This window comes from Oncorhynchus nerka, linkage group LG27 (assembly GCF_034236695.1).
Source record: "Oncorhynchus nerka isolate Pitt River linkage group LG27, Oner_Uvic_2.0, whole genome shotgun sequence".
NCBI classification, from domain to species: Eukaryota; Metazoa; Chordata; class Actinopteri; order Salmoniformes; family Salmonidae; genus Oncorhynchus; species Oncorhynchus nerka.
Window position 1 is genome coordinate 24,025,158 of NC_088422.1, and position 115,565 is coordinate 24,140,722.

General features: G+C 42.1%; 8 protein-coding genes and 1 pseudogene across 14 annotated transcripts; 4 read left to right on the forward strand and 5 right to left on the reverse strand.

Moving 5' to 3' along the window:
• Positions 1–9,440: 9,440 nt before the first annotated feature.
• On the reverse strand, positions 9,441–44,592 carry ppef2a (protein phosphatase with EF-hand domain 2a). 2 transcript variants are annotated; one of them, XM_029637413.2, is made up of 17 exons: positions 44,519–44,592; positions 39,250–39,312; positions 23,682–23,809; positions 23,022–23,076; positions 22,740–22,915; positions 22,517–22,631; positions 22,302–22,348; positions 21,990–22,156; positions 21,854–21,890; positions 17,028–17,177; positions 16,439–16,795; positions 15,213–15,398; positions 14,482–14,624; positions 14,273–14,379; positions 12,893–13,059; positions 12,561–12,648; positions 9,441–12,119 (listed from the first exon to the last, which is right to left on the reverse strand). In XM_029637413.2, the coding sequence occupies exons 3-17, from the start codon at positions 23,805–23,807 to the stop codon at positions 11,866–11,868; spliced, it is 2,175 nt and encodes a 724-aa protein (XP_029493273.1). In that variant the 5' UTR covers positions 23,808–23,809; positions 39,250–39,312; positions 44,519–44,592; the 3' UTR covers positions 9,441–11,865. The 2 variants fall into 2 exon arrangements, with proteins under 2 accessions (XP_029493273.1, XP_029493271.1); XM_029637411.2 differs by lacking the exons at positions 39,250–39,312; positions 44,519–44,592 and adding exons at positions 26,444–26,525; positions 27,510–28,136.
• LOC115111178 (bone morphogenetic protein 6-like) lies at positions 31,961–43,613 on the forward strand (annotated as a pseudogene).
• Positions 44,593–44,966: 374 nt separating the features above from the next.
• Positions 44,967–60,403, reverse strand: LOC115111400 (N-acylethanolamine-hydrolyzing acid amidase). The gene is made up of 11 exons (XM_029637414.2): positions 59,504–60,403; positions 58,927–59,091; positions 58,625–58,748; positions 58,349–58,439; positions 58,181–58,266; positions 57,887–58,059; positions 52,907–52,969; positions 52,753–52,819; positions 47,518–47,546; positions 47,077–47,146; positions 44,967–45,335 (listed from the first exon to the last, which is right to left on the reverse strand). Exons 1-11 carry the CDS (start codon positions 59,668–59,670, stop codon positions 45,315–45,317), a joined length of 1,056 nt encoding a protein of 351 aa, XP_029493274.1. The 5' UTR covers positions 59,671–60,403; the 3' UTR covers positions 44,967–45,314.
• Positions 60,404–60,914: 511 nt separating this feature from the next.
• On the forward strand, positions 60,915–69,923 carry LOC115111401 (flavin reductase (NADPH)-like). Of its 3 annotated transcripts, none has more exons than XM_029637415.2 (5): positions 60,915–60,995; positions 62,851–63,006; positions 63,176–63,377; positions 63,649–63,813; positions 69,644–69,923. In XM_029637415.2, the coding sequence occupies exons 2-5, from the start codon at positions 62,872–62,874 to the stop codon at positions 69,805–69,807; spliced, it is 666 nt and encodes a 221-aa protein (XP_029493275.1). In that variant the 5' UTR covers positions 60,915–60,995; positions 62,851–62,871; the 3' UTR covers positions 69,808–69,923. The 3 variants fall into 3 exon arrangements, with proteins under 3 accessions (XP_029493275.1, XP_029493276.1, XP_064867548.1); XM_029637416.2 differs by lacking the exon at positions 60,915–60,995 and adding an exon at positions 62,682–62,748; XM_065011476.1 differs by lacking the exon at positions 60,915–60,995 and having other exon boundaries at positions 62,755–63,006.
• A 2,608-nt stretch (positions 69,924–72,531) lies between these two features.
• Positions 72,532–86,618, reverse strand: LOC115111402 (long-chain-fatty-acid--CoA ligase ACSBG2-like). Of its 2 annotated transcripts, XM_065011477.1 has the most exons (15): positions 86,498–86,618; positions 84,454–84,528; positions 84,008–84,285; positions 83,124–83,428; positions 82,516–82,604; positions 82,199–82,319; positions 81,864–81,944; positions 81,343–81,492; positions 79,194–79,361; positions 78,830–79,011; positions 78,350–78,583; positions 77,927–78,144; positions 74,830–74,969; positions 74,367–74,610; positions 72,532–73,882 (listed from the first exon to the last, which is right to left on the reverse strand). In XM_065011477.1, exons 2-15 carry the CDS (start codon positions 84,516–84,518, stop codon positions 73,797–73,799), a joined length of 2,361 nt encoding a protein of 786 aa, XP_064867549.1. In that variant the 5' UTR covers positions 84,519–84,528; positions 86,498–86,618; the 3' UTR covers positions 72,532–73,796. The 2 variants fall into 2 exon arrangements, with proteins under 2 accessions (XP_064867549.1, XP_029493277.1); XM_029637417.2 differs by lacking the exon at positions 86,498–86,618 and having other exon boundaries at positions 83,124–83,395; positions 84,454–84,657.
• A 1,084-nt stretch (positions 86,619–87,702) lies between these two features.
• hint2 (histidine triad nucleotide binding protein 2) lies at positions 87,703–90,421 on the reverse strand. Its single transcript, XM_029637419.2, has 5 exons — positions 89,857–90,421; positions 89,400–89,546; positions 89,133–89,237; positions 88,890–88,962; positions 87,703–88,775 (listed from the first exon to the last, which is right to left on the reverse strand). Exons 1-5 carry the CDS (start codon positions 89,941–89,943, stop codon positions 88,684–88,686), a joined length of 504 nt encoding a protein of 167 aa, XP_029493279.1. The 5' UTR covers positions 89,944–90,421; the 3' UTR covers positions 87,703–88,683.
• An 81-nt stretch (positions 90,422–90,502) lies between these two features.
• On the forward strand, positions 90,503–93,600 carry mrps30 (mitochondrial ribosomal protein S30). The gene is made up of 5 exons (XM_029637418.2): positions 90,503–91,133; positions 91,311–91,456; positions 92,060–92,165; positions 92,805–92,981; positions 93,174–93,600. Exons 1-5 carry the CDS (start codon positions 90,536–90,538, stop codon positions 93,434–93,436), a joined length of 1,290 nt encoding a protein of 429 aa, XP_029493278.1. The 5' UTR covers positions 90,503–90,535; the 3' UTR covers positions 93,437–93,600.
• Positions 93,601–95,397: 1,797 nt separating this feature from the next.
• On the forward strand, positions 95,398–102,989 carry LOC115111407 (complexin-4-like). The gene is made up of 3 exons (XM_029637424.2): positions 95,398–98,464; positions 100,378–100,465; positions 102,207–102,989. Exons 1-3 carry the CDS (start codon positions 98,400–98,402, stop codon positions 102,432–102,434), a joined length of 381 nt encoding a protein of 126 aa, XP_029493284.1. The 5' UTR covers positions 95,398–98,399; the 3' UTR covers positions 102,435–102,989.
• Positions 102,990–103,039: 50 nt separating this feature from the next.
• On the reverse strand, positions 103,040–113,581 carry malt1 (MALT paracaspase 1). Of its 3 annotated transcripts, none has more exons than XM_029637420.2 (17): positions 113,191–113,581; positions 112,626–112,792; positions 112,301–112,422; positions 111,660–111,807; positions 111,190–111,374; positions 109,253–109,349; positions 109,047–109,094; positions 108,465–108,488; positions 106,666–106,710; positions 106,307–106,510; positions 105,896–106,073; positions 105,665–105,736; positions 105,419–105,546; positions 104,979–105,128; positions 104,710–104,867; positions 104,185–104,310; positions 103,040–103,919 (listed from the first exon to the last, which is right to left on the reverse strand). In XM_029637420.2, the coding sequence occupies exons 1-17, from the start codon at positions 113,337–113,339 to the stop codon at positions 103,473–103,475; spliced, it is 2,448 nt and encodes an 815-aa protein (XP_029493280.1). In that variant the 5' UTR covers positions 113,340–113,581; the 3' UTR covers positions 103,040–103,472. The 3 variants fall into 3 exon arrangements, with proteins under 3 accessions (XP_029493280.1, XP_029493283.1, XP_029493282.1); XM_029637423.2 differs by having other exon boundaries at positions 113,196–113,314; XM_029637422.2 differs by lacking the exon at positions 109,047–109,094.
• Positions 113,582–115,565: the final 1,984 nt, after the last annotated feature.

Here is a 115,565-nt window from a genome sequence, read left to right on the forward strand (position 1 = left end):
CCTTTGCTGCTATAACAGCCTCCACTCTTCTGGGAAGGAGTTCCACTAGATGTTGGCTCAGTGCTGCAGTGACTTGCTTCCTTCCATTCAGCCACGACCTCCCCCTAATTGGAGTAAACTAATGAACAACACTTAGGCTTCTACTTCCAGTGAGGTCGAGCACTGATGTTGGACAATTAGGCCTGGTTCGCATTCTGTGTTCCAATTCATCCAAAAGGTGTTCAATGGGGTTGAGGTCAGGGCTCTGTGCAGGCAGGTCAAGTTTTTCCACGCCGATCTCGACAAGCCATTTCTGTATGGACCTTGTTTTGTGCACGGGGTATTTGTCATGCTGAAACAGGAAAGGACCTTCCCCAAACTGTTGCCACAAAGTAGGAAACACAGAATAGTCTAGAATGTCATTGTATGCTGTCCCTTAACTGGAACTAAGGTGCCTAAGCCAAACCATGAAAAACAGCCCTAGACCATTATTCCTCCTCCACCAAACTTTACAGATTAATATTGTAAAATAGATTGTGTCTGTAAAATGTACAAGTATGTAAAAGCTGGAAGTAGAAGCCTAAGTGTTGTTCATTAGTTTACTCCAATTAGGAGAGGGGTGGTAGGGTTAGTGAAAAATGTGTGTGTGTGTATGTATATATATATATATATATATATATATACACATTTGCAAAAAAAATCTATGAGGGATTGGAAATGATGCAGACAATTACATTGATGGAAGCTATAATCTATTTGCAATATTAAAGCTGATCTACCCCATAAGAAAGATAAAGAAAACCTTTACTGTTGACACTATGCATTGGGGAAGGTAGCGTTCTCCTGGCATCCGCCAAACCTAGATTTGTCTGTCTCTGCCAGATGGTGAAGTGTGATTCATCACTCCAGTTTCCACTGCTCCAGAGTCCAATGGCTTTACACCATTCCAGCTGACGCTTGGCATTGCACATGGTGACCTTAGGCTTGTGTGTGGCTGCTCGGCCATGGAAACTCATTTCATGAAGCTCCAAACAAACTTATTGTGCTGACGCTGCTTCCAGAGGCAGCTTGGAACTCGGTAGTAAGTGATGCAACTAAGGACAGATGATTTTTATGGTCTTCAGCACTCTGTGGTCCTGTTCTGTGAGCTTGTGTGGTCTACCACTTTGCGACTGAGCCGTTGTTGCTCCTAGACGTTTCCACTTCACAATAATAGCACTTACAGATGACAGGAGCAGCTCTATCAGGGCAGACATTTGACAAACTGATTTGTTGGAAAGGTGGCTGTCACGATCGTCGTATTGAGGAGACCAAAGCGCAGCGTGATGTAAATACATCCTTTTAATGATAGATGAAAACAAACACGAAGTACACTAAACAAACAAAATATCAAAACGAACGTGACCGCTATAAATACTGAGTGCAAACATGCAACATCACATAGACAATAACCCACGAAATACCCAAAGCCGATGGCTGCCTAAATATGGTTCCCAATCAGAGACGACGATAAACAGCTGCCTCTAATTGAAAAACAATCTAGGCAACCATAGACATACATAAACACCTAGATGATAAACAACCCCATAAACCTACAAAACCCCTAGACAGTACAAAAACACATACATCACCCATGTCACACCCTGACCTAACCAAAATATATAAAGAAAACAAAGAATACTCAGGTCAGGGCGTGACAGTACCCCCCCCCCCCCACAAAGGTGAGGACTCCGGCCACAAAAACCTAATCTAAAGGGGAGGGTCCGGGTGGGCCTCTTTCACGGCGGCGGCTCGGGTGCGGGACATGGACCCTCGCAGCGGGCCCCGGACTGAAGATCATCATAGAGAGCGCCACTGGACGGAAAGGCGCCTCTGGACTGAGGAGCGACTCTGGCAGCTCCGGACAGGAGGGAGACTCTGGCGGCTCCGGACAAGAGGGCGACTCCAGCATCGCCGGAGTAACAGGCTCCTGGCTGGCTGACGGCTCTGGCAGCTCCTGGCTGACTGACGGCTCTGGCAGCTCCTGGCTGGCTGACAGCTCTGGCAAGTCCTGGCTGGCTGACGGTTCTGGCAGCTCCTGGCTGGCTGACGGCTCTGGCAGGTCCTGGCTGGCAGACGGCTCTGGCAGCTCCTGGCTGGCTGACGGCTCTGGCAGGTCCGTGCTGGCAGACGGTCCTGGCGGCTCCTGGCTGGCTGACGGCTCTGGCAGGTCCTGGCTGACTGACGGCTCTGGCGGCTCCTGGCTGACTGACGGCTCTGGCGGCTCCTGGCTGGCTGACGGCTCTGGCGGCTCCTGGCTGGCTGACGGCTCTGGCGGCTCCTGGCTGGCGGCTCTGGCGGCTCCTGGCTGACTGGCGGCTCTGGCGGCTCCTGGCTGACTGACGACTCAGGACAGACGGGAGACTCTGGCGGCTCAGGACAGACGGGAGACTCTGGCGGCTCAGGACTGACGGGAGACTCTGGCGGCTCAGGACTGACGGGAGACTCTGGCGGCTCAGGACAGACGGGAGACTCTGGCGGCTCAGGACAGACGGGAGACTGGCGGCTCAGGACAGATGGGAGACTCTGGCAGCGCTGGGCAGGAAAAATGAGAAGAAAAAAATCCAGAAAATCACATTGTAGGATTTTTATGAATTTATTAGCAAATTATGGTAGAAAATAAGTATTTGGTCAATAACAAAAGTTTATCTCAATACCTTGTTATATACCCTTTGTTGGCAATGATAGAGGTCAAATGTTTTCTGTAACTCTTCACAAGGTTTTCACACACTGTTGCTGGTATTTTGGCCCATTCCTCCATGCAGATCTCCTCTAGAGCAGTGATGTTTTGGGGCTGTTGCTGGGCAACACGGACTTTCAACTCCCTCCAAAGATTTTCTATGGGGTTGAGATCTGGAGACTGGCTAGGCCACTCCAGGACCTTAAAATGCTTCTTACGAAGCCACTCCTTCGTTGCCCTGGCGGTGTGTTTGGGGTCATTGTCATGCTGAAAGACCCAGCCACGTTTCATCTTCAATGCCCTTGCTGATGGAAGGAGGTTTTCACTCAAAATCTCACGATACATGGCCCCATTCATTCTTTCCTTTACACGGATCAGTCGTCCTGGTCCCTTTGCAGAAAAACAGCCCCAAAGCATGATGTTTCCTCCCCCATGCTTCACAGTAGGTATGGTGTTCTTTGGATGCAACTCAGCATTTTTTGTCCTCCAAACACGACGAGTTGAGTTTTTACCAAAAAGTTATATTTTGGTTTCATCTGACCATATGACATTCTCCCAATCTTCTTCTGGATCATCCAAATGCTCTCTAGCAAACTTCAGACGGGCCTGGACATGTACTGGCTTAAGCAGGGGGACACGTCTGGCATGGCAGGATTTGAGTCCCTGGCGGCGTAGTGTGTTACTGATGGTAGGCTTTGTTACTTTGGTCCCAGCTCTCTGCAGGTCATTCACTAGGTCCCCCTGTGTGGTTCTGGGATTTTTGCTCACCGTTCTTGTGATCATTTTGACCCCACGGGATGAGATCTTGCGTGGAGCCCCAGATCGAGGGAGATTCTCAGTGGTCTTGTATGTCTTCCATTTCCTAACAATTTCTCCCACAGTTGATTTCTTCAAACGAAGCTGCTTATCCATTGCATATTCAGTCTTCCCAGCCTGGTGCAGGTCTACAATTTTGTTTCTGGTGTCCTTTGACAGCTCTTTGGTCTTGGCCATAGTGGAGTTTGGAGTGTGACTGTTTGAGGTTGTGGACAGGTGTCTTTTATACTGATAACAAGTTCAAACAGGTGCCATTAATACAGGTAATGAGTGGAGGACAGAGGAGCCTCTTAAAGAAGAAGTTACAGGTCTGTGAGAGCCAGAAGTCTTGCTTGTTTGTAGGTGACCAAATACTTATTTTCCACCATAATTTGCAAATAAATTCATTAAAAATCCTACAATGTGATTTTCTGGATTATTTTTCTCATTTTGTCTGTCATAGTTGAAGTGTACCTAATGATGAAAATTACAGGCCTCTCACATCTTTTTAAGTGGGAGAACTTGCGCAATTGGTGGCTGACTAAATACTTTTTTGCCCCACTGTACATCACCCATGTCACACCCTGACCTAAACCAAAATATATGAAGAAAACAAAGAATACTCAGGTCAGGGCGTGACAGTGGCATCCTACAGTATGACGGTGTCAGGTTGACAGTCACAGCTCTTCAGTAAGGCCATTCTACTGACACTTTGTTTCTGGAGATTGCACGGCTGTGTGCTTGATTTTATATACCTTTCAGCAACGGGTGTGACTGAAATAACCGAACCCACTGTTGTAGGGGTGTCCACATATTTTTGTATATATACAGTGCCTCCGGAAAGTATTCAGACCCCTTGACTTTTCCCAATTTTTTTACAGCCTTATTCTAAAATGTATTGTCCCCCCCCCCCCCAATCTACACACAATACCCCATAATGACAAAGCAAAAACAGTTTAAAAAAAACAACATTTAGCTAATTTATTAAACATGAAAAACAGATATGAAATGTACATACATATCCAGACCCTTTACTCAATACTATGTTGAAGCACCTTTTGCAGCTATTACAGCCTTAAGTCTTCTTGGGTATGACGCTACAAGCTTGGCACACCTGTATTTGGGGGGTTTCTCCCATTCTTCTCTGCAGATCCTCCCAAGCTCTGTCAGGTTGGATGGGGAGCGTTGCTGTACAGCTATTTTCGGGTCTCTCAAGGGTTCAAGTTTGGGCTCTGGCTGGGCCACTCAAAGACATTCAGAGACTTGTCCCGAAGCCACTTCTGCGTTGTCTTGGCTGTGTGCTTAGGGTCATTGTCCTGTTGGAAGGTGAACCATTGCCACAGACTGAAGTCCTGAGCGCTTTGCTCTGTTTATCTTTGCCTCAATCCTAACTAGTCTCCCAGTCCCCGCTGAAAAACATCCCCACAGCATGATGCTGCCACCACCATGCTTCACCGTAGGGATGGTGCCAGGTTTCCACTAGAGGTGACGCTTGGCATTCAGGTGCGAAGAGTTCAATCTTGGTTTCATCAGACCAGAGAATCTTGTTTCTCACGGTCTGAGAGTCTTTAGGTGCCTTTTGGCCAACTCCAAGCGGGCTGTCATGTGCCTTTTTACTGAGAAGTGGTTTCTTTCTGGCCACTCTACCATAAAGACCAGATTGGTAGAGTGCTGCAGATATGGTTGTCCTTCTGGAAGGTTCTCCCATCTCCACAGAGGAACTCTGGAACTCTGTCAGAGTGACCATCGGGTTCTTGGTCACCTCCCTGACCAAGACCCTTCTCCACCGATTGCTCAGTTTGGCCAGGTGGCCAGCTCTAGGAAGAGTCTTCGTGGTTCCAAACTTCTTCTTCCAATGATGGAAGCCACTCTGTTCTTGGGGACCTTCAATGCCGCAGAAATGTTTTGGTACCCTTCCCCAGATTTGTGCCTCAACACAATCTTCTCTCTGAGCTCTATAGACAATTCCTTCGAATTGTCCTTTATATAGACAGGTGTATGCCTTTCCAAATCATGTCCAATCAATTGAATTCACCACAGGTGGACTCTAATCAAGTAGTAGAAATATCTCAAGGATGATCAATGGAAACAGGATGCACCTGAGCTCAATTTCGAGTCTCATAGCAAAGGGTCTGAATACTTAGGTAAATAGGGTATCTGTTGTTGTTTTTTTACACATTTGAAAACATTTCTTAAAAACCTGTTTTCGCTTTGAAAGGGATCTGAATACTTTCCAATTGCACTGTAAAGTGTAGTATGTTAGAATATATGCATTTAGTTTTGAGAACTGAGGGAAATCACTTTGGGAGTTTGGTTTTGAGTTTTATGAGTTTTGTGAAAAAAACATGACTCGCATTTTAACAAGCTTGGTCAGAAAAGGCAACAGAACCATGACACAGCAGATCTGAATAGTCATGACTGCCCTAAGATCATTTAGACTACTATACAGATCATTTAGACTACTATACAAAGGAGGTTTGTGTTGGCCAGATTCACTGATCAGGTTTCATAGTCTGTGGTTCCTCTTGTCATCGAATAGATGGCATGTTCCTCCAGATCGCATGTGAAATGCTTTAACGTACCATTCAGGATGAGAGCTTTGTGCAGCTTAACTATACAATAAATGGTCAGAAACTACAACTTTAACTGAACAAAATACTCATATTTTCCTTCTTAGCAATACCCCTAGTGATGATCTCATCTTGACCATCAAGCTTAGGCCTACTTATAACTTTTGGGCTAGCCTCGGAGTTCCAGCCCTAGGTTCTGTTCCAACAGCAGGTTTTTAACTTGGTTTAGAAGAGGCCAAAGTAAATAGTATCCCAGATCTCCTAGGGTGACCAGTAACAATGCATGTCCCCTGATGCGCTCTCAGCCTGTCTTTGCAGTCATTAGTCACCAATGTGTGATGTGGGGGTTGTGACTGAGAGGAGGGCCGGGGGTCATTCACCTTATTGGCCAGCTAGCAACCACCCCACAGGCTCTATATGGCTCCTGGGAAACTAAGGAACACAGTAGTTTCAAAACATTGAAAACCTTACCTTGCAGATAATAGCGGTGTTTGTCCTTCTTCTAACATGACCTCAGGCTCAGAATTCCTATAAGCCATTCTATTTGTCCTATATACATTTGAAATGGACACTTGTGGCATGGTTCTCTATATCTTCTACCATAGTTATTTTGAAATAAAAACCAAATCAAATGTATTGGTCACATACACATCTTTAGCAGATGTTATTGCGAGTGTAGCGAAATGCTTGTGTTCCTAGCTCCAACAGTGCATGTTTGAGGCATGTTTGGGCACTGTCTGCAGTGTGGGTGTAACCAGATCGTGTTCTCTCTCTGGTCCTTTTATTCTTTCTGTTGAGACATGACTTAATGGTCATTCATTTAAAAAAAAAAATCTTTAGAAAATGGGTTCGCTGATGCTTATGATAATTCTTTGTGGAGTCTAGGTCACAGAAGGGTAAGCCAAGAAAGTACTGCTTCAAGCCACTGCTTTGTTCAACTAATATTTCCATGTCATAAAAGGTGTGGTTCTTCCTTGTGGTTCACACTTTTATATTTATTGGGCTTCGTTTTTTTCGTGGATCGGCAACAGAGCAATTACGTTCTCAATCAATTCTGAAAATCCCAAAAATGTTTTTTAACCTTCAGAAATAACATCACTAATGGATGGTCTTCCTCTCCATAAAACAATTGTTGATTCATCAACAAAAGCTCATGCAAGGAAGAGTTTAGGGTAAATGGAACACTTCTACCCATGGCTGTATCATAGTCTTGACATGTGAAAGAGATGTGGCTGAAATTAATAATTTTTCAACTATCGGTAAAAACCATCAAGGAAAGAGACAACAATAGAATACTTAGACAGCCTTATATGAGATTGGATATATGCAAGTGAACAACAAGTGGTGTTTGTGCGCCATCTGGTGGTTCGTAGTAAAGAGATCAGTGTTCACGTCCTAAACATTTTTTTAAACGGTATTGAGCTGCTTGCACAATGTATTTTATGACAAATCCAAGGCTAATACCAATGTTTTCCTTCGGATGTTTCATACATGTTTTATTTTCCTGTATTGGTATATGATGTTATCTGATATCTGCCACTAATGCACTCCAGTAACTGTATTCTGTTGTAGCTCAAAAAAGAAACTTGGTTGCTTCAAACTAACTTTTGTAATGACTTCCATTATTACATTACCAAGTTCGCTATCATGTGATCAAGATTGTATTTGTGAATTTTTTCTAAAACCATATGGTCTATCTACTAGCAATTTAAGTACAATATGGACACAGAATATATATCAATAAAAAAATGAAGTTCTTCAAATATAAATGACCACATTTACGATAGATTGACATTGATTTTCTGTTAATTACCTAAATTACTGAAGATTCCAGTGACGTTCATAAATTACCGGTAGTTTTGCAGACCGAATGGTGACCCATAACCTCAGACAGGGGTCACCCAGAGGGTAATAGCTGATATAACAGCAGCTAGAATTCCAATGTATTCCAGATGTTACCTTTGTTGGGTACTAAATTCTAGCTGCTGTTATATCAGCTATGAGAAAGGACCAGTGGCGATTTTAACATGTAAATCTTGGTGAGCAAAAATTGGGATGCATGCCAGCAAAGCCACAACACAACACTAAACAATACATTGATTGCACTATAACAGTGACAAATGGTGCCCACAAACTGTTAGGGCCTACATAAAGCTGTCCCAACAACAGAGCCTTCTTTTCAGCACCATGGAGTGAATCCTTACCACTGCTACACCTAGCCGTGTCTGGCAGCGAAACAGTTCATTCAGACTCATTTACTGCCTTTAAAAAAACAGATGACAAGGCTGACTTGCTTAAACAAATGTGGTTTCAACTGACAATTGAGATGTATAAATTATTGCATAAGGGGACGACGAGTGGATAAGAGGCAATTCGTAATTTAGATTAAGACGTTAATGAGCGAGCTAGGATGGACGTAGTCAATATATATATGTGTTCAGCACTTTTTAAATGTACAGCGACATAATTCAGAACATGGGCCGTTCTTACAGTATTCTTCCTGTACACCAAGTCAGAACCAAAGGATAAATAAAGGGTGCATTTAAGCAGACAATGAAAGCTCTTACAATATTCGATGATTACATTTCTCTAAAACAGGCTATAGGGTACATGTGCACCACCAAGTCAGAACAGTGGGCTAAGTTATGAGGGGAAAAGGGACCAAATTATTAGGGTGAGGCACATGGGCTACTAACAGTTTACTACACGACATTCACTTAGTATTACTTTCTTAGCTAAAGTATACATATATCCCTGGCATATTACATCATTTATGCAGCAGCATACAATACATTTTTGAACTCACCTTGTTGTGCTGTGCTCACTTGAACAGGAAGGTGGCGCGGCTGTCCATTTTTTGTCAACAAAGTCTAGCATTCTCTGGATGTATGGTGCTTTAAAGACAACTGGGAACAAGGTTGAATTATGATGTCAGCAATCTTCAGGTCAGAGTTCTAGAAAGAGGCCCGAGTTCCCGACTTGGAATTCCGAGTTGGATGACCGTTCAAAACTTATTTTCCCAGAGCTCCCAGTTGTCTTGAACTCACGGACATCTGACGTTCTGAGTTTCCAGTTGTTTTGAATGCGGCAGAAGTCATGCTGGATGGACAGAATGGCCAATGTATTCAAACTTTTCTGGACCATGGAATATGAATGTCTTTCCTTTTAAACTTGGAAAAGAGACCCTTAAACCCAGACTTGAACCACACACCCACTCCACTGAATAGCAGGCTAGGGATTGCTCTGCGACTCTTGCAGTTAGCCACTGATTCCTTCCACACCACTCATTGTTGGATTAGCGATTTCCAACTTGTTGTGTAATGTTTATGTCCAATGTTTATGTCCAATACTCAATAAAGCAAAAAAGAGACCATGTTTGTATGCAGCTTTATTAACTCAAGTATATATTTTTGTTACATTGTTTGCGAACTGTGACACATATTAATTCCAAAATAACATGCAAAACAGGCAACAGCAAAATATAGACAGTACAGGTCAATGGTTTGGACACACCTACTCATTCAAGGGTTTTTCTTTATTTTTACTATTTTCTACATTGTATAATAATAGTGAAGACATCAAAACTATGAAATAACACATATGGAATCATGTAGTAACCAAAATAAATGTTATATTTGAGATTCTTCAAAGTAGCCACCCTTTGCCTTGACGACAGCTTTACAAACTCTTGGCATTCTCTCAACCAGCTTCATGAGATAGTCACCTGGAATGCATTTCAATTAACAGGTGTGCCTCGTTAAAAGTGCATTTGTGGGGAATTTCTTTCCTTCTTAATGCGTTTCAGCCAATCAGTTGTGTTGTGACAAGGTAGGGGTGGTATACAGAAGATAGCCCTATCTGGTAAAAGGCCAAGTCCATATTATGGCAGGAACAGCTCAAATAAGAAAAGAAAATGACAGTCCATCATTACTTGAAGACATGAAAGTCAGTCAATGAGGAAAATTTCAAGAACTTTGAATGTTTCTTCAATTGCAGTAGCAAAAACCATCAAGTGCTATGTTGAGCTGGCTCTCATGAGGACCGGCACTGGAAAGGAAGACCCAAAGTTACCTCTGCTGCAGAGGATAAGTTCATTAGTGTTAACTGCACCTCAAATTGCAGTTGAAATAAATGCTTCACAGAGTTCAAGTAACAGGCACATTTCAACATCAACTGTTCACTGCATGAATCAGGCCTTCATGGTCAAATTGCTGCAAAGCAACCACTACTAAAGGACACCAAGAAGAAGAAGAGACTTGCTTGGGCCAAGAAACACGAGCAATGGACATTAGACCGGTGAAAATGTGTCCTTTGGTCTGATGAGTAGGTAAATGGACGATCTCCGCATGTGTGGTTCCCACCGTGAAGCATGGAGGAGGAGGTGTGATGGTGTAGAGGTGCTTTGCTGATGACACTGTCAGTGATTTATTTAGAATTTAAGGCACACTTAACCAGCATGGCTACGACAGAATTCGGCAGCAATACGCCATCCCATCTGGTTTGCGCTTAGTGGGACTATCATTTGTTTTCAACAGGACAATGACCCAACACACCTCCAGGCTGTGTAAGGGATATCTGACCAAGAAGAAGAGTGATGGGAGTACTGCATCAGATGACCTGGCCTCCACAATCACCCGACCTCAACCCAACTGAGATGGTTTGGGGTGAGTTGGACCACAGAGTGAAGGAAAATCAGCCAACAAGTGCTCAGCATATGTGGGAACTCCTTCAAGACTGCATTCCAGGTGAATCTGGATGAGAGAATACCAAGCGTGTGCAAAGCTGTCATCAAGGCAAAGGGTGGCTACTTTTTGAAGAATCTAAAATATATTATGTATTTTGATTTGTTTAACTCTTTATTGGTTACTACATGATTCCGTATGTGTTATTTCATAGTTTTGATGTCTTCTCTATTATTCTACAATGTAGAAAATAGTCAAAAAATAAAGAAAAACCTTGGAATGAGTAGGTGTGTCCAAACCTTTGACTGGTACTGTATATATATATTTAACAGTTGGGGCTCAAAACAGGTGGGTCTCTGCCCCACCTGCCCTGAATGACGGGTCGCCACTGGAAAGAACCAATGTCACCTTGGAGATATATTACCTTACTACCACATCCAGTGGACAGGTTGGCAATGACACGATTCAATCAGTACATTAATAAGAGTTTCACTAAAATGATGGAATGCTTTCCCTATTCTATCACTAAGGCACCAATAACAGTCCGGATCTATTTACATTAATCTGGCAAAATTATCATGTTTTTCATATTTGAACATTTCAAATTATGTGCAAGTCACTCCGCTTGGAAGGACATCAACTATGACAACGTTGTGTATATTTATTGTTGGCCTCTGCATCTGCATACATACTGAATTAATCCAAAACTACATCACTCTGTGGTGTTTTCTTGAACTTCAACCTATGACGAAAATAAAATCCAGCCATACGCTCTAATCACCACAAGGATATTGTCTGCTATCCACCTTATAGCCTAATCGACACTGCTGTAACACTCCATAGTCTCAGTGTCTCAATGTGCGTCAATGATCAAAGCAGCTTGTTGGCTTGTTTGTTTGTGCGCTACCTCCATAGCCCCTGAGGTAATAAACAAGCAGTCTCTTACATTCTCTCTCTCCATACGGAACTTCTCCCACTAGTAGTAGTTTGTTGGTCTTGAGTGGATGGTGTCTGTTTTTTAAAATTTATTTTACTCAAACTACTACATACTTGTTGGGCTTCCCCTCCAGTCCCACTAATCCCTCATATATTGGGCTCCCCCTCCAGTCCAACTAATCCCTCATATATTGGGGTCCCCCTCTAGTTTGGTCAGGTCAGTGGTGGTCCCCATAAACATGCTCTTTCCCCTCTCCAGCCGGCTTTTCTTGTCTGTCAGCCGGAAGGCCTCCATGAACTCATCGATGTCAATGTTGCCGTCCTGGTTGGTGTCTATGGTGACGGACAGGTCCGAGATAGCCTCGTCAGTGATCTCCATCTTTAAGAAGGCACTCAGCAGCTTCCACGTCTGACGGAAGTCCTCCATTGTGATGAACCCTGGAGGGAGGCGGGAGGAGGGTGAGAGAGAGTGAAGGGAGAGACAGGATAGAATGGTTGAGAGGAGAGGGAGGAGAGAGGGGAAGGAAAGATGGAGGAGAGGGGAAGGGAGGAGAGATGGAGAGCCAGTGGGATGAGGGGAGAGATAAGTAGCAGGGCTGGCGTCAGTTGGCTGGGTGTGATACTAGAAGACCAGTGGGTTAATCCTAAATCAACCTACTGCTGACGTTAGCTTTAACACCCCACAGACAGACTACAGGGAGGTTGGCCTCAATAAGTACGACATGTGTCTGAGTGTACTTACATATGTACGTTTGTAAACTATGCGCCCCAAACAAATAACACAGGTAACCGGTAGTTGACGTCACGTCTTGTGCGATCAAAACATTCACCTGAAGAAACAACACATGGAATGAAGGCGGAGTAAAGGAGTATTGTTACCTGAGTTGTCTAAATCCACTATTCTGAAGATGGTCTCCAAGGTGGCGCGATGGCGGTACAGGGTCTCCAGCAAACCCTGATCGATGTGCTGCATAGGCAATCAAGGGGAGAGTTGTCTGTGAACACCAATTGTTTTCTATGGCATCAGATTTTGAAATAAGAGGTGTGTCATGACATACAGCTGTGTTCCCACATAATTCTATATAACCATGTATGCTTGGACAAGACAAACAAACACAATTAGCCTGTTGGGACAGAAGTATGTACATCCACAAGGATTTGATCAGTATCGTCAATATGGATGTTAAATGACAGACGTAACATGCCATTACCTCCATTTGTGGCTCTTTGATGGAAAGTTCCTGGAACCACTCCTGGTAGTCCAACATGCCCCCCGGGGTCTTGCAGGTGGCCAGCTGAAAGCGCAGCATCCTCCAGGGTAGGCCTAGACGCAGCACACTCTCTACCGCCGTAGCCCAGTCATTCAGAGACACCTGCCCTGTGTTGGAGATAGGGAGGAGGGGACTGCTTAACATATACATATACACATATACACACATACACACACACACACACACACACGCACACACACACGCACACGCACACGCACACGCACACACATCGGAAGTTTACTTACACCTTAGCCAAATAGATGTAAACTCAGTTTTTCACAATTCCTGACATTTAATCCTAATAAAAATTGTCTTAGGTCAGTTAGGATCACCACTTTATTTTAAGAATGTGAAATGTCAGAATAATAGTAGAGAGAATGATTTATTTCAGCTTTTATTTCTTTCATCACATTCCCAGTGAGTCAGAAGTTTACATACACTCAATTAGTATGGGTCAAACACTTTGGGTAGCCTTCCACAAGCTTCCCACAATAAGTTCAGTGAATTATGGCCCATTCCTCCTGACAGAGCTGGTGTAACAGAATCAGGTTTGTAGGCCTCCTTGCTCGCAGACGCTTTTTCAGTTCTGCCCTCAAAATTTCTATGGGATTGAGGTCAGGGCTTTGTGATGGCCACTCCAATACCTTGACTTTGTTGTCCTTAAGCCATTTTGACACAACTTTGGAAGTATGCTTGGGGTCATTGTCCATTTGGAAGACCCATTTGCGACCAAGCTTTAACTTCCTGACTGATGTCTTGAGATGTTGCTTCAATATATCCACTTAACTGTCCTTCTCATGATGCCATCAATTTTGTGAAGTGCACCAGTCCCTCCTGCAGCATAGCAACCCCACAACATGATGCTGCCACCCCTGTGCTTCACGGTTGGGATGTTGTTCTTCGGCTTGCAAGCCCTTTTTCCTCCAAACAGAACGGTCATTATGGCCAAACAGTTATATTTTTGTTTCATCAGACCCCAGGACATTTCTCTAAAAAGTACAATCTTTGTCCTCATGTGCAGTTGCAAACCGTAGTCTGTTTTTTTATGTGGTTTTGAGAGAATGAGAACGAGTTCTCCAACCAGGGCAGGGGGTGGTAGAAAAAAAACAATCCAAAAGGATTCAAGTAATGTAATTTGATAGACTGCTAATCTCATAGCTGATCTAATCCCCCCCCCCCCCAAATAACCCCAAAATAAGATATATTATATCTCATGAAATATGAGTATAAACAATTAAAGGGTGTAAATTGTATTAAATCACATAAATCTTAATTCTTTGGGGGAATATTTGATCATGGCTATGTCAATTGATACGACACCTGTTTTGTCTTTGTCAAACTCTTGGAAGGCACTGACGAGGTCAGACTTGTGTGCAAACAGCTGTTCCCGCAGGACCTTGAGGGCTGAATGTTCCACCTTCCCCACACTGTAGTCCAGACAGGGAGAACAGATCAAACTCTGTCCACATCAATTTAATAATCTTAATTTTATTAATCTAAATAATTTTCCATTGTCTGTTGTAGCTTACTTTTTCCTGAGGGTGAGTTCTCGAGTCATACTGCTAGCCTGGTACTGAATCAAATAAGGCACTAGGTCTGGTCCCAATTTCACGTAGGCCCCTCTGTTGCTGCCCACTTCATAGTAGTTGGAGGCAGAGAACAGGGTGAGGACCTGTTGTACAAATTGTAAACAATACAGAATTACCAAACAGTGAAAAGCAGTGTTGTAGTTTCCAGAAACCTCTGGTACTGCACTTTCAAAGCACACAAATGTAGGCTGACTAAAGCAAGTGAGCAGCAAATATAGGCTCACCGGAACTGATTGCTGGCACCTGCTACTCTTATAGAATATTAGCTCAAAAGTATGGTGGAGCAACTGCTCCCCTCTGCCAAGTGAGATAAGACTTTAGTGTAGGCCTATGTCACGATAGGGCAGTGGGCATAAATGGGACTTAGCATTCAAAATATGCCATTACCAAGGCCAGGAGTTGTTCCTGGCCACATGACCTGACTAGGACAAACTTGTGGCCCTAGTTATAGCGTATAAGGAGGGTCTAGAGTGTTTTATGATCAGGTCACGTCTCAGAGTATTGCTGATCTGACATCAGATTTGCCGTTTAGATCATGATGAATATGGTTATATGGACAGGTGGAAGTGTAATATATCCACACTCCTACTCTGAGACACTGTTTGGATAGAGTCCCTAGTCTTACCCATCTTATGTAATCCCTTAGACACCTTTAGCCTGACTGTTCTCACCCTGCGGTTGTGGCAAAACTCGTAGCCATCCTGCTTGCACTCGTGGGAGCGGATGATGAGCTGCATGTTGTGTCTGTCCAGGAAGTCCTGGGTGACGTCTGGCCCCCAGTAGCAGCCTCCTCCCCGCACCTCGTTGGGTATGCAGCCGTTCTGAGACATGGGGTCACTCCACAGTAGGTCCAGAATCTAGTCATATAAATAATACATTGTAAAATTATTAGCATTTTTGTCAGACCCAAGGACTTTACAATAGGCTATCATAAGGAAAACAAAAATGACAGTAAACAGATGACTGGTATAGGGCTATAAGTAGATATAGAGGTGAGAAGACCATGGTTGTATCTCAAATGACACTCTATTCCCTTAACAGTACACTACTTTTAGCTAGTGCTTATATTATATCAGAGTATATACTACATACTGCTGACAATCATTCACCATTTAGGAGACAGATTTTCCTTAAAATACTGTGATGGATTCAGTTGAATAACTATTGTACTGTAAGACACATTAACCTTCACCATTGAGTTAAAGTGAAGAAAACAAAATGTAGTTGGCTCCTCTTGTAAAATGAGGGTTTGTCCTGAAAAGTGTCTGCTTGTAAAACAGATGGCAAATTGGAAAACAAGATTGTTATTCAGGTTGACGGATTAACGGTCCTCCGTTTTAGTCTGTCTGTGACTAAGTAAGTGACTGTAGGCAGGTTGGCATTTACTGTCATGAGTCTTGCCCTGGAGGCAGCTCTGCAGAGTGGTGACTAACTGGCACAGCCAAAAAGTCATAAAATCTGATTTTAAACCTAACCCTAACCTTAACTCTAACCTTAACCACAGTGTAAACCCTAATGCCTTAAACTAAGATTTTTGTTTTCATTAATTTGTATGATATAGACAATTTTGCAGCTGGTCCATCTAGCGCCTGCGGCACTCCAAGGACCAGGGTTGCCTACCTTTGATCTAGTGGAAACCTCTCAGTTCCGGCTCAAGGGAAAGAATCATGAAAATAAATGTCAATCTGCGACATACACAAACAGAGCATAGAGCACTCCTAGTGCTGAGGTGGTGTTTAACAACCAATCATGAGTAACTGACTGAGTATCGAACCTGTATAGAGCTAAAGGCTAAAGTCGTCAGGTCTCAGACAAGGTTTACTGTTACTCATCACACAGCACAGCTCACCAAACCACCTCTCTAGTCTACAACACATCCCCAGCCGGAATTCCTCACCTGTTTCCACTCCTCTACGGTAGTGTCTGCTGTGTCGGTGGATTCCTGCGACGCTGAGGAGACGGCCAGGTTATTGAGTTCCCCCTGACTGTGGCTGAAGCCGCCCTTGATGAAGCCGGACTGCCTCCGCCGCACCTCTATCTCCTCGTCAACGGTCCGGGGGACCCTGCCGGAAAAGTCCTGGAGTGAGCGGCGCTGGAAGCCATCTCGGGGTCCAAAAGAGTTGGCCTTGATCAGGGAGACCCGGCGCTGGTTGTTCTTGGTGCCTGACAGGTCGTCTTCCATGTCCAAGTCCACAGAGGACTGACTCACTGGGTATTGTGTCCTCTTCTTAGGAGGCCTCAGGGCTGACACGTACTGGGAGACGACAGAGAAATAGAGATAGAGAAACGGGGAGGGAGAGAGAACACAACGGCATTATTGCAATTATATGAAATCATTTATTAACATTTACATCTGTCCTCTTTGTCAGTCCGTGGAAATTGACCGTTTTCCCTTTTCTTCATGTGTTTGTACAGTGTATGTTCCACCATAGTTTTGATTGATTGATTGATAGAAACTACATTTGTCTAGAGAAAGTCTCACTTACTTTGTGTCTGTCCACTCTGGCTATGAGGCAGAGGTCCGTGGTGTTGGAGATGCCCCCATGCAGGATCAACACTTTCTGATCGATGACTGTTGCCAGGGGCAACCAGCTGAAGATCTTCTGAAGCAGCTTTAGGATCCTCTTGCCGTGCATCTGAGGACAAGGGAAATGAACTACAATTATAATTCATCACTGCATTGTTGAATAGATGAGACGAGTGTGACATTTTGTCCCTATATGTGCCAGCAAATTTGGGAATTGTGTTTAAAAAATGTATGTCAAGCTGATCTGGCTTATAAACCAGTGTAAACAAATAATCACTTTAGCTGTACTGTTTTGATGCATGTTTAGAATCTGGGAAAAGATCCAAGAGTGCATTGCTGCGTGGGCGTAAGTACAGTAAAGCCACTGATCATCCTGACTCGCTGTAACCTGTAACCGGCACATTGAGAGAACACTGATGACCTTAAGTCATCTTGTTTAGTAACCTCTTAATCCTTTAACTGGACGTTACGAGTCAGTGAGTGACCCACATTGAATGTGGAAATACACCCCTTTTAAACTCTGAGCAATGAGCGAGCCAATTGCAGTTTATAGTTGTGATTCCAAGTTATCAAAGTATTAAATAAAGATACTATTTAGATAGCAAAGATATTTTCCTGATGTTTTATAAGTAGGATAAAGAGGATTTAATGCCATATGGTCAACAAACTATTCTGAACATCCTGCACGTATTTACAGTCCTACATGAGACTGACATCAGACTTCAGTGAGCTTGTGGGCAAGGCCCTAATTTGTGAGTTCTCTGTCACCTGGAGCTGCATGGCAAATGGTTCAGGAACACAAGGATAGGACAATGCCCAAAGACTGGTCAGCCCTTCCTCCTCTGGGGGGCCAAAATGAACAGTTGAAGTTGGAAGTTTACATGCACTTAGGTTGGAGTCATTTTGTTGTTTGTGGTTTTTCAACCACTCCACAAATGTCTTGTTAACAAACTATACTTTTGGCAAGTCGGTTAAGACATCTACTTTGTGCATGACACAAGTACTTTTTTCCAACAATTGTTTACAGACATATAATTTCACTTATAATTCAATATATCACAATTCCAGTTGGTCAGAAGTTTACATACACTAAGTTGACTGTGCCTTTAAACAGCTTGGAAAATTCCAGAAAATGATGTCATGGATATTGAAGCTTCTGATAGGCTAATTAACATAATTTGAGTGAATTGTAGATGTACCTCTTTAGTGCCTCTTTACTTGACATTGTGGGAAAATCAAAAGAAATCAGCCAAGACCTCAGAAAGAAAATTGTAGACCTCCACAAGTCTGGTTCATCCTTGGGAGAAATTTCCAAATGCCTGAAGGTACCACGTTCATCTGTACAAACAATAGTACGCAAGTATAAACACCATGGGACCACGCAGCCGTCATACCGCTCAGGAAGGAGACACGTTCTGTCTCCTAGAGATTAACGTACTTTGGTGCGAAAAGTGCAAGTCAATCCCAGAAACAACAGCAAAGGGCCTTGTGAAGATGCTGGAGGAAACATTTTTACTAGGATTAAATGTCAGGAATTGTGAAAAACTGAGTTTAAATGTATTTGGCTAAGGTGTAAGTAAACTTCTGACTTCAACTGTGTCTATCTGGTACAGTATCCAGAACATTGAATATTGAATGTGATAGAATATTACTATAGTATCCATGTATAGTTTCTATCTGAAACTTGTTCACTGAGGATACCTATGATGCTATCTATATACAGTACCAGTCAAAAGTTGGACACAACTACTCATTCAAGGGTTTTTGTTTTTGTTTAACTATTTTTTACATTGTAGAATAATAGTGAAGACATCAAAACTATGAAATTACACATATGCAATCATGTAGTAACCAAAAAAGTGTTAAACAAATCTAAATATATTTTAGATTTTAGATTCTTCAATGTAGCCACCTTTTGCCTTGATGACAGCTTTGCAAACTCTTGGCATTCTCTCAACCAGCTTCATGAGGAATGCTTTTCCAACAGTCTTGAAGGAGTTCCCACATATGCTGAGCACTTGGCTGATTTTCCTTCACTCTTTGATCCAACTTATCCCAAACCATCTCAATTTGGTTGAGGTCCTGGTGATTGTAGAGACCAGGTCATCTGATGCAGCACTCCATCACTCTCCTTCTTGGTCAAATAGACCTTACACAACCTGGAAGTGTGTTTTGGGTCATTGTCTTGTTGAAAACAAATGATTGTCCCACTAAGCGCAAACCAGATAGGATTGCATATCGCTGCAGAATGCTGTGGTAACCATGCTGGTTAAGTGTGCCTTGAATTCTAAATAAATCACTGACAGTGTCACCAGTAAAGCACCCCCACACCATCACAACTCCTCCTCCACTATTCTCGGTGGGAACCACACATGCGGAGATCATCTGTTCACTTACTCTGAGTCTATAAAGACATGGAGGTTGGAACCAAAAATCTCACATTTGGACTCATCAGACCAAAGGACAGATGTCCACTGGTCTAAAGTCCATTGCTAGTGTTTCTTGGCTCAAGTCTCTTCTTCTTATTGGTGTCCTCTAGTTGTGTTTTTTTGTTGTTGCAGAAATTCGACCATGAATGCCTGATTCACGCAGTCTCCTCTGAACAGTTGAGGTTGAGATGTGTCTGTTACTTGAACTCTGTGAAGCATTTATTTGGCCTGCAATCTGAGGTGCAGTTAACTCTAATGAACTTATCCTCTGCAGCAGAGGTAACTCTGGGTCTTCCTCTCCTGTGGCGGACCTCATGAGAGCCAGTTTCATCATAGCTCTTGATGGTTTTGCGACTGCACTTGAAGAAAGGTTCAAAGTTCTTGAAATGTTCCATATTGACTGAAATTCCTGTCTTCAAGTAATGATGGACTGTCGTTTCTCTTTGCTTATTTGAGCTGTTCTGGACTATGTCTTTTACCAAATAGGGCTGTCTTCTGTATACCACCCCTACCGTGTCACAACACAATTGATTGGCTGAAACTCATATTTTTATATATTTAACCTTTATTTTACTAGACAAATCAGTTAAGAACAAATTCTTATTTACAATGTCGGCCTAACCCAGCCAAACCCTTCCCAGGATCGAACCCTCTAGCATGGCCGGTTGTGATACAGCCCGGGATCGAACCCTCTAGCACTGCCTCTAACACTGCGATGCAGTGCCTTAGACTACTACCCCACTCAGGATCCCTAATTCCACAAATTAACATTTAACAAGGCACACCTATTAATTGAAATCAAATCTAATTTATTTGTCACATACACATGGTTAGCAGATGTTAATGTGAGTGTAGCGAAATGCTTGTGCTTCTAGTTCCGACAATGCAGTAATAACCAACGAGTAATCTAACTAACAAATCCAAAACTACTACCTTATACACACAAGTGTAAAGGGATAAAGAATATGTACAGAATATGTACATATATGAATGAGTGATGGTACAGAGCGGCATAGCCAAAATGCAGTAGATGGTATCGAGTACAGTATATACATATGAGATGAGTAATGTAGGGTATGTAAACAAAGTGGCATAGTTTAAAGAGGCTAGTGATACATGTATTACATAAAGATAAAGTAGATGATATCTAGTACAGTATATACGTATACATATGAGATGAATAATGTAGGGTATGTAAACATTATATTAAGTAGCATTGTTTAAAGTGGCTAGTGATATATTTTCCATCAATTCCCATCAATTCCCATTATTAAAGTGGCTGGAGTTGAGTCAGTGTGTTGGCAGCAGCCACTCAATGTTAGTGGTGGCTGTTTAACAGTCTGATGGCCTTGAGATAGAATAATTTTGCACGCCCAATTTTTCAGTTTTTGATTTGTTAAAAAAGTTTGAAATATCCAATAAATGTCGTTCCACTTCATGATTGTGTCCCACTTGTTGTTGATTCTTCACAAAAAAATACAGTTTTATATCTTTATGTTTGAAGCCTGAAATGTGGCAAAAGGTCGCAAAGTTCAAGGGGGCCGAATACTTTCGCAAGGCACTGTACATATCTCTTTTAAATATTTGTTCCTTTATTATTTTCTCCTAACCCTACCACCCCTCCCCTAATTACTTCCAGTTTATACATACTATATACATTTTATAGACATAGTGTATTTTACAATAGTTATCTTTTGTTTGTTTTTAATCCCATCCTTCAAATATCATCAACCCCTCCCATCTATTTCTGAAGCCCATTCAGTTCAATTTTGCCATATATTTTTAACTGTGCTGAGTCACAAAATTCTGAACCTATATACAATTTACAGACACAGTATATTTCACATTAGTTATCTTGTTTTTAATCCCACCCTTTCAGCTCCACTCAACCTCTCCCATCTATCTCTTAACACCATTCATTTATTTGACTTTTTTATTAGGCATATATTTTTCAACTGTGTTATGTTTCACAAAAGTTCTGAACCTTTCTATTCTCATAGTTGCTACTGATTGCAAATTAAAGATAACATTTTTTTCTAAAAGTATTATTATATTATTGAATCCATAATACTTTATTGTGCATGGTTCAACTGTAGTCTCTTGCATATTGCTAATTGAATTTATGGAGTCAGATAAACATTTTAATAGGCTAATTGCTTGGTCTTATTACGAGTCGCATGTGAGGCATTTATAATATCATATGCACTGTATTATATTATATATTATTATAAAATATATTCTATATATTATATGCACATGTCAAATATTTCTGCCCACGACAAGTTCATCTTGTGTTAGTCAACACTTCACCAGGATGTGTTCTTTATTTATTTAACTTTCCTCAAATGAAACCTACCTTGTATTTCCCCAACACCTCCTTGGTGAAGCCATACCTAAACAAACAACAAAGAGATACCAGAGTTGAAAATATATGATTGTTTAAATGATTAAATAGATTGAATTGGTACATGATCAGTGTTTTGACTGTATACCTCAAGTTGACAATATGGTCTTCATGGTTTCCCCTGTTGAGGTGAACATCGTTTGGATACACGAGCAGGAAGGCAAAAAGGATGAGGAGAATCTCAATGGAATCTTTGCCTCGATCAACAAAGTCTCCATTGAAAACATATGGCCGATCCAATGATGGCATGCCATTCTACAGGGGAAACAATAAACACAACAGACTATGAATATCTTAAATGTATATCTTCCTATCTGTTATGGGGGAAAGGTTCAACAAAAATAATGATTTCATTTCATATGTATTTAGCTGATAAATTGTAGCAGGTGACGCACAGTACCTTGTAAAATATCAACAGCAGGTCTTCAAGCTGCCCATGTAAATCACCTTGGATGAAACAATGCTGTATCAATACACTGATATAACTATTACAGTTGATCATTTACCAATATTTGTATAATTTAAGGTATATAAAAAAAAACATTTGAAAAGGTTTGCTCTCCTCAATGAGGTGAATCGAGACAACAAGAAAAACTGTGGTGATTTATTACTCACCACAAACGGTGATTTCTTTGCTGTGACAGGTGGAGATTCGACTGATGTTTGGTAGCTTTCGGAGTAACTTCCATGTTTCCAGGAGAAGTTGGAGAACGTACCGAGAGTGGAGCTGCTACTGGGAGAAACAGTTGTGTAGTGAAGGGGATTTGTGATCAAGCTAAAGCGCTATAGTTAGGAACAGAGAATCAATTTCATTCTGACTGTACAAAAATGCACCTACTCTTTTATTCCTGAAGGCCTCTACCATGGCAGCCACTTGTTCCACAGTCAGAGGGAAGATGAGACGGGGACCTGAGTAGATCTCTGGCACCTCAATATTCTTATAGCAGAAGTGCCTCTCCCACTCTGTATCGCGGCACACTTCATTCTCTCTGAATATGTGGGAGATTAAGTTGCCTGTAGTGGAGAAACCACAGGTATAATATGACAACTTTCATGAAAACAGAAATAAGGGTCCCAATTGTATACAAAAGCCACAACAGAAGGGCAGGGAAAGTCTTACGTTCAGTGCTAGTTGGGTTGAAGTTGTCCATGAGGTAGCCAAGGAAATTGTAAAGCTGCATAGAGAAGAGAGAGATAGACATTTTCTTTAGCAAAATTTCACAAAGTATTCTATAAGTAGCTATTCACCAGGGGAACTGTATGATTGTGTTGAATTACTATGTATTAAACCTTTCCTCACACAAAGTAAATACTAATATTGCACTTTTTGGATGATTTATTTGCTATGTAAATGAAAGTGTATTAGCCTGCAATATTGCATTTTCTCTTAAAACACATCTAATGTTAATCAATCTTTAACTTTCTTATTTTTTCTACATTCATATGCCATGTCCTTCGAAGCACAGGAGGATACTAATTGGAGGTTACACCATTATAGTGGAGAACGGGCTCGTGGTAATGGCTGGAGCAGAATGGTATCATATATATCAAACACATGGTTTGATGCCATTCCATTTGTTCAGTTCCAGCCATTAATATGAGCCATCCTCCCCTCAGCAGCCTCCACTGCTTCGAAGGTAGTGTACCAATTCATGGGGAACATCTGGGGGGAGGGGCATGAACCAGCTACTATGTAGTTGCAGGGCAAGTGCACTACCAACTGTGCCATAAAGTCTCTGGCAGTTGTACACTAATATACAGGGTGACTACAGTGTCTCACTTTGATCTGGGCCTGCTCCCCAGAGTATTCTATAGACTGGAAGATGTTCCAGGTGTATCTGCGTCTCATCTCCATACGAGCCACATACTGACGGTACCAGCGCTGGATCAACACAGCTGCCTTCATCGCTGTTGGACAGAATAGAGAGAGACCATTCAGTGCTAGACCTAGACCCACGAACATGCCTGTGTATGTTCATGCATTATGTGGTTGTATGTCTCTAGGTGGGTCACAACAGTAGAGTATTAGATATATAATCACAACAGTATTATAACAAGGACAGATCATTGATTGCCCTGATTTATCAATGCCAGGTCTGGACATTGTGTAACAAATACCTGGACAGATTCTGGTCCCAGTCCACCCTTGCTAATGGGACAGAACAACATACTGTCCAACAAAAGCCAGACCACTACAGCCTTGACCTTTGACCCAGACTGACCCTGCAGTAAACATTCCATCTGTTTCCTGTTACCTGCTACCTTACAAGTAAACAACATCAACATAGAAGGGAAGCATTTGGGCTTACATGTGATGGCTTCATGTAGCATTGCAGATACAGAAAAATAAGAGAAAATGCATTACATTATTTCACACACATACAAATAGGTTAGGATTTGAGGTAAAGGCGATAAAGTCACCATTATTCTGTGTATACTGCAAATTGGTCTACATTTTCTAGAGGGCAATACTTTATCTTTGTAGAAATGGCTTGAACATCGCTAAAATAAAAAAAGAGCACACACATCCTCTAAAGGCTCCTACACATCTATCCAACTACAGCCAACCCAACCGGCTATAGATCATCATCAATATTTAGTTGGCTGTAATTGGATAATTGTGTTGGAGTCTTTATAAAGCATGGAGAAATGGATACATTATCAATGTTTCTCAATCTCCAGTAGGTGGATCGGCATTGTTCCCTGAAATGGTTACCAGACAGAAATTTAGACAGCTCTCATTAAAGTGATGCTCCAAAGCATTTGTATAATATCAGCCAGTAGCTTTGAAAGTAATGCTCACGGGTCTGCAAGTTAAAAGACTGTACAATTTTAATTCTGCATAATGGTACAGCATATTAACTTTAATGTGGTAAAGTTGATATGTTGCTTCAGTTTGCTGCCACAGTATACGAGTGGTTTCATATTTGTCTCCAGCGTCTATAAGATAAAAATATGTCTAAAACAAATGTCATTTTTATTTACAATCCCCTTATCCAAACAGATTACTCATTTACCTAGCTCACATCAATAGCTCTTATCAAGATGTAACCGGTTTGTTAGACCTTATTCATGGAATCCTCACATGTAAAGGTGGTGGAATTATTAGGGAATGAAGTCAAGGTCAGAATACAGGGTATCTGTAAACACACATCTGCCTCACCTTCATTTATTCAATCTCCACCCAAAACGAATAGCAGGTGAATAGCAAAATATTCTCATGCTTAAATTCAATGTCAGAATACGCATAGAGAGAAAAGTGTATAAAAGGGAATTGCGTTCCATTTACGCTGCTTAATGCGGCAATCATCAGTTGAAACAATAACAAAGTGAAGTCCCTATTTTGGTATAAGATGAGGGATGGAGAAATGTAACCACTCTCAAATACATAGACAGGGCTATGGATGCAAGGACTAACAATCCATGATATCAAAATGATAGTTTTAACCATGTTTTGCGGTTACATAGTGTTTGTTTACATTTACTTTATTACAAACATTGGAGTAAAACAAGCTTATATTTTCTGATGGGGTACTACAGTTGAACTAAGCTCACGAGGCATTAATATGTTATACTCTTCAAGAATCAATGGATACATACTGTATAACTAATTTATAAGTAAAAAAATAACTAATTATGTAGCAACTGCCCCTTTAACTCGGGCGATCACAGACGGTATCTTAATAGATTTGATGTAAACCGTCCTCAGATTAGGAGGAACCATATGGTTCCTGAGACAAAAATAGTTTGAGAAAGACTGATAGATATGGCACTGGACTCTGAGTTTACCTGCGACGATTGCAACTTCCATTATTTTATGGAAGAGAAATAGAGGGGTGTATGGTTAGAATATCTATCTTACTGAAGTTGATAAACAGAATACAACATTTTAAAATAATTTACAGGAAATCATTATCAGTGGATGCTTTTTTCTATCCTTCCTGATGTATTGTGGTTATGATACATTTCATATGTCAACACCAATGACATTTTAGTAGCTGATCTTATTCAGTCTGACTTACAGGAACAGTTAGGGTTAAGTCTTGCCCAAGGGCATATCAACACATTTTTCACCTAGTCAGCTTAGGGATTTGAACTAGCAACCTTTCAGTTAGTGGCCAAACACTCTTAACCGCTAAGCTACCTGCTAGCCTATGACACAAGTAAGATGTAAACATGATTCATGCTTGTAGAACAGTGGTATTCAAACCTTTTCAGTGGAGACTCCACTGAAAATAATTTCTAGGGACCCCATTTTTTTCCCAAGAATTTCTCATGACCCCATCCAACTCAATTCTAATTAAACAAAACGAAACAAATAATTACATTAACTCAATCTCATTTATTTTTTCAAATGACCGTTCTCAAAAACGTTTATATATGGTCCCATACAATAATCTGTACTCCTTATTTCTTGTATTTTATTTTTAAAAATCTTTTTGCGACCCCACTGCAGTATCCCCGCGACCCCGACTTTGAATACCACTGTTGTAGAACATAAAGACCAGTGAACAAGACTCCCAACTGTCAGGTTAGGCCTACCTTTCCCCCCCTTTTTTGTATGGAACTTGTTCGACTTTGCGACGCCACATCCCATGGTTATTCCTGTCAGGAATGGTTATTCCTGTCAGGCAAACATATAAAGAATCACAATTTATAGAAACTGGGCCATGACACACTGCCAAACACTGAAAGACCAAAATAGATCCGACCCAGACAAACATGTCCACTACACAGAAACCAATGAGAGCATGGTATTAATGTTCCCTGAGACAACATTTTAATCTTGTTATCTTCTGGCTCACCTCGGGCCTCATTGATTGACCTCAATCCTACAGTAGAGACTATGTATGTAATTCTATAAAGGCATACTTATTCCATGACTTCTATGAAATTAGATGTTGAAACAGTTTTACATTACCCTTTGGCAAGTTTGGTAAGGCCTATAATATGTATTGTGACTTTTAGTTTCTGAAATGTAATTATATACCTGTGGCTATCATGTAACAAACCATTATGGGAAATACTGTTGTTTCTATGACATTGTGAGTATTGATTTCTGTGTTTCATAAGCTGATTGTGTCTCTGAAATGGAAAGTCAGTGTTGTTTTTAAAGGACTAGGGGGTTTAATATACATAAGATCAAGGAAAAACAGACAAATGAAAAGTATATCACATAACATCTGACAATCACAGTCTCTCTGATTGAGCTGACAAGAGGAACATTATGGAATGAATGTTGAATTAATCACATCTGTTATCAAACATCTTACTTCCCATAATAATTTGAGCTATTCATTTTATTCTGCTTCTGCTTCTTCTATTTCTTCTCTTCCACGTTTTTCATTCAGGAAACACTAAAATGGTAAGAGACCATCTTAAAGGGCCAATCTGCGGTTTGAACAATAACGAAGCGGTCACGCCGCCACTGTTTCGATAAAACAAGCATATATCTTAGGTTCTGATGGGGTATGACAGTTGAACTAAGCTCATTAAGCATTTATAAGTTATATTCTTGAAGAATCAATGAGTATGTAGTATCGCAGATTGCCCCTTTAACATAGCCATATGAAAATGTAAATGCTTTTTTCAAAGAAAAACAACTTACCTGGTCACCGGCGCTACTCTGTCAACAAGTTCCCAAGTATTTTGGCCATGAATAGTTGGTCTCAGTATGTATTCTTGGAGCATTTGCACCTTTGCATTTCTCTTCAATCCACACACATCAAGTCAAGGTTTGAGATCATACATACTAGTGAGGTGGACAATAATATTTTCCACTTAATTCTTATACTTCACTACTGACATCATGTGCTGCTATTCCATATGGCAGCTCTCTTGTTGCTCTCTTGTTCTCTGGTGTGGCATGTTTGGCATTATGGCTTATTCAAGGCAACAAGCCTAGAGTGGATTAGGCTGGCTAATGACTTGATGCGGCTAGAGTAGACTGTTCTTTATATAGAAGGATGGCATACTGTACCTGTTAAAGGGCAACGTGTGTTGTTTGGGGTCGTACCATGACTTCCTCGTTGATTACAGCTGTCTGTATCGAAGTGATTGCTAGGTATGAGGTTTGTGTGTTTGTTTGAGGGGATCTCACTTGGTTTCTAAATACAGAGTGACAAAGACTTAATAGAAAATTAATATGGATTCATTAGCCAGCCCTATTGTTTATGATTTTGTTGTCATGGAGGATTTATTAGACTCATTGATTCGTGTAAAAAAATAAATACTGCGCTCATGCAATGGCATGCTTTGAGCACTACTGAAAAGTTATATTTACATGTGAAAAGTGAATGCCATATGCTGCATTTGCTACAGGCCTATTGTTTACCTTTTTGTTGGTGACACTTTGATATCTTGATAATATACAGCTGTTTAAAGGACAAATCCACAAATGAAAAAATAACCAAATTGTTTTGGTAAAAAGCTGAGGGATGTGCCTGGAGAAATGTAACCACTCTCAGATTATTAGACAGAGCTATGGATGCAAGGACTGACCATCCGTGATATCAAAATTATTGTTTTAACAATGTTATGAGGCTATACAGTGTTTGCCTACATTTACAATGTTTACAAACACTGGAGAAAAACAAGCTTTTTTGGGTTCTCATGGAGTGTGACAGTTGAACTAAGCTCATAAGGAATTTATAAGTTATATTATTCAAGAATCAATGTATATATATATATATATATATATATCATTTATAAGTCCAAAAATGTATTTAGCAACTACAGATTGCCCCTTTAAGTCTATCAAAAGTGTGCGAGTTTGAACATTAGGCCTATGGATAAAAGAAAACTATCAGCAATAATTCGATTGAGCAATAAAATACCCACTATTATTCCATAGGCTGGGATCCACACTGTGCAGCTGTTGCAAGAGCGCACTTTTCACTGGCTGTCCACTGGTTTCAAAAACAATTATTGATAGGCAGCTTAAACTTCTGTAATTCAACCATTATTGGGTTCAAATACACATTTAGATGTGTGATCAGCCGTCCACAACAACCACAATCCACAAGGCGCAAATAGCTAATTGAGAGAGCAGCAGTGTGATTCACATCAATGCACTATGTATAAAACAATAATATGTGATGTCCGTATCACCGTAGACCACACCACTGCTGTCATCCTTACCTCCAAGAGTTTATTCAAGTTGGATAAACTTTGGATGCCGACAGCAGTCGCACCATTGGAACACATAGCTTGGACTGTAGCCTACAAAAGCCTATTCCTGCTCTTTTTCCGCGATCCATCAAACCCATTTGGTGATTTATTTAGAATTCAAGGCACACTTAACCAGCATGGCTACCCCAGCATTCTGCAGCAATATGCCATTCCATCTGGTTTACGACCACTACTGATTCATAGACAGTGCTGACATCATCTCGCGTGGACTTAGAGTTTGTTGTCATCTTGCTGCAAGTCGTTAGTTAGTTAGTTAGTTAGTTAGTGTTAGGGTTATTGTTAGGGTTGAGCCAGGATGTGGACATGGAGCTAGGGTTAGGGGTACTGTTAGGGTTGAGCCAGGATGTGGACATGGAGCTAGGGTTAGGGTTAGGGGTATTGTTAGGTTTGAGCCAGGATGTGGACATGGAGCTAGGGTTAGTGTTAGGGTTATTGTTAGGGTTGAGCCAGGATGTGGACATGGAGCTAGGGTTAGTGTTAGGGGTATTGTTAGGGTTGAGCCAGGATGTGGACATGGAGCTAGGGTTAGTGTTAGGGTTGAGCCAGGATGTGGACATGGAGCTAGGGTTAGTGTTAGGGTTGAGCCAGGATGTGGACATGGAGCTAGGGTTAGTGTTAGGGTTGAGCCAGGATGTGGACATGGAGCTAGGGTTAGGGTTAGGGGTATTGTTAGGGTTGAGCCAGGATGTGGACATGGAGCTAGGGTTAGAGGTATTGTTAGGGTTGAGCCAGGATGTGGACATGGAGCTAGGGTTAGGGTTAGGGGTATTGTTAGGGTTGAGCCAGGATGTGGACATGGAGCTAGGGTTAGGGGTATTGTTAGGGTTGAGCCAGGATGTGGACATGGAGCTAGGGTTAGGGTTAGGGGTATTGTTAGGGTTGAGCCAGGATGTGGACATGGAGCTAGGGTTAGGGGTATTGTTAGGGTTGAGCCAGGATGTGGACATGGAGCTAGGGTTAGTGTTAGGGGTATTGTTAGGGTTGAGCCAGGATGTGGACATGGAGCTAGGGTTAGTGTTAGGGGTATTGTTAGGGTTGAGCCAGGATGTGGACATGGAGCTAGGGTTAGGGTTAGGGGTATTGTTAGGGTTGAGCCAGGATGTGGACATGGAGCTAGGGTTAGTGTTAGGGGTATTGTTAGGGTTGAGCCAGGATGTGGACATGGAGCTAGGGTTAGGGTTCGGGGTATTGTTAGGGTTGAGCCAGGATGTGGACATGGAGCTAGGGTTAGGGTTAGGGGTATTGTTAGGGTTGAGCCAGGATGTGGACATGGAGCTAGGGTTAGGGTTAGGGGTATTGTTAGGGTTGAGCCAGGATGTGGACATGGAGCTAGGGTTAGGGGTATTGTTAGGGTTGAGCCAGGATGTGGACATGGAGCTAGGGTTAGGGTTAGGGGTATTGTTAGGGTTGAGCCAGGATGTGGACATGGAGCTAGGGTTAGGGGTATTGTTAGGGTTGAGCCAGGATGTGGACATGGAGCTAGGGTTAGTGTTAGGGGTATTATTAGGGTTGAGCCAGGATGTGGACATGGAGCTAGGGTTAGGGATATTGTTAGGGTTGAGCCAGGATGTGGACATGGAGCTAGGGTTAGGGGTATTGTTAGGGTTGAGCCAGGATGTGGACATGGAGCTAGGGTTAGTGTTAGGGGTATTGTTAGGGTTGAGCCAGGATGTGGACATGGAGCTAGGGTTAGTGTTAGGGGTATTGTTAGGGTTGAGCCAGGATGTGGACATGGAGCTAGGGTTAGTGGTATTGTTAGGGTTGAGCCAGGATGTGGACATGGAGCTAGGGTTAGTGTTAGGGGTATTGTTAGGGTTGAGCCAGGATGTGGACATGGAGCTAGGGTTAGTGTTAGGGGTATTGTTAGGGTTGAGCCAGGATGTGGACATGGAGCTAGGGTTAGGGGTATTGTTAGGGTTGAGCCAGGATGTGGACATGGAGCTAGGGTTAGTGTTAGGGGTATTGTTAGGGTTGAGCCAGGATGTGGACATGGAGCTAGGGTTAGGGTTATTGTTAGGGTTGAGCCAGGATGTGGACATGGAGCTAGGGTTAGGGTTAGGGGTATTGTTAGGGTTGAGCCAGGATGTGGACATGGAGCTAGGGTTAGGGTTATTGTTAGGGTTGAGCCAGGATGTGGACATGGAGCTAGGGTTAGTGTTAGGGGTATTGTTAGGGTTGAGCCAGGATGTGGACATGGAGCTAGGGTTAGTGTTAGGGTTATTGTTAGGGTTGAGCCAGGGTGTAGAAATGAAGTTGTGTGGAGAGACATGGCAGATGACAATGAGCATGGCTCAAGTGTACAGTATTGTGTTAGAATTTATTCCATTCCATATCATACTTGTTTCCTGTGGTTTTGTTATCTCAAATGCACCTCATTTCCTACATCAAGAGTGTTATGAACAGTTCAATGTTTACTCCCAAAAAACACCTGCTTGCTTATCATCTTGGAGGAAACTGCTACATAGACGCAGTAGTACACCCCATGGCAAATAAAGACAAGTCAAAGAAAAACAAAGTGTCCTTTCTCTCACTCTGTATGTGTGTCTGTGTGTGTGAGTGTGAGTGTGTGTGCGCGTGCATATCTCTCTCTCTCTCCCCTCATGGCATCTCACACTAGAAGGACAGTGAAATCTCCCAAGGTCAATCTGGTGTGTGAATAGATAACTCATGTTCCCATGTTTCTAACGACGAGCAAAAGGTCACTCCTCATCTACACAATTAATGATCATCAGACCAGGGAGCATCACTTCACTCAAACACATCTCAAAGCAGTCAGCAGACCCCTTTCCTCTCTGAATAGGACTACAAGAACCACACCAATGATTTGATTGGATTCTGACTTGGATGTCAATCTGTCTGCAGAGAAAGATGATTACCTTGCGATATCTGATGGTTATGCTCTCTAGCTGGCCCCTGGGAGAAACTTTTATTCTGAAATCCTCAGGGCAGAAACCCAAAGCCACTCCAACAGACTTTGCTCCAGTCATCACCCTGAACAGGTGAGACACACCTGGAGTAGATACTCTCAAGGAAGTCATAATCAAAGATATGATTGAAGAAAATTATGATAGACGTTCTTTCTTAGCAGGCTGTTGGGCAAATGTTGCATTCCATTTTTTTTTTTTTGGGGGGGGGGTCATTTGTTATTGAGAGTATGATAATAACAATTATGCAGGCAATACATTATGGAACATCACTGTGCGTTATCAGTCAATGTGACCTTTAAATTCACAGTGAATGCATGTTATGCTTTTCATTGATGAAATGATCTACATCATTGATGACATCAATCAGTTTTGGGAGTTAATAGGTTAAAGTATAACCTACTTCATAACCTATTCCGATTATGTTATAGTTAGACATAAGTTAATTTAAATAAATGTGTGTTTCCATTGCAAAGTACTTTAAAACTGACATGCTAATGTAATCAGTAAAATGGGGTGTTTTGATCAGAGAAAATAACAGTGTTATTTAAACTTTAGACACCATACATTTACCCATTCTAAAGACATAGCAATGTCATCCTGTTCTCTGAACACACTGTGATGTCAAAAACCCTGGTGTATAATCATGTCTTTATTATGGTTTCAATGTCAAACTATGTCTTAGATAAATATATGCATATTGCATCAAAATTGTGGAAGGCATGAGGGAAGATTGTTGCCTTTTTTCTTGGCTGAAGGAAATGCATTTTATTGAGATTGATCGTCAAGTAGGCTACTGTATGAAGAAATCTGGGGAGTAATGGTCCCCTTATTGACTTGTTGCAGTTGCCAAGGGGAACCCCTGTCAGACATCAAACATTTCCTTCTGAGGGGTCTGAACCTGCAGATAGAGCCTCAGACGGAGGGGACTGGACTGGCCTCACTCAGGGAGCAGTGGATGGCTGCGTTCACAACCCAACGCAGTGACTCTCAGACAGCACTGGACAGCAACGGTAAAGCTGTGTAATGTAACTCAGAAGAGCATCACTGATAGTGAACACGTTTATTACATTAGATAATAGTCTGAGATTCCCACCATTTGTTTGAGTCACTTATTACACAGATTTGTTGAAGTCTGACATTCTTGTTTGTTCAATTAGTAATTTAATTACATTTTGCAGTAGCTTGGTGGTAGTTGAACTAAATTCAAATCTTGGTAGTGTTTTCACTAGTTCATTACTTGTTTGCCATGTAGTGGTGTAGCTCAGTTTATTTTTTAACGAACTCAGTCCGGCTTTCAACTTACTCTTGAACGTTGTAATAGTAGAGTCAGTCATTATATACCTTAGAGAGCTATTCATAACTTGTGAGAAATGTACAGATCAACTAGCCCATTTCAGCTAACGTTTTTTAGCTAGGTTTTTTTTTGCCCATCGATTTTGTTGTAATGGTTGAGTCACTGAAATATACCATGAACACACATTAGACATGGCAAAATATATAGAATTGCAAGAAAATGTGCTTTAAAACGGCAACATTTTCTCTGCCCCCCTCCCCCACCCATGGCAAAATGTAAAGAATTGCAGGAAATAAGCTTTAAACCTGCAAAATGTTCTCTCAGCCAATAAGAGGGGTGTGAACAGTGCTTGTGCCAATAGAAAGAGACTACTGGAAATACACACTACTTTTTTTGCAAAAATAACAAAAAAAATATGGGTAAAGTAGGCAAGATTTCCTTTCTTTTTCGGCATCAGACCTTCCCAATTTTCACTTGAAACATTGTTTTTGTGTTTAATAGGCTAAATTACACCTTATGTTGACGTCTGACTCCTGAGTAAACTGTTCTTGCAATTTGTAGACTATGAACGTTTAGACAAATTTTTCTCAAAGTAATTTGGATGTAGTGAACTACTTTTTCAAAGTAACTTTAGTTAAGTAAAATATATGTTTCTTAGCAGTAGCTTTAGTTTAGCTTAACTTCTTCCAGTGTGAAGTAATTGGTAGCTTGGTAAACTATATTTTCGGAGTAACTTTCCCAACACTGACTGTTATTCTCTATTTCAGCAGGAAACTCCCAGCAAGAGTTCTCTGGAAATACAACAGGGCCACACTGCTGTCAACTGGTCTCTAAGGTTTGACAAACACTGAAAAACCTTGCCAGTATGGTTTCCAATATGTGAAGTGACATGTGGTGTGTTGTCTGTCTGTCTCTGCTAGACCTGGGCTGGCAGAACTGGATCATCTACCCAGAGAGGTTTACCTTCATCCAGTGTGCAGCCTGCACCACACAGCTGAACCCTGCTGGCCAACAGTGTGGAGCGCACCTTCCCTCACAGGACTCCCCTCCAGAGGTAATGCATGTGCACCACAACTTAAAACAACATTAAAGCTACACTATAAAACATTGAAACTACACAATGATATATTACAGGTGTCACACTGCAAATGCATCACTAAGAAGCAATGAGAAAAATTGGCATGTGATTTTCAAGTTTTTAGTCAAAGACACAATTTGCAAACACAATGCACATGTGCTGTTATTCCATCTGACTTTCATTGAAGCGTCTATTGGTGGTTTGTCTGTACAAGGGATCAAATAGAATGTCTTGTGGATCTCAGTACAAGGTCACAGGTTTAAAGGTTAGTTCCTGGATGATCTGATTGGTTCTCAAACTAGTTCAACCAGGAAATGGTAGACTCAAACTGACAGAGCAGATATCTTAACAGCCAAAAATGATTTAAGGGTACAATTCAGACACTATGTGCCCTTACCTCTTTCTGACCCCTGAACAAATCTGCCACTGGACAGATCATACCTGATTACTTAATTGTATTTCTGAAGTCTTTCAGTTCAGATGATCAATCTCTCTAGGAAGCAACCTTGCTAAGAAACATAACTATATTAAAATACTGTAGCTTTTTAAACTGTTATCTGATGGCTACTTACAGTACAGTGACCTTTCCTTTTTTAGGTTTCCTGCTGCAAACCTGCATCCCAACACCTGGTGCCAGTGCTCTACCTGGATTAATTCAACACACTGATCATCTCCTCTGTGTATCTGACCTGGGACTGCAGCTGCACACCAGCCATCAACCCCCATCGCCATACTTAATAGACCTGTCCATTCTCCAACTGTTTTATATTATAGTATAGAGCTCTCTAAATAAGATCCATACTCTACATTTTATATACTGTACATGGTCATGTTCCCATACTCACATAAACCCCATCTAAACATACAGTTGAAGTACAAATTTCTTGTTAATAATCTATAGTTTTGGCAAGTCGATTAGGACATCTACTTTGTACATGACACAAGTAATTTTTCCAACAATTGTTTACAGATAGATTATTTCACTTATAATTCACTGTATCACAATTCCAATGGGTCAGAAGTTTACATACACTAAGTTGACTGTGTCTTTAAATAGCTTGGAAAATTCCAGAAAATGATGTCATGGATTTAGAAGCTTCTGATAGGCTAATTTTCATCATTTGAGTCAAATGGAGTTGTACCTGTCGATGTATTTCAAGGCCTCCCTTCAAACTCAGTGCCTCTTTGCTTTATATCATGGGAAAATCAAAAGGAAACAGCCAAGACTTCAGATAAATTATTGTAGACCTCCACAAGTCTGGTTCATCCTTGGGAACAATTTCCAAATGCCTGAAGATACTTCCAAAAGCATGATTTAAAATTAAAATTAAATAATTTCACCTTTATTTAACCAGGTAGGCCAGTTGAGAACAAGTTCTCATTTACAACTGCAACCTGGTCAAGATAAAGCAAAGCAGTGCGACACAAACAACAACACAGAGTTACACATGGAATAAACAAATGTACAATCAATAACCCAAAAGAGAAATCTATATACAGTGTGTGCAAATGAGGTAAGATTAGGGAGGTAAGGCAATAAATAGGCCGTAGTGGCAAAGTAATTACAATATAGTAATAAACACTGGAGAGATAGATGTGCAGAAGGTGAATGTGCAAGTAGAGATACTGGGGTGCAAAGGAGAAGAAAAAAAACTATAGGGGGATGAGGTAGTTGGATAGACTATTTACAGATAGGCATTGTACAGGTGCAATGATCTGTAAGCTGCTCTGACAGCTGATGCTTAAAGTTAGTGAGGGAGATATGTGTCTCCAGCTTCAGTGATTTTTGCAATTCATTCCAGTCATTGGAAGCAGAAAACTGAAAGGTGGCCAAAAAGATGGCCAAAGAGGAATTGGCTTTGGGGGTGACCAGTGAAATATACCTGCTGGAGTGCGTGCTACGGGTGGGTGCTGCTATGGTGACCAGTGAGCTGAGATAAGGGGGGCTTTACCTAGCAAAGACTTATAGATGATCTGGAGCCAGTGGGTTTGGCGCCGAATATGAAGCGAGGGCCAGCCAACAAGAGCATACAGGTCACAGTGGTGGGTAGTATATGGGGCTTTAGTGACAAAACGTATGGCACTGTGATAGTCTGCATCCCACTTGCTGAGTAGAGTGTTGGAGGCTATTGTGTAAATGACATCGCTGAAGTCAAGGATTGGTATGATAATCAGTTTTACCAGGGTATGTTTGGCAGCATGAGTGAAGGATGCTTTGTTGCGAAATAGGTACCACGTTCATCTGTACATACAATAGTACGCAGGTATAAACACCATAGGACCACGCAGCCGTCATACCGCTCAGGAAGGAGACGCATTCTGTCTCCTAGAGATGAATGTACTTTGGTGCGAAAAGTGAAAATCAATCCCAGAAACAACAGCAAAGGACCTTGTGAAGATGCTGGAGGAAACAGGTACAATAGTATCTATATCCACAGTAAAACGAGTCCTATATCGACATAACCTCAAAGGCCGCTCGGCAAGGAAGAAGACACTGCTCCAAAACCGCCATAAAAAAAAGCCAGACTACGCTTTGCAACTGCACATGGGGACAAAGATCGTACTTTTTGGAGAAATGTCCTCTGGTCTGATGAAACAAAAATATAACTGTTTGGCCATAATGACCATCGTTATGTTTGGAGGTAAAAGGGGGAGGCTTGCAAGCCAAAGAACAACATCCCAACCGTGAAGCACGGGGGTGGCAGCATCATGTTGTGGGGGTGCTATGCTGAAAGAGGAACTGGTGCCCTTCACAAAATAGATGGCATCATGAGGTAGGGAAATGATGTGGACATATTGAATCAACATGTCAAGACATCAGTCAGGAAGTTAAAGCTTGGTTGCAAAATGGGCCTTCCAAATGGACAATGACACCAAGCATACTTCCAAAGTTGTGGCAAAATGAAGTCAAGGTATTGGAGTGGCCATCACAATGCCCTGACCTCAATCCCATAGAAAATTTGAGGGCAGAACTGAAAAAGCGTCTGCGAGCAAGGAGGCCTACAAACCTGACTCTGTTAAACCAGCTATGTCAGGAAGAATGGGCCAAAATTCACCAAACGTATTGTGGGAAGCTTGTGGAAGGCTACCCGAAACATTTGACCCAAGTTAAAGAATTTAAAGGCAATGCTACCAAATACTAATTGAGCGTATGTAAACTTCTGACCCAATGGGAATGTGATGAAAGAAATAAAAAATGTAAGAAATAATTCTCTCTACTATTATTCTGACATTTCACGTTTTTAAAATAAAGTGGTGATCCTAACTGACCTACGACAGGGGATTTTTACTAGGATTAAATGTCAGGAATTGTGAAAAACTGAGTTTAAATCTATTTGGCTAAGATGTATGTAGACTTCCATCTTCAACTGTATATCTACTCTAATTGTTCTATACTATGGTATACCATGGTGTAGAGTTATGTAAATAAGACCTATTTGTATGGTCACGCTCACATTCCTGATGTTGCAGATCAAAACATTGGGTTTTGGAACACAACTGAGACACACCTGAGAGTCAGTGATTAGACATGTTAGTAGTTCCATTACATCTGGTCTGACCTCTGTGTTGTATTTCTCAGGGCTGGCTGCACTCAATGTTGTTGTGTAAACAGTACTTCTGGGAAACAATGGACAATGTTTTAATATAAGACACACCCATCTACCCACAGAAAGTTATATGAAACATACAAATCACAGTTAGTGCAGGTATGGGTAAGATGGAAACCTACTTAAATACCAGTGTGACATGAAAAGCTTCAAAACAGGGACAATTCTACTCAGATCTTCAGTGACAATACACTACAGCCATTTTTTCAGACAGTTTCATAACAGAGGCCTATTAACTTTATTGCTGTGGTAAGGCAAAGGGAAGTGAAACCAATGTTCGTTGCACAAGAACCCTCCCTTCTGCTGCTCACACAGTGATTCACACTGGGGAATGGCACAGAGAGAAATGAGGACATAATAAACAAACTTCTTCTTCCTTACCTGTTACATACCTTCAAGATTCAATGTCACATACACAAGTACAGTGAAATGCCTTGCAAACTCAAAACCCAACAATGCAATAATCAATAACAATGTAATACAAAAAAAAACACGACAAATAAGAAGAAATATGAAGAACACAATAAGTAAGTAAGTATACTATTACAGGGTCAGTTCCAATACCATATTTACAATTTCGATACTGGATTGATGGAGGTAGATATGTGTAGAGGTAAGGCAACAGGATATAATATAAACAGAGTAGCAGCAGCTTGTATGTGAGTGGGTGTGCGTGTGTGGAGTCAGTGTGTGGAGTCAGTATAAATGTATGTGCATATTATGTGTGTGTGAGCATATGATGGAGTATGTGTGTGAGTGAGTTTGTAGGGCCCAGTGAGTGTGTAGGGCACAGTGAGTGTGTAGGGCACAGTGAGTGTGTAGGGCACAGTGAGTATGTAGGGCCCAGTGAGTATGTAGGGCACAGTGAGTGTGTAGGGCCCAGTGAGTGTGTAGGGCCCAGTGAGTGTGTAGGGTACAGTGAGTGTACATAGAGACAGGACCTGGGAGACAAAATTACTGATATATAAAAATACAGTTATATTTCTGGATTTTCTATGAGAATAACTTGTAGTCAAATATAGTCAATGATACAGTATAACATTGTCAACTGTAATACTATCTAAACAAATATTCACCAAACACATACAGGCATCTACTTGCTTTATACATTGTATCCATATTGATATTATCTTGACCAGCAGCATTTAATGCTTTGTTGGCTGCATCTCTGGATGTCATCAAGCCATCCATTCACATGAAATCAATGAACATATAATCATGGAGTCATGTAAAGTGAGCAGTATGCTTACCTGCGATGATCTTTTGCAGGAGGCGGCAGCCAGTGATCGAAGTTGGTCTCTACTCTGAACCACCTATAGTAGGAAAGGACACTGTACTGTAAGTAGCCATCAGATAACAGTTTAAAAAGCTACAGTATTTTAATATAGTTATGTTTCTTAGCAAGGTTGCTTCCTAGAGAGATTGATCATCTGAACTGAAAGACTATAGGAAAACAATTAAGTAATCAAGTATTATCTGTCCAGTAGCAGATTTGTTCAGGGGGTTGAAAGAGGTAGGAAAACAAATAAATAAGGAAACATATGGTAGTCACATTGTGTCTGAATTTTACCATTAAATCATATTTGGCTGTTAAGATATCTGCTCTGTCAGTTTCAGTCTACCATTTCCTGGGTGAACTAGTTTGAGAACCAATCAGATCATCAAGGAACTAACCTTTAACCTGTTACCTTGTACTGAGATCAACAAGACATTCTATTTGATCCCTTGTACAGACAAAGCACCAATATATGTTTCCATGGAAGTCAGATGGAATAACAGCACATGTGTATTGTGTTTGCAAAATGTGTGTTTGACTAAAAACTTGAAAATCACATGCCAACTCTTCTCATTAAATCAAATTTTAAAAAATCAAATTTAACACATGGTTAGCAGATGTTAATGTGAGTGTAGCGAAATGCTTGTGCTTCTAGTTCCGACAATGCAGTAATAACCAACAAGTAATCTAACTAACAATTCCAAAACTACTGTCTTATTCACAGTGTAAGGGGATAAAGAATATGTACATAAAGATATATGAATGAGTGATGGTACAGAGCAGCATAGGCAAGATACAGTAGATGGTATAGAGTACAGTATATACATATGAGATGAGTATGTAAACAAAGTGGCATAGTTAAAGTGGCTAGTGATACATGTATTACATAAGGATGCAGTAGATGATATAGAGTACAGTATATACGTATGCATATGAGATGAATAATGTAGGGTATGTAAACATTATATTAGGTAGCATTGTTTAAAGTGGCTAGTGATATATTTTACATCATTTCCCATCAATTCCCATTATTAAAGTGGCTGGAGTTGAGTCAGTGTCAGTGTGTTGGCAGCAGCCACTCAATGTTAGTGGTGGCTGTTTAACAGTCTGATGGCCTTGAGATAGAAGCTGTTTTTCAGTCTCTCGGTCCCAGCTTTGATGCACCTGTACTGACCTCGCCTTCTGGATGATAGCGGGGTGAACAGGCAGTGGCTCGGGTGGTTGTTGTCCTTGATGACCTTTATGGCCTTCCTGTAACATCGGGTGGTGTAGGTGTCCTGGAGGGCAGGTAGTTTGCCCCCGGTGATGCGTTGTGCAGACCTCACTACCCTCTGGAGAGCCTTACGGTTGTGGGTGGAGCAGTTGCCGTACCAGGCGGTGATACAGCCCGCCAGGATGCTCTCGATTGTGCATCTGTAGAAGTTTGTGAGTGCTTTTGGTGACAAGCCGAATTTCTTCAGCCTCCTGAGGTTGAAGAGGCGCTGCTGCGCCTTCTTCACGATGCTGTCTGTGTGAGTGGACCAATTCAGTTTGTATGTGACGTGTACGCCGAGGAACTTAAAACTTACTACCCTCTCCACTACTGTTCCATCGATGTGGATAGGGGGGTGTTCCCTCAAGTCCACAATCATCTCCTTAGTTTTGTTGACGTTGAGTGTGAGGTTATTTTCCTGACACCACACTCCGAGGGCCCTCACCTCCTCCCTGTAGGCCGTCTCGTCGTTGTTGGTAATCAAGCCTACCACTGTTGTGTCGTCCGCAAACTTGATGATTGAGTTGGAGGCGTGCGTGGCCACGCAGTCGTGGGTGAACAGGGAGTACAGGAGAGGGCTCAGAACGCACCCTTGTGGGGCCCCAGTGTTGAGGATCAGCGGGGTGGAGATGTTGTTGCCTACCCTCACCACCTGGGGGCGGCCCGTCAGGAAGTCCAGTACCCAGTTGCACAGGGCGGGGTCGAGACCCAGGGTCTCGAGCTTGATGACGAGCTTGGAGGGTACTATGGTGTTGAATGCCGAGCTGTAGTCGATGAACAGCATTCTTACATAGGTATTCCTCTTGTCCAGATGGGTTAGGGCAGTGTGGTTGAGATTGCATCGTCTGTGGACCTATTTGGGCGGTAAGCAAATTGGAGTGGGTCTAGGGTGTCAGGTAGGGTGGAGGTGATATGGTCCTTGACTAGTCTATCAAAGCACTTCATGATGACGGAAGTGAGTGCTACGGGGCGGTAGTCGTTTAGCTCAGTTACCTTAGCTTTCTTGGGAACAGGAACAATGGTAGCCCTCTTGAAGCATGTGGGAACAGCAGACTGGTATAGGGATTGATTGAATATGTCCGTAAACACACCGGCCAGCTGGTCTGCGCATGCTCTGAGGGCGCGGCTGGGGATGCCGTCTGGGCCTGCAGCCTTGCGAGGGATAACACGTTTAAATGTTTTACTCACCTCGGCTGCAGTGAAGGAGAGCCCGCATGTTTTCGTTGCAGGCCGTGTCAGTGGCACTGTATTGTCCTCAAAGCGGGCAAAAAAGTTATTTAGTCTGCCTGGGAGCAAGACATCCTGGTCCGTGACTGGGCTGGTTTTCTTCTTGTAGTCCGTGATTGACTGTAGACCCTGCCACACACCTCTTGTGTCTGAGCCGTTGAATTGAGATTCTACTTTGTCTCTATACTGACGCTTAGCTTGTTTGATAGCCTTGCGGACGGAATAGCTGCACTGTTTGTATTCGGTCATGTTACCAGTCACCTTGCCCTGATTAAAAGCAGTGGTTCGCGCTTTCAGTTTCACGCGAATGCTGCCATCAATCCACGGTTTCTGGTTAGGGAATGTTTTAATCGTTGCTATGGGAACGACATCTTCAACGCACGTTCTAATGAACTCGCACACCGAATCAGCGTATTCGTCAATGTTGTTATCTGACGCAATACGAAACATATCCCAGTCCACGTGATGGAAGCAGTCTTGGAGTGTGGAATCAGCTTGGTCGGACCAGCGTTGGACAGAACTCAGCGCGGGAGCTTCTTGTTTTAGTTTCTGTCTGTAGGCAGGGATCAACAAAATGGAGTCGTGGTCAGCTTTTCCGAAAGGAGGGCGGGGCAGGGCCTTATATGCGTCGCGGAAGTTAGCGTAACAATGATCCAAGGTTTTTCCAGCCCTGGTTGCGCAATCGATATGCTGATACAATTTAGGGAGTCTTGTTTTCAGATTAGCCTTGTTAAAATCCCCAGCTACAATGAATGCAGCCTCAGGATGTATGGATTCCAGTTTGCAAAGAGTCAAATAAAGTTTGTTCAGAGCCATCGATGTGTCTGCTTGGGGGGGAATATATACGGCTGTGATTATAATCGAAGAGAATTCTCTTGGTAGATAATGCGGTCGACATTTGATTGTGAGGAATTCTAAATCAGGTGAACAGAAGGATTTGAGTTCCTGTATGTTACTGCTTAGTAATGCGTTTGCAGTGTGGCACCTGCAATCTATCTTTGTGTAGGTTCAATGTTTTATAGGGTAGCTTAAACGTTATTTTAAGTTGTGGTCGCGGTGCAAGGAGCACATGCATTAACTCTAGAGGGGAGTCCTGTGAGGGAAGGTGCGCTCCACACCGTTGGCCTGTGGGTTCCACCAGTCTGTCCACTTAACCCCCATCCTTGCTGACCTCCATTGGCTACCTGTCCCTCAAATAATTGACTTTAAAATTATCTTCCTTGTCTACAAAGCCCTAAATGACATTGGGTCTGCCTACCTGTCAGATCTACTCCCCACTTACAATACTCCACGCACCCTACGGTCAAGTCACGCCAAACTGCTTCATGCACCCAGGACCCGGCTCCAAACAAACGGGGGCAGTGCCTTTTCCTGCCATGCACCACACCTTTGGAACTCCAAGACATCTAAGGGCTGTTTAGACTGTTTTTTTTTTAAAGAATCCTCTTTATCGGCTGGCCTACCCTTTATCCTAGACTTTGATTGTTGCTTTTATGGTATGGTTATATACATTTGCATTGTTTTTTAAAACCAATTTTTCTATTTTAACTTTTATTTTATGCACTTTTTGGTTATTCTTGTATATTGAAAATGGCTTTACAAATGTAATTTATTATTATTAGAATATTATCATCAGATATTGGGCTTTTAAAATAAGATACCAGGGTGTTCACTCTTGGATGTGTAAATTAAGTGCAGTGTCCTTCCCTTTTTTAGGTTTCCTGCTGCAAACCTGCATCCCAACACCTGGTGCCAGTGCTCTACCTGGATGAATTTAACACACTGATCATCTCCTCTGTGTATCTGACCCGGGACTGCAGCTGCACACCAACCATCAACCCCCATCACAGTCTTACTAGACCTGTCCATTCTCCAACTGTTCTATACTTTAGATTCTACATTTTATATTCTGTACATGGTCATGTTCCCATGAACCCCATCACCCTACTAACTAAACATATGTCCATTATCAATGTTTTACATCATGTATGGTCATGCTCACATCACTGATGTTGCAGATCAAAACATTGGGTTTTGAGGTGTTACTTTGAATGTCTCTTGTTGCTCATCTAGTTTGGGGATTTCTTTCAAACTATAATCACATTATTGTTCATGGAATAGACCTACTGTATTGTATAGTTAGGGCTGACATGCAACGCATCATTGTGGTTGTCAAAACAGCTTCATTACGTTTGGTAAAAACTGTTTCATCCTGTGTAAGGTTTGATCATTCATGTACCTTATCAGCTCTGAAAGATGTAAATGGTGTATTTAAAAATATATATTATATTTGTACCTTACAAAAATATTTTCTGGCTTTGACATGTTGTTACATACGCCTCTTGAAGGAGGAAACGCAACACCCTGCTACAACCAACTCCCCGTGGAGTGAAAGAGGTATGGGATTGCAGGTAAATGACCATTTACTGGGAATTTATTTCCTTAACACGGTAATGTGGGGGAAAGGGGCTGGACGGAACCAAAGCAAAGAAAGTTAGAGTTCTCTCTCCTACCTTACCTGCCTACCCACCTAACTTTAACGCCACTTGGTGCGCTAACCAAAGTACTGGGGTGGTCCGCCCAGGTCTTACCTAGTGTGAATAGACAGAGTACATACTACGGGTATATGTATGCCCGCTGGCCTCTTGCCTAAGCACTCCCAATGTGCCATCCCCTTCCCCACTGGGAACAAATTAAATAACTACTAACTTTAAAGTGAACCATTTCAATAATCACAAACACAGTCATTTTGGCCTACACATACCTCAGCAAGACCGGCTACAAAATCCTTCACAAAAACGTATACAGCCCAATAACGAAACAGGACATACAAAGAAGCTCTCTCCTACCAAAGGAACACTGGCTTTTATCCAGCTGCAGAAGCAGTGGGTAATTGCGGACAGCTGTGTCTCCTGACAAGAGGGCGGGACCAGAGCTCCAATCCGCAATGGGGCCGACCAATCAGCTGCTTGGGGGAATCTAGGAAGCCATTTTCCTGAAATACACACATACATATACACGAGCCCACAACAAAGACACTGGGGAACGTAACACTTGTTTTAACATTCTTCTCTAAATAATTAATATTTCACATGCAGGCACCAGAGACATTGTTTCTGTATTATTTCTAAAATTCAAAAGGTTTGTATTACTGATGTATTAATTTTGTGGCAGTAACAGTAGCTCTCTGATAGGTCAACAATGTAGAAACATTGGATTTGTATTACTAGTTTTATTATTCATTTTGACAGTGGATGATCTGTATAAATTCACATAAGGCATTTTATGTTGCATGAATTCATCAGAATTAAATTAGCTTTATTTAAATATAATCATGTTCACCACTCTAAAATACTAGACTCAATGTGTGTGGACATAATCATAATTCATATTTCCAAATAACATTTTGGGTAAAAAATATTAATTTTAGCACCTAAAAAAATACATGAAAAATAACTCATGGAATAAAACATTTAAAAAAGGCACTTTTAATGCAGAAAATCTCTGCTCTGCCCTTTCTGGACAACAACATAATCATGGTTTTGGTCCACGACTCAGCTTTATTCATTGCTATGGCAGCCCTGGAAACACAGGAAACAGAAGGTTAAATCAACAACCACAATGATGCTTTGCATGTCAAACAAATGTTTTGATCTGCGCATGACCATACATAATGCAGTAAGTCAAATTTACAGAACTTTACACCATAGTATAGAACATTGAGAATGGACATATGCTTAGTTAGTAGGGCAATGGGGTTAATATAATTACATTATATAAAGCATACTGTAAGTAATCAACTATTACTAAGTAACCAACTCTATATTAAAAGTAAACATTGGGTATTGTTTTGGGACTAGAGCTGTCAAACAATTTAAAACAATTGAGGTAAATTGCAGAATTTGCTGTGATAAATCACAATTCATCGCAAATTAAGAATTTTTATTTTTACCCCTTTTTCTCCCCAATTTCGTGGTATCCAATTGTTTTTAGTAGCTACTATCTTGTCTCATCGCTACAACTCCCGTACGGGCTTGGGAGAGACGAAGGTTGAAAGTCATGCGTCCTCCGATTCACAACCCAACCAAGCCGCACTGCTTCTTAACACAGCGCGCATCCAACCCAGAAGCCAGCCGCACCAATGTGTCGGAGGAAACACCGTGCACCTGGCAACCTTGGTTAGCGTGCACTGCGCCCGACCCGCCACAGGAGTCGCTGGTGTGCGATGAGACAAGGATATCCCTACCGGCCAAGCCCTCCCTAACCCGGACGACGCTAGGCCAATTGTGCGTCGCCCCACGGACCTCCCGGTCGCGGCCGGTTACGACAGAGCCTGGGCGTGAACCCAGGGTCTCTGGTGGCACAGCTGGCGCTGCAATACAGCGCCCTTAACCACTGCGCCACCCGGGAGGTCGCAAATTAAGAATTTGCTCAAATTGGAGCTGTAAATTAAGATTTGTTTTTTATACAGATAGCATTACAAGAATATTTACGTCTTGATTTTGTCCAGTGTAACGGTTAGCAAAATCAGGTTAATTTATAAAGCACACTTTCTTTAACCTTGATGAGTATGTTTACATGCACACTAATACAACTGATTATGCAATAGTCATGTAAACACCTTACTCTGCTCATCTTAATCGGTGTAAGGTCAGAATCGAAGTGGGCATAAGCTGATTATTTATTTTTTATTTTTTTAACTTTCTAATTATTAGGACATCTAAACACCTTAATCTGCATTCCAGCGGTGTATCTGATCTGCACATGTGCTAGCACCAGCCAAGCGAGCCTCCCTCTTTAGCTCAGTGAAGTGAGTTGGGAACAACTGAATGTATGAGTCTTAAAAGTAGTTTTCACATACAAACTTTATATGTCCGTACTCAGAATCAAATATCCTTCTCAAAAATAACATGGTCGCTGTGGTAGAATGTTTATTTTGATTGCCGATTTTCTGCTTTTAAGAGTGTGCCATCAGGTAGCCTGATTTCAGATGTGTCCATGCAAACAGGATAATTAGGGAAATCTTTCTTCTTGCAAAGCATGTAAACGTTTTAATTGAATTATTATATTAATGAGACTATCCACATTAATCACATTATTGTGTGCATGTAACCATACTCAACGTCAACTTGTTTTAACATCGCATTGTTTTAGCTGTATAGATGATGTCTTTTGGTTGTTTTCAGAGGATTTTCAATGCTTTCCGACAATGCCATTAATCACGATACACTGACATTACAAAAAGTTAACTGATGAACTATGACAGCCCTAATTGGGACATAACTGAGAGCCAATGATTAGACATGTCAGTAGTTTCATTACCTCTGGTCTGACCTCTGTGTTGTATTTCTCAGGGCTGGCTGCACTCATTGTTGTTGTGAAAACAGTAATCCTGAGAAACAAGGAACATGTTTTTAATATAAGACACACCCATCTACCCACAGAAAGTTATATGAAACATACAAATCACAGTTAGTGCATGTATGGGTAAGATGGAAACCTACTTAAATACCAGTGTGACATGAAAAGCTTCAAAACAGGGACAATTCTACTCAGATCTTCAGTGACAATACACTACAGCCATTTTTTCAGACAGTTTCATAACAGAGGCCTATTAACTTTATTGCTGTGGTAAGGCAAAGGGAAGTGAAACCAATGTTCTTTGCACAAGAACCCTCCCTTCTGCTGCTCACACAGTGATTCACACTGGGGAATGGCACAGAGAGAAATGAGGACATAATAAACAAACTTCTTCTTCCTTACCTGTTACATACTGGGTTCATTGACAGGACCTGTGAGACAAAATTACTGATTTAAAGATGCTTAAACCATTTATTTAAAAATAAATACAGTTAGACAGTGCATTCAGGCGCCTTTTCTTAAAAAAAAACAGAAATACCTTATTTACATAATTATTCAGACCCTTTGCTATGAGACTCAAAAGAGTCCACCTGTGGTAAATTCAATTGAATGGACATGATTTGGAAAGGCACACACCTGTCTATATAAAAAGGTCTCACAGTTGACAGTACGTCAGAGGAAAAACAACAAGCTATGAGGTGGAAGGAATTGTCAGTAGAGCTCGGAGACAGAATTGTGTCGAGGCAGAGATCTAGGGAAGGGTACCAAAAAATGTCTGCAGCATTAAAGGTCCCCAAGAACACAGTGGCCTCCATCATTCTTAAATGGAAGAAGTTTGGAACCACCAAGACTTCCTAGAGCTGGCCGTCCAGCCAACCTGAGCAATCAGGGGAGAAGGGCCTTGGTCAGGGAAGTAACCAGCTAGCTACATAGCCGTCTTTGTATCATAGATAATTGCGTAATTATCGTATTTCGTCGTCCTAACGCAGTCTACACTGCCCTGCAGCTAGCCAGCTAGCTAACGTCCACCGTTAGCTAGTCCACCGTCTACCGATTAGCAGCACAACTATTACACTCAACTGAACGACTTGATTAGTGTAGTGTTAGCTAGCTACATAGTTGTCTTTGCTGTCTTCGTATCCAAGATAATTGTGTAGTTTAGAGTGTGTAGTTTTAGAGTGATTATCTTAATTTACCGAGGTTAGCTAGCCAGCTATTTGTCGTCCTTAACGTAGGAGACACTGCTAGCTAGCCAACAGCTAGCCAACGTCTACCGAACAGAACTTCCGCACTCAACAATCCGGTCGCATTTCGCTTCGCTCCACAGGTAGTATCACATTTTTCATTTCATTTCATTACAGTACAACGGCTTGATTTGTTTGATCGTAGCTAGCTACATAGCTAGCTACATAGCCGTCTTTGTATCAAAGATAATTGTGTAGTCTAGAGCGATTTCCTAGGTTAGCTAGCCAGCTATTGTCGTTCTTTTAACGCAACGTAACGTAATCAACACTGCTAGCTAGCCAGCTAGCCCCGAATAGCAGCACAGTAGAAACTATTACACTCAACGGAACGACTTGATTAGTGTAGTGTCAACAACGCAGCCACTGCCAGCTAGCCTACATAGTCAACAACGCAGCCTCTGCCAGCTAGCCTACTTCAGCAGTACTGTATCATTTTAATCATTTTAGTCAATAAGATTCTTGCTACGTAAGCTTAACTTTCTGAACACTCGAGACGTGTAGTCCACTTGTCATTCCAATCTCCTCTGCATTAGCGTAGCCTCTTGTGTAGCCTGTCAACTATGTGTCTGTCTATCCCTGTTCTCTCCTCTCTGCACAGACCATACAAACGCTCCACACCGCGTGGCCGCGGCCACCCCAATCTGGTGGTCCCAGCGCGCACGACCCACGTGGAGTTCCAGGTCTCCGGTAGCCTCTGGAACTGCCGATCTGCGGCCAACAAGGCAGAGTTCATCTCAGCCTATGCCTCCCTCCAGTCCCTCGACTTCTTGGCACTGACGGAAACATGGATCACCACAGACAACACCGCTACTCCTACTGCTCTCTCTTCGTCCGCCCACGTGTTCTCGCACACCCAGAGAGCTTCTGGTCAGCGGGGTGGTGGCACCGGGATCCTCATCTCTCCCAAGTGGTCATTCTCTCTTTCTCCCCTTACCCATCTGTCTATCGCCTCCTTTGAATTCCATGCTGTCACAGTTACCAGCCCTTTCAAGCTTAACATCCTTATCATTTATCGCCCTCCAGGTTCCTCGGAGAGTTCATCAATGAGCTTGATGCCTTGATAAGCTCCTTTCCTGAGGACGGCTCACCTCTCACAGTTCTGGGCGACTTTAACCTCCCCACGTCTACCTTTGACTCATTCCTCTCTGCCTCCTTCTTTCCACTCCTCTCCTCTTTGACCTCACCCTCTCACCTTCCCCCTACTCACAAGGCAGGAAATACGCTCAACCTCATCTTTACTAGATGCTGTTCTTCCACTAACCTCATTGCAACTCCCTCCAAGTCTCCGACCACTACCTTGTATCCTTTTCCCTCTCGCTCTCATCCAACACTTCCCACACTGCCCCTACTCGGATGGTATCGCGCCGTCCCAACCTTCGCTCTCTCTCCCCCGCTACTCTCTCCTCTTCCATCCTATCATCTCTTCCCTCTGCTCAAACCTTCTCCAACCTATCTCCTGATTCTGCCTCCTCAACCCTCCTCTCCTCCCTTTCTGCATCCTTTGACTCTCTATGTCCCCTATCCTCCAGGCCGGCTCGGTCCTCCCCTCCCGCTCCGTGGCTCGACGACTCATTGCGAGCTCACAGAACAGGGCTCCGGGCAGCCGAGCGGAAATGGAGGAAAACTCGCCTCCCTGCGGACCTGACATCCTTTCACTCCCTCCTCTCTACATTTTCCTCTTCTCTCTCTGCTGCTAAAGCCACTTTCTACCACTCTAAATTCCAAGCATCTGCCCTAGGAAGCTCTTTGCAACCTTCTCCTCCCTCCTGAATCCTCCTCCCCCCCCTCCTCCCTCTCTGCAGATGATTTCGTCAACCATTTTGAAAAGAAGGTCGACGACATCCGATCCTCGTTTGCTAAGTCAAACGACACCGCTGGTTCTGCTCACACTGCCCTACCCTGTGCTCTGACCTCTTTCTCCCTCTCTCTCCAGATGAAATCTCGCGTCTTGTGACGGCCGGCCGCCCAACAACCTGCCCGCTTGACCCTATCCCCTCCTCTCTTCTCCAGACCATTTCCGGAGACCTTCTCCCTTACCTCACCTCGCTCATCAACTCATCCCTGACCGCTGGCTACGTCCCTTCCGTCTTCAAGAGAGCGAGAGTTGCACCCCTTCTGAAAAAACCTACACTCGATCCCTCCGATGTCAACAACTACAGACCAGTATCCCTTCTTTCTTTTCTCTCCAAAACTCTTGAACGTGCCGTCCTTGGCCAGCTCTCCCGCTATCTCTCTCAGAATGACCTTCTTGATCCAAATCAGTCAGGTTTCAAGACTAGTCATTCAACTGAGACTGCTCTTCTTTGTATCACGGAGGCGCTCCGCACTGCTAAAGTTAACTCTCTCTCCTCTCATCCTTCTAGACCTATCGGCTGCCTTCGATACTGTGAACCAGATCCTCCTACAGATCCTCCTCTCCACCCTCTCCGAGTTGGGCATCTCCGGCGCGGCCCACGCTTGGATTGCGTCCTACCTGACAGGTCGCTCCTACCAGGTGGCGTGGCGAGAATCCGTCTCCTCACCACGCGCTCTCACCACTGGTGTCCCCCAGGGCTCTGTTCTAGGCCCTCTCCTATTCTCGCTATACACCAAGTCACTTGGCTCTGTCATAACCTCACATGGTCTCTCCTATCATTGCTATGCAGACGACACACAATTAATCTTCTCCTTTCCCCCCTCTGATGACCAGGTGGCGAATCGCATCTCTGCATGTCTGGCAGACATATCAGTGTGGATGACGGATCACCACCTCAAGCTGAACCTCGGCAAGACGGAGCTGCTCTTCCTCCCGGGAAGGACTGCCCGTTCCATGATCTCGCCATCACGGTTGACAACTCCATCATGTCCTCCTCCCAGAGCGCTAAGAACCTTGGCGTGATCCTGGACAACACCCTGTCGTTCTCAACTAACATCAAGGCGGTGGCCCGTTCCTGTAGGTTCATGCTCTACAACATCCAGAGTACGACCCTGCCTCACACAGGAAGCGGTGCAGGTCCTAATCCAGGCACTTGTCATCTCCCGTCTGGATTACTGCAACTCGCTGTTGGCTGGGCTCCCTGCCTGTGCCATTAAACCCCTACAACTCATCCAGAACGCCGCAGCCCGTCTGGTGTTCAACCTTCCCAAGTTCTCTCACGTCACCCCGCTCCTCCGCTCTCTCCACTGGCTTCCAGTTGAAGCTCGCATCCGCTACAAGACCATGGTGCTTGCCTCACGGAGCTGTGAGGGGAACGGCACCTCAGTACCTCCAGGCTCTGATCAGGCCCTACACCCAAACAAGGGCACTGCGTTCATCCACCTCTGGCCTGCTCGCCTCCCTACCACTGAGGAAGTACAGTTCCCGCTCAGCCCAGTCAAAACTGTTCGCTGCTCTGGCCCCCCAATGGTGGAACAAACTCCCTCACGACGCCAGGACAGCGGAGTCAATCACCACCTTCCGGAGACACCTGAAACCCCACCTCTTTAAGGAATACCTAGGATAGGATAAAGTAATCCTTCTCACCCCTCCCCCTTAAAAGACCTAGATGCACTATTGTAAAGTGGCTGTTCCACTGGATGTCATAAGGTGAAAGCACCAATTTGTAAGTCGCTCTGGATAAGAGCGTCTGCTAAATGACTTAAATGTAAATGTAATGTAATGTAAATGTAAATGACTTAAATGTAAATGTCAAATGTAACCAAGAACCTGAATGTCACTCTGACAGAGCTCCAGAGTTCCTCTGCGGAGATGGGAGAACCTTCCAGAAGGACAACCATCTCTGCAGCACTCCACCAATCAGAGATCCTTGATGAAAACCTGCTCCAGAGCGCTCAGGACCTGACTGGGGCCAAGGTTCACCTTCCAACAGGACAATGACCCTAAGCACACAGCCAACCAGTCTCTGAATGTCCGTGAGTGGCCCAGCCAGAGCCCGGACTTGAACCCGATCTAACATCTCTGGAGAGACCTGAAAATAGCTGTGCAGTGACGCTCCCCATACAACCTGACAAGGATTGAGAGGATCTGCAGAGAATGGGAGAAACTCCCCAAATACAGGTGTGCCAAGCTTGTAGTGTCATACCCAAGAAGACTCGAGGCTGTAATCGCTGCCAAAGGTGCTTCAACATAGTACTGAGTAGGGTCTGAATACCTATGTAAATGTGATTTCATTTTTTAAAATATATAATACATTTGCAAACATTAAAAAAAAAAACCGTTTTGGCTTTGTTTGGCATTATTATTCCACAAAATGTGGAAGTCAAGTGGTCTGAATACTTTCCGAATGCACTGTATTTCTGAATTTGCTATTAGGATAACTTGTAGTCAAAAAGTAGTCAATGATACAGTATAACATTGTCAAATGTAATACTATCTAAACAAATATTCAGCAATAACATACAGCCATCTACTTGCCTTATACATTGTATCCATATTGATATTATCTTGACCAGTTGCATTTAATGCTTTGTTGGCTGCATCTCTGGAAGGAAGATACATAAGCCATCCATTCACATGAAATCAATGAAAATATAATCATGGAGTCATGTAAAGTGAGCAGTATGCTTACCTGCGATGATCCTTTGCAGGAGGCGGCAGCCAGTGATCGAAGTTGGTCTCTACTCTGAACCACCTATAGTAGGAAAGGACACTACACTTCATTTACACATTCAAGAGTAAACACCCCGATAAGTTTTGGCATCTTATTTTAAAAGCCCAATATCTGCTGATAGTATTATAATACATTTGTTTATTCTTGTATAATGAAAAGCAAATTATCTAAAAGTGCATAAAATAAAAGTTAATAGAAAAAAAGATATATATATATACAGTGGGGCAAAGAAGTATTTAGTCAGCCACCAATTGTGCAAGTTCTCCCACTTAAAAAGATGAGAGGCCTGTAATTTTCATCATAGGTACACTTCAACTATGACAGACAAAATGAGAAGAAAAAAATCCAGAAAATCACATTGTAGGATTTTATGAATTTATTTGCAAATTATGGTGGAAAATAAGTATTTGGTCACCTACAAACAAGCAAGATTTCTGGCTCTCACAGACCTGTAACTTCTTCTTTAAAGAGGCTCCTCTGTCCTCCACTCGTTACCTGTATTAATGGCACCTGTTTGAACTTGTTATCAGTATAAAAGACACCTGTCCACAACCTCACAGTCACACTCCAAACTCCACTATGGCCAAGACCAAAGAGCTGTCAAAGGACACCAGAAACAAAATTGTAGACCAGCACCAGGCTGGGAAGACTGAATCTGCAATAGGTAAGCAGCTTGGTTTGAAGAAATCAACTGTGGGAGCAATTATTAGGAAATGGAAGACATACAAGACCACTGATAATCTCCCTCGATCTGGGGCGCCACGCAAGATCTCAATCCGTGGGGTCAAAATTATCACAAGAACGGTGAGCAAAAATCCCAGAACCACACGGTGGGACCTAGTGAATGACCTGCAGAGAGCTGGGACCAAAGTAACAAAGCCTACCATCAGTAACACACTACGCCTTCAGGGAATCAAATCCTGCCATGCCAGACGTGTCCCCCTGCTTAAGCCAGTACATGTCCAGGCCCGTCTGAAGTTCGCTAGAGAGCATTTGGATGATCCAGAAGAAGATTGGGAGAATGTCATATGGTCAGATGAAACCAAAATATAACTTTTTGGGAAAAACTCAACTCTTCGTGTTTGGAGGACAAAGAATGCTGAGTTGCATCCAAAGAACACCATACCTACTGTGAAGCATGGGGGTGGAAACATCATGCTTTGGGGCTGTTTTTCTGCAAAGGGACCAGGACGACTGATCCGTGCAAAGGAAAGAATGAATGGGGCCATGTATTGTGAGATTTTGAGTGAAAACCTCCTTCCATCAGCAAGGGCATTGAAGATGAAATGTGGCTGGGTCTTTCAGCATGACAATGATCCCAAACACACCGCCCGGGCAGCCGAAGGAGTGGCTTCGTAAGAAGCATTTCAAGGTCCTGGAGTGGCCTAGCCAGTCTCCAGATCTCAACCCCATAGAAAATCTTTGGAGGGAGTTGAAAGTCCGTGTTACCCAGCAACAGCCCCAAAACATCACAGCTCTAGAGGAGATCTGCATGGAGGAATGGGCCAAAATACCAGCAACAGTGTGTGAAAACCTTGTGAAGACTTACAGAAAACGTTTGACCTCTGTCATTGCCAACAAAGGGTATATAACAAAGTATTGAGATAAACTTTTGTTATTGACAAAATAGTTATTTTCCACCATAATTTGCAAATAAATTCATTAAAAATCCTACGATGTGATTTTCTGGATTTTTTTCTCTCATTTTGTCTGTCATAGTTGAATTGTACCTATGATGAAAATTACAGGCCTCATATTTTTAAGTGGGAGAACTTGCACAATTGGTGGCTGACTAAATACTTTTTGCCCCACTGTATATATAACCATATCATAAAAGCAACAAAGTCTAGGAGGAAGGGTAGACCAGCCGATAAAGAGGAGTCTTAAGGCCTGCTTGAAAAGCCCCAACAGTCTGAACAGCTCTGAGATTGTCAGGATGGAGTTCCAAAGACATGGTGGGTGGGAGGAAAAGGCACAGTCCCCCATGGTTATGCTCTGGGTTCTGGGCCGATGCCATTAAGGGCTTTGTAGACCAAGAGGAGAATTTTAAAGTCAATTCTTTGAAGAAGACAGGTAGTCAATGGAGGTCAGCAAGGATGGGGGTGATGTGAGCAGACTTTTTTGTTTGTGTCAGAAACCTTGCAGCACTGAAAGAGCTGTAATTTATTAATCGAGTTTGCAGGCAGGCCCCCCAAGTACTGCATTCCCATAATCAATTCTGGAGAAAACTAATGCATGGATAAGCTTTTCTGTGTCAGAAGTGGTGAGAGAGGGTCTTAGGGAGATGTTCTTCAGGTGAAAGAATTGCGTTTTACAGTCTAATGTGGGCATTAAAGAAGAGAGCAGGGTCGAATATCAAATCCAGGTTGGTTATGACTGAGGAGAGGGGGGGAATGATGTGGCCTTCTATGGCAGAGTGGATGCTGCATGATTTGGTGATCTGCTGGGGGTTGCTTATCAGCATTGCATCGGTCTTGGTGCTGTTGAGTTGGAGGAAGTTGTTCTTCATCCAAGGTTGACAAAGCAGATGTGTCAGGCTTGGTTTTAATGTACACCTGTGTGTCATCTGCGTAGCAGTGGAATTGGACACTGTGCTGTCTGAAGATCTGGCCAAGTGGGAGCATGTAGAGCAGGAAGAAAATGGGTCCTAGCATCGACCCTTGTGGGACACCGCAGGTTATGGTGGACATTGAGGATTACGCACTGCTTGTGGTTAGAGGTGAACCAGTTTAGGGCAGTCCCACAGATGGCAGTGTTCCCAGTGAGGCACTGCAGTGGAATGATGTGATCTACTGTTTCAAAAGCAGCACTGAGGTCCAGAAGAATCAAGATGGTGGGGGATACTGTATCTGCTGCCACGAGCAGGTCATTAACAGCATTCAGTACTGTGCATGGGTCTGAAGCTGGTCTGGAGCGCCTCATAAAGCTTGTTAGTGCTGAGGTGTGAGTGAAGTTGAGTTGCCAACATCTTCTCCAGGACTTTTTTAAAACTCAGACAAAACAGTTGCTAGTTCTAAGTCCCAAGAAACAAATATATCTTCTGTTGGATCTGAGAATTAATATTGATGATTGTATAGTCGTCTCAAATTAAACTGTGAAGGACCTAGGCGTTACTCTGGACCCTAATCTCTCTTTTGACGAACAAATCAAGACTATTTCAAGGGCAGCTTTTTTCCATCTACATAACATTACAAAAATCAGAACATTTCTGTCCAAAAATGATGCAGAAAAATGTATCCACGCTTTTGTCACTTCTAGATTAGACTACTGCAAAGCTCTACTTTCCGGCTACCTGGATAAAGCACTAAATCAAGTTCAGTTAGTGCTAAACACGGCTACTAGAATATTGACTAGAACCCCAAAATTTGATCATATTACTCCAGTGCTAGCCTGTCTACACTGGCTTCCTGTTAAGGCTTGGGCTGATTTCAAGGTTTTACTCTGAACCTTCAAAGCATTACATGGGCTTGCTCCTACCCATCTTTCCGATTTGGTCCTGCCGTACATACCTATACGTACACTACGGTCACAAGATGCAGGCCTCCTTGTCCCTAGAATTTCTAAGCAAACAGCTGGAGGCAGGGCTTTCGCCTATAGAACTCCATTTTTATGGAATGGTCTGCCTATCCATGTGAGAGATGCAGACTCGGTCTCGACCTTTAAGTCTTTATTGAAGACTCATCTCTTCAGTAGGTCCTATGATTGAGTGTAGTCTGGCCCAGGGCTGTGAAAGTGAACGGAAAGACACTGGAGCGACGAATCGCTCTTGCTGTCTGCCTGGCCCGTTCCCCTCTCTCCACTGGGATTCTCTGCCTCTAACCCTATTACAGGGGCTGAGCCACTGGCTTACTGGTGCGCTTCCATGCTGTCCCCAGGAGGGGTGCGTCACTTGAGTGGGTTGAGTCACTGACGTGATCTTCCTGTCCAGGTTGGTGCCGTGGGGAGATCTTCGTGGGCTATACTCGGCCTTGTCTCAGGGTAGTAAGTTGGTGGTTTGAAGATATCCCTCTAGTGGTGTGGGGGCTGTGCTTTGGCAAAGTGGGTGGGGTTATATCCTGCCTGGTTGGCCCTGTCCGGGGGTATTGTCGGGTGGGGCCACAGTGTCTCCCGACCCCTCCTGTCTCAGTCTCCAGTATTTATGCTGCAATAGTTTGTGTCAGGGGGCTAGGGTCAGTCTGTATATCTGGAGTATTTATCCTGTCTTATCCGGTGTCCTGTGTGAATTTAAGTATGCTCCGTCTAATTCTCTTGCTCTCGGAGGACCTGAGTCCTAGGACCATGCCTCAGGACTACCTGTCCTGATGACTCCTTGCTGTCCCCAGTCCACCCGGTCGTGTTGCTGCTTCAGTTTCAAATGGTCTGCCTGCGGCTATGGAACCCTGACCTGTTCACCGGACGTGCTACCTTGTCCTGGATCTGCTGTCTCTAACTCTGAATGATCGGGTATGAAAAGCCAACTGACATTTACTCCTGAGGTGCTGACCTGTTGCACCCTCTACAACCACTGTGATTATTATTATTATTATTATTAGACCCTGCTGGTCATCTATGAACATTTCAACATCTTGGCCATGTACTGTTATAATCTCCACCTGGCACAGCCAGAAGAGGACTGGCCACCCCTCAGAGCCTGGTTCCTCTCTAGGTTCCTGCCTTTCTAGGTAGTTTTTCCTAGCTACCGCGCTTCTACATCTGCATTGCTTGCTGTTTGGGGTTTTATGCTGGATTTCTGTATAGCACTTTGTGACATCAGCTGATGTAAAAAAGGGCTTTATAAATACATTTGATTGATTGATTGACTTAAGATAAAAATGGGAGGTTGGAAATATGGGTCAGACTCAATGATAACAGTTAGCATAACTCAGCTTTATAAATCTCAGCAGCTCTTAAAACAAACTAATACAATTTGTGTTATGGAAGAGACCCCTCATTTCCTACCCTCCATTTAAGGGTTCCAGAGGCCAGATATCAGCTGGGCCCTTCCTGTCCCTGGTAACCACCACTCCTTCCCCAGGCTTTACTCCGGCAACGATGTAGTACACACTTGTGATGATTGGGATTTTGGACAGCCGCATCACAGCATCCTGAAAGTCTGCTGCTTCCTCCAACGTCTGAAGAAAAACAAGAAAGGACAAGCCACAATAGTAGGTTAATAGACAAGCCATAATAGTCATTTGTGGTTAGCAAAGTGTTGATTTTTGTGGATGTTGATGGTTAAACTTCCTGACTTACCTCTCTCACCAGCCAGCTGACTGGAGATCTTTTCAGCAGGAAAGCAGAGACCCAGTTCTTCCACCAATTCCACCAGTGGTCTTCACCTGATGATAACACACTGCCTTAAATGACTGACTCACACCTTTATGGATGTGTCCTGGACAATTAGATAAAGTGAATCCTTACCACGCTGGTCACCAGAGACTGTGAATTTATTTGGACTCTGTCCGGTCCACAGCCCGACATAGCCAGCAAAAGACGTACCACGATAAGCCACCTGGAAAAGTTTAGTAATTAGGAGGGGATTTTACTTGACCCTTTTTCAGCCTAACATCACACTCCAGATTTACTTCACAGTGCCCAAACTAAGTTCTCTGGCATTATTGGCTGATTGACACCTTGGCCTTGCAGAAGTGAAACTGCAGATGTAAAGGTTGAGCTGTGTAACCATGTGTAACATACCGTTCCATTTTTGAGAAAGAGAACATTGATGGTGAGATTCCGGAGTATATCATGTGGGTAGTCAAGGTTCCTGCCATGATACAAACGTCCACTTGTGTCCTGAGCTACAATACTAGTGCAAAACCTACAGATGCAATAGGAGCGTGTTAAGTCATGAAGGGGGGGGTTCTTACAACACATACTTTCATTCTTCTTCTTTGTGCTTCTGACAACAAGAAGCTGTGACTACATTCTTGTTTTAACTGGTTGAATTGCATTTGTATCAGTAGGCCTACATGTAAAGCAGATCAGTTCATACATACGCTGATATTTCATAGGCAAAGTTGAGAAGGATGACATCAGAAAGGCTCCCTCGAAAATATGAGGCCATTCCTCTGATCTCCCCTGCGTATGGAGGAGGTACATACTTCTCCAAGGCCTCCACAACCGGAGTTAACGCATGATGCACCCATTTTGGAACAGTGGCACTGCAACAAAAAACATTACGTTTTAGGTGTTAATATTAATCAACACCATGGGCAAGCTTAGGCTACTCACATTGTGTCCGTCAACATACTGTATGCCTGCAGATATTCATACATATTTAAACTGCAAGCACAGCTATTATGCAAATAACATATCATGGCATATTTTGTCATATTTGACATATTAAATGGTAAGTGAAAATAAATGGTTAAGTCTGATCAATGTCCATATACTGAAGTTGACGTAAAACTTCTGCAATTCAGGTTTAGGCTACATAAATAAGTAAGTCCTGTCCATCATGTGACATTAAAGCAAAAATCTATATTTTACAGTTTGAGACAAATATTATTAAACCAACTTTTGGAGGCAAATATAACTTCTATAAATAGGCATTCCGCCTTATTAAGCACTTACTCAATCACTTCAGCACCTGCTTTCACCAGGTAGTCGACATCAAAAACTTTAAATAGAGGCGCCCATCGCACTTCTGGGGGATCATCCAAGCTGACGTTGACCACAGCTGGAGCGAAGTCTGACTCACATGAAACGACCAGACCAAGCAGGAGCAATGTTGACAACATTGTGCCCTTTTCGCGGATATGGCAGTAGCCTAGGATCTTGTGTGTTCCAATTCAAATGGGCGCAACTTTACAGGCAACATCGTTGCAACTTCTCCATAACTTCCTGTTTCTCTTTTGGGGTAGCGCCTGTGAGCATGGTTAACTCTTTGGGGTAGCGCCTGTGAGCATGGTTAATGGGGCAATCTGCGATTGTAACATTTTCGGACATTTAAATTAATGATATATAGCAATTGATTATTGTAGAGTATATCTTACACATTGTTCATGGACTTAGTTCAACTGTGTAACCCCATCAGAATCCAAAATATACACTTGTTTTACTCCTTTGTAAACAAACTCTGTATAGCTTCAAAACATGGTTAAAACTTTTAATGATCTCATGGATGGTCAGTTTAATCAATAGCTCTGTCTTTGAATTCTGTGGTTACAATTCTCCAGCCTCAGCCGTTTGGGGCGGCAGGGTAGCCTAGTGGTTAGAGCATTGGACTAGTTACCGAAAGGTTGAAAGTTCAAATCCCCGAGCTGACAAGGTACAAAATCTGTCGTTCTGCCCCTGAACAGGCACTGTTCCTGGGCCCTCATTGAAAATAAGAATTTGTTCTTAACTGACATGCCTAAAATAAAATACATTTTAAAAAAAAATTAACCTTTGTTGTTGTTTAAACTGCAGATTGCCGCTTCAAGGTGAGAGTATATCATCTGACAACTGCAGCAGATATGCGGATCTCAAGCCTGGTCTGCTTTTACGTTCAATTCAACGGAAACGGTGCTATACTGCACAACCAGTTGGGGAACGCTGTTAGAATAGCCACTCCTCTTTAAATACGTCACTCATTGCTTAAAGCCACACCCACCAAACCGGAGAAACCGTAGTTCGAAGTCTGTTCAAGAACATACAATAACGTTTGCGGGTAACGTGTCGTTCAGTACAAACCGTTCTTCAACGTAGCAAACGTTCAAGCGAACTGAACGCACATCCGGTCTCAGAGCAAAACAGTTTCATTAATAATTTTCTAATAAAAATGCCTTTTTCGTTAAGCCTTACAAGCAAAACAATTCTTCGTAAGAAATAAATCATTGTGACTGTGATTAGAAAAAGTCACACACACTATTTATATCGTGATGTGCTCAATCAAAAAACGAAACAATGTGAAACATTGCAAATCTTGAATGCATCCAAGTCACGAGCAAGCGTCTTTTTTTCCCAACGCAGTTGAGCCAAAACCACGCCCCGTTGTTCAGAGGGGCGTTCTACTACGCTCCCATTGGCTAGCTAGCGTTGTCTCACTCACAGGCGATCAGCGCAGAGACATTAGCTTTCCAAGGTAAAGATGGAAAGTGTCATTTAACAATTAGTTGACAACTGTAATGCAGGCCTATTATTATCATGTTTGGTAACATTTCCACATGTATTTATTTTAAGAGTTTCAATAAGTTGTAAAAATGTCTCAGAACTCTGCTGAATTCCTTCAATTGAAGGTCAGATAAGTTTAGCTAGGCTACTTAACGTTACTAGCGCGGTGTTTTAATTTGGTATATTATCATTAGTAGTCTATTATCAGGTAAAAGCATATGCTTATTATTCAACATCTCTCATATTTATTAGCTAATAATTCAGTCGAATACGCTATGCTACAGCCATTGAATCTGTCTTTGAGCGTCAAGGCACGTTAATGGCTAGCTCTGTCCACGACATTATGTTATTTTATTTTTCAATCTTGAAATACAGGGGCAAACGTTATTAATGAGTGACTGAAATTTCGCGCTACGTGATATTCACTTCCGGACTTGGAGCGCTCAGCGTTGTAAAACGCTCCTCTTAATAACGGGGCGTGGTTTTGGCTTAACTGAGTTGGGGAAAATAATTACACAACACAACTTGGTTGTATGATGCCCTTTAATGCATTAGCTTTTACATTACTGTTGGAGCAAATGGATTGCTTGATCGCATGTTGCTATGCATGAACCATTCGGAGTATTGTAGATTGTGCAGGTATAGCCTAACAGTTTACAAACCTTGTGTAATTTGGTCATCACCAAGTGATAGGACATGGGAAATTCAATCAAGTTTGCTGCAAAACATGATTTATGAAACATGACATCTGTATATAGGATTATTCCTATGCAGTGTAGCCAGAGTCTCTAGGTTATTTTCAGTGCATGTGGTGCCTATCAGATAAAATAAAATACATCTTCTGACATTTTCTAATTTCTTAGTTTGATTTTCATAATACTGCCTTTTATATTCCTTGCGTTAGCTTACTGTCCGTTAACATTTCACAGTTGCAGAAATAATCATTTTCAGATGGATACAACACAAACAGTGTGATCAGACCTCGTGCCACACAGTCAAATTTCCCCCTAGATGAATCCTGGTTTAATTCTGTCTACTGAAGGGCCTTACAGGCAAACGCAGGAGGCAGTCTATAAAAGTAATGAACAATCAATTCATGTTTTCTCACTATTGCCTTTTGAATTTCAACAGTTCATAATCAAAATCCAAGTTCACTTTTCAGATAACAAATCTGGGGTTTTCCTCACTGAAAATGTATCATATTTCATTATGATCAGCTTTGTTATGGCTCTCTATAAAGCTGTTTGTTATGCCCATTATGAAAAGAGGTGGTGACATTGGGGTGGGTTGGTTTGTTAGTGGGATAATGAAGGGGTACACACTGCCATCTACTGTGTAAATAGACCTCTTGTAAATGTCCATTCAATGCACACAGGTCATGTCCTTTTTTGGCCTTTCTAGTATGTGCCTGAAACATTTATAAGTGAACCATCCAATTAACACTTTATGAATCAAAATCCTAAAGGCTACTACGGGTTAAACGTACCAAACTATGAAAATGTCTGCACTCACTACTGTTAAGTCGCTCTGGATAAGAGCGTCTGCTAAATGACTTAAATGCAAATGGACATTTGTTGTAATAGAATAAGAACAAATACATTTTAAGTTGGTTATGTTTCAAGCAGTTATGAAAAATGTGGGTGTTGCTACACAGTCTATTCACGTGATAAGTCGTGCTACGCCCACTGCACACCCTTGCTTGTTAAACCTGCACTGTTGTAAATGTGAGTTCATGCTTTTGTAACTTATCATCGTCGGGCTATGGTTTGATTGACTCTCTGACTGTGAATGATTATATTTCATAAATTATATTTATTTTATTTTAGAGTGTATTTCCGAGTGTCAAGATGAAGATAGCCGTGCTTGGAGCCACTGGACAGACGGGACAGTATCTTGTGAACCAAGCTCTTCAGCAGGGACACTCTGTCACTGCCATTGTCAGGAACCCAGGGAAATTGACAGTGCAACATGAGAAATTAAAGGTAAATAATGTAATGTCTTGTCTGAGCACCAACTGTATGTCTTTTTACATTTCCTCTGTAATGTACGCAGCAGAAATGTTTTTTTTAGAGAGGCTTTATGAAGTGTGAACCTTACCCCAGGCCTGAGAGAGCCTATATCATAAAACTGCTATTTTCTCTGTTCTGTCAGGTGGTTGAGGGCAATATCTTCTCAGAAGCCAGCCTAAAACCTCACTTCCAAGGACAAGATGCAGTTATATCCTGCCTGGGGTTCCCTGCATCCTTTCTCTCCGGAGTCACTGGATACACCTTGTCTATGAGGGCCGCAGTAAATGCCATGAGAGAGGCCAAAGTGAACCGCATTATCACCATGACTTCATGGTACACTGACCGTAAGTAAAGTAAAATATGACTGAGAACATTTGAGAACAACTTGAGAATGTGTTCTCAGTCAACTTACCTGGTAACTTACTTACTTAGGCCTCAATCCACCAAGGGATGAATAGAGCCTCTCTAACCTGGTAAAATAAGGGTTAAATAAACAATGCTATGACTGTATTTCGTTAGTGATCATGTTGCCTTTTTAATGTACAAAGTCAGTTGCGTGTTTTTATCATTGTGAAACAGCATTCCCTTATCTTCTTCTCATTTTCATCCCCATAGCTAACTCTGGCACACAGTCATCTTACCTCATCCGCTTCCTACTGCTGCCAATGATCCGAAGTGTCCTTAGCAATATGTTTGAGATGGAGCACTTTCTGAAGAAGACACAGGATGTTAACTGGACAATTGTCAGGCCGCCGGGTCTCAAGAATTTACCTGCCACAGGTAAGACAGATGAATAGGGTCTAGTTTAGATACACTATATATATATATACACTGCTCAAAAAAATAAAGAGAACACTTAAACAACACAATGTAACTCCAAGTCAATCACACTTCTGTGAAATCAAACTGTCTACATAGGAAGCAACACTGATTGACAATACATTTCACATGCTGTTGTGCAAATGGAATAGACAACAGGTGGAAATTATAGGCAATTAGCAAGACACCCCCAATAAAGGAGTGGTTCTGCAGGTGGTGAACACAGACCACTTCTCAGTTCCTATGCTTCCTGGCTGATGTTTTGGTCGCTTTTGAATGCTGGCGGTGCTTTCACTCTAGTGGTAGCATGAGACGGAGTCTACAACCCACACAAGTAGCTCAGGTAGTGCAACTCATCCAGGATGGAACATCAATGCGAGCTGTGGCAAGAAGGTTTGCTGTGTCTGTCAGCGTAGTGTCCAGAGCATGGAGGCGCTACCAGGAGACAGGCCAGTACATCAGGAGACGTGGAGGAGGCCGTAGGAGGGCAACAACCCAGCAGCAGGACCGCTACCTCCACCTTTGTGCAAGGAGGAGCAGGAGGAGCACTGCCAGAGCCCTGCAAAATTACCTCCAGCAGGCCACAAATGTGCATGTCTGCTCAAACGGTCAGAAACAGACTCCATGAGGGTGGTATGAGGGCCCGACGTCCACAGGTGGGGGTTGTGCTTACAGCCCAACACCGTGCAGGACGTTTGGCATTTGCCAGAGAACACCAAGATTGGCAAATTTACCACTGGCGCCCTGTGCTCTTCACAGATGAAAGCAGGTTCACACTGAGCACATGTGACAGACGTGACAGAGTCTGGAGACGCCGTGGAGAACGTTCTGCTGCCTGCAACATCCTCCAGCATGACCGGTTTGGCGGTGGGTCAGTCATGGTGTGGGGTGGCATTTCTTTGGGGGGCCGCACAGCCCTCCATGTGCTCGCTAGAGGTAGCCTGACTGCCATTAGGTACCGAGATGAGATCCTCAGACCCCTTGTGAGACCATATGCTGGCCCTGGGTTCCTCCTAATGCAAGACAATGCTAGACCTCATGTGGCTGGAGTGTGTCAGCAGTTCCTGCAAGAGGAAGGCATTGATGCTATGGACTGGCCTGCCCGTTCCCCAGACCTGAATCCAATTGAGCACATCTGGGACATCATGTCTCGCTCCATCCACCAACGCCACGTTGCACCACAGACTGTCCAGGAGTTGGCAGATGCTTTAGTCCAAGTCTGGGAGGAGATCCCTCAGGAGACCATCCGCCACCTCATCAGGAGCATGCCCAGGCGTTGTAGGGAGGTCATACAGGCACGTGGAGGCCACACACACTACTGAGCCTCATTTTGACTTGTTTTAAGGACATTACATCAAATTTGTATCAGCCTGTAGTGTGGTTTTCCACTTTCATTTTGAGTGTGACTCCAAATCCAGACCTCCATGGGTTGATAAATTTGATTTCCTTTGATAATTTTTGTGTGATTTTGTTGTCAGCACATTCAACTATGTAAAGAAAAAAGTATTTAAAAGTATTTCATTCATTCATTCAGATCTAGGATGTGTTATTTTAGTGTTCCCTTTATTTTTTTAAATATAAATATAAATAAATATATACATATATATATATATACATTTATATATATATATATATATATATACAAATGTATGTGGACAACCCTTCAAATTATTCGATTTGGCTATTTCAACCACACCCGTTGCTGACCGGTGTATAAAATCGAGCACACAGCCATGCAATCTCCATAGACAAACATTGGCAGTAGAATGGCCTTACTGAAGAGCTCGGTGACTTTCAAAGTGGCACCGTTATAGCATGCCACCTTTCCAACAAGTCAGTTTGTCAAATATCTGCCTTGCTAAAGCTGCACCGGTCGACTGTAAGTGCTGTTATTGTGAAGTGGAAAATTCTAGGAGCAACAACAGCTCAGCCGCGAACTGGTATGCCACACAAGCTTACAGAACGGGACCGCCGAGTGCTGAAGCACATAGCAAGTATAAATCATCTGTCCACGGTTGCAACACTCACTACTGAGTTCCAAATTGCCTTTGGAAGCGACGTCAGCACAAGAACTGTTCGTCGGGAGCTTCATGAAATGGGTATCCATAGCCAAGCAGCCACACACAAGCCTAAGATCACCATGTGCAATGCCAAGCATTGGCAGGAGTGGTGTAAAGCTTCTCTGTAGTGATGAATCATGCTTCACCGTGTGGCAGTCCAATGGCAAATCTGGGTTTGGCGGATGCCAGGAGAACGTTACCTGCCCCAATGCATAGTGCCAACTGTAAAGTTTGGTGGAGGAGGAATAATGGTCTGAGGCTGTTTTCCATGGTTCGGGCTAGGCCCCTTAGTTCCAGTGAAGGGACATCTTAACGCTACAGCATACAATGGAATTCTAGAAGATTCTGTGCTTCCAACTTTGTGGCAACAGTTTGGGGAAGGCCCTTTCCTGTTTCAGCATGACATTGCCCCCATGCACAAAGCGAGGTCAATACAGAAATAGTTTGTCGAGATCAGTGTGGAAGAACTTGACTGGCCTGCACAGTGCCCTGACCTCAACTCCATCGAACACCTTTAGGATTAATTGGAACGCAGACTGTGAGACAGACCTAATTTCCCTACATCAGTGCCGACCTCACTAATGTTCTTGTGGCTGAATGGAAGCAAGTCCCTGCAGCAATGTTCCAACATCTAGTGGAAAGCGGTGACCATCTCCATATTAATGCCCATGATTTTGGAGTAAGATGTTCGATGAGCAGGTTTCCACATACACCTGCTCACAATGTTGTGTATACTGTATTCTTTAGCTGGGTTAAAGGCCAAGTGCAGTCAAAAACATGACACAATGAGGTTGGAATAATACTGTGAAATTGTGAAAATGATCATAATGCCCTTTTAGTGTAAGTGCTTGAACAGACTGTTGTGGTGGGATGGAGTTTTTGCCTTCCTGGTGATATCAGTAGGTAGTAAAATTAGTCAATTGAGTTTTGGCCTGCCTGGTGACTTCAGTAGGCAGTAGATTATAAAATAGACCGATAAGAAAGAGAGTTCCAAACCACCTATTTGCCCATATCAGCTAGTTTTCAGTTTTCCCCTCCCCACTCAGAACACTCTGACAGTCCTAGCAAAATTCTTGCTTGAGAAATTGCTCTTTTTGACCATTTTAATTTAAAAGAATCACTGTAAGGTGCTTAATTGTTACCAAGAAATTATTTGATATTGAGATGAAAACTGTTGCATTGCACCTTTAAAAGATTGTTCTAAAAGACTCCAACATTTTCATTGTTACAGGATTCATTTTGTCATACAGTATGCATGTTTCTAATATATTGACTTACAGTAATCACGTAAGTCATCACATTAGACTGAACCACTTTCAGGTTCAGCAGTAACCCTCCCTGGCTAGCTCTTTACACTCGTACCCATATACATGTTGAAAATGACATTTGTACACTGATAAGATGATAATCTTGTTTATCCTGTACGTGCTGCCCATCGGTCGCTTCATCAGCTGGCATGGAATCTCACTGCTATGCTGTTGACACCCAGCTGCATATAAAAACTGTTCCAAGTCCCTCTGATGCATGTGCCCATCTGAACACCTGCCTTGAGGAGATAAAGGCATGGGCGATGCAAAACATCCTTCAACTGAACAGCAGCAAAACCGAGGCCCTACTTGTTGGCACCCCCTACCAGGTCCAGCACTCACCAATAACAGACCTCACCATTGTAGGACAGAACATCACTCTCTCCCCCTTAGTTTCCAATCTGGATGTAAAACTTGATTCCTCCCTGAACTTTGACAGCCACATCAAACAACTGTGTAAATCGTCATTCAATCACCTCAAGAACTTTGCCAAACTTCGTCCCACCCTCACTCAGTCTAATGCAGAGAAGCTCGTCCATGCCTTTATTTCCTCAAGGCTGGACTACTGCAACACACTCTTCATCGGGATCCCAGGCAGGAGTCTCCAGAAGCTCCAATACATCTTGAACAGCTCTGCCAGGATCCTGATGAGAGTGCAGAAACACCATCACATGACCCCCATCCTAGCATCTCTACACTAGCTCCCTGTCTCATTCTGGATTGTATTCAAAACACTCCTGCTGATTTTCCAGTGTATTCACGAAAACTGCTCTCCCTCCATAACCCCTATCAAGCGATAGCTGAGCTGTGCTCCTTAAGGGATCGGGCATTCAGCTCGACTGCCCCCAGCCTCTGGAATGCCCTCTCTGCCCACCTGAAGGCACCAGACTCTGGGCTCCTTTAAAACGGACTAAAGTCCTTTCTCTTTAGGAAGGCTTTCTGTTGATAGCTGTGCTCCTTGGACAGTTGCCCTGTCTAGTTATGTCCATTATTATTACATTTTTTTACTATTTGTTTTTTATCTTTTATTTTTTGCACTTTGAGACTATTCCATATAATGAAAAGCACTTTACAAAATACATGATTATTATTATTATAAGCACCTAAATTGGAATGCAGTTGCTATGAGACAATCACCCTCCTTTATGTTTCAGATGTCAGAGCTGAGGGTCTCTGCTTCACAGCGCAGTATTGGTTTTGACTGACAGCGGTTCTGAACTTGAGCACCATGCACGGCAGAAGTTGCTCTCATCCCTTTTGCAAATGTTTTGTTTTCTGAGTGAAGGAAAATAAATAAAGAGGACTCAATTTATTTTTGAAAAATGAGACTGAAGATTATAATAAATACCGCTTTGATGTCATAAAAGCAAGCCAATGTGTCAACGTTTATGAGCACTATGCTTGATGTACAGTTACAAGATGACATGGCATCTTACCCTGAATTGTTCTGAACAGAATGAGCCTATGTTTGTTGTATTGTGAAGGAATTTGGCAGGGAACACGCATCTGAATGCAGTTGTGAATCTATCCTATTCGGACCAAAATTACCATCTGCTTCTCTGAATTGCCTCGTGAAGGCTCGTATTTTGTAACTTAGCTAGCCGTGTTGGCAATAGAACACACTTTCAAATGATGCCCACCTGACTCAGATTGCGATTTATAATGGACCGTTTCTGGAATGCGTAAACAACAAGAGTAATTGTGTGATGGCGGGGATGCAGAGCTCTGTTCCAAACAAAACAATTACAAGTGTGCTTGCTCTAGTTCCTCAACAGCACAGCTAGGGGAGTTCAAAATATCACCTTATAGTTGAAGACTCTTTGAGTCATAAAAGTACATTGAAATTACATAGGAACTCTGCACACTTTAGAGAGGTGTGTGGCCATTTGGAAACACCAGTTAGACCTCTCACTCAAACCCTTGTCATTGTTTAGTCTTATGTTGCACCTACCCCAAATTACCATTAATATTCTTATGTTACTGAATGTATCCAGAGTATTTTCAGATTTGGTTGATCAACAAATGCGGCACCAAGTACAGTAAATGTAAAGTGCACATAAAATCAGAAGCGTAATGTTTGAACTCGATGTCAGACAGCTCGATGTCAGACAGCTAATCTGTCTTGTGTCAGATTAGCTGTTTTGTCCTCATTTTAGGCTAATGATTTTCCCATAATCTCCAAACTTTTCCCTTTGATTGCTACCATGGTTATGTATAAGCTTTCCATATTTCTTCTGTAAGAAACATTTCAATTTTGATCTATCCATATAGGCCAATTCCTACGAGTGTAAGGGTTTAATTTAGGGTCATAGTTCTGCTACTACCACAAGTCCCTGCACTTTTCTCAGAAGACTTAGTGAAATGGACCAATCAAAATGATGATGGGAACAAATGGATCTCTATTTACTTTGTTCTTTTCACCAGGTAAAGAGTTCCTTACCCACGAGGGCTACTTTGTTCCTGACTCCAATGGCCTGCCTGTAGGAAGTGCTGTAGGAAGGGGTGATGTGGCTCGTTTCATGCTCTTCCTCCTCAACACCGATGTCTGGTTCAACAAAGCGGTTGCCATCACAACCAAAAATGAATGAAATGCTATCAATGTTCTGTTTGCGTCAGCCTTTAATTGTAATATAGTTTACCATCTTGTGCTATTTTCATTATTGTGAACATTTTATTAAATGTATTTCTGCTGGTTTGAGCAAAATGTGTCAATGTTTTTATTTTATTTATGATGTGGAGTTTGTTACCCTATAAAGACATAAGCTATATTTTTGTGACTTGGCATGAAGCAAACATTTAAAATGGTAGAAAAAGTAATTGAAAGTCTAGGGCCTCTTTAAAAAAGAAATTACATAATTTTACAAAATTTAAGTATTCAGACCCCTTGACGTTTTCCACATTTTGTTACTTTACAGCCTTATTCTAAAGTGGATTATACAGTTTATCCCCTCTGCAATCTACACACAATATCCCATAATGACAAATCAATAACAGGTTTTTAGACATTTTTGCAAATGTATAAAAAAATATACTTAAATATCACATTTACATAGGTACCCAGACCCTTTACTAAGTACTTTGTTAAGGCACCTTTGGCAGCAACTACAGCCTCGAGTCTTCCGGGGTATGACTCTACAAGCTTGACACACCTGTTTCTCCCATTCTTCTGTGCAGATCCTCTTAAGCTCTGTCAGGTTGGATGGGGAGTGTCACTGCACAGCTATTTTCAGGTCTCTCCAGAGATATTTGATCGGGTTCAAGTCCGGGCTCTGGCTGGGCCACTCAAGGACATTCCGAGACTTGTCCCGAAGCCAATCTTGTGTTGTCTTGGCTGTGTGCTTTGGGTCGTTGTCCTGTTGGAAGGATAATTTTCGCCCAGTCTGAGGTCCTGAGCACTCTGGAGCGGGTCTTCATCAAGAACCTGTCTGTACTTTGCTCTGTTCATCTTACCCTCGATCCTGACTAGCCTCCCAGTCCCCGCCGCTGAAAAACATCCCCACAGCATGATGCTGCCACCACCGTGCCAGGTTTCCTCCAGACGTGACACTAGGCATTCAGGCAAAATAGTTCAATCTTGGTTTCATCAGACCAGAGAATCTCGTTTCTCATGGTCTGAGAGTCTTTAGGCAAACTCCAAGCAGGCTGTCATGTGCCTTTTACTGAGGAGTGGCTTCCATCTAGCCACTCTACCATAAAGTGCTGATTGGTGTAGTGCTGCAGAGATGGTTGTCCTTCTGGAAAGTTCTCCCATCTCCATAGGGGATCTCTGGAGCTCTGTCAGAGTGACTTTCGGGTTCTTGCTCACCTCCCTGACCAAGGCCTTTCTCCCCCGATTGCTCAGTTTGGCCAGGCAGCCAGCTCTAGGAAGAGTCTTGGTGGTTGCAGACTTCTTCCATTTAAGAATGATTGAGGCCACTGTTCTCGGGGACCTTCAATGCTGCAGACATTTTTTGGTACCCTTGCCCAGATCTGTGCCTCGACACAATCATGTCCCGGAGTTCTACAGGCAATTCCTTCAACCTCATGGCTTGGTTTTTGCTATGACATGCACTTTCAACTGTGGGACCTTATATAGACAGGTGTATGCCTTTACAAATCCTGTCCAATCAATTGAATTTCCAACAAGTGGACTCCAATCAACTGTAGAAACATCTCAAGGATGATCAATGGAAACAGGATGCACCTGAGCTCAAGTTCGAGTCTCATAGCAAAGGGTCTAAATACTTATATAAATGTATGTTTTTTATATTTAATAATTTAGTTAACATTTCTAAAAAACTGTTTTTGCTTTGTCAAGGGGATTCTGTGTAGATTGATGAGGGGAAAAATGTATTTTATCAATTTTAGAATAAAGCTGTCTGGGGTCGGAATACTTTCCCGAATGAGCTGTATGTTCTTGGTAAATCTGCACTATGACTATTATTGTTACCTAACCCTAACCCTATTATTGTTACCACATGGGGGCATTACCGTATCATAAACTGTCATCATTACTGTGAGTATACAACTTTTTGGACTCACTTGATATGGTGTAAAATAGCATATTTTCCATTTTGTAGTTGTTCATCATTAATGCTAGTCAGATATTATTGATTAATTGAATACTGTAATACGTTAACACATTTTGAAAATAATTAACAAATGTTTGCCCAGGTAGGTCAGCATTTTGCATGTAGGTGTGTAATTAACCAAAGGTTCCTGGTGCAGGTGTGAATGTCGGTCAGTAAGGAGCTCACTGTTCTGTCAAAGGATCATTTGATTGACCCATTACATAAAATCATACATTTTTGGGGAGACTTTGCTTATATTCAACCTCAGAGAAAAGTCAGTTGCCTATCTTGCTGTAAGCCCCTATGGGAGTTAACTTTGTGCAATCAGTATGCAGCCATCAGCAACCTTTCCCCACTAATAAATTGTGAAATTACTTTGACCTGTCGTTGATGGACCAATTTGTCTGTTGAAATTCTGTTTGACAATTGGCCAAATTCTCTTTGTCCTGCAGTAGCCTTGAAGCCTTGTAAACTAGAAGGACACTGCGCTGAAACCAAACGTGAGAGCAGCAGTCAGTCTGGTTGACCAAGCTTATGGCCTGGAAGACTTTGAGATGACATTATTCCCAATCACAACTGACAACTACTGTCTGTCATCCACACTACTGACAGTCCTTGATACTTCTGTGAAGATCTGAAAGGACTGGATATGTGTAAACAGTATGCCAGAAACCAGATGGAGCTAGTACTGTACCTACTGTATTCGACTCACCTAGTCAATCCTGTTAAATCTTTGAGGGGAAATTATAAAGGGGCATGAGGTCATTTGAAATGGTATTTTATTGAACCTTTATTTAACTAGGCAAGTCAGTTAATAACAAATTCTTATTTACAATGACGGCCTACCAAAAGGCGAAAGGCCTCCTGCTTGGAAAGGGGGCTGGATTGAAAAAATAAAATGTAGGATGAAACACACATCACAACAAGAGAGACACCACAACACTACATAAAGAGAGACCTAAGACAACAACACAGCATGGTAGCAAAACTAGGGATAATTCAATGGTAATTCTAGTATAAGAACTTAAAGGACACCTATTTGTGTGGAACCTCCACGCTTATGGCTTCAGTTACCATATTACAAACTTTACAGTGGGTTCCTGTAGTTTGGTGACATCAGTAGGTTTTGATACAGTACTTCAGGAGGACCAACCACACTGGTACTCAGTGTCACCGTAATATATCACTTTTCCACAACACCTCTCATGGTGGGGTATGTATCCCAGTTTGTAATACATAGCATTATAAGACCACTGTCCAGGGAGTTCCCCATCAACCTAATAGGCTCTTGCCTAATTTCCTCAGGATGGAGGTTTCAATAATTAAGGGGTCACCTGTAAAAGACAAGTAGCAGACATCCGTAGGAAATCTATAAGAACACGTATCTAGTTCAGCATGAGCTATCTCAGCAGAACCTCTTGTCAAATGGTTTCTATGATGTCGTACAATAGCTGTCACATCACAGGCACCATCCTCTGATGAGGAAATTCATAATTGCTGTTCAAATGAAACAACAAAGACACTACCTTGGACAACAAGTAAGGTGCATGTGAGATACTACCAACGTTATGTTTTTTGGGGGGGAGGTCCAGAACAGTTTGTTTGCTTTTATTGATCATGTTCATTTAACCGATAAAAATAAACATTTTAAAATGTATTATAATGTACACGGAAAATAATTGGCTAAAATAAAATGAAAATATTACAGTATACCATCCAAATAATGATAGAATCACTTAACAAACATTACATTAATGATTTTGTTTTGAGACATTTTCCTTTACTTGAAATGGGTACAGTATAGCATTGATGATGAATATAAGGTTTATTTACAAAAAAAGTGCAAATATCAATGCTGTGAAATCTTATGTACATTAAAACAGCTTAAATATTGATATGGAGCAGATACCAATGGGATAATTCTCTAGTTACTGGAAAACAAGACACACTCAAATGTCTACAGATGCATTTAATAGTCCAATAACTACAGTCCTCAAGTGTTCTCTAGTCCATGTTCAGTTCCTCTATTATTCTTGTGCCATTCCATAAATCTTGTTGATTTTCTCCTGGAACTTTTTGACAACAACCCCCCTCTTTAGCTTCATGGTAGGTCCTGGAGAGAAGATAGACAAAACAATCAGACTTACTGTGCTCTCAAAAAGACTGTACTCTCTTTCCCATGCTTCTTCAATCACAACATGTGACCTACTTAACAGCTTGGAAGACAGATTATGCAATGGTATCTACAGGAATGTTGTTTGGCATAAACTAGTCACAAGACTGCCTGGTCAGATATTATACATGATAAACATTAATGGCAAAAACACTTCCTTCTCTCTAAGAGTTATTTGTATCAAATTATGAAAAGGCTCATTATTTACAACCTCACAGACTAGCTTTGGTTTAGTTATCTAGCTTTAGTTTGAACTATATTCATTTTAATCCCACAATGAACAAGAAGCACAAAAAATCAACTCTCTAAGATGAGGAAGAAAATGCAATCCAAGACTATTCACTGCTCTCTTCTGTCACATGCTCAAACAGACAGAACCAACCAATAAAAACCAGCAACTGATTTCTCACACTGACTGACTCACCCAGTTCTCCCCCAGATATAGAGAAATCTCTGTCCAAAATGACCCACTTCTGGACCCTCTGGGCATTGGAGGTGGCCTTAGCATTGACATGCTCTATGCCCTCCTGGATGGCCTTATAAATAGCTGGTTCCTTACTGGCTATGATCTCAGAGGCCTTGGTTGCCGTTATGCCACGCTGATGGCAGAACGCCACAGCCTCTGGGGTCAGCTCGTCCGTCGGTTCGCCATTGTCGTCAACTATACACTACGGAGGGAGAGTGGGTTCAAAGGTTAGCAATGATCCAGGAGTTGTAGTATTTGCTGAACAGAGCAAACATCAAATAGCCTGGTTCCAGATCTGTTCGTGCTGTATAATTATATTCTAATTGCTTAATAATTCAAAAGCGAGAATTCTAAAGCAAGCCAATGACCATAAGAGTTGGCAATACAGGACACATCTAACGTTGGAGGCCTTACTCCTTACTTTGAGCGTGAGCATCATGGAGAGGAATTTCATCTTGTCTCCGAGCAACATGGCGTTGCTGATGATGGCGATCTCTGCTTTCACTGCATCCTCAATGGGTACAGGTGGGATGTTCTCTCCTCCTGCTGTTATGATCAGCTCTGCAGGACAAGATATTTCTTTCTGAGGATATTTAGATCATAGGTCTACACGGTGTTCTACTATCAAGAATGGTCCACCACCCAAAGGACTTCCAGCCAACTTGGCACAACTGTGAGAAGCATTGGAGTCAACATGTGCCAGCCTTCCTATGGAACGACACCTTGTAGAGTCCACGCCCCAGACGAATTCAGGCTGTTTTGAGGGCAAAAGGGGGTGCTCAATTTTGGGAAGGTGTTCCTAATGTTTTGTACACTCAGTGTTTATTTTTATTTATTTTTATTTCACCTTTATTTAACCAGGTAGGCTAGTTGAGAACAAGTTCTCATTTGCAACTGCGACCTGGCCAAGATAAAGCGTAGCAATTCGACACATACAACAACACAGAGTTACACATGGAATAAACAAAACATACAGTCAATAATACAGTAGAACAAAAGAAAACAAAAAGTCTATATACAGTGAGTGCAAATGAGGTAAGTTAAGGAAATAAATAGGCCATGGTGGCGAAGTAATTACAATATAGCAATTAAACACTGGAATGGTAGATCGGCAGAAGATGAATGTGCAGGTAGAGCTACTGGGGTGCAAAAGAACAAAATAAATAAATACCAGTATGGGGATGAGGTAGGTAGATAGATGGGCTGTTTACAGATGGGCTATGTACAGGTGCAGTGATCTGTAAGCTGCTCTGACAGCTGGTGCTTAAAGCTAGTGAGGGAGATGTGAGTCTCCAGCTTCAGAGATTTTTGCAATTCGTTCCAGTCATGGGCAGCAGAGAACTGGAAGGAAAGATGACCAAAGGAGGAATTGGCTTTGGGGGTGACCAGTGAGATATACCTGCTGGAGCGTGTGCTACGAGTGGGTGCTGCTATGGTGACCAGTGAGCTGAGATAAGGCGGGGCTTTACCTAGTTGAGACTTGTAGATAACCTGTAGCCAGTGGGTTTGGCGACGAGTATGAAGCGAGGGCCAAGGTCACAATGGTGGGTAGTGTATGGGGCTTTGGTGACAAAACGGATGGCACTGTGATTGACTGCATCCAGTTTGTTGAGTAGAGTGTTGGAGGCGATTTTATAGATGACATCACCGAAGTCGAGGATTGGTAGGATGGTCAGTTTTACGAGGGTATGTTTGGCAGCATGAGTGAAGGATGCTTTGTTGCGATATAGGAAGCCGATTCTAGATTTAATTTTGGATTGGAGATGCTTAATGTGAGTCTTGAAGGAGAGTTTACAGTCTAACCAGACACCCAGGTATTTGTAGTTGTCCACGTATTCTAAGTCAGAGCCGTCCAGTGTAGTGATGCTGGACGGGCGAGCAGGTGCGGGCAGTGATCGATTGAATAGCATACATTTAGTTTTACTTGCGTTTAAGAACAGTTGGAGGCCACTAAGGAGAGTTGTATGGTATTGAAGCTCGTCTGGAGGTTAGTTAACACAGTGTCCAAGGAGGGGCCAGAAGTATACAGAATGGTGTCGTCTGCGTAGAGGTGGATCAGATAATCACCAGCAGCAAGAGCAACATCATTGATGTATAGAGAAAAGAGAGTCGGCCCGAGAATTGAACCCTGTGGCACACCCATAGAGACTGACAGAGTTCCGGACAACAGGCCCTCTGATTTGGCACACTGAACTCTATCAGAGAATAGTTGGTAAACCAGGCAAGGCAATCATTTGAGAAACCAAGGCTGTTGAGTCTGCCAATAAGAATGTTGTGATTGACAGAGTCGAAAGCCTTGGCCAGGTCGATGAATACGGCTGCACACTAATGTCTCTTATCGATGGTGGTTATGATGTCGTTTAGAACCTTGAGCGTGGCTGAGGTGCACCCATGACCAGCTCTGAAACCAGATTGCATAGCGGAGAAGGTATGGTGGGATTCGAAATGGTCAGTAATCTGTTTGTTAACTTGGCTTTCGAAGACCTTAGAAAGACAGGGTAGGATAAATATAGGATAGATATATTAAATACTATGGTATTCTCCACAAAAAAACACTGAAGATGTTTTAACTATAGTAATACTACAGTATTTAATTTGCATATACTCAACCCATTCCCATCCCCCATATCCCTATTTGTGCCACCCATGAATGAAACACCTACATGCAAAGAATAGACCATATATTGTGTTCCCTAAAGGTTATAGAAAAGAGCAGAGGCTCTGAATTATCCGTTCAGACTCCAGTACTATTTACCTACCTACCAACAGGTTATGGAAAATTTGCTCAAGGAGAAAGCCCCCACTTCTTTGTCAAAGACAATTAAACAAAAAACATTAAAGACTAGTAAATACCACAATAATATCTGCAAAAACACTACAGTAATTGCTATAGTATATACAATAGTTTTTACTATAGTATTCTATAGTAAATTCTATAGTAAACTTTACTACAGTATACTATAGTGTACTTCCGCAAAAACACTACAGTGAATACTATAGTATACTACAGTCATGTCCGCACTTCTATGTTAAAGATAATGAAACAACAAAAACACTATAGTAAATACTACAGTATTATCTGCAAAAACCACTACTGTAATTACTATAGATATCATATACAATACAGTATTCATACTGTAAACTTTACTACATTATACAACAGTATACAAAAACACTACAGTTAATACTATAGTATAGTATAGTGAATATAGGTGTTCTACTATCAAGAATGGTCCACCACCCAAAGGGCTTCCACAAAAACACTCAAGTGAATACTATAGTAAATAATACAGTAATACTACAGTATGTAGAGCATAGTATACTATAGTATTTTTTCTTATGGGGAAGTTAACCTAAGGCACAGACTTAGTATCAAGAGAAGGTACACAAAACTTTACTTTGATCAGTGTCTAGGAGCAACTGCATCCTACTCCCATTGACACCCAGCACTGATAGCCATGTTGTATAATGGCTACTGTATATACATCTACAAAATAAACTATAAATAAGTACTATACCCTTTATCCTCCCTGTGATGAATAGGAAGTTGTCCTTGTCCTGCTTGCCCAGGTCTCCAGAGTGCAGCCAGCCCTCCTGGTCCAGGGCCTCCTCAGTCTTCTCTGGCTCATTCAGGTAGCCCATGAACACATGACGCCCCCAGAAACAGAGCTCACCATTCCCATCCTCGTCTGGCTTGTCCAACTTGGTCTGGCAGCCAACCACCACCCTTCCACAGCTGAGGACAACATCATGATATCAATTCTTCATATGGTGAGACCGAAAAGCAAGAAGGATTATTAGATGTCACTTCATATCTGATGGCTTATCAGTATCAATGAATTATTTACTATTATGCAATGATAGCTTTGTCAACTACAAATTAATTAATGTAACTGTCAATACAAATGGCAGTTCACATCCCTAGTTTTCCATTTGCTGACCTCATGATCTTGAAGTTATTCTCCCAGGAGATGGTGTGAGGGCCGGTGCTTTCACTCATCCCATACAGTTCATACAGCGGGAGGCTAAGGCTCATGAAGTACTCCAGAGTCTCCTTAGTGATGGGTGCGGCCCCCGTTAAGCAGTTCTTGCAGCGGTCCAGACCCAAGGCCCAGCGAACTTTCTTAAACACCAGGTTGTTTGCCAGCATGAAGCCCCAGGGCACCAGGTTCTCACTGTAATCCACAGAAAACACGGAGGAATACCACACATTGTGAAAAATATTATGGCTGGAATTTAATCTAGTTTAAGATGTAAAAATACTATTTGGGCGTGAGTGAGGATGCATGTTTTTTCTAATGTTATTGATAAGATCATATCGATGGGTGAAACAAATAAAAAATAATTTGATGCACTGAAAATACACATTCTTTCTGAAGTGTAGGTTTAATGAACAACAAAAACCTGACATAAATCCTTACCCATTCATGGCACTGTAGCTGGCTTGCAATCCGATGGATTTGGCCCAGTTAGCCACTCTTTTCTTCATACCAGAGGACTTGGCTCCGATGGCTTTCATCTTCTCCTGCATCTTCTCCCACACACGGGGAACTCCCAGGAAACTTGTGGGGCGCACCTCTTTCAGAGTAGTCCCCAAAGAGCCCTAGGAAATCAGAAAGTTAGCAGTTATCAAGTCATATAAAGTTACCTCAGGCCTACCCTCCACAACCCAGTCAAAACCAAACCACCAAACCTCAATCAATTATTTCCTTCGTAAAACAGCATTTCGAAAGGAAAGCAATGCACAGCATCATTATCTGTAGTACAACACTCAGGGATTCTGACCTTCAGGGCGTCTGGGTCTGCGAAATACGTTGCCCCTGCAAATCTCATGCAGATCCACATGTCGTTGATCTGGGCAGCTATATGGCTCAGGGGCAGGTAGCTCACCACGCACTCCACACCATGTTGCAGACTTGTCATGGCTCCGACCGCATTTGAAGTCCAGGTGATCTGAGGAGAGAGTCAGATGAGACTTTCAACTAATATTATTCCAACCTCCTTTACCACAGAGGAAAACTATAAGCCAGAAGTTTTGTTTGTCCTTTACTTGCCGTGAACAATACATGGACAAAATTGTGACACTTTCACATACTGAATCGAGTGCCCAGTGGACCCAGAGCTCCATTATATAGTACATGTAATGTTTCTGAGGGCGTCACCACATTCTGTGAGGATGAAGGAGGAGCAACCTGGATACTGCCGGAACAGTAAATGTACATGTAAATATGGAGCTTTTCCCTCACTAGTCTATTTACAGTGCATTCGGAAAGTATTCAGAACCCTTTACTTTTTCAGATTTTGTTACAGCCTTCTTCGAAAAATGATTGAATAGTTTTTTTCCCCCTCATCATTCTACACACAATACCCCATAATGACAAAGCAAAAACATTTTTTTTTTTTGAAATGTTTGCAAATGTATTAAAAATAAAAAACTGTAATATCACATTTACATAAGTATTCAGACCCTTTGTACTTTGTTGAACCACCGTTGGCAGCGATTACAGCCTCAAGTCTTCCTGGGTATGATGCTACAAGCTTGGCAAACCTGTATTTGGGGAGTTTCTCCCATTCTTCTCTGTAGATCCTTTCAAGTTCTGTTAGGAGGCTGGGGAGCGTTGCTGCACAGCTATTTTCAGGTCTCTCCAGAGATGTTCGATCGGGTTCAAGTCCAGGCTCTGGCTGGGCTACCCAAGGACATTCAGAGACTTTTTATTTAACATTTATTTAACTCGGCAAGTCACTTAAGAACATATTCTTATTTACAATGACGGCCTACCCCGGCCAAACCTTAACCCAGACGACGCCGCCCTATGAGAATCCCAATCATGATCGGCTGTGATACAGCCTGGAATCGAACCAGGGTCTGTAGTGACACCTCTAGCACTGAGATGCAGTGCCTTAGACCGCTGCGCCACTCGGGAGCCATACTTGTCCCGAAGCCACTCCTGCGTTGTCTTGGCTGTGTGCTTAGGGTTTTTGTCCTGTTGGAAGATGAACCTTCATCCCAGTCTGAGGTCCTGAGCGCTCTGGATCAGGTTTTCATCAAGGATCTCTCTGTACTTTGCTTCGTTCATCTTTCCCTTGATCCTGACTAGTCTCCATGTCCCTGCCGCTGAAAAACATCCCCACAGCACGATGCTGCCACCACCATGCTTCCATCTGGCCACTCTGCCATAAAGGCCTGATTGATGGAGTGCTGCAGAGATGGTTGTCCTTATGGAAGGTTCTCCCATCTCCACAGTGGAACTTTGGAGCTCTGTCAGCGCAACCATCGGGTTCTTGCTCACCTCCCTGACCAAAGCCCTTCTCCCCCGATGGTTCAGTTTGGCTGGGCGGCCAGCTCTAGGAAGAGTCTTGGTGGTTCCAAACTTCTTCCATTTAAGAATGATGGAGGCCACTGTGTTCTTGGGGACCTTCAATGCTGCAGAAATGTTTTGGTACCCTTCCAAGATCTGTGCCTCGACACACTCCTGACTTGGAGCTCTATAGACAATTCCTTCGACCTCATGGCTTGGTTTTTGCTCTGACATGCACTGTCAACTGTGGGACCATATATAGACAGCTGTGTGCCTTTCCAAATCATGTCCAATCAATTGAATTTCCCACAGGTGGACTCCAATGAAGTTGTAGAAACATCTCAAGGATGATCAATGGAAGCAGGATGTACCGGAGCTCAAATTTGAGTCTCATAGTAAAGTGCTGAATACTTATGTAAATGTGATATCAGTTTTGTATTTTTAATACATTTGCAAAAATGTCTAAAAACCTGTTTTCGCTTTGTCATTATCAGGTATTATGTGTAGATTGATGAGGGAAAATTATTTTATTAATTTTAGAATAAGGCTGTAACGTAACAAAATGTGGAAAATGTCAAGGGGTCTGAATATTTACCAAATGCACTGTACATCATCATGTCATTGTCAATACTCACATTGTCATGGCTTAGCATGACCCCTTTGGGGTTGCCTGTGGTTCCAGAGGTGTAGATGAGTGTACAACACTGGTTAGCCCTCTGACTGTCCACCACAGCATCTAGCCGTTCATCAGACACCTCCTCACCCAGCTTCATAAACTCAGCCCACTGTAGGAGCACAGAGGTTGAGTCGGTAACACCTGATTCACAACATAGGGCCAATCCCAACCGTATTGTGTTGGCTTGGATATTTTCATTTCACATTGTCCTTTCCAGAAAGGTTTCATCAACTATTGTGGATGTGTAGCCAAGCCAGCCCGGTACAGCTCGATTTGGCTCAGTTTGCTTAGTAATGTGAAGGGATTAAGAGTCTCACAGTTACAGTGTGTGACAGGAAATATTGTGTTCTACAATATTTAAGGAAATACTATGTGCTACTAACATTGCTATATCTGTAATGCAAATCAGGAATGTTTTTCACCCCAGCTGGCTAAACAGGATGCTGCTTATAGATCTTCTTCATTTCAATAGAAACTTACAGTGTACAGGTTTGGCAGCTTCTGTTGAAGTTCATCCTTGTACTGAACAATAGCTTTCAAGTGTGGAAGCTGTTCCTTAATCTGAAAGGTATGAACAAAGTAGGGAATTTATCATTTATAATTTTGGCACAAAAACAATAAATATATAAATAGGTAATGATCACTCGATCTACTTACAAATACTATTTAGAGCGCATTATTGGATAATTGTAATTTTAAAAAATATATTTTTCTTCAGAATTATGGATGTATGTTTGCATAATTCTGTGCATAGGTTATATGGCTTTTGGCAGACAGAACCAGGACCACATTATAGTTCAGTTATGGGGTCTCACCTGGAGGATTTTGAGGAGCTGTTTGTGGTTCTCCACCACCAGGACGTTGGCCTCACAGTTGTCTGCCACATACTGACACGCCTCGGGGGAGTTGGTGGTGTATATGCCTGCAGAAAAACCCCTGGCAGACCACACACGTCAGATCAGACAACTTTCTTATTGAGGTGGTTTAGACTGTGATTGCTGTCCTTGGAGTGTGTGGGATGGATTAGCCTTCTATGAGTAAGTTGTCTAAGTCTCACAGAATGCAGTATGAACAATAGTGCAGGGTAGTGCATGGTAAGACAGTGCATGCTATATGAAAAATTATTTATTACCCAGCCAGGATACAGCCGATGTCTGAGATGAACCACTCAGGAGAGTTAAAGCCCAGAATACCGACGCCATGGTAACGCTCCAGACCCAACTACAGTAGAGAGGGGAAGAGACAGAGTCCGAAAAAAAGAGAAAAAAAATCAATGAGAATGTGGCACACTGCCTCATTTACTGTTGACCTATATGATGCTTTGTAAACTACTCCGTGACAAGTAACTTTAGCTTTGGATCTAACACACCCAAGTGTTGGTTTTCACCAGCACCATTCTTACAAGGAGACAGAAATGACAATGGGAGAACATTCTTTCTGCTGTGTAAACGTTCCTAATCCTGTCTCTGGAGTTCAAATTCTAAATAGCCGGTAGCCTATTTGAAGATTCAGTGATGTTAACCGATCTGTATTATAGTTCGTATTCTATTAGAATTCACGGGCGCAGTTCAAAAACACCCCTAGGCCTCGAGCCACTGAAAATGCAGAGAACAATCCAGGTACAAGTACATCATAACATTAAGCATAGAAAACCTTTTCTATTAAATATCACACAAGCATAGACCATAGAGCAACTAAAGAGCACAGACACTCACACAACAACTACATCAGTATACAGACCTTGAGGAAGCTCTTGGCCGCCGCTCTGCACTGCTGGTAGTACTCCCTCCAGGTCAGGGTTACCCACTGCCCCTCTTCCTTGGACGCCACCGCAGGCAGGTCTCCATAGATCTTCACCGTCTTTAAGAACATCTGGTGGATAGTCATGGGGGCCTCGGATCCCGGCCCCGTCTCAGCCATCCTCAGCTTAACCGCCTGGTCCCTGGAGGTGCACCAGAGCTGCTCTGCTGTGGCCAGGGACACATCCGACAGCTTCAGGGGCACCGAGGCATCTGTAGTATGGGGACAGCAGGGGAAGCAGTTGCCTGCCATCATTGGTTGTTTATGGAGTAATCTCAGAGATTAGTATTCCCCTTCCCTGTTCCCACAATAATGTAGTGGAACGCAGGTAGGACCAGAAATCAGGGAGGTATGGCTACGTCTGAGAATCAGACTGGTCCAGCTCTACTCCACCCTCCTTCGCTGTCACATAAATATTTGAATTTGAAGCTGCCTGTATCAGATTACTATAGAGAATAGAGAAAGTTGTGGAATGTCCCTGCCTACCCACCAATCATATGTTAGTGTTGAACATGGCTCTGATTAAATAAAAAGGTTAGAGTTGATTTATCGAAAACAAAAAGAATTACAGGCAAAAAAATCAGTCATAGATCAAATAATAATTGACTATTTATGAGTGTCTGTACCCTTAAATGATTATGCTTTCGGGCACAGTTCTGTCAACCTCTTAAACAAATGTCTTTATAGCTGCTGTATTATGAATGACAAAACATATATAATGTGCCTCTGACAGGTGATACAACATCTGATCTGCTTCAGTTAGGTTGAGTCAATATCCTCTATATAAAAAAATGTGTAGCCCTACCACGATACGCTGCTATTACCTGAGAGAGGATCCCCTTGAGGTCCCTCTTGTCCAGGGGATCTGGGTAATTTGGCTGGTGCTTCAGGTATTCTTGATGGGGTTATCACTGCAGGTTCTACAGCAACTGACTCCTGACTGTCTGTGTCTTCTCCATCAGACTCTGACTCTGACTCTGGTTGTGGATGGTCTACTACCCCTCCGTTGACGAGGGGACTGCAGTAGAGTTCCTTCTGTTGAAGTTTGGCAACTGGTACTAACGGTTTGGTTTCTCCAAGAGGAATGCCAATCACACTAGAACTAGAATAAAACACATTTAAGAAACACTCAGTCATTACAACACAATTAATAAACACTCAGTCATTAAATACGGTAACATTATTTGGTAAATATTCAGTAATAATAAAATGGAATTTCAACAATCCCGACAGAATTAGTCTCCAGCATAGAAGGTTACGATAGGTCTACCTCTCAGAACTCTTTTCTATGTCAGGAACCCCATTGGTGAGAACAGAATCCTGTTGGTCAGACATCTTGTAATTGCTTAAATAAAAGAGGTCAAATATCAACGTTAGATATGCAAAAACCGCTAGATCATCAAATGAATAAAATCTCTATCTAGGTCGTGCAAAGGCTCCTGATATTCTCCTAATTTCAGGAAAACAAGTGTTTCCTCCTGGATCCTTATATGAGTGGGTATTGCAACATGACAGTGTCAGAGGCAGTGTGCCAATGACTGCTTGGTTAGATTGATAAAGAATGGCGAAATTAAGGGGTTTGTGCCAAAAACGCGTAACAATTTGCAGAGCTTTTTCCAACCTTTAACATAAATACAGTAGGTTACATCAATACAGTTGACCAAGAAAGGGACATTGAAAAAGGGTCTGAGACAGCTAAGGGGTGAACATATATTTATGGTGAAAAAAACGTTTTTGTCTCATCTTGGATAGATCTATCGGGATTCTGTACAGTAGTTACCTTCATTCACACACATAGTGCATGTATTGAAGTGTATATTAAGTAACATGCTGGGTTGCTTGCAACGTTGGGTTAGTTGAACATGATACCGATACCTCATCATTATCTCTGGCATGAAGTCATTCAGGCTATGATGGACAATTTCAGTGAAATTGTGCCATCTAGTGTTTTTATCTTGAAATTGTGAAGACAATTTTCAAGCGGAGCCACTATAGTTTAGCGATGACATTCAGATCATAATGAGACCATGTCTTGAGTACACAATATTGCCAAGAAGTTTTTAAACATGTATGGAGAGAAAGGTGCAGTTCAAATTCCAAACAAGCAGTTAAAATGTTGAGACATAGAGCTTATAACAGTGATAGGAAATTTGAATCTGGTTCATGAGGACATTCCTATAACTATCACTATCAACACTTAAAATAGAATCTGACCAGATAGATCGGATAACTACGGGCCAAGATTTCTCTAGGACAAAGTTCATCATAATTGCAAAACGATTGCCTGTGTTATGTGGCAATATAGTAGCCACTAAACTTTTGCACACAATTATGCAAACATTTCTGCTCACTGACAATTGACTGTACTACATCAATAGGATATAATCTCTTTGCTTACATCTTAAAAGATGATATATTAAAGGTAGCAACTTGACACAAAAAATATACAGTGGTAGCTATGCTCCTACATGTCCATTTAAAATATTGAAATATATTTTAGAAATATTTTTATAGATGCTCACAGTCTGTGTGTATCTCTCCAACAGCAACAGCCTCAAAGTGACCCAGTTTAACATGGTTTTGTTTTGGCTTTAACAAGAGACCTTGTAGCAGGAGACAATAAAGAAGAAGCTTGAGCCTGTTGGCCAAACAATAAAACACAAGGAACCAGCTTGGTTCAGTTTAGTTCGAACATGGTTTTACATTTATGTCCTGAGATGTAGGCTAGGTCATGTTTGTTTGTTTGCTTTGAACACATTTCTGTATATACTGTATATCTCAGGCAACCAACGCTTGAGGCTATTATAGGCTACTGGTCAAATTTTCTCACTCTGAACATGCCTTCGCTACTGAGATTCAATGGGGAAGGCTACTGTATTGTTAGAGGGCAATCTAAAGGTCAAAATCACAGATACTCTTGGTTTTAATGGTTAGACAAATACATCCAATTATACGCAACTGAACACATCCCAGCATCAGTCAATGCTTTGGTGTAGATAATGACTACCACATTTGTCTTAATACTAAATATTCACAAAGGTTTATAATGCAAGAACTGTTTCAAATTGATTTCACAAACCAAGACAGACAGACAAATGACCCCTGTTCACCACTCTGACATGTGAGCAAGGACTGTAGGAACATGTTGCAAGAGCTGTCTGTGAGTTGTAGATTGAGGTGGTGCTCTGCCACATCAAAAAATAAGCATATTGTGAAAGAGTCCAAGGACACAATAAAAAAGAGATGAACTAATTCCAGAGTAGTAATATTCAGCAGAATACCATTCTATTGAAAAGACAGATATGATATCCTACCTTGTTCTGAGACCTTGTTCAGACAGGGATAGACAGAGTCAGGTGCTATATGATATCAACTTGGCAGGAGAGTGCAGGGAAAACTTGGAAGGGCCTCGATGTGATGTGCACAACATGGGACCCAGGACAGCAGCTGATAAGCCTGTGGAGGTCTTGTACGGGTGACAGTACCGTCCCACTCAGGTCCGTCTGCACTCTTACGTAATTTCCCCCACACCTACTATGGGTCAAATGGCTGGTTAACGTTCCACCAATAGACTTGAAATAAGGTCCCCTTCCGCAGGCATATGTGCTGGAAACTGACAAGGAGGCTGTTTGGGGGTAGCAGAATACATTACAGCATAGGGATAGGAGTTAAGCCAGTGTTGACATTGCTGCGCCTGTTTAAGTAAATGTAAAACACAGTTAAGACCAATTTCATTCACTTTTTTGTGCATAGAGGACAAATATCTCTGATTCAAAGTATATTCTAAGAATATGAAGTAGAACAACCACTTTCGGTTAAGACACTGGTCATTTAGACTGGACCAAAGCAAGTTATCGACTCAGCCCTTATCGGATTTATATCATCGGGATATAACATGAATTGATAAAGCAAGATAACTTCTGAAAGTTTATGAGGAAAGAGGATACTTTGACCCACAATACACAGATCTTTCATCTGTGGAACAAACAATGCGCAACAATACCTTTTGTGCTGTGAAAAACATCTGCATTGAACATTTTTTAACAAATGAATGTGATCTAAGTTGTGTTCTAAGATTAATAGATATTGCTATTGACCTGTTATTACATGTATCTCTGGGGGTTCAATTCTGTATCTTAGGTCAAAGTATCGTTCTTATTTCATGTATTGAGGGGTGTTTGTGCGATTTGAGAATTACAAGTCTGAACATGGACATGGGGTTTTAGTAAATGCAGGTGAAAGTTCAACCATGCACTCCAGATGATACAGAGTAACCTACAGTATATCCTGGGCACCAAGGTCATTTAGTCATACCAACAGTCACACCACACCTGCCCTCAGTTATATTGCTACAAAATGTTTCTGGAGATCTGCCAGAAATATTAAGGGGGCTACAATATCAAAATAGCACATAGTAACAACATCTAACGTGTGTGAAACTTCCTATGGAATTGGGCCAGCTTGTGACATCTCCAAAACAGTTACTTTCATTTTGACAAATGTAGAAATATTATTTAAATCATTCACACAACTTTGTTTTATTCCATATTTGTATATACAGGCAAACTGTACAATTACATCAATCAACATATCACATTACACAATAGTTAACTACATAATAGTTAAATAGGATGAAAATATTTAACTTTGGAAAAAATCAAATAGTCAGACTCAAGAGCTTCATTATATTTGTATGTGAATGAGGTTAAAGGGCCACTGCACTTCCTGATTTGGCCTCAATTTAAATTTGGTTCATTAAGAAATGCTAGTTGCCATGACTGAATTCAAACATGAGTTGGTTTCGGGTGTGGTTTGATGTGGGTGTCTCTTGTTTGTGTTCGCAGGTGGGAAGAGGTAGCCAAATTATTTTGCCAATTATCTTAAGCCAGCTGGTGTGCAACTGTGGCAAAGTTAGCTCGACTTTGGATAACATATCTCCGGGGATAGTTAGCGACCATCAATAAATTACAATGTAAATTACAATATTTTCATGTTGCACACCTTTAAGTTCTTATTAAATGCTTTCAATATTTATATATGAATTTCTACAATGTATAGTTGGTTTGAGGTTAAGTCATTGACATTTGGAGCTATTGGAATTGTAACATATTGTCCCATGTACATTGTGTAATTTACTGATGGTCCGTAACTAGCCCCAAAGGATATCCATCGTCAACTCAAATTGACCATAGGCATTAAGCTCCTAATTGATGATTACTTCATGGGTGCTGCCAGATGTGGGAATTTGGGCAGGGTTGAAACAAACCCTACCTTAATATCCATTGTGATGCAGTCCTGACCACAAGTGTCACAAAACTATTTTTGGACGAAACAGACTTTATGAACACAATGATCACATTGTAGTCAATTTTGACAGTAGAATAATGTTGCCGACTAATATCGAGTTTTCTAAATGAGAAGTTGTTTTTTCGGGGCAGTTGCTCTTTAAGGTTTACATGAAACTAACCCCTCTAAAACAGGAAGTCCATCTGTTAACCTGTTAACCTGGAGGCCAGTTCAGCTGTCTGCCTCCCAGGACGTGGATGTGAAGGTGGTATACAGACTGGGCACCATGCTTCCCATCGTTGATCACTGTGGAAAATAGAAATGCAGTTACATATTTATAACAACTAAATATGTCTCTGTGAAATGCGTTAAGCTCATATGTAGTTTGACACTACTTATTATGGTCATCTTAATACTTACCCATTCTGTAACCTTCGTGCAATGCCTCTTTCTTCGCCACATTTTTTGCAACCACTAGGAGGTGACCTAACAGCTACATAAAATAGCAAAGTGTTTTTAAAGTGGAAGGACAATCTGGATTGAGACAAATTTGAGCAGGACCCAGAGGGGGGGAAACCAACACAATTCAACGTAATAGGATTCTTTTGTGTGATCAAAATCAGAAAATGACATAGAGAAAGTAGAGACAAATCAGTAGGCTACCTCAGCATCATCATCTTTAACTTCACTGATTTTGGGGATAGGGTCCCTTGGAATAACCAGGAAGTGCACAGGGGCTTGTGGACTGATATCTCTGAAAGCTAAACACTGAAGAAAAGGAAAACAACAAAAAAATGATAACATTCCAAAATATTGAACATCAATATAATGTTCAATATACCCTGTGGCTGAATATTGATCATATATTGTCTACGTGGAGTACAGTAAAATAAACATACGCATGTGAATACGTCTGTGTGCGGTGTATACCTTATCATCTTCATAAATGATATCTGCAGGAATAGTTTTGTCAATCACTCTGGAAAAGATAGTTGGAGCTGGAGATCCATATTTCTTGCTTGCTTCTTCAGCAAGACGCACCTCGTCATTTTTTGTGTTTGATATGCATAAGTGTCTCTGTGACATGACAAACAATGACAGAGGTTGACAAATTAGCAAGTTGCATTTTTTTAAACATTAGCTTCTGTATTGATCTTTAGAAGAATGCATGTTATTGCAAACACTGCAGTGCATATACTGCGACACCGTCATTTGCTAAACGTCCATGAACCATTCTAACAGCCCGAATCTCCTGGTGAGTGGGCACTGCTCCTGTGCCAGCTGGAGGACACACCTGCCCATGACCATGACGCTCCCCGAAAGTCAACAACACGAAATTGTTAACTACTAAGATTAAAACAATTAAGTTTATTTTCAGAATAGCTACCTCTGCTCGGCATGCAGGGCGCAAAATGCGTGAATGGTAAACACTTTTCCTGAAGCATTGTGTCGGCAAAAGTTGGCGAAAATTCATAGCTATGAGTGCACTGTGCAAATTCCGTTTGGAGAGTTGCAATCTTACCGGATATGATGTCTGCGCTGCCCCGGGTCATAATTAGTTAACACATCCACAAAGTCATAAACCTCGCCTATTTCTACAATTTCTCTTTTTAAAATTAGATGTTAAATATAAACCTTAACTATAACATGAACCATACTGCTAACCGTATGCCTAATCTTAAATTAAAAAGCTAATTTTTGTTTTCATACATTTTTACGATATAACCAATTTTGACCTTATGGCTATGCTATCTAGTGTGAACTCCCGATGAAAAAGTTGTATTCATGAATCGAAACGTTCTCTTGTGTTTCAAAACGATTACAATTTCAAACGTTTGGCTCCTGTGATTGGTGTAAGATGCTGTAAACATAATATTTTCGATTCAAATAACCATTACATTAATAGCATACACATTCCGAAAACAACACTAGAGAATGAGTGGCCCAGAAATATTTTTCGCTCGAGCAGTATTTATTTTTATCCTCCACGTGGTGGCGATATTCTTAATTTAACCAGTTTGCACGAGACGCACGAGAAGAACTCGCTCTCGTCATCAGCGACAAACATGGCGGTGCGCACTCGCTTGCCCTTGCAGTCATTACTTCATAAAAAAGGACATGTATTTAGAAGCGACCGGATCGTTCATACAAAGACAGCAATTCAGGAGCCTGTATACCCTCCCATTCTACCTTCGCTGACCGCTAAAAGTAAGTCTGCAAAAGGACGTCAAATTGCAGAACATCTTGACAAAGTACGTGCCGCCGATGTGCAGGAAAAATTGACATTCCTCACACGAGTTCAGCGAAAGAAATATGTGTTGTGTCCGCAAACCTTTGCTCTTAATGCTGATAAATGGTATCAGCACTTCACAAAGACTGCATATCTACCTGGCTTACCTGAGAAATTCATTGTTGAAGAGACCAAGGAGGAATCGGTACCTGACTTTCAGAATGCGTCATCCACCATTGACGAAACTGCATTTGCTGACATCCGTTCCCATGTCTGCCATTCAATTTTACAAGAGAATTGGTACATGAATAAACGTCAACCGTTCTTGCAAAGGGAACAAGAACATTATGTGGCACCTTTTCTGAGAAACCTGGTATCTGGACTCACACACACTATGGCCAAACACAACCCTGTACTCCAGCTGTCAAGTTTAGGTAAACCATTAATTTGTTCATTTATTCATAATCACTCCTGATTCCACCCTCAGTCCAAGGCATGATGTGTAAGCATTAAAAAGTAATCCGTGGCACTAACTCCTATGTAAGGGGAAGTTGTGATTCTGTCAGTCTCTGCTATGCAAAATACTCTCTCTTACATCACTTTCTGTTTAGATCTTGACCCTCAGGTTAACTTCTACTGGATGAGAGGGCAGAGGACCATTCCAAGGGGACATCGGGGTGGCCGCGTCGAGCCAATCAGATTCCAGATTGACGATAAGCCACACAGTCAGATAAGAATACCTCAACAACTTCCACAGGTACTACATACAGTCACTAGCAGATTGGAAAGGGCTAATATGATGCTCCATTAGCTGTTAAGATAGTTACTGTTTGGAGAAGCACAACAGTAACAACTTTAATTTGAAAATACTGTCTTTGTTATCGATTTGGCCAAACCTGTATCTTCTAAAATGTCTTTGTCCAGTTGCAGGTGGTTCGTTTAAATGTAGTACATATTGTTCGATTACTTCATGGCACAAAACATTTTATTTCTTTTAATAACGGAGTATTTTTTTAAAATTTCAATCAAACCACCTGCAACTGGACATTGACGTTTTAGAAGATACATGTTTGGCTGAATCGAGAACTAAGGTAGTATCTGCAAGTTAAGGTTGGTGGGGAATTTTGTGCTACGCCAAACAATACCTATCCTGTCACGGCTAATGGAGCATCATCACATTAGCCTGTTAAAAGCTGCTAGAGACATCCACAGCAACACTGATCCAAAACTCAGTGGTCACGTGGCTATTATCATACATGAAACATTGATGTGAAGCTGGGATTTGGCCAAATGTTTTTTTTTTTTACCTACATTTGAGTGCAAGTAGTTTCCAAATAAATCTCCACTGACCCTCTTCCAGTTTGTCCCCCTTGAGGTGGTGATGTCTGCTGAAGTCCCAGAGATAAAGTTTGCCCCAGACCTGCTTCCCATGTTCAGGAGACAGTATGAGAACAATATCTTCACAGGTAATAATGGAGTAGATCAGGGTTCCCCAACTGGTGGCCCGGGGGATAAATTTGGCCCGCAAGTTATTTTTATTTGGCCAACTAAATTTTCAGTGCAATTTGTTTTTGTGCTTTTTACTTTTTTATTGTTGGACATAAGACAGTAAAAACACCAGCGAATCAACTCAAAGTGATTTTACTTTTGGAAATCTATTCCAAAGTATTCAAACGCATAATGGGGAGAGATATGATCATATACAAATGTAAGCACGGTTTGAAATAGTTTTAGTCCAATATTATATCTGTTTGGGCTTCTTGCGGTCAATTTGCAGTCTACAAATGTATTTTTAATTATGTTCTGGCACACTGACCATCCACTCAAGAAAAAAATCATCCCCCAGATGAATGTAGTTGATGATCCCTGGAGTAGGCTTTGGATGTAAAATTGTCACAAGGTGTTGGTTGTTAATTTAATAATATTGATCAAAGTATTTGCGCCTGCCTGGCTGCCGGTCTGTTTCAGCCTCAGCCATTTACTTTGTCATAGTCATAGATGGTGCATCAACCAACTGCAATTCATCCACTAGTGGTGGTAGTGTCAAAGTATTCTGTGTGGGTGTATATTTCAACATAATTATTTTCTCGTCTTTACTTTCCCAGGAGCCAAGCTTCATGATCCAGGCTGTTACGGCCACACCCAGTTCCACCTGGTCCCTGACAGGTACCGCAGGGACAAAATGGCCAAACGGAATCTGACTGACCAGATCGAGGTCTACCTGAGAGCCAATGGCATTGCCAGTCTATTTGCATGGACAGGAGCACAGGCCATGTATCAAGGTGTCTAGTCATAACTTGAATATCAGATGTTATTCTCCTTTACCTACCTGAGAATAATCAGTAGTTTTTTCAAATTCATTTTAACATTCAACTGTTTTCTCTCTGACTGCTCTTGAATTAATATATTCTTAATAGTTGTGAATAACACCATTTGTTAAAGCACATTTGTCATCTTGAACAAAACATCACCAGGTTTCTGGAGCCATGAGGACGTGACCAGGCCTTTTGTGTCCCAGGCTGTGATCACAGACGGCCAGTACTTCTCCTTCTTCTGCTACCAGCTCAACACCCTGGGTCTGTCCATGGAGACGGACGCTGGGAACCCCAGGAAGAACGTGTGCTGGGGGACAGACAGCATGCGTCTATATGAGGGGGTGAAGGATGGAGCTGTGGTGGGGCTGGACGACAGGGTCCTCAAGCTCCTTGTCCAGTTCCTACTGAACAGGTCAGGTTGACATGGAGAGTTTAGTGTTTGTGGGAGGAAGGAAGTGCTTCCATCTGTATTCAACATTGGCCAATATCAACTAAAGGACACAACTGAGCATGCATGCAGTACATCGCTGGTATAGTCTGGCAGAATGTATTGTAGAATGGAATAAAAACATTGTTTTTAAATGGACACTGTTGCATACAGGTCAGTGGGTTGTTTTTCAGCTGTGTGTATGAAATTAAATGAATGCACAGTCCACAATGTTTTCAAACTGATTGTTTGTCACTACGTGGTGCTTAGTCAGTGGGAAAACGGCACAATTCTTTAGGCACACTGATGAGGCTGATCTATCATTAGATTTGTATTTACCATCCACATACAACAGGAAAGTTACATCTGAGTTGGAACAAAAACATGAGTTATAGGGACACTGCTTTAACATTTACAGATATTGTAAAATAATCAGGCATCATATGGGGACTTCAAGGGATTCATTGTCAGCAAAGCAGAGAATTGACCTGTTTACAAAAGTATAAGGAGTTGCACACAAACTAATTTGTGTAAGTGATAAATTAGGTTGAAGATGGATAGGCTAGAAAAGTGCAAGAGTAAGAAGTCTTGTCAAACAGGAAGACGTTTGTATTTCTGTTAAACCACGGACACACACATCCTGTTAGGCAACAGAAGGCCTCAAGCTGTCACCAACCGAACAAAAACACTGCTCCGATATCACTGCTATTTTTGCAACCTCATAGATACCAGTAATATGATGGTGAATGAAACATGGACAAATACAAACAGGGATAATTTCTGTCAAAGTGCAGAAAAAGTATTGTCCTTGAACATAATTGTTGATCCAAAAAGGAACATATTTTACTAAGATGGCTCAGTATATCCAACAACTTATGACATACAACACATTACCTGCCAAATTGAAATCTATTTTTGCCTCTGTTCGCACCACTAAAGACGCATGAGTAACTCCCAAGGGTATCTCCATTAATGCTGAACCTGTAAAATAATAAATAATCATTGCTAATATAATCATAGCTTAATTTCCACTTACACATGTCTAAGGAAAATATGTCTAAAATATAAGGATGTTTTGTCAGTCTAAGAAACATTCACTGTCAATTTTCAATTAGCCACATTGGATGTTGGAAAAGCATGGGTTCTGGCCTCTGGCAATGGGATAGAATTGGTTACAGTCTGACAAACAGGTGATTGCTGATAGTCATGTAACCCACCATTCTGAGATACAATACAGCACAGGCAAAGTGCATCATTTTAATTCCTGCAGTAGTGAAATATTACCAAAGCATATTTGCATACGGTAATACATAAAGCCTAATTTGGACATTTCTCCCAAACTCTGAATATCAATTATAATAGACCATGGTAGATGTACATACATTTGCATAAAAAGTTGACAGTGACATTTCTGGTTTACAGTCTCTAAACCTGATGGAACAACAATTTTTCCAACAATTGTTTACAGACAGATTATTTCACTTCTAATTCACTGTATCACAATTCCAGTGGGTCAGAAGTTTACATACACTAAATTGACTGTGCCTTTAAACAGCTTGGAAAATTCCAGAAAATTATGTTATTGCTTTAGAAGCTTCTGATAGGCTAATTGACATAATTTGAGTCAATTGGAGGTGTACCTGTGGATGTATTTCAAGGCCTACCTTCAAACTCAGTGCCTCTTTGCTTGACATCGTGGGAAAATCAAAAGAAATCAGCTAAGACCTCAGAAAAATAATTTCCAAATGCCTGAAGGTACCACGTTCATCTGTACAAACAATAGTACGCAAGTATAAATACCATGGGACCACACAGACGTCATACCGTTCAGGAAGGAGACATGTTCTGTCTCCTAGAGATGAATGTACTTTGGTGTGAGAAGTGCAAATCAATCCCAGAACAACAGCAAAGGACCTTGTGAAGATGCTGGAGGAAACGGGTACAAAATTATCTATATCCACAGTAAAACAAGTCCTATATTGACATAACCTGAAAGGCCGCTCAGCAAGGAAGAAGCCACTCCTCCAAAACCGCCATAAAAAAAGCCAGACTACGGTTTGCAACTGCACATGAGGACAAAGATCGTACTTTTTGGAGAAATGTCCTCTGGTCTGATGACACAAAAATATAACTGTTTGGCCGTAATGACCATCGTTATGTTTGGAGGAATAAGGGGGAGGCTTGCAAGCCGAAGAACACCATCTCAACGTGAAGCACGGGGGTGCTATGCTGCAGAAGGGACTTGTGCACTTTACAAAATAGATGGCATCATGGGGGAGGAAAATGATGTGGATATATTGAGCAACATCAGTCAGGAAGTTAAAGCTTGGTCGCAAATGGGTCTTCCAAATGGACAATGACCCCAAGCTTACTTCCAAAGTTGTGGCAAAATGGTTTAATTAAGGACAACAAAGTCAAGGTATTGGAGTGGCCATCACAAAGCCCTGAGCTCAAGAAAGGGCTTAGAAAATGTGTGGGCAGAACTGAAAAAGCGTGTGCAAGCAAGGGAGCCTACAAACCTGACTCAGTGACACCAGCTCTGTCAGGAGGAATGGGCCAACATTCACCCAACTTATTGTGGGAAGCTGATGGAAGGCTACCCAAAATGTTTGACCCAAGTAAAACAATTTAAAGGCAATGCTACCAAATACTAATTGAGTGTATGTAAACTTCTGACCCACTGGGAATGTGATGAAAGAAATAAACTGGACTAGTAACCGGAAGGTTGCAAGTTCAAACCTCCGAGCTGACAAGGTACAAGGTGTCGTTCTGCCCCTGAACAGGCAGTTAACCCACTGTTCCTAGGCAGTCATTGAAAATATAAATTTGTTCTTAACTGACTTGCCTAGTTAAATAAAAAAGATCACATGCAGTTCATATTCAGAGCATAAAGTATCTAGCTGTTGAATTTATATTGATATAATGGAGACAACAGCATTTTAACTGAATCCACATTCGAATCAATCAGCACATGTTCATAGTTTTTCAAAGCTCAGTAGTCTAACCACCACACCTGACATTGAAGCAGTTAACTGCTACAAATGGTAGGCCATGTACAGTAATAGTCATGTAAAGCACATGGTGCTTGCAGTACCCACTTCAAAGCCATTGCCAGCAGCACAAATGCTCATGTAGTTTATTACTGGATTAGTAACTATACAGGTGTCCCACAGTTGCAATTACATTCAGTACAGAGAAGAGAAAAAAAGTTTTGCTTTTGTACAACTAACCAATTTCCATAATTTTACCATGTGGGAAAAAGTGGCTCAGTAATGGAAGATTACCTCCTGTGATGCAGTATCAAAGCAAACAACAGACTCAGTCATTGGGTCCAACGTAATACATAATAGTGTAGGATTAAAGGCATCTTGAATACACCACATCAATGCAGTTACTGTGCAAATCAAATGCACCTTTGCAGATGTACTGATACAGCCAAGACACACAGCCACATTGTTTCCACTGGCTAAGGTCACATCACAACCGTCCAAGCAGAAAGACCTAAAAAACTGACACATATAAAATCCAGATTATTATTTATTTGTATAGATAACTCCAGAAGAAAGGAAGCAGGATTAGGATGAGTTGAAGGGAAGGGACCGAGTGAGAAAACGTGGTTGTTTTAGTCAGTCACCTAGTCCCTTACAATGTGCTGCGTAGAGCTCTTCTCTCTCATCAGCTTCCTGCTACTCTCTCTCTCATCAGTTTCCTGCTACTCTCTCTCTCATCAGTTTCCTGCTACTCTCTCTCTCATCAGCTTCCTGCTACTCTCTCTCATCAGCTTCCTGCTACACTCTCTCTCTCATCAGTTTCCTGCTACTCTCCCTCTCTCATCAGTTTCCTGCTACTCTCTCAGTCTATGGGCCCCTTTTCCCTCCCCTCCTTTTCTTCCCCTCAGCATCATCGTACTGCCTCCTCTGCCTACTGGTGTTCCTTTATTATTCATACAGACACAGACCCAGGGAACAGACAGTCCTGTACCATTGTGCAACAGCAACCCTGTAATGGAAGTTGCAAACAAAGTACAGTACAGTGAGTATCATATGACAAACCCTATACTACAAACATTTGGTTGAAAAATGACTTGGGGTGGGAGGGGAGGTAAATAGATACACAAGTCATGTCAGATGTGATGTAGGACAGCTATAGGTCACATGGTATGCCTGTCATCTTGGAGATCATTGTTCAAAGTCTGTGTCCATTACTTCCCAAAATGATACGTGCAAGATCACATTTATACCGTGAACATTGCCTGTGTTAATATTGGCAACGTTTGAAATTACTTATGTATTCACAATTTTGATGTCCTAATGAAATGTATATGTTTCAAGTTGTTTACTTTGGGCAAGACAGTATAGTTTCATTAAATGAGTGCAGACTTAGTGATTTACTCTGTGGTATAGTATACAGATTGCACTCTCAGTCTGGGACATCTATTGGGACTCAGGATATGGTTGGTGATATAAGGGGATTAAGGTCAAACTCACACAAGCAACATGACATGGATTAGGCCTAGTGAGTAGTGCTCTGCCCTGTCTGTAGTGGAATATACCACTATACCAGTCTACACCACAATGTTACCCATCTCAAAAGCAGTCCCTGTGAACTTTACTTTTATTAAATGTTTTAATTTAAATAATCTGTCCCCAAAAGGATTAATCCAGATCATGGCGTTGGCAGAAATGACTCTGATTATAAGGGCTTATGTAGTCAAGCCGGCCCATCAGGGATCAGTCGTGCCCTTCACAACACCATCCCTCAGTCGAAGGCTGGGACTCAGTGACCAAAACTTGAGGACAGAAAAAACAAAAGTGTTGCCTGCAAATCCCCTTGTAGGATATTCACACAGTTGAATCTGATGGTAAGTAGTGGAGCAGTTTGGTGAAGAGCTACAGTAGTAGAGCACTGTCCAGTCCAGCTCTCTCCTACAGTGGACTACCAGAGGAAACATTGTCTCCATGGCCACCGAGGGGATGTCTAGAGAAGAGGCAGAGGAGTACCAGAAACAGCTAGTGGAGGAAAAGTAAGTCAATACTAGAGTTGCCATCAATTTTCTGTTAATTACCTAAATTACTGAATATTCTGGTAACTTGGGTAAATTACCGGTAGCTTTGCAACCCTAGAAAGGAATGCCTTAGGGTTGGGGTCCATTCCATTTCAATTCAGCCAAATACAATTGAAATTAAATGGAAAATACGTTGACAAATGATTCTCCTGAATCTGACCCCAACCTCCTTGGAATGATTAAAATGGCCAGTTTTTATTCAATAGCAAGCAAGAGCAGAGCTTTTAGTTTTAAACTTTCCCTTTTGTGAAAAATTAGAGCTACACTGCCTGATCAAAAGTATGTGGGAAAATCATGGCATTAATATTGAGTTGGTCCCTACTTTGCTGTTATAACAGCCTCCACTCTTCTGGGAAGGCTTACCACTAGATGTTGGAACATTGCTGAGGGGACTTGCTTACATTCAGCCACAAGAGCATTAGTGAGGTCGGGCACTGATGTTGGGCGAATAGGCCTGGCTCTCAGTCGGCGTTCCAATTCATCTCAAAGGTCAGGGCTCTGTGCAGGCCAGTCAAGTTCTTCCACACTGATTACAAACCATTTCTGTATTGACCTCGCTTTGTGCACAGGGGCATTGTCATTCTGAAACAGAAAAGGGCCTTCCCCAAACTGTTGCCACAAAGTTGGAAGCACAGCATGATCGTTGCATGATGTAGCGTTAAGATTTCCCTTCACTGGAACTAAGGGGCCTAGCCCAAGCAATGAAAAACAGCCCCAGACCATTATTCCTCCTCCACCAAACTTTACAGTTGGCACTATGCATTCAGGCAGGTAGCGTTCTCCTGGGCTTGTGTGAGTCTGCTCTGCCATGGAAACCCTTTTCATGAAGCTCCCGACAAACAGTTCTTGTGCTGACGTTGCTTCCAGAGGCAGTTTGGAACTCGGTAGTGAGTGTTGCTACAGAGGACAGACGATTTTTACGCTACATGCTTCAGCACTCGGCAGTCCCGTTCTGTGAGCTTGTGTGGCCTACCACTTTGCGGCTGAGCCATTGTTGCTCCTACACATTTCCACTTCACAATAACAGCATGTACAGTTGACCAAAGCAGCTCTAGCAGGGGAGAAATTTGACCAACTGACTAGTTGGAAAGGTGGCATCCTATGACGGTGCCACATTGAAAGTCACTGAGCTCTTCAGAAAGGCCATTCTCCTGCCAACATTTGTCTATGGAGATTGCATGGCTATGTGCTCGATTTTATACACCTGTCAGCAACGGGTGTGGCTGAAATAGCCGAATCCACAAATTTGAAGGGGTGTTCACATACTTTTGTTTAAATAGCGAATGTTTGAATTAGACCATATGTGAAGTATAAAAGCCAAGGGAGATACAATGGAAATGAGAAAAACACCTGTAAATGTACCTTCAAGAGTATTACACTGATAAAGGTAAAATAAAAATATTTTAACATTTTTGTGAAGAATGTTTTACCACATATTATATATCACGAGAGTCAAACTGAAAAGCAGACGCACCATGCAGTCCTAGATTACATCACATCCAGATTTCTGAATTACTTTGTCTCCAATTGCTAAAATTGGTGGGATTGACAAATGCTGTCATAAACTGGAGATCAACACAAACAAAACTGCAGCCCTAGAAACTGAGTCTTCATATTGTATTTGATTTAGAACTGACACCAGTAACGTGTGATTGACTGATATGAAAATGGCAACGCCATTAGGAATTATGATTACACAAATGCCGAAAAACACATTTTTATCTCTGAAAATATAATGCTAACCTTTACACAACCAGTATCACACAGTGAAAATACAATGCCTTTTAACCACTTTGGATATTCTATTCAACAATATATTAAAACGTTTTTATAGTTTTGATAACATGGTTTCTGATCTTGTCTGAAAACAGGATGGAGAGAGATTCAGAGTTCTTGGTAAAGAAGGCTGAGAGGGCTACATTGAGAACGTGCTTAAGAGACAAATACAGACTACCAAAGGTAAGACAGTCTCATGTCATATGGAACAAGATGAGAAATTATTTAGCTACAAATGCCCTCAATAATAAAAAACTATACTGAACAAAATTATCAAATTTAACATGCAACAATTTCAAAGATTTTACTGAGTTACAGTTTATATAAAAAATAAATTCATTAGGCCCTAATTTATGGATTTCACATGACTGGAAATACAGATATGCATCTGTTGGTCCCATATACCTTTAAAAGGATCAGAAAACCAGTCCGTATCTGGTGTGACCACCATTTGCCTCATGCAGCTCGACACATCTCCTTCGCATAGAGTTGATCAGGCTGTTGATTGTGGCCTGTGGAATGTTGTCCCACACCTCTTCAATGGCTGTGTGAAGTTGCTGGATATTGGTGGGAACTGGAACAAGCTGTCGCACACGTCAATCCAGAGCATCCTAAACATGCTCAATGGGTGACATGCCTGGTGAGTATGCAGACCGTGGAAGAACTGGGACAGTTTCAGCCTCCACGAATTTTGTACAGATCCTTGCGACATGGGGTCGTGGATTATCATGCTGAAACATGAGATGATAGCGGTGGATGAATGGTACAACAATGGGCCCCAGGATCTCGTCACAGTATCTCTGTGCATTCAAATTGCCATCAATAAAATGAAATTGTGTTCATTGTCCGTAGTTTATGCCTGCCCATACCATATAACCTCACCATGGGGTACTCTCTTCAGTTGAAACCGGGATTCAACCATGAAGAGCACACTTCTACAGCGTGCCAGTGGCCATCGAATGTGAGTTTGCCCACTGAAGTCAGTTACCGCACTCCGAACTGCAGTCAGGTCAAGACCCTGTTGAGAACACCGAGCATGCAGATGAGCGTCCCTGAGATGCTTTCTGACAGTTTGTGCAGAATTTCTTCTCGTTGTGAGGCAAGTTGGATGTACTGACAATCTCTAAAATGATGTTGGAGGTGGCTTATGGTAAAGAAATTAACATTCAATTCTCTGACAATAGCTCAGGTGGAAGTTCCTGCAGTCTGCATGCCAATTGCACGCTCCCTCAAAACTTGAGACATTTGTGGCCTTGTGTTGTGGGATGTAAACAAATGTGTGCACAAAATTTGGCAGAAATTAGCTTTTTGTGTGTATGGAACATTTCTGGGATCTTTTATTTCAGCTCATGAAACAAGGGACAAACACTTGCCTTTATATATTTTTTTAGTATATAATTTTCCCTTTTCTATGAATAACATAAGGTGATAATCTTACATATTTTCTCTGTAAATGAGAACACTATCATAAATTAGTAACATGATGCGGAGGCTGTGTCGATCAGTGTCAGAGTGACTCAGTACATGTACAGGAGTCTAAGGCCTGCTAGTCAGATATGCCTAAGTACAGTCACAAGATTAAGGCATTAAAAAAAAGACTGAATGCAGATATCTCACGTTTGAGCCCAAGACCCAACATGCCCTGTGTTTGTGCGTGTGTCTGTATGCCATCTGTCTCACAGGCTATGCAGGGAGTCTCCCTCTCTTGCAGGGTCATAGAGGGTCACGTGATGCTAAATGAAGCTGTTGTTTGAAGTGTTAGCTGTTGGACATAAATCCCCTCAGTAAAGACAGGAACTGCTGTATGCTAAAACATAGTCCAGGAAGAAAAACAATAGAATTTAGACATAATGATATTGAGATAGTATGTGGGTAAATACACTCCTACTCAGCCAGTCTGACCTGTCTTTCTTGCTGTGTTTAGAGTGAACAGGATGCAAACTTGATGGAGTCGGCAGGAGACGACATCGACGTGCCAGAAGAACTACTCAAAATGGTGGACGAGGACGCCACAGAGGAGGAAGAGAAGGATTCTATCCTGGGCCAGATACAGAACCTACAGAACATGGACATGGACCAGATCAAGGAGAAAGCGTCGGCAACTATGGTTGAGATGAAATCTAAAGCAGAGGAGAAGTGCTGTGTCATGTGATGAGAGAAAACATTGGTTCAGTTGATTAGTTCCTAAGCACCAAGTTTGACCAAGGATATAACTTCCAAGGTTGGACTTCCCTGAAATATTCCAGCTTTCCAGTATTCTAATCTAGACTGTGGACTTGGATTGATCCGAAACACGTATAGTAGACCTTCTACACAGTCTAAATTGAACCGGTCTTAGGTTGGCTAATCTGTCAATAGAGGGTTGAAGAGATGACTCTTAATCTGTCTTTCTCAGAAAGCTGTGGGGAAGAGGTCGGGAAAAACATCACAGGGCTGAGAGGGAGTAAGAGTATTTTAGTTGTTGTAATTAAAAAAAGGGGTTCTGTTCTTTTTATATACAGCAAACCTCATGTTTTCTTTGCAAGAAAGTACAATTGGGAGGAGAGAAAAAACAATGGTATCATGGTTAAAAATGCTCTGAATTGCTTCGTGTTAAAAAAGACATCACTCTGAATTTTGGGCCTTTGTAAAACAGTGTATATAACTGGATTTGTCATTTTTGTTTGTAATAAATAGAGACAAATCATAAGAAGCCCATGAAAAACAATCCATGTCCAGAACTCTTGTTTATATAGTGAGACAACGCCTCCCTGTGGATAAAGTTATTACATCTTTATTACATTTAGTAACTGCTCTTAAAGATCATCTACAGAATATGAAAGAGGCTGGTTAAGATCGTTTCAGCAAAGCTTAATAGTTCACATTACATCATCATTATCTAACAAACGGAAAAAGAATCGCAATAAACAACCTTTTCACAGCAGGCTGGATATGTAACCTTTTAAGTACAGCTATACAACTCTGACAGTTATTTCAATTTAAAAATCTAGTCTAAAGTACTAAATACATGTAATCTCCACTAAAGCCAGGCAACTGTATCAAAGAGTTTGCCATGGAATAAACTAGGATTTACAGAGTAGACCTACAAAAATCCACCATAGCCTGATCCCAGATCTGATGGCCATAGGAGAAAGCAAAACAGCAGAAACAGATCTGGCACCAGGCAACCAATGCCCTAGAGAGGGCCTCATCACTGGTGGTGAAACTGCAGGCTATTAATGAAGACTGTCTGCAGCTCGTTTATGTCATCCGTGGTCTCTATGGGAATGCTGGCTCTGCCAGGGGAGTCACTACTAGTACAGCCATAGCGAGAGAAGCAGTTGTCATACAGAGTGGAGCTCACACAACCTGAGCCTCCCACAGCTCCCTGTAAAGGCTCACACACATCCAGGTAAGGGCTGGAGCAGTGTGGGGAGAGAAGGCCTTGGGGGTGGTGGTGGAGGTGCTCGGCTCTGGGGCTATGGCAGGGGCTGTGGGGCATGGGGCAGGTCTGCAGGCAGCTGTTCCTCCTCATGGTGCGGTACAGGTCTAGTTTGGCGATCAGGGGCTTGCCGATGTTGACGTCAGTGGTCCAGTCCACCAGCTCATCCATGGCCTTGAAAGAGCCCTGTAGACAAACTGTAAACCCCAGCTGATCCTACAGAGGAGAAGACAAGGAGTAGAAGAACATTTTATTAACCTAATATGTTTATACTAGAGCTCCAACGGAGATCAAAACCGTTTTGTCCAAGGTAAGCTCTGCTCTAACATGACACCAGCTACTCCTACAGAGGGGACACATTTGAACAGGAAGGTTGATTAAAACTTTTTTGAAGATATCAAACTAAAAGGGCAAAGACAATATAATAATGTCGTAGTAATGTGAGAATGTGGAAAGTGGTGATTATCCTTTGTACACTTACCCTGAGCTTCTGTAGAGAGCTGAGGCGTGTGTACAGGCAGTGCTGGGGAAGACTGCTGGAGAGCAGGTAGATGCCAGTCTCCTCTGGTGTCTCCCTGTTCATCTCTTTGGGATCAATGTCAAGGTCCTGGACAGAACAAAGGAAATAATTTTAGGACAAGACGACCTGCATATGCAAAGTTTTCAGGCAGGTGCTGGAGCCTCAGCATCTTCAGCAGACAGACTCTATACTATGCTCCTAATGTTGTTTCAGTAAACCCCAAGAAAGACAGATCGCTCTCATTGGTATTGAACAGAGCTGAGGAAAACCCTTATGACATCAGTGACATATTGATTTGACATTTATTTCCCTATCCCTTTGGTGTTCATTGATCGGAAAAGCTTGGATGGATTAGCTACACCTGTTCAGATCTGTGGACACAAGGGTTAGGGGACAGGGAACAAATTGTGAGAAACTGGTGACAGGAGCTTTTAGGAAGGAACAAGTTGGCATAATTGAACAAGATGAAAGACTGTAGCGTCTCACCGGGGAGAAGTTGGTGACGTGAGCCTGGCAGAAGAACATGTCCTCTGGTTTCTTCACGATGTGGGTGTAAATGACCAGCACGTTGGAGAACTCTGCAGCGAAGCCCAGCTTGATCTGAGCCCCACAGTCAAAGTCCAGAGACATACTCTCAGGCAGTTCTAGAATGAAAACACAACATTATGTCCACAATAAGTATGTTGATTGCTTCAGCTAAACAATTCAAATTGAAATGTACTGCATTTACTTTCATTGGTTGATTGTGTCCTTACCGTGAGCCTTGGCCCACTGACGGTTGTGAGCCAGGGCCATGTCAGAGCTGTCACCAGGCAGTACAGGGTCAGTCAGAGCCCTCCTCTCTGATAGGCTGCTGCGGATCTCCAGGGCCTGCTTCCCCTTAGTGGCATCGAACTGGCCCATGTCTGGATAACACAAGCAACACCATAACAACATTACCTCAGGCTCTCACAGAAGAAATGTGTTAGGCAAAGTATTATTGCCATGATAATCGATGCATGGAAGTATACAGGGTAGGATAGGATAGATGTGTTTCTGTACTCCTGTTACTTATTTTGCACGGCACTGCATTAGATCAATACTGTATATTTCATGCCTACATTGACTTGTGCTCCATGACCACAAATACTATAGATGGGGTGACATTTACTAAATGATCAGTTCACCAATACATAATTGGTCCATTGCTCCTAACCCTCAGCCACTCTGTCCAGCAACACAGTGATCTTCTCATCCTCCAGAAGACGTTTCTTCAGAAACTTGACGAAGACACCGTTAGTGAATCCACTAGAGCTCAGCTCAAACGCTTCTGCATCTTGGCAGCTGCACAATAGAAGAATAGAACAGAATTGGGGAATATATCACTTCATTTGTTCATACAAAGTTACATGTTACGAATAGAAGTTTAGACATATATTTGAGTAATCGTCTGATTACTTACGTTGCATATCCAAAGACAATGTTAGCTGTGACCCTCAATAGTATGTTTGGGGTTGTATCATCATGAATATTTCTAAAAATAAAAATGGAATAGTTACAGTATTACAACAAACAAGAAATGGTGAGTGGTCTATATCCCATGTTACTAACAGGGAAGGGACATTGAATAGTAGTGAAAAACAAATAAACATAAAACAAACATGGTTAGCACAGTATACTAGTCTTTACCCACCGCTTCCTGCACATATCCAACAGGAACACATTGAGGCCTGTCTCCTTCTCCTGCATCAGTTTGAGGATGCTCTGCACACACAGGCAGTTGGCTGAGTGATACGGGTTTGGAGCATCCACCGGTACCATGAAGCTGTTGCCATAGTTCTCATAACCATGTCCAGCATAGTACAGCAAACCTAAAAAAAAAAAGTACAGCAAAAGTTTATGGGAGTGAATTAAACGAGACAGTAAATAGAGCAGTGAATGAAATAAGACTGAAAATAGACTTCACTTTTTAAAACTAGTATTTTATTTTTTATGATTCACTATATTTTTGGAAAACCAGATCAAATAAACTAATATTTGACTGATGGAATTCTTCTAGGTCGGTCTCTCATACTCTAATAGGCCATAATAATGAATGGCGTACCATAGACACCCTTGTGAAGTAAGAGCAGAAACTCGTCCACGGCGTTGCGCATCTCTGACTCGGTGAGATCCAGCAGTGATACTACCTTGAAGTTGAGCTGGCGCAGGAGGTTGGTGAGATCATACACATCAACCATTGGCGCCTTGAGCTGGGGGTGGTTCCGGTACGAGAGGTTCCCGATTAGCAGGGCCACTTTATCTGTCGCTGTGATGAGAGACAAATACCATCAATGACTATGAGTTGAAATCAGTTGTGGAGAAATGTAACATATTGACCAACATGGAGAAAAGGCATTTGATATTCTAGCAGTAATAAAAGGTAACCAAGTACTGGGTGGATTCATTTTGTGTTCTGCTTACCATAAGGTGGTTCTTGATTGCTGTTCAGGATTAGTTCACTGGCACCTACAATCACAACGCTATCATTATACACTACTCAAAAAAATAAAGGGAACACTAAAATAACACATCCTAGATCTGAATGAATGAAATATTCTTATTAAATACTTTTTTCTTTACATAGTTGAATGTGCTGACAACAAAATCACACAAAAATTGTCAATGGAAATCAAATCTATCAACCCATGGAGGTCTGGATTTGGAGTCACACTCAAAATTAAAGTGGAAAATCACACTACAGGCTGATCCAACTTTGATGTAATGTCCTTAAAACAAGTCAAAATGAGGCTCAGTAGTGTGTGTGGCCTCCACGTGCCTGTATGACCTCCCTACAACGCCTGGGCATGCTCCTGATGAGGTGGCAGATGGTCTCCTGAGGGATCTCCTCCCAGACCTGGACTAAAGCATCCGCCAACTCCTGGACAGTCTGTGGTGCAACGTGGCGTTGGTGGATGGAGCGAGACATGATGTCCCAGATGTGCTCAATTGGATTCAGGTCTGGGGAACAGGCGGGCCAGTCCATAGCATCAATGCCTTCCTCTTGCAGGAACTGCTGACACACTCCAGCCACATGAGGTCTAGCATTGTCTTGCAGTAGGAGGAACCCAGGGCCAACCGAACCCGGATATGGTCTCACAAGGGGTCTGAGGATCTCATCTCGGTACCTAATGGCAGTCAGGCTACCTCTGGCGAGCACATGGAGGGCTGTGCGGGCCCCCAAAGAAATGCCACCCCACACCATGACTGACCCACCGCCAAACCGGTCATGCTGGAGGATGTTGCAGGCAGCAGAACGTTCTCCACGGCGTCTCCAGACTCTGTCACGTCTGTCACATGTGCTCAGTGTGAACCTGCTTTCATCTGTGAAGAGCACAGGGCGCCAGTGGCGAATTTGCCAATCTTGGTGTTCTCTGGCAAATGCCAAACGTCCTGCACGGTGTTGGGCTGTAAGCACAACCCCCACCTGTGGAGGTCGAGCCCTCATACCACCCTCATGGAGTCTGTTTCTGACCGTTTGAACAGACACGTGCACATTTGTGGCCTGCTGGAGGTCATTTTGCAGGGCTCTGGCAGTGCTCCTCCTGCTCCTCCTTGCACAAAGGCGGAGGTAGCGGTCCTGCTGCTGGGTTGTTGCCCTCCTACGGCCTCCTCCACGTTTCCTGATGTACTGGCCTATCTCCTGGTAGCGCCTCCATGCTCTGGACACTACGCTGACAGACACAGCAAACCTTCTTGCCACAGCTCGCATTGGCCATCCTGGATGAGCTGCACTACCTGAGCCACTTGTGTGGGTTGTAGACTCCGTCTCATGCTACCACCAGAGTGAAAGCACCGCCAGCATTCAAAAGTGACCAAAACATCAGCCAGGAAGCATAGGAACTGAGAAGTGGTATGTGGTCACCACCTGCAGAACCACTCCTTTATTGGGGGTGTCTTGCTAATTGCCTATAATTTCCACCTGTTGTCTATTCCATTTGCACAACAGCATGTGAAATGTATTGTCAATCAGTGTTGCTTCCTATGTGGACAGTTTGATTTCACAGAAGTGTGATTGACTTGGAGTTACATTGTGCTGTTTAAGTGTTCCCTTTATGTTTTTGACCAGTGTATTATACAGATATTACACATGGTGGATTGATAAACATTCTCAGGAGATAAACTCCTTCATGTAATGTGCAGAAACATTTAGAATTGCCGGAAACAATGTCCAATAAACAGTGATAGATCATCTCAGATATACGTCAATGCGTGTCACTTACCAGCTCCAAAGGCAAAAACATCATCTGTGGGAAAACAATTTTAGAACAATTACTAGAATGTATATTTCCTGTGCTTTCATTTCAACTGAATTAAAGTAAAAAGTGTCACCGATTAGGTGGGGGTCAGTCAGGAGCCAAACGGATCAACATGCCTAATGTTAGCCATTAGTAAATGAGTACCCACTGAAAATATGTCCTGTCTTGAACATTTGCAAATATTAATTGGAAATTGATACGGGACATCTAAGCTGAATCACTGAAAGCTGTGAATGATTATATAATTGAAATGTAGCGATTTTGAGCATCGGTAAAGACAATTTTTCAAATTACAGACAATTTCATACTTTCTGTGGGATTGTTATGATTATGTTGTGCTCTCAAAAATATAAATCAATCAAATGAACGGGCAAAAATTCAAAGGATGAAAAGAATGCATGCAACACCTGGAACCAAACCCTCCTTCTCTATAAAAACAGATTCACTTTGCCATCCCACTGTTTCCAACATGGCCCTGTTTTATTCATGCACATACTGTACATCTCAGATGGCCAAACTAAGAGAAACCAGGCACTTCAACTATACCTTCAGAACACTCCATTGCCCCTGAAAACTGGACAGATATCCTTGGTCCTTTCATTCAAGAACAAGAGTAAGTAATCATCAAGAACTGTCACCAAATTCAATGCGAGTCGTTTTTGCTCATATTGTATACTGATAAACAGACCTTTTGTTGAGGCTAGGATCAATATCATCATTATAGTACTGTAAAATAAAGGATAGTGACATACCCACTAGAATGTCTACTTCATTCGTCCACGTCCTTTCGTTGTTAATACAAATCTCACAGCGATACTTTCCATGATGTTCCAGCAGCAGATACGGAATCTGTTTGAATTAACGAACAATATCAAGCTATTTGAAAAAAATTCCAACTAACTCTCACGGTTTTCATCTGACTTGTACAACATTCAACAGTATTGTAGAGTTACTGTACTGTAACTACAAAATATGTAACAGTGCCACTTTAACAGTATACAGTGCCTTGCAAAAGTATTCGGCCCCCTTGAACTTTGCGACCTTTTGCCACATTTCAGGCTTCAAACATAAAGATATAAAACTGTATTTTTTTGTGAAGAATCAACAACAAGTGGGACACAATCATGAAGTGGAATGACATTTATTGGATATTTCAAACTTTTTTAACAAATCAAAAACTGAAAAATTGGGCGTGCAAAATTATTCAGCCCCCTTAAGTTAATACTTTGTAGCGCCACCTTTTGCTGTGATTACAGCTGTAAGTCGCTTGGGGTATGTCTCTATCAGTTTTGCACATCGAGAGACTGACATTTTTCCCATTCCTCCTTGCAAAACAGCTCGAGCTCAGTGAGGTTGGATGGAGAGCATTTGTGAACAGCAGTTTTCAGTTCTTTCCACAGATTCTCGATTGGATTCAGGTCTGGACTTTGACTTGGCCATTCTAACACCTGGATATGTTTATTTTTGAACCATTCCATTGTAGATTTTGCTTTATGTTTTGGATCATTGTCTTGTTGGAAGACAAATCTCCGTCCCAGTCTCAGGTCTTTTGCAGACTCCATCAGGTTTTCTTCCAGAATGGTCCTGTATTTGGCTCCATCCATCTTCCCATCAATTTTAACCATCTTCCCTGTCCCTGCTGAAGAAAAGCAGGCCCAAACCATGATGCTGCCACCACCATGTTTGACAGTGGGGATGGTGTCTTCAGGGTGATGAGCTGTGTTGCTTTTACGCCAAACATAACGTTTTGCATTGTTGCCAAAAAGTTCAATTTTGGTTTCATCTGACCAGAGCACCTTCTTCCACATGTTTGGTGTGTCTCCCAGGTGGCTTGTGGCAAACTTTAAACAACACTTTTTATGGATATCTTTAAGAAATGGCTTTCTTCTTGCCACTCTTCCATAAAGGCCAGATTTGTGCAATATACGACTGATTGTTGTCCTATGGACAGAGTCTCCCACCTCAGCTGTAGATCTCTGCAGTTCATCCAGAGTGATCATGGGCCTCTTGGCTGCATCTCTGATCAGTCTTCTCCTTGTATGAGCTGAAAGTTTAGAGGGACGGCCAGGTCTTGGTAGATTTGCAGTGGTCTGATACTCCTTCCATTTCAATATTATCGCTTGCACAGTGCTCCTTGGGATGTTTAAAGCTTGGGAAATCTTTTTGTATCCAAATCCAGCTTTAAACTTCTTCACAACAGTATCTCGGACCTGCCTGGTGTGTTCCTTGTTCTTCATAATGCTCTCTGCGCTTTTAACGGACCTCTGAGACTATCACAGTGCAGGTGCATTTATACAGAGACTTGATTACACACAGGTGGATTGTATTTATCATCATTAGTCATTTAGGTCAACATTGGATCATTCAGAGATCCTCACTGAACTTCTGGAGAGAGTTTGCTGCACTGAAAGTAAAGGGGCTGAATAATTTTGCACGCCCAATTTTTCAGTTTTGATTTGTTAAAAAAGTTTGAAATATCCAATAAATGTCGTTCCACTTCATGATTGTGTCCCACTTGTTGTTGATTCTTCACAAAAAAATACAGTTTTATATCTTTATGTTTGAAGCCTGAATTGTGGCAAAAGGTCGCAAAGTTCAAGGGGGCCGAATACTTTCGCAAGGCACTGTAAATGTGGAAGTTTCTACATAAGCGCTCAAGGATGTTAGCATCCTCCTCTGACCTCCTTACCGTGAGTCTCCTCTTGGAGGCCTCTGGAAAGTGAAGGGGCACCCCGTTCCTGTGCCACTGGTAGCGGGGGATAGGCCTCCCTACCGCCCCACACTCCAGCTGCAGAGAGTCCCCCACCAGCAGTCTCTGGCCCTGGGGCTGTATCACCACCTTCAGCCTGCCCTCCAACGAGTGTGACCCCAACCCTGCATGGAAAACATACGTTTATTCAATGTGCAGTCGCTCTGGGGGCGAGTTTAGCGAAAGCTCTGGAGGGATAAAAGATAACGTTAGTGCTACAAAGCGTTCAGGAAACTCACCCCTGTTTTGTCTGTCTTTCACAGAAAGGAGGAACTGACAACGTGTAGAAAATGTTAGCCTTATTCAAATGGAACCGGATAGAAATCAAATTCCAAAAATCACAGGCAAAAGAAAGACATAATAACAATGTTGTCCATGAACTGATTGGGAGGTAAAAGATAGTGTCTCACCATAAGATGTTGCAACATTCAGGACATCCACCTGAGCCCACTGGCTGAACTCAAAGGAGTCTCCACAATTAACCCTGCAGATGTAGAAGCCTGCGTCTGTCAGTTGGACTGGGCTAATCACCAGGTCTGGAGAAGAACTGTTGTGTACCTGGAGAAGTCACAATGTGTCAAATCAATTCATAATACATTAAATATACATCTCTACTTGCACACTCATCTTCTGCACATCTATCACTCCGGTGTTTAATTGCTAAATTGTAATTATTTCGCCACTATGGCCTATTTATTGCCTTACCTCCCTTATCCTATCTCATTTGCACACATTGTATATAGACTTTTTCTATTGTATTATTGACTGTATGTTTGTTTATTCCATGTGTAACTCTGTGTTGTTGTTTGTGTTACACTGCTTTGCTTTATCTTGGCCAGGTCGCAGTTGTAAATGAGAACTTGTTCTCAACGAGCCTACCTGGTTAAATAAAGGTGAAATATATATATATATATCTCATTATGCTGTCACAATGTTATCTGGTCAAGATATCAGCAATATCATTATCAGAAAACATATTTAATGACATGTTTACAACCAATGCATAAACAGTGCGGTCTACCTTCAAAACACACCCTAGTAGGCTACCCACCTCCTCCTTGGTTTTGAACCACTGGAATTGAACACCAGCCTTCCCCACAGCATAACAGCTGAGTCGCAGGTTGTGTCCCACTATTATAGCCACAGATTGGGGCTGAATGAGGATCTGGATACCTAAACACAACCATTATGGAAAGAAATTCTCAATAATGATTCAAATATATGTACAATAAATAATCAATACATTTACATACAGGGACCAAAATCAAGAGTCGAGATTAACTTGTCGCCAAAACCATTTATAGTCCTGAGCCTTCCCTCCAAGTACCAACCAGATAATAGTCAGCGAACACATCTTATAAAGATGCTCTGTATACCTGGTGGTTTGACACACTGTAAGGCCTCTGTATGGCCCATGGTTTGTAGTAAGTCTACCAGATGGCCCAGTGTGCACCCTCTGTCTCCCATGAGCCTGAGCAGCACGCGGCTGGGGCTGCCCTCCAGCTCCAACACCTTCAGAGAGCACATCTCCATCTCATCTGAACTGCACAGTGGAGGAAAAGGCAGAATTTATGCACACAGTAATGCACACACTGTCTATGACACTATTTAATTAGAAAAAATATATATGAACAGCAGGGGAGGCACATAGCTCACAAGTTAGTTCACTCGTAGGAAATGTACAATGCACAGGAATACTGATAACATGTATTATTGTGTTATAACAGTATGTTGACAATAGGGATAACATTTATACTGTAAAATCAAACAAGTAAACTAACATGTTTAAAGAATAACCCTTCAGACTTGCCCAACCGACCACAAGATGGCGCTATTATTCCTTTTAGGTAGTTAGGTAATACGGCATCAGGTAGAACTACGCCCTCTAAGGATCTCCGTGCGACCGTCATACGGGCTGTTCGACTGCTTAATTAGGCTTACCTCACCCTAAAACGCCGGTCATTGCCGACCATCTCCCCGAGTTTACGCCATCCTTTACTGTTGGTTTTATCCAGAGCCTCACACAGTTTCCTCAAGACAGGTTCTTTCAGAAAATTTAAGTTTAAAGACCGGTCAGATGAATCCGACATCTCAGCGAGTTACTGTAGTTCAGTTCAGTCAATTTGAAAAAGTTACTTGCAAAAAAATCTGAACATTTGTGAAATGAAAAATATGTCGTAGTTTGAAATCAGGTGTTCGACACAGAAGAGGTAGATACATGGGCATGGTCGCTGCAGAAGTTTGGGGGAATTCCGAAGATCATTCTGGGGAGGGCCAAAAAGATACAAATATTCAGACGAGTTGGTGTTACTTCCTGAAACAGCTTACAAATAGTGATATTATACACTCCTACCACTGGGTGGGACTTTCGGTTTAGTTATGGGTCTTCCGTTTTTGCCCCAATACTCTAAACTTGCATCCTTCCTTACCTCCTTGATCACGATATTCTCTGAACGTAAGGACGAATGACAGAGGAAGGGTGCATTATTAAGAGAAATGGAAAAGGAAATACCCTAGTCAGTTGTACAACTGCATGGATTCAACTGAAATGTGTCTTCCGCATTTAAACCCTAATTGGGTTGACTAATTCCGAATTAAAACTGTATTAGTATTACTTATAAACTGCCTAAAGAGTTCCCACATCTGAAATAAATTATTTGTATTAATCTGTTTGGTTCCACTTTAATTATTTCTAGTCATAGATCATAATTTTTCAATGGTTAGTAATACCAAACATGTTCAATTATACTGACAAGATAGTCGAATGACCACTCTAACAATGAAAATACATGTCCTCAAAGATGGAGAGCAGGAGGGTGGGGGCGAGATCAGGTGGGATCATTCTAGCCAATGAGAGGGCAGATACGCCTGTGAACAACAGGCACAACTCCGATAAAAAGTCATATTTTTCAGAGTTGCCAAAAAGCCACGTGGTCCACTTATATCAGTGCATTCATAAAAACCGAACCATTACAAAACGTCTATTCCATCTAATAAGCCTCAGGTAGCAAATTAGCAATTACATTTTTTGTTGACCAAATTAAACATGCTCATTGTCGAATAACATCTACGGGCTGTAGTGGAGCGGCCAAGAGTTTCAGGTTCCTTGGTGTCCACATCATAAACAAAATATCATGGTCCAAACACACCAAGACAGTCGTGAAGGGGGCATGACAACACATTTTTCCCCTTGAAAAGATTTGGTATGGATCCCGAAATCCTCAAAAGCACCATCGAGAGCATCCTGACCGGTTGCAACTGGCAACTGCTCGGCATCGACCGCAAGGTGCTACAGATGGTAGTGCGTACAGCCCAGTACATCACTGGGGCCAAGCTTCCTGCCATCCAGGCCCCCAAAAATTGTCAAAGACTCCATTCACCCAAGTCATAGACTGTTCTCTCTGCTACCGCACGTCAAGCGGTACCGGAGCACCGAATCTAGGTCCGGAAGGCTGCTTAACAGCTTCTACCCCTAAGCCATAAGACTGCTGAACAATTAATCAAATGGCCACCTGGACAACTTACATTGACCCCCCCCCCCCTTTTGTTTTTACACTGCTGCTACTCACTGTTTATTATCTATGCATAGTCACTTTACCCCTACCTACATGTACAAATTACCTCGACGAACCTGTACCCCAACACGTTGACTTGGTACCCCCTGTATATAGCATCGTTATTGTTATTTAATTGTGTTACTTTTTATTTTATTTCATTTGACATTTATTTAGTAAATATTTTCCTAATTATTTGTCTTGAACTGCATTGTTGGTTAAGGGTTGTAAGTAAGCGTTTCACTGTAAGGTCTACATCTGTTGTATTCGGCGCATTTGACAAGTAACATTTGATTTTATTTGACCTCCATTAAAGATTCTCTATTATATTGACAAGATAATAGAGTGACCGCTCTAACAATAGAAATACATGTCCTCAAAGATGCAAGGCAGGCGGGAAGAGGTGAGATCAGGTGCGACCATTCTAGCTAATGAGGGCAGATACGCGTGTGATAAACGGGCCATAGAGATAGATAGAGGATTCATATTTGAATCTGCCATTATAGCGTCTGCTAGAGCATGGGTAGCGCCATTGAGGCTATCTCCATTTTAAAGTAGTTTATTTTTATTCTTCTTCATTGGCTGATTGCTCCCAACTAATAGGAATCCCAAACTAGTTGACTACTTCAAAATGGTGGAAGCCCTCAATGGCAATGTCCGTGCTAAAATATGTAAGTAGATATCCAGATATAAAGTCGTTTTTTTTTTCAGTTGGCAAAATGCCACGTGCGTCCACTTATATCCGTGCATTCATAACAACCT

Coding starts and splice junctions, on each gene's coding strand:
- ppef2a (XM_029637411.2), bottom strand. CDS start 26,498: ATGGGATGTGGCGTCGCAAAGTCGAACAAGTTCCATACAAAAAAGGGG. Junction 22,632..22,739: donor AGGCCTTCAGGAATAAAAGA/GTAGGTGCATTT, acceptor TTCTCCCAGTAG/CAGCTCCACTCTCGGTACGT. Junction 13,060..14,272: donor GTTTGACAAAGACAAAACAG/GTGTCGTATCAA, acceptor TCTCCAACACAG/GGCAGGTGTCTCTGAATGAC.
- LOC115111400 (XM_029637414.2), bottom strand. CDS start 59,670: ATGTTGTCAACATTGCTCCTGCTTGGTCTGGTCGTTTCATGTGAGTCA. Junction 58,267..58,348: donor AGTCTCTGGTGACCAGCGTG/GTAAGGATTCAC, acceptor TGTTATCATCAG/GTGAAGACCACTGGTGGAAT. Junction 47,547..52,752: donor ATATGGATACAATGTATAAG/GCAAGTAGATGG, acceptor TTTGTCTCACAG/GTCCTGTCAATGAACCCAGT.
- LOC115111401 (XM_029637415.2), top strand. CDS start 62,872: ATGAAGATAGCCGTGCTTGGAGCCACTGGACAGACGGGACAGTATCTT. Junction 63,007..63,175: donor TGCAACATGAGAAATTAAAG/GTAAATAATGTA, acceptor CTGTTCTGTCAG/GTGGTTGAGGGCAATATCTT. Junction 63,378..63,648: donor GACTTCATGGTACACTGACC/GTAAGTAAAGTA, acceptor TCATCCCCATAG/CTAACTCTGGCACACAGTCA.
- LOC115111402 (XM_065011477.1), bottom strand. CDS start 84,518: ATGTCTGACCAACAGGATTCTGTTCTCACCAATGGGGTTCCTGACATA. Junction 81,493..81,863: donor AGCTGCCAAACCTGTACACT/GTAAGTTTCTAT, acceptor GTGCTCCTACAG/TGGGCTGAGTTTATGAAGCT. Junction 79,012..79,193: donor CAGACCCAGACGCCCTGAAG/GTCAGAATCCCT, acceptor CTGATTTCCTAG/GGCTCTTTGGGGACTACTCT.
- hint2 (XM_029637419.2), bottom strand. CDS start 89,943: ATGAATTTTCGCCAACTTTTGCCGACACAATGCTTCAGGAAAAGTGTT. Junction 89,547..89,856: donor GCCCTGCATGCCGAGCAGAG/GTAGCTATTCTG, acceptor GTCATGTCACAG/AGACACTTATGCATATCAAA. Junction 89,238..89,399: donor TCATTTATGAAGATGATAAG/GTATACACCGCA, acceptor CCTTTTCTTCAG/TGTTTAGCTTTCAGAGATAT.
- mrps30 (XM_029637418.2), top strand. CDS start 90,536: ATGGCGGTGCGCACTCGCTTGCCCTTGCAGTCATTACTTCATAAAAAA. Junction 91,134..91,310: donor ACTCCAGCTGTCAAGTTTAG/GTAAACCATTAA, acceptor CTTTCTGTTTAG/ATCTTGACCCTCAGGTTAAC. Junction 92,982..93,173: donor AGCACAGGCCATGTATCAAG/GTGTCTAGTCAT, acceptor AAACATCACCAG/GTTTCTGGAGCCATGAGGAC.
- LOC115111407 (XM_029637424.2), top strand. CDS start 98,400: ATGGCCACCGAGGGGATGTCTAGAGAAGAGGCAGAGGAGTACCAGAAA. Junction 98,465..100,377: donor AAACAGCTAGTGGAGGAAAA/GTAAGTCAATAC, acceptor GTCTGAAAACAG/GATGGAGAGAGATTCAGAGT. Junction 100,466..102,206: donor ACAAATACAGACTACCAAAG/GTAAGACAGTCT, acceptor TGCTGTGTTTAG/AGTGAACAGGATGCAAACTT.
- malt1 (XM_029637420.2), bottom strand. CDS start 113,339: ATGTCGGATTCATCTGACCGGTCTTTAAACTTAAATTTTCTGAAAGAA. Junction 106,711..108,464: donor TGTTTTTGCCTTTGGAGCTG/GTAAGTGACACG, acceptor TTGTGATTGTAG/GTGCCAGTGAACTAATCCTG. Junction 104,868..104,978: donor TCAGTGGGCCAAGGCTCACG/GTAAGGACACAA, acceptor TTTTCATTCTAG/AACTGCCTGAGAGTATGTCT.